Raw genomic sequence first — 134,447 nt, forward strand, 5'->3', positions numbered from 1 at the left:
TTGGCATAAGCCGAAGGAGGAAATCATTACTGATAAGACGATACAGTACTAGCCCCTTCATTCGAAAACTGTTTTTGTCAGTCTTTAAACTTTTTTTGACATTGAACATTTGCAACATTCTTCTAAAAATAACTGTACTAATTGAACTAGTTTGTATGTAAAATACTGTCTATTTAACAATAGGGTAATTATAGAAACATTTTTAGGCAATAAATTTGGCTAGACCTGATGGTATCACACGAAGTCCTGCAGATTCCATCTCCAAATATCTTCTCTGGAGATGTTTCCGTTCATACTTGCCATTTTCTGACCCCCTCTTGGCACAGAATCCATATTATGTACCTACAGATGACCGTGTTTAGTGACGTCGTTGCCACTGAAGCTCTGTTCAACATTAAAGCAATCAGTTTCCTGAATTTCATCAATTATGATAGGACATTGGCAAGACAAAAGAAAATTAGAATTAATTAACAAAATGAAGTTTAAAAATGAAACATTAAGAAATTCTGATTTCCCGCCACCAATACCGAAGCGCTATGCAAGATGTTGACTAACAAAAACATGACCATACATACCGCTGCAGTATCGTCAATTAACTTTCAAAGCTGTTCACGTGCAAACTTAAAATGTGATGGCAGACAGACTTTTCTGGTTGCAATGAAAAGCTTTAAGACAAAAACTTGTTTTCCGTGTCAACAGTCGAAAGTGCAAATGCATATCACCACTTTCCGAATTCCAGATACAGGAAGATTCGAACACGTCCATGTAGACATCATTGGCCTACAAGAATTATCCAAGTATGGTGTAGATACGTACTGGTTTTAATGGATGGTAAAACAAATGTGAAAAAAGTAAAATAAGAAAGAATGATGCATCATTTCGCTTAGCTAATGTAAACAATTACAACTTACCCAACGATAACGATTGAGCAACATACTTTTGGATCATAATGACGTGGTGTCAAGTTCAATCGCAAGAACGATAAGAAAAACATTTATCACAACGAATAATTAAAGAAGCAATTATGGATTCGTAAGCTCGCTATGGAAGACGCACAAAGTCGTAAGCAGAGATGGCAAATGTTTCACAATTCAGAAGTCGGGAAGAAATACAAGAATCGATCGATAGATTGAAACCTGTATTTTTGTTCAATAATGAAGACGCAAACAAACAGAATGCTCAAATATCTGCGTCAACAAACTCGAAAAAGGTCACAGTCTCGCGATAGGGTTGCGTGGTAAGACCAATAGTCAAATATACCGGATACGCAACTGTGAACAGAAGCTCAAGAATAGTATATAAAAGGGGAACTTTTGACGACCAACAGTAAAATCCAGCCAGTAGACATTATGTAGATCACCACCAACATAAGAAACAAACGTGGGGAATCAGTATTCTAATTGTTTAATATACCGATTTTATAACAGAGCAGTTTCTGTTTTCGTCGTCGTCATACGTATATTAAAGTCATTTTGGTATATTAAAATACAGAGAAAGTGAAGGTTTTTACATATAACACAAAGAATTATCATTCTTATTTTAGTAGCAGTTAGTATTTCTCCCATAGCAACAAGACATCGTTCGTCAATAGAAACACAATCAAAGCGTATACAAATCTTGTTCTTAGCTTCACAAATTCTGAGACCTTGATCAAAATTAGACAAAGATGAAATGAATAATTCATAAATCATTGTTTCAATTCTATATAAATTAACTGAAGGTTATTATCAATTTTAAATCTATGTTCACGAATATAAGATGAAAATTCCTTTTAGTAACCTAGTTAAACAATTAATTGTGCTCGGCAAACCCATTTTTACAATTTTGTATATAAGAAATACAACAGAAAGTTACACTTAACGTCCTTAAACAACACTTTGGGCACAGCTCATAAATTCGAATCTTCGACTGGGAACACATAGAAATAAGCGTAAAAAAACATACCGACTAGTGACACAATTATTTATCAGACAGTAAAATTTAGACAGATTGATTTTACAGTACTCAAATCGCCAAACTTTCAAACGTTACATCAGATAAGATGAAGCTACTGGAGCGTATAAACATTTACGATAATTAGGAAGTATTCCTATCATCGCAAAATCGTTGCCGCCGTAGGACGTACAAGTCTCTAGTGTATAGTGGATAGACCCTCCTTGCCCTTTAACCCAGAACACCGCACTGCCATTTCGCGTTAGAAATAGGAAGGGCGCTGTTGAGCTAATTCTGCACAGACGGAAAATCCTACCACCAATCAAGAGATTACAATGATAATTTATTTTACTGCCAATACGAATATTGATGTCAACACACAATTTGTCTTTACGATTCATCGTTTCAGACTGATCGAAAAGACGAATCGATGTGTATGTTTTGTTTATAACTTTTATTGTCTTTTTTATCTTACCTGTATATTATCAAAATAAAAATAATACTAAAAAGAGTCAAAAATAACGTAACAACCTTTATTGACTTACAACGTAAAAAGTCCTATGCCGGAAAAATATGAAACCAGGTAGCGGTTCTCAGCATATTTTCATCGATTACTTGTCGTTCAGCATCAAAGAACGAGCGGTGTCTTGCATCAAACGATTAAATCTCACAAGACTTAATCAATAACCATATTTTATGTACTCGCTGTTAAGGTGATATGTCGACGTTCAGTTTTCATACAACATTGCATATTCGTGTCCAAGTCTCAGAGTGTTCTACTAAATTGATAATGTGATTTCACAATATTCTTGAAAATGAATGTTCCTACTTGTTTACTTTTACTAATGTTGTTACAGTCATATCCACCTCGTCAGTGTCGTATTACACTTTTATGACTGACCACTGATTTCACGTATGGAGTAGAACTTGGAGTTTCCATCGTCTCGTACTGAATGCCTAAAGAAATTTTTACGTTATAAAAATCCACTGTCGCTTATCGCAAGTCCTGAGTGACTATGAGATCAATGATGGCGGTTATGACGCTGTTTTTATTTATGTACCATTGTGCAATTGTTATAATGGTATTGATGGCTTTATCATGTGCTAGATTTATTATGAATTCATTGTTAATGAAAATTCTGCAATGTAATTTCCATCACAATAAAAATAAAATAAAATACAGGCACTAAAAAATCAGCAATTGGAATGAACGCTCATACTTGTCTGTGACAACTATGTAGGTAGTAATGATCCTTTTCGTTAAAATGAACAGAGCAACCCTCCACCACACTGACTGTTGCAATTAATATTTTTGGTGTTAATTTAGATTGCGGTGGCGTGGAAGAACATGTAAGAACAAGGGTAGCGAAATGGATGATTAGATGGTTCGAACTTGAAGAAGGAATGCAGAAAATTTACAAATTTATAAAGCGAGAGTGAGCAGGCAAGTTAGTGTTACCATGAGCAAATTGAGGACGTCCTAAAGAAAGGTCCGGTCAAGATTACCCTTAACCGACGAGCATGTATAAAAGCACTGAGGCGTGTTGGTGAGGTAAAAGATATGTGTCAGGATCGCATAAGTGTAAAGTGTATGTATGTTACTTTACATATTGAAGAACTATTTTTAGGTTCATTCTCAGTATGTTCATGTGATTGAAGCAGCAAATAATTTTCAGTCAAACACACTGTTGGACTATTGGATTGTGATTATAGGAATTACATTTTAATATCATTATATAAACAGATTTTGCCATTGAAACGAAGTTCTACTATTAATTATCGTCAGTATCAATCACTAACAATCTCCAACCTATACAAACATCCAGATGTTTGGTCAGATTATGCCATGAAACTATTGATGAAACTTTCAGAGACTATAGGATGTATTTTATTTAAAAACTGCAGTTTGTTTCTTCTTAATCAAAAACAGAGGTACTAGAGGGTTTCGAAATTACAAATTGGGATCTAATACTTTCAAACTTGGTACGAATTCTTGCTTTATGTAGTTCATACGAATTTCAGGAGATCAAACTGAAGGAATCTAAATATCCTATAACAAAAAAGATTTGCTCATTTATTTACAGTGTTATTTTATATATAGAAAAATCGTATTCCTTATTCTTCAACGTAAATAATGTATTTCTTTAAACTACGTCATAAAAAAAAACAAAAAAGATTTACCTACACAAATGTAAACACATTTGTGTAGGTAAATCTTTTTTTGTGTGTACCGAGTCTAAACCGAACTAATACGTCTTTAAACTTTTTAGACTCTGCCTTTTATAATTTTTTATATATCTCATAATAAGTGCAGTGTATGGGATTAAACGTATTTTTCCCACAACAACTTCTGCTGTGTTTACAGAACAAAAGGGCGGTTATTTACCTAACTCCACGCGAACAAAGTTGCAGATATCAGATACTTTAAAATAGTGTTCTTTAAAAAATTTAATTAATTTGAAGCATTTTTGAAAACCACATGGCCTTAAAGGATAGCAATAAATTATTTTTTAAATAATAATCATAAAATATGCTGGTTACACGTTGGACCCAGCGAAACTGACAATGCATAAGTTAAGCCAGTCTGCACAGTTTGCCGATAACAGAGATTAAATACAGACCAGAATCACGCAAAAGAGTTACCTACGCTAATATTCACTCTCTGAGGTTAAAAGTCGCCGAAATTTGCCTAAATATCCATTTAAAAATGAAAGCCGTATAAAGATTCATGGCGTTACTCCAATTCAAAAATATTAAATACTTTGAAGAAATAAATTCAATTTTACTCTGAATGATATATTCATCAGACTTTCTGCTTATCTGCTACAGCAATGAACATACATAGAACATACACATAGTTAAAATGAACTGTTAAATCTTAATCAGTTTCGAACCCGCTTTGAAAATGAAAAAAGAATTACTTGGCGATTCGAAATGGAACATCTCATTCTCCGGATGTTATCTATGCTAATAATTGTGCATGATCAAAGCTGAATATTCAGAAAAAAATGCTATCTTACATCCATTAGCGGTCAATATCGTATGCAAATTGTTCGTATCTTGGACCCTATAATTATGTTCAGCGATTTCTCTTCACTTTTCATAATCTACTGCGTTCTTTTTATCTTTATGATGATACAAGGTGATGATTTTGGGTGGTCATGATTTTGAAGTAATGATGTTATTATTTATTGTTGGGTTATTAATGGTGTGTCTTACCCAACTGTCTCATCAAGATAAGTTTGTTTTCAAGCACTCATTAGTAGTTTATCGGATGAACGATTGACTTTTAACGTTTTATCTGTTATGGAGATTCTGATTTGATTGTCGTGAAGAGCTGCCGGTGAAATTCCGATTTGTATGACCTTCACTAGTTCATTTATCATGTCTGTTGAATGCTTGAATGTTTATTATTAAGTGGTGTATAATGAGAATGTCTACATGTGAGTGTTCTATTGTTATGACGGGAATTTCACGTGTTTTCTTAAGATGTATTGTTTTGTACTTGAAATGTTTTGTGATAAATAATCTTCTTTATGTTTCATGTTTTTTTCTAGTATCGTCTATATACATAGTATATAATATACTATATACAAATATAATTATTTCTAGTTTCTGTCCGAACTACAGCCAAAATCGCACTAATACATTAAAATCGCACCTCTTCTTAAAAATACGACTTTAATCTCCATCAATATTATTCGTACCCGCTTACAACCAACAGGAATGTATTATTATAGACATGTACACCATAAAAGTAACTAAAAGAAAGATTAATAATGGTAACATATCCCATAAATGTAAGAATGAAGTAACAAGGATTAGAAATGTCTGCGTGGCGGTAGGTTCCCAAAGGAATCCCCTATAATTGATTGGAATCGTTAGAAATATCTTGGTTGGAGTTGGTGATTGAACGGAGGATTATCTAATTGTGATACATACATTGCGTTGATACATTTTATTTATAAGATAGTCTTTGTTTAGAAATGGTATTAGTAGTTGTATAGGAATAGCTGTATATAGATGTACAGAACAGACTTAAAACTAAACATTATATATATTGTGGTTGCTCTGACAATTGATAATAATTAAAATTTACAAGCGAATTATGGGAAAAAGTTCAGAAGTTTACTACTTGGTACTTGCTACTTGGTGTAACGGGCTAGTGTCCGCAACTCGACGTCAAGGCGCCTATTTTGCGTGAAAATCGTGCGCGTGGTGGTAAGCTACACGCTTATCTGCAACAATTGCCATACAGAGCTTTAAATCGCAAAGATCTGAGGAGCACTACCATTGCGCCCGCCAACCGGAAACATAAGCTAACAATGCTCATGTGCCTGTAATTTCACCAGCACCCTTACCCTTCAAAACCGGACCGCAATAGTGCGCACTTTCCACTCGACGGATTCAAACCAGGATATTATTAATTAGCTAGCTTAATAATGTAAACCATACAATATGCATACAGTAAATTTTCGTTACTTACACATTCAAAAATTACGTTCCAATGACTCTCCACTCCCTCGCCTATTTTTTTCAGCTCTCGATCTCCCGGTGCGCTTATTTTTCTTTTTGCGCTACTTTTTATTTAGAGTGACCGATGATAAAACTTATAGTAAATATAAATAAAAATGTAGGTTTTATAACGATGCCACAAAACACAATCGCTAACACATTATTGCTTGGTGGCAGAAATAGGTACGGTGGCAGTTGTTCCCTGCACTCTCTTTCACAAGGAGCTGCTCCTAGCAGTAGACTGCTACTGCTTGCGTAATACTTCATTAACGCGTTAATTACTAAACTTATTAAAAAATATGTTCCTCTTTGACATAGGGTCAAAAATTAAACTGGGCCCGGCGTGGGAACCTTGACTATTTGCCCACCACATTTGTTGGCCTCTTCACGAGACCAAACACTAGAGCCTTTGTCCAAAAAATGTAATGGGGATAGATAAATAAAAAGATAGGAGGCTTCAAGCGACTGCCCACAGAAATATATGCTACAACTATTGAAGCTACAGCTATTGGAGCTACAGCTATTGAAGCTACAACTATTAGGTATCTTGTAATATTTAAATATGACATCAGAAAAGTAGTAGAAATTCGATTTTTTAATATGGTAAAGTCAGTAGGTGTTGAATTTAGTTCCTGTACACATACAGTAAATTTTTGAGCTGCAATAATATTTGCAAAAGTAACATTGTGCAAAGTTTACGTTGTTTTACTCTCCACGCAGTTCGAGATAAAACTTTAAGACAATAGCAAATTGGTAGGTAACCGTGTTAAAACAAATTAGAGATAAAATAATTGATGGCCCAGAAAATATATTTATATAACCGTCTCCTTACCATCTCAGTGCTGTAAGAACAGTCCATACGTATCCGCAAGCGAACCTAATGGACTTGTAATACCCAACGACTTCAAACAGACGAGTGGCGTTAAAAGGACTAAGGACCAACACAATACATTCTACTGTGTGGTACAAGTCATGAAGAATGCACGGCAATCAGAGACTGTCTCTGTTATTAACCGTAATTAAATTATTAATTCCTACAATTTTCTTTAGCGTGATATCCTTTATTGATAAAATTTCTACTTCGTTTTTTTAGCATTAGATAGAAGGAAATTCGGGTCTTGTATCGGGCGCCACCCATTCAGTCATTTACCGTGAAACAAAATTCTCAAACATATTTAACTACCTTTATGTAATTATTATGTTTTTTTTACTCGTAGTAAGTATTCACTAAAGATTAAATTTAAACATTTCTATCTTTACGTACTTAATCTAATTCAAAAACTTGTACTATAAAATAGTGTAAAGAAACAGAGGTTCCAAACATTAAACAGATTTTTTTGAATAAAATGATAAGGTTTTCAAGTGTTACAGTTTTGACACGAATATTTTTTTAAATAGAATAAAGTTCTGCATATTTTACGTTTTGAGTTTTTTCGTTATTTGTTACCTTTTTAAGCTGATGTCTATAGCCAATGCTCAATAAATAAATAATAACATATTATCCTGTCATTTGTAAATTTAATTTGTCATTCACACCATGTTTTCTTGCAATTTGTTATTTGAAGAAAAAGGTCCGATCACTGCTCTTTGTTTACAGTTTTTCTAATTCTAATAAAACGAAGTTTAAGATAGTTTAACGTTCGATAGAGTCAGAACATGAAATTTGTGAAGAGGACTGTACAAGCCATTAGGACACGAAATAAAATTATCTGCAGGGACTTTACTTTGGTTACTTGTACTGCATTACTTACGTACGTATCGGTCACTGACATCTTTATTTCATTTGTTATTATCGCTGACTCTCGACTCTTGTGACGAACGCTATGAGACTGGACGTCCAATATTTACTGAGTGGAGTATTTTTTGTCAAGCCCAAGTGGAAGGGTTGAATGGCTGAGGGTGTTTGAGGAGCAACTCGAAGGAATCTGTAAAATTATGCCGCAACTTCATAATGGACCTACTTTTGTCCTCACATATGTGTATTCTACGTGTCACGTAGTTTGAAAGACATTTCGTAATAATATGCGTGTTTTTTGTAGAGGCACTTTCGAAAAACTCCTTTCAAAGGCTTTCTTCAATCCAACTAATTTCATCCTGTCCTATTTAAGCATAAGTGTTTTTTGCTGTACTTTCCTACTTTAATGGCTCTATAAGCTGATATTGTCTGTTTTGGAGTTTTTTATGACATACTTTAGCTTAAGATTAATGGTAATATCTTCATTTATTACTCGTTTTCAACAAATTAATCTAGATCAGTTTCATTGAAATTCCAGTCAATACTACAAATTTTTATGTATTTATATATATGTACTTGCAAGTATCTAGATATGTTTATAACAACGCTAAGATGTTTCCTTTTCGTCTAGTCGCGGCCGTGTATTTGTCGAGCTCTCCAGCGCCGTTGTAATCGAGGGCTTATCAAAGAGAATCAGAGTCATCAGCTATGAGAGCCCGTTGTTTATGAGAATGAGATATCTTTTCAATTTACTTTTTATTTTTCTTTTTAACAATCTGACATTTCTTTGATTATTTATTAGTGTTCTCTTTTCCGCCCATGAAGATTATTAATACATCCGTATTTTACAAGTAAAGTCTAAGTCCTAAGATACCTGACCCCCTAACTAACTCAGTGTGAAGAAAGGTGTTAAACAAGCTTAATCTTTAACCTGTGAGCCGTAAAATTAATTATGATATGACTTCCTTATTGCGTTATTAGTGAATGACGTTTTACATTACGTAAAAGCGTATTTCAACCAAAAACTTGCATTTCCTTTACAGTTTTCCGTTGAATGTGAGAGAAGGTCATGTATCTTAGGGTCAGGTATCGAATGTACATTACATAGTAAAAATTGATGCACCGTTCATAATTTTCTCGTAATTAAGTGAAACTTTATAAATTTAGACAACGATCTTCTTGGTACTGTTTGATACTCGTTCATCCCACATTGAGCTAATACAATGTTGGAAATGGAATTCTCGTCCCTCGATTCATAAACATCTCAACACCAGGTAGGACCGGCTCAATGTTTAGTTAAATAGTTAACACAAACCTAACTAGTTGGAAGCATCATGCCTCGATTAACGTTTTGGGCTGCTTTTTATCTGCTCCATTCAGAAGGTTTTTAACATGAATATCGGTTTTAGTTGAAAGCGAACCGTGTTTTAGTTGATTTTATTATTTTTACGAGACCGTACTTATATGTCATTCTTTAGTGCACGTGGTTTTTATTTTTTCATTTATACATACATATATACGTATTTTACATTTACATATTACGTTGCTGTGAAAAAATCACGTTTGACAATGTTTTTTTTAACTATTTAAAACTCCAAATCTACGCTGTACAGTTTGAAATGAATATTTTCAAATCGAAATAAACACGTTTAAAAGTTACCTTGCCTCGATCTTAAACAGTCCCAAGGAGGATCCACTGGAAATTTAAATAAAGGTAATAAGTAGACAAATATACTTACAAGCACAAATGTAGGTATCGTGTTGGTTCACCTGGCTCACCACGTTTGAGGCAACACGTGCCTCCTCGTTCATTTGTAGCTTGGTGTTCAATATCCTTAGGTTAATTTTGTTTTTAAACAACTCATATTGGAACAATTGCAATCGATTATTGAAATCGAATATATTCAATATTTTGTTATCGTGACATGAATTCCTAAAAAAACCGATTCCGTTAATTCTTTCACTATGACCTAAAAAATTATCGATATCAGTTTAGTTCACTAGTTTCGGAGATATTTCCTAATCTGAATTAATCTATAACTAAAATTTCCTGTTGTATTTAATCTTTAAAATATTATTAATGAACGATCTTTTCATGCGTAAAGGGACTGCCATTGCTGTTATTAAAATTTGTCGTCAATGTATTGTACGGAGCATATATGTAGGTTTACATTTTTTTAAAGTACGCTGTAATTGGTTGGTTGATTTGTTTTGTACATTGTTGTTCGAATATTGCCTCAAGAGTAACGGAACAAGATCCGTCAATGTGTAGCTTGACATAAAATAAGACGCCTTGATTTGTCTTTACAATTATCATAATGGCTCAACTCGTAAATAAATAAACTCAGACACAGGCAACGTTATATCTAATGGTTTTGTAAATTTTTCACACGTAACTAATATTTTGCTTTTTTTCGTACACGTGCGCAAAATGTCGTACGTAGGTAATGTTAAATAATTATCACTTTTTAACCGATTTCAAAAAAAGGAGGAGGTTCTCAATTTGACTTTTTTTGTGTACCTACATGTTATGGGATTACTCCGGCATTTATGAACCGATTGATGATTCGTTGTTGTTGGAAAGAGGGTACCTTGGTATTGTCCCATTTAGATTTGTCGAAAATATTCCACCTCTAAGGGTGGCAAGCTAGGGGATGAATCCAGTTTCGCACACTTTCCGATGACAGATTTTAATAAAACTTGGCGAATAGATGTAATTCCACGAACTTTTGAGGTCGGTTTTTAATACTGTGTACTGAGATTATTTATATAAAAACTGACCTCAATAATTTGTGAAATTACATCTATTTGCCAAGTTTTATTGAAACGGTTAACAGAAAATGTGTGAAATACAATAAATCGATTCATCCCCTAATTTGCCATCATCAGAGGTCGAATATTTACTTCAAACTTCCGCAAAATAGAATCATCGAAATCGGTTCACAAATAGTGAGTAATCGCGTAAACACACAAAAAAATTGCACTCGAATTGAGAACCACCGAATTTTTTAAGTCTGTTAAAGATACAGGTTCAAATCTAAACACGCGCGTGATTTTTTTTACGAAGTAGTTATTATTAATTGTCTCTGCTTAAGAGTCGATACTACCTCAGCTCGAATTCAAAATTTTCCCATACTAATACGGTTCATTTTGCTTGGATCGAGTGACAGGGATACTGGCTTTATTTCAGAATATGTATATATATAATGAAGTCATTTGAAAAATATATATCGTATACTATACGTATCTTATTTAATACAGTTGATATAAAAAAAAACCATTGGTATTATGTAAAGTACCTAATGAATAGAGCGATTTTCTTCTATTAAATTTCGTTTGTATTGTTTTTTTATAGTAATCAGTGTACATCCTCAATTCTACCATATATTTTTTCCAAACTGAATCAACACCTTTCACTGTTATGCCGAATCTACCAAAGCCATTAGAGGTTGTATGGACTCTTAATTAAATGTGAAAATTTCTTCGCCATGCTTTCGGAAAATTGATAACATTTGAGTAGGTAGATACTGAATACTTATCTTCCTGTCGACAAGTGATAACTAATATATTCAAATAATTATGAATATGCCTGTGTCGAAAACGAAATTCGGTTCATTGTGCTCGTCTAGCTAGCGATCCCGATGTGTCTGCCGTCGACAAAACTTATGCCTTTTAATTTGGTTAAGTGACTACATGAAAAAGTTTACTAAACGCACCTGTACGAGTGCTATGCACCAACCTCGGCGCGCTGAATATAATTAGCACTTACATCAGTACATATGTTAGTATCTACAAACATAATCGAGCTATGTCTCCGTTTGGGCCAGGGTTACTTCTCTCGCTATACAGAGAAGTTAAAGCAGTCAGAGGCTACTTAAATAACATAAAACTATTTATTAACCTTTTCACCGACGGTACTTAAATATACCGCACACAAAAAGCCAGTATATCGTATTTTCTTGCCGTAGTGGTTATACTTTTATTCAATATATCGCACTGTTAATACAATAGTGTATTAACTCTAAAAGTGTATTTTCTCAGAATCGACGAAAAACGAATTGCTCGCTTCCCGTGAAATATCTGTACAAATTTATGTATAGGTTATTTCCTACTTACCAAATATACATATTTAAAAATAAAAGAGAAAAAATAATTTCTTGTTTTTGAATAAGGACTATTTTGGCCAGAACTAGCTCACATAAAGCGTGTCTCATTTTGAGTTAAATAGCTAAGTAGATATATTTTAGTTGTTTTTTACAATATTCTAACGACGGTTTTATTGACATGTAGAGAATCAAATTTTACGTCCAACATTGATATAATCTTGATTTTCACATATTTCGAGTTATGATATTATTGCTATTGTAATAGCAGTGCGATATAATGTTCAATGTATGTAAATTATTGAATTTTGTCAGTACGTTCTAGATACTTCCCTATGGGCAAGCAGTAAATACTTGAAATCGTACTGAAAAGCCTGTACTTTTTTGAGATCCATGAAGCAAAACGGGGTACCCCGTACTATCATATTTTAATATTTCACTTCACGATAAACGCTGTTGCTGTCCATGAAGGGGTTAATAATAATAATAATATATTATTATTGCGCTTAAATCCCTGTGAAAGGCCTCTTCGCTGACACAATAATCACAGAATGGTGTACATCATTAAACACTGATGTTGAATTGGTACGCGTTTTTGCAATACCGAAATTATTTATCGGTTGTAGTGTTGATAATAGGTTTTGAAACTATCTAGCTAGATAATTATCTATTGCCGGACATCTAATGCGTCGCGCAGATATATAGATATATCTAAAACATAGGTTTTAGATTATGTTACGGTATTCGAGTTAATAAACATTACAATCGGATTTCTTATACATTTAGCGCTAATTGTATTTTTTTAGCAAGTATGAAACGAAATTATTTCAATTCGATATGGCAGAGGTATTGTGCTACATGAAAAGACGTGGCTTATTACTATTAAATAAAATGAGGTTATCTCTTCAATATTGACTAATCCCTTGAAATAATTAAGTATTTTATACGGTTTTACAAACTGAAGGAAAATGTGAAGTAATTTTAAAAAATTAAAAAGACTAACTCAGAGAACATTATGTAAACATAAACCATTATTTATTGCGAAGTAACAGCGATAACTTAGTTGCAATAGTTAATAACCAAAGTTATGTAAGTTTGAATTTTTAGATTAAAAACATTGTTACCTAGTCGAATACATTATCATGAGTGTGAACTAGTGGCATTAGCATTAGAAATTTTAAACAAAAGTGTTTACATAATTTCTAGCAAATACTGGTACCTATTTGCTCACTTTGGCAATCACGGAATATCCCTCGCGTAATTGTATTTTTCAAAAAAACGCAGAATACATAAGTGTATTAACTTGAAATCATCTATATTTTTTTTTGTCTCTACACCGTTCTGCTCTGTATGCAGGTAGGGAGGTGCTAATCGAAGAACGCACGCGCAGCGGTCGGCGCGGCGCGGACTACGACGCGCCTTCATGCCCAGTTAGGCCCACTTTACCCTGTTTGTTCTAAAACTTACGTTTCACCCGCAAACGCCCCTCTTCCGGCCCGTTTATTGGAAATATCGCCTTTTTTGTACCCGCACCCGACCGGCTACTTCTCAGCAAACATTTATATGTGGCTACAAAATATTCCAAAATAATACAATCTTTGCGAGTTAAATATGATTTAATTTCGTAATTTTTCTTAGCAATTAGGTATATGATTTCGTTCTCAGCATCTGAATACTTATATTTAGACACAATAATAAAGTAGACAGTGTCACAATATTAACAAAATGTATTATGTATTTAAGCGCATATTTTGTAAATTAATACACAATTTATTGTTTGGAATGTTTCAATATTCTTTTACTAGCATTGTCTATGAGTACATTACTCTATGGAACACATGGGAATGTAATGTAAAACAACGACTGAAGTTCACACTGCCTGTCCGGGGTCGATTCTAGTACTTTTATTCGAATTACTTTCCATTTGAATATACACTGGGTATAGGATACACTAACGTTTAATTTCAGTTATTTGTCTTACGTTTAACATTTTTCTCTATTCGTAGTTTACAGACAAACTTAACACACTAGTTACAATGCGAACACAAAGTTGTACATTGCCACCACACTATGGCACAGATCTTATTAAAATATTAAGATTATAATGTCTTCTATTACAATAGGTATAGATATGCGTGATGATCAAGAAATTTTAAAAAATTCTTCAGAACATGGGGGATCAATGATGCTTTTTGTGTTTCGGTGTTTGTGTATCACAAATAGCAAAACTAGCTTTACAAATATTACACCGCACAATTTATGTACGTCTCAAATGAAACATAAAGGCATCATTGTGACAGAAATCGAGAAATCAGACTACTAACGAAGAGATTCAGAAACCTATCACTCCCAGACTAACTCTTAAAATAATATATGTACAAAACGCTCAAACCATACAATCAAATACAATCTCGTAACAAAGTAGAATACAAATATTTTGTAAACAAAGCAGAGCTGCGAGAATGGTTACAAGAGGTTAATAAGAAAACTAGGACGTATCGACTGCGGCTAATCACAAGAGAGCGGTAGGTCGGATAGATTAAATACCCATAATTAAATACAAAATATTTTAATACAACTTTACAACTAATGTCTACGTTTACAAATTTCTGATTAACGCTTTTCGATAAATAAGTAAACACAAATTATCTTTAATTATATTTACAAGCATAACACGAACAGTAAAGCCTTTTAAATAATAACACACTGAGAATTGACGTAAAGGCGTTTTGCTACACTTATGGCGAGCCAGCTGGAGCAACCGAGGGTGCAAATCTATTGGTGATGAGGACGTAACACAAGCCACCTCGCGCCCGCGTCATGCTACGAAGGACACGGACTTCAGTTCAGCGGTGGTCTGTCGGAAGACTCGTGACCGGCGGGACTACTATTTGCTCTTACCACAGAAAACCTTTTTTCCTTTTAGAGCACGAGTCCTAGCAAGCACAAGAGCAAACGAGCGCCACGATGTTACACGACCTTAAGGAATTTCACAGCTCTGCGGACGTTCGTCCCGGCTCGGCTTTTTTCTCCCCATTCAAATGTTTGCTCGCTCGCTTCAGCTACCATTCATGCGGCGTTTGAGACGCCGCGGCCACCGCGAGCACTAACCTAACGCTATCCAGTCCTCGTCACTGTAATAATACTGCGGTAGTTGACTAATACTCTGTCCACTCACAATATCCATCGACAGCTGGCAACGGAACGCGCGAAGCGTTGAAGCGTAAATGAGCTGCTAATACGTAATAGGATTGCTTTTCTACGTGCCGTGGCAGTTCTTCCGCCTACTGTGTCTGCCGTGGCGGTGGCGGATGCCGTGACAATTCTTGATGGAATTCTGGGGCGGAGGCCGGAGTCTACGCTGCGGGCGCTGGTAGACGGCATTTTCTCCGGCGGAGACTTGTAAATTGTGGTTGGTGATATCGAACCCGTAATCCCCCTTCAAGAAAGAAGTGCAACGGGGCTTCATAGGCCGATTCTTGGAGTAGCGCATTGGCATTCCGAGATGGTTGAACCCGATGTAGACCTGGGGGTACTTTGCTAGTTTGTATCTGTTGTAGCCGTTTAAAAACTCCTCTTTGAAGATGCATTTTTGTTGTCTCTCCGCTTGATCTCGTGTCTGCGAACGAGGAAACGTAGCTATTATACGATGTTACATTTTCAGTTCGTTGTTGTAATGTGGTTTAGTAATATTGGTACTCACCATCTGCCTGCCGATCAGCCTTGAACGGTTGAAACAGAGATACATGTCCTGGATGGGGGAGTAGATCAGTAGCTCGAGCTCTTTTCCACCGATGAGGGTGAGATTCGCTGTAACAAAACAAATTATTTTTAAGTCTAGATAACCTTGTGACTAAAATTTAATCATAAAATTATGGTTTAAATTTTAGGTTTAAATACCACAGTTAGGAACACTCACGCGGTGACTTATCACTTAATTATGATTATTACAGAAATGTAAAAAATATAATTATGTAGCGAATGAGTGTTAGTTAAATGTGGTGTAGCCCTTACGTTTGAAACCTGTATAATCTTCATCATAAATATATCAACCATATGATAGGTACCCAGCCGTTTCCTGCCTTAGATTTCTTCCCGTCTACCTAACCCTACGTAAAGGTAGTCTACTTAATTCAATTTCGTTCGATATGGAACCGGCTCCATATTATCTTTCTGTTAATTTATATCACTTACACTAATTCGATAATCAATACCCAAGATGCTATTACCAAACTTTCTTCGACCTCCCTCAATTTAATTAACTCATACGTGAATTAAATAGAAAGTAAATATTTTAAGAATTCCTAAATCTGTTGGTTAATAATTATTACGCCCCAGGTGTACGCCTCACCGCTAGAAACGCCGTCAGTGACATTCAAGTAATAAATTCACTTACTTATAGCGAGAGACGAGACTAAGGTGCAATACACTAATCGTTAATGATATTTGAACACTAATAAAGTACAAAAATAAAATGGTCGTAAATATTAATCTAACGCTGGATATTCAATACTTGATGTTAGGGAAAGTTTACATGGATCGAAAAACCAATTGAGTTTAATTCGAAGGCCTCCATGTTACCACAGAAAAATTCTTGAATCCTAGAGTAGTTATTACTTAATTCATTTCGCGATTGTTACACATTTTAAATTAAACTTATTTTTTCGGATCTAGATCGCATGTATTTCTTTTTCAAACAAACCAACGGTTTTAGCCTTTTACAGGTCCCAATGGTCACGGCTGCCTGAAAAAAACAAATTTACGCAATTTAGATTCGAAAAAATAGTCTTATTACTTAATTAAATTATAAATTAATTCCTTGGATTTATTCATCCATACGGATTAATAAATCCAAGGAATTAAGTAATAGGTATACACCTTCATACTAATCAATCATTATATTTCATGTAATTCTTTTGATTTGGATCTTTTCAATGCATGCATGATTTCGACAAGGAGAGCAATGAGTGAGCACTTATTTGATTCATAGTGAGGCTTACAATTGCGGTGGTCTTTTTATGTTTTATATAATAATTTACGCTTTGTGCAATAAGTTAGTTAAGTTGACCATCCAGGTTCCTTATTATATTTCTATTTATGAGAATCTGTATTGGCTCTCAATTGTGGTTATTATTATTTGATTTAGTTTAAAGCTGTTGATCTTACTTTCAGATAAATGGACAAATAAAGTTCCTATCATACATTTAGTAACTATAGCCCCTATTGATTTGGATCTGTAGCGCACCTTAATAGTTTTTAAGAAGTACGAATGTTTATAAAACTATTTCGTACGATCGAGGTTATTACTAACATTTCCATTATATATTTTTATAATTTGGGAGGGACCTGGTTTTCTGGAACTTTCAATGAAAGTTTTCAGCTGTTTAAAAGCATCAGACAAAATCGCCTAACCAGCAATTCTGTTTACAAGAAACTTTCTTCCCGCCGCGTGCCGCCATGTAAACCTATCAAGTGTATTGACAGATAACATAAAAGAGGAAAGTTCCACTATGGAATTCGATGACCGAACGCGATGGGATCTAAAAAAAAAGGAATTAATAAAAATAAAAGTTGCTCGTCCGTGATGCCACTCATGTCACTTTAAATTTACATTTGAAAAAATAAAAATCGTCCGTGTGCATTCTGTATAAATTATAAAAATTTTCTTGTTGTCAAAAGTATCTCAAAAGAGATTAACCCGGATTACTGTAACAACCACGCCAAAATATGACGTAATTTCGTCTGTACATAACAACCCGACAAGGAATAACGTTTAGTAATAAAAAAACTGCGAGGCATTGTAAACATAATACAATTTACACACACTCACAAAACGTGTTAAATAAAAACACTATCGAGTTAATAATAATATGAAACCTAACTGAATCCAGAATCCTCAAGCTATCCGGAAACTAAGCGACTACGCATACGCAGCTATTTGTTTCGAAACGCGCAAACATTGCCCAACGTGTAATAGTCGGGCTGATTTTGAAAAGACAACACAATCTAGTCGCCATGGTAATAAACTGCGACCACTTTGAACTAAGCCGACACATAATTTCACTTTTGTTTAACGTTAGTTCATGAATAAACGTCCAGTTTAATGAGGACTCTATGCTAAGTGAAGGTTGGTACATGATTTTCAGTTTTCTGCATTGTTTTGGTCTTTGTCGTATAAAATTTTAGGTTATTACTTACTCTGTTAGTAAAAATAGGTAACATAATATGCAATAAATATGGAATTTACATAGAGCATAAATTATTTCAAGCTTCTCTTTTAGAATTAAATTACTTTTTTTTCTTTTCAGTAGGAAAATACATGCTCTATCACATTATGTTAAAACTGATTTTGGTGAAATATTGCAGAATTTTTTTCTATGACACCGGGACGAACTAGACAAGCGTCACGCCTGTCCATAGCAGTTGCAATGCTATGAACGGTTACCATACTGGACTGCCACGCAGAAGTCTTGGGTTCGATTCCCAGTCCGGCCGAAATATGTGTATAGCCGGCATTATTATTCAATATTTTTTTCGTCGAGTTGCGGATACCAGCCCGTTGCACCAAGCACCAAGTACCTGCCTGCATTTATTTCTCTCGTGACTTTGGGTGTAATTTGTGGTTTTCTATGTGTGTGTCCATGGCACCCGCGATATAGGGTTTTCTAGTTCCCATATGATATAAAAAAAATGCCACACAGAGCTTTAAATCGCAAAGATCTAAAGGGCTAAGCCACTGCGCCCGTCACGCTGATATATAAGTCAACAAGTCTTTTGTGCCTGTAATTTCACCAACACACCTTCAAAATCGGAACGCAAAGGTGACAGTGCTTCCCTAGATGAACTCTTTCACAAGGACCTCTACTGCTACTATATATATAGGTCACTTCCTGGTTACATAATGTACTTTTACTCCGGATGAGAACGGATTCACAAACCGATGGTATTACTCAAAAAAGATATCCAGGACACTGTTACAGTATTTACTATTTAATAAGAAGCTATAGTTTTCACCTCGTTGAAAAAGTGGCGAATGACCGGCGGGCGCAGGGGTCAACGACCGGCTATCAGTGATAATGGCGGCGTATCGATGTAATCTCGCCACGAGCTGCTTGTGTTTCTTTACACTCGTAGTTTCACGAAGATGTTAAATGCTTATGAGCTATAAGCCTTTTAGCCTATGATCAGACGTACGTAAAACAATGACGAAACAAACAAAAAATATGGAAAACACGTTTTTACCAAATATTTCTCGTCCTATCGTTCAACTTACTTTCGTATCCAAGTTTGTTAATATTATCACGATATTATAAGCTAGATACCATGTTTAATTAGGAATAGACCTAATGAGAAACATCGAACAAACCTGAAAGGAACCTGAATTGTTTAGGCTTAGGATAGATTTTTAATGCATTTTTCCGCCAGGTTCAATCTGTAGTATCATTTCTTTAATTGAATAACATAAAACCTTCCGCAAGTAAATTTTAATTTACATCAACGTAAAAAAATGTATTATGAATTTTAATATATTATTACGATTTTCCACATGTCAAGATCCCTTGTTACCCGTTATAATCAAGGTAGAACCAGACCTATCACGGATAGAGGAAACATTATAGTTAATAGCGATCAATATAGCGTACTAAAAAACTAAGTTTTATTGAAATCGCTTACCGGAAAGTGCGCGAAACCCCATGCATCCCCTAGTTGGCCACCCTTAGAGGTGGAACATTTTCTTCAAATTTAAATGGGACCAATACTGAGGTACAATCTTTCCAACAAGCACCATATCTTTCTACGTTAGTTTTGATCAAAATCGGTTCAGGAAGTTCGGTCGTAGGAGTTATCGCATAACATACAAACAAACAAACAAACAGTCAAATTGAGAACATCCTCCTTTTTTGAAGTCGGTTAAACATGAAAAATGTTATTGAAACATTAATCTCCTGGGCGCCAGGCGCTCAACTACAAAAAAAAATTATCTCTTACTCAAATAGTGCAATAAAAGCAAGAGTTAATTTGTTCTCGAATGTAGATAAAAAAAAACAAACAATAATTAACTCTGAGTTATTCTACAACTCAAATCCCTTGCTAAAGCATAAATAGCGTGTATTATGTGTGTGTCAGGCTGTACGTAATTACAAGGTGAGGTGTATATGTACATACTTACTCAAAAAAGAGACATTAAAGGCGTTGCTCCAAAAGACAAAGTGTACATGTTAAGATGATCTAAGCAGAGATAAACTGTGTGAGCAGGGATAAACGCGTGTAATCTGCTAATCCTGCGCCGGCGCTGCGGTAGGTTGTTATTTGTCGGCAATCTCAGCTCGGATTCCAGAACGCTTCCTTGGAAGCTTACACTATTTCCGTTGTCTACCAAAATCAATAAGCTTTTATTAAAGAATACGGACAGTATGAACATGGGTGCCTGAAATTGCCGAAAGCAATAAAAACATGCTTAATAAATAAATGATGCCTGACAATCTGGTCTCAAACCAAAAAAATCCATGATTACAAAATAAACACTTTACCCAATTCAAATAAGGTCTATTTCATAAAATTAACCTACCCGGAATGAAACCTCATCTAACGCCTACAGTGCCAACCACTGAACCACCGAGGTCGTGACGAAGTATAAGAATAAATTTTTAAGGTGGCAATCAAATTTAGTGACATGATTTTCATACCTTATTTTTTATTTAAGATAAAAATCAACTAAATACAACTTTTTTTTTATTATTATTTATTGCACAGGAAAAAAACAAAATACATTTAATAAAAGGAAAACACAAACAAAAGGTACTGCTTATTTCTACAAGAAATTTCTTCCTGCAGACCAAAATACAGGACAAAATAACTATAACAACGGGCTTACGTGCACAAAAAACAAAATAATGTAATACAATATGAATAACATGAAACTATTATAAACCAGATAAATACTTAAACAAATACATATTTCAAAATATAATACCTATAGAATGGATAGAACTTTTTGCAATACACAATTATAAAAACAATATTAATATATCAGGTCAGCCAGTGCCGTCATCCACAGATTACAGAATCAATATGTCGTAAACACAACAATAAGTATACAACTATAAGGATTCCCCATTAAAAGTTAAACCTTCTATTTGCCATATTAGTAGTGTCGATACAGTTGCCATGAATCTTATATTGATTTAGAAAATTTAAAAAAAATCCGGATTTAAATCGCATATATTTGTTTTTTCCAAACAGACCAACATCTCAGGCCCTTTACAGGTCCCACGGTCACGTCCACAGACCACATGTCACGTTTGACCATGAGTCAGAACCCGAAACGGTGCTTAGTTTGAAAAAGAACAAATATACGCGATTTATTTCATTTCCTAAGTATAACAATGGCGAAAACCTATGAAGACAAAGTAATTCTACACTTGAGCAAGATTTGCCCCATATTCGGATCCTCATTATCACTATTTTTATGGTCATAAGATTGAAAAGTGCTATCAAAATTTTAACAACAAAAGCTTTAACGTAATTGGAAAAACTAGTACCTAGTTAAAAGTATCTAAACTGAAGAAAAACAGTTACAGTTACATTATTTAGTTTTTTAAATATAGGAACCTATATATTTTTGTTTCTTATTTAATGGAAATGTGCATAGAAAAAAACAATATAGTTTTTCAACAAAATGCAGAAGTTAATTTAAACAAAACAAAAAAAAATGTTTTGACCATAAACATTCTGCCCCATTATTATCCAGATCTCTCCAAATATGCGAACTATCAACAATGTTATCAAACGCTATCAGCGAGATGACGCGAATTACGTGAGGTAATTTAAAACATTTGCCTTGCGATTACCACAGACAAGGTCATGATAACAAATACTTCCTCAGCACTTACCAGACTTACTGGCATCATGGATAAAATACTGTTGGATGACACCGTACCTAATAGTATGTAATCTTTAGTCGATGTAGCAGAAAAAACTGATATCCAGTATATCAGGTTTCTCTGTTTACGTCAAATCTTAAAAAAATTTTGATATTTTGTACATACAATAGTTCATTTCGCATCGTGCTAAAAATTTAAACAGAAAATACTTTATAGTCGTGATTTAAACCAAACTCAAACATGCTCGGAAATATTTGCATTATTGACAAAGTTTGTCGTTTATGAACCATACAACGCTTTACCGGCCTAAGTCGGGAAGTAGTATGAATATCTATTTTTGCGCTGTACCTAACTTTTAAATATTCCTACGTACAATTAATTACGTAGTCTGTTTAAAACTAAAGCAAAACTGTCATACAGCCAACTGCCCACCAGCATCAGTGTCCGTAATTGCTAGAATAAAAAAAAATAGTTTATCACTTTTTGCATTTACTTAAATGTTTGCACTGCATACTTTAAAAAAAGGCAGTAAAATGCTGAAGTGCTTTGGTGTTCGTTTTGTATATTTTTTGTATATGACTGACTACTGTTAATGCGTCTGGAAAACCAATAACTTTTTCTTTGCCGCAATAATAATTGCCGTTACATGTCTATGAATGTATTTTTTCTTTTAATTATTATTACTTACTGTTTTATCATACATCCCCTTCATTGTTTTATTTTTCATTTCATTTTCGTTCATGTGAACAAATACGACGAAAGAACAGTATAATAAAGTTACTCATCCAGTCGTCATACGAGTACCGTCACTTGCTATATTTTTCCAGCATAAATTAAATAGCCGCTATTTTTTTCCGTTGAAATCCGATGGTTCAAGAGATGCACTGATTCCTATAATCAATTTATTTCGTTGCGTTACGGCCCAAATGTTTATCTATGTATATGATGTTTCCGTCAGCCTAAAGGAAAGTGGCTTGCTTGTCGTTTTCTAACATTTGTCACAACGTTGCTTATAATCAGATTATACAAACGTGAAGCATTTATTTTACAATTAAAAGAAATTCCAGGCAAAAAATGAAACAAAAGTAATTATTTTTTACGGACTTTGGCAGCGCATATGTAGCTCCTTTCTTATCTGCTATGAAAATAATGTCAGGAATTATTTTTCATGAATCCATTCGCAACTATAACTGTGCGATAATGATACTTACTCGTATTCGCTTGATATCAAGAACAACAATACTAATTAAAACTGATTTTACGCTCGTAAAACCAATAAAACATGTGATAATATACCAATTAACATCCATACTAATTCCTTGTTGCGATAAATTATGCTCTATTTTGTTTATCCGGATTCCTTTTCAAAGCATAATAAGTTTCTGTTTAAATACTTTGTCATCACTACTTTACTGGTTAATATTTTATGAGCTGTCGCTGTTTTAAAATTTTATTTTGAATATAAAATAAGTTGCACGTATATTAAAGTTCAGGTATTACAAAAAAAACTTGTCCTGAGCAAGTCGGGATAGGAAAACAATGAAATAAAATGGTGGATTTTTGTAGTTACAATTTTTACATAAATTAAATTTTTATTATATGTTGTTACTGCTTATTATGTTTTGAGTTTCTTAATTAATTTTGTTACCTACTTAAGATGATGGCGCTATGGCCAATGCTCAATTAAATAAATAATAAAATGTCAAGATTGTCATACTCCGCCAGTGATACGCCTTTGCGTATACATACGGCGTCTTTGGCGGACCCTGATTTGGGTATTGACTCGCTGGGGTTTATGGTTGTAGTTTGGTGCAGAGAAGGACATGTTTGTGTGCCCCGGTTTTGCATGTTTCCGGGCGTCTGTCTCGTGAGCAGCTAACGCGTCTTAGTAGCGCGGAGACGCGCGGGACACGTGAGTTGCCCTTTTGGAAGCTATATCCGGACATTGTCGCAGGACACTGCGGCACTTGCACGGAAAGCTAGTAGAGGATAAGCTAGATATCCTCCGGTCACTACAGCCGCTTAGGTTATTGGGAACTGGAGAGACGTTGTTTTTCGGCGTCGGGAAGTGAACGTGCCTTACAATGGTTATATATAGTGTCCTTCCCGTATCCCGTAAGGGTAGGGAGGGTCACTATAATCAAAACTAACGTAGAAAGATATGGTGCTTGTTGGAAAGATTGTACCTCAGTATTGGTCCCATTTAAATTTGAAGAAAATATTCCATCTCTAAGGGTGGCAAACTAGGGGACGAATCCGGTTTCGCGCACTTTCCGGTAACCGATTTCAATAAAGCTTGGCAAATAGATATAATTCCACGAACTTTTGAGGTCAGTTTTATAATTATTATGATATCAAATAATAATAATAATAATAATAATAATAATTTGTTTATTTTCTCCCACAATAAATTTAAAGTAATGGAACAGAGCGTACATATTAAACATTGTGAGAGACAGGAGCCTAAACTAGGTAAGACCTGTATCTTAGGCCTCCTGGTCTCCACCTCTTGGTTGAACAATTCTGTACCTAAAATTTCCAATATACATGGTAAGGGATTAGTTTAACAAATTTATAGAATATAGAAGAAAATATAATCTAATAGAGTGTGGTTGCGTGTGTGTATGTGTTTGCGTTTATGTATGTGTGTGTGTGAGGAGTGCATGTGAGTGTGTGTGTTGTATGTATTTAGTGTGGGTGTGTATGTGGTGTGTAAGTGTGCATGTGTGTGAGTAAATGCGTGGGATGAATGGATGTGCGTACTTAAGGCCTTTATCGCTTGTTACGACATGGTTAAAAGTTTTTCAGTTTCGTCGTAAGTTTTAGTAACTAACCAAGTAACAACTGTATCTTTACATTTATATTTTACCATACTGTATATATTAAGACTTTTGTTTAAAAGGTTGTACAGTCTAGGTCCCTGATGGCAAAAGAATCTATGTGCAAAGGATGTCTTAAATAGTTTTGGGTCGCATACCATATAATGCCTCCTCCTATGTGCGTTTGGATGATGAGCATTAAATATGATCTTCCCATGTTGTCTTAGCACCGTGGCAAGAACATATATTTGTCTGACCGAGAGTAACTTTGTGTCGCGATATAAGCTAATCGTGGAGTATAGACGTGGTTTAGAAAGGCTAACTTTTAGGATTAGCCTTTGTACTCTCTCCAATTGCAACATATGGGTTTTTGCCGCACCTCCCCATGAGGAAATACCATACGATAGGATCGATTGACATAGCGATAGATAAACAGATTTAAACAATTTAAAATCCAACACATGTCTTAGTTTTTTAAAGATGTATATGAGTTTACGGAGTCTTTGAGTGAGGCTTGTGATGTGCTCTTTGAAGGAGAGGAGGTAATCAATAGTGATACCTAAGTATTTAATATTTAGGGTTTTTTCAATGTACGCGCAGGTACATATGGTGGAGCTCCAGTTAGAGCAAGAATGTGCCCGAATGTTATAGCTGAAAGTTAAGGATTGTTGACCACCGACACAAAATGCAATGTACTTAGTTTTCTCGGTGTTTAGAGTTAAATAGTTAGCTGCAAGCCAATTTCTTACTATATTAAACCCTTCCTGCGCACAGTCAAAGACGCCCTCCCAAGTATCATGGTAGAATGTCAATGTGGTGTCATCTGCATATGAAATAATTTTGCAGTTTCTAAGTTTCATTTGACACAGTTCATTAATGTAACAGAGAAAAAGGGTAGGACCGACAGTGCTACCTTGAGGCACTCCGTAATAGACGTTTGCATCCTGACTAAGCTCTGAATCAATTTTTACTCTCTGAGTTCTATCTTCGAGGTAGCTGCGTATAAGAGAAAGTTGTGTTCCTCTTATACCCAGCGCCTCAAGTTTATCGATGAGAATGGGAAAAGAAACAGTGTCGAACGCCTTTGCCAAATCTAAGAATATTGTTATACATTTTTTTTTATTATCTATTTTTTAAATGACGATGACGGGACGAACAAGTCGGGTACACTGCGACACGCCTGTCCATAACTGTTGCAGTGTGCCACTATGAGTTTTAAACTGCAGAGATTTGAAAGGCACTGCACCCGCCACCCCGAGACATCATTATGTAGTTAGACTTAGTCACTGTTTTTTGGATTTGTTGCAATTAAAAATTGCTTTGACACCAAATATTACAAGACTAAAGCGTTTAACATGGATCCTTTATGACGTGTTTTGTTGCTTGTTGGAAAACTTATACAACTGCACGGTATTCAATGGAATGAGTATATATTTTATTTATTACACTTTTCATCGTATGAGTCTAATGAAAAAGATTATTTCAATTTATTACAAATCGTGAATAAACGAACAAGGGCCTTGTTAAAGAGGTGCCGTACATGACGGAACTCTAAGAGTTCCTAGTTTGACTACGGAATTCTAAAAAAATAGAACCGTACGAATGTCGTTTATATTTTGGAATTTGATTCTTTAGCAATATTGTATATTGATAGGAATTAATTTGCCTTAATAAAGAATTCAAGTAATACCTACCAATCATAAAATGTTTTAACTTACTTAAAGTTACAAATCAATGAATACAAAATTGCCACCTGATATTTTGCAACATCCAATATCAATATGAATCTTACTTTATTTGCATTCAATTATTAGGGTCGCCATACATATTCATACAGCTAGACGTTAGACATTCATACAAATCTCTTGATGTGTTTTGATTTAATTAATTTCATAAGATAATCTACAAATGGAATTTAGATTGTGTGGACTTTAGATTGCTCCAAAGTTGCACACACACAATTATATAGTGAAAATTATATTATGCGTTTTCTTAATTTAGTTTACTTAAACAGGACAATCAAAGTCTCAGTACAGAGTACTAAAAAAATCCGAACTCAAAAGTCAGTTATCCTTTAGTTTGCGTGGAATTTTTTCTACAAATTTAAATGGGGACACTACTGAGGCACTCTCTTTTTAACAAAAAAGAATCATCAAAATCGGTTCACAAGTTATCGTGTAACATACCGACATGCAAAAACAATCCTTCCAGTCATCAGAACCTGGTTTCTCAAAAGCTTGAGTGTTGGGAAGTAATTAACTTGAACAATATACCAAGGATCTGTACAAATAGAAAATAGTATAAAATATAAAAAATAAATGACAATCTAGAAATGTGTAACGTCATTGAATGATATCTCACGTATCAATTTACGTCTAGGCAGACTGGACGCGTGACCACAGACCCTATGTATGTGGCATTGACACGAATGTTGAGCTATACTTTTCAATATGCATCGTATCTGAATGATGAGTAAATGATTGCTCTCCAGCCTGTCGTATCTTTACATTTTATGAATATGCAACGTTGTTGTTCATTCAAGATTTAATTGATATTATGGATTATATACGCCTGAAATAACGTTTCTTTTTACTAGACAGTGTTTTCGCTGTAGGAAGTCTCATGTAGCTATGAAAAATTCATTATTCACACAAAAAACATTTCAAATTATATTGTGGAAAATAAAACAGGTTTTTGTTCTTCGAGGTATGAATTAACGCTCTTGATTATATGTATAGGATTCAATTGACGGCTGGATGACGTTTTAGTTATTAGAAATTTATTATAAGTACGTAAAAAATCGATATTAACACAAAATGACTTTTCAAATGATGTATTCGAAATTGGTACAAGTTTTTATTCATCGAGGTTTAAATTGACGTTCGCGATTATAGAGGATTGAATTGACATTTAGTTTTACTAGATAATGTTTTAGCTGTAGGAAGTTTCATGTACGTATATTGAATAGGTCAATCTTCACACAAAATAACATTTCGTATTATGTATTAGAAATTGATACAAGTACAGTTGATTTGGTAGCGTATTATCAGTTTTACGGCCGTCGTTGTAGAATGATGTGAGCAATGTATTAATACGTTATGTGAATCGAGTAAAAGTTTATGGTCAGGGTTTTTTCTTAATAAAACCAGAGGTATATTTAAATTCTAAACATTTGTTTATATTGACATAACCATCGTAACCGTCGGCGAGCTACTAGTTAACCCAGAAAAGTTCGTGTTGTAACTAATGGGAGTTAGTCCTCCTAATTTCCGCAATATGACGAGGTTCAAAATCTTTTTTTTCTGCTTTTACAAACTACAATATTTAACAAAACAGAGAGAAACTACTTTTGATATAAAGAAATTCCTACGAAACTTTGGTAAATTCCCAATACGAAGCGTACACGAATGCCTTGCATCGAATTTGTCTTATCATAAAAAAGGACTGTTACAGTTTAGGATCAAATCAGGTCAAAAGCATGATAAGTTTAAAATTGGCATACGAAAGTGAGACTTGAGTCATAATATTGATAATGATAATGCTTGTTGAAGCGAAAAAAGCGAGTTTGATTGTAATTGACGTGTTTACGTATTTTTTTTAATTAGCTCATTTTATCGCACTGCTGAATAATTTTATTATAGTCTTTATGATAGCACTCCATTTACATAATATGTGATTCGTGAGCCATTTGAATTTAATATATTGATTCCACACTTAAAAAATAATTTTCAGCATACGTTCTACAAAAAATCTACAATTTACAGTAGACTAATTGATACTTTTGTAAGTAGTAGATAATTTTAAGACCAATAATATTGACATTGTTTTCTTTAAAAAAAATACAGTATTGTTAGGCTCGGACTTTACACATGAACACGTAGCCCTAGGACGACCAAGAACAACATGCTACGAAATCTTCCAACGTTGTAACAGCCCAGCGATAATATAGAGTCCAAGTCTTATCAAGTGACATTTTAAAAAGTAAAATGCAACAAAATACAAAACATTTAGTAACAATAAAAGCGTATTATTGTTACAAAGTTTAATGTTTTTCAAACACTACGTTTTAATACTTTTTAGTCGAATTGATTGTTCATAACAACTGGCCACCCAGCGCGTACAGTTCACGCAGATATTGTATATTGATATTAGCAATAAAATTTGTGATAAGTTATCTGCATGTTTGTTTAAAGGCCTTGTTAGAGAAGATTATGATTGTTTTTTTAACCACAGGGCCGAAAACTTCCATTGTGGTGTTTTCAACCGGGTTAAGGCTTTTACTATGAGCACTATAGTCGATTTACTAGGAACTTATATACGTAACGACGCAATGTTATTCACAGATTTGATAGATCCTTTTGTTGTGTATTTAGTTAATTATACTATATTATACATCAACATATTTATAACTCCCAGCACTGGGCACGGGTCTCCTCTCAGGTAAGGGTTAAGGTCATAGTCCGCCACGCTAGGCCAATGCGGGTTAGAGACTTCACATGTTTTTCAAGGATTACATACCATTTTCAACGTGCAGGTTTCATTACAATATTTTCCCTCACCGTCAAGCTCACGGTAAATTTCAAATTCAATTGAGTTGTAGGTATTATACCAGACCTATAAAATATTAATGACAGAAGGATGCCATCGGAGTTCTATAATTTTTTTAAGGTTTGCACTTCTATACATGTTTTTTTTTTTAATTTATTCTAATCCGCAAATTTGTCAGTCTTCTGGGCACGATGCCCCAGGCTACGGCTCTCGGAAATTATCTATTTATAAACTTTCTTACTTTTTTATCTTATTTTTCAGCTATATAAACAATATAAATTAATAAATATATACAATGAAAACAAACAATGAAATTAATGTTCTACCTGATTGAAAATATTTGCCATCGCAATGTCTATTACTGTGATGACGATGAACTAATGACGTATCCTTCATACCATAGACGCATTACCAGTTGATTAGTGGAGCGGTGGTAGCTACCCAAGTAGGTTTTCCAGAGCCAGATAGCTCTACTACCCGTTAAATATTAGAAAAATGGCCTTTGGAGTCACCTAGTTAGGTCACGAATTTATCTGGATTTACCTAGTGTACTACTTTAAATTAAGGCAAACACAGTCAGTAAAATTAGACATTCTAAAGAAATAAGTCATGCAACACCTAATTACAAAAACTAAGTCAAACGCTACCCTGAATAACGAGGATTTTGCACGCTAGGCTGTTTAATAAATGTTTTTATAAGTTTTTTTGGCTCTTAAGCCTTATTGGTAAAAAGTCAAACTATCGAGTGCCATCAAACCTGTCAGCATGGACTTAAACACTATTGTTATTCAATAAAAAACAGACTCCTTGATATCGAATATAATCAAAATTCAAAGAATACAAGAGTCAATCGAGAATTGGACAATCATCGAAACTTTTAAAATAGGTTATTTTTCGAAGCGCACAAATTATACTCCTCCCTTATTAAATACGTCATTAATGAGGATGCGTGCGTGTGGTATTTTTTTGCGAAACGGAGGGCATTATGGACCTTTAATATTATATTTTTATAATATAACAACTTAATTTAGGAAGGCGCCGTACCGCCTACGTCGATTGATTTCATATAATTATCTTGCCGCCAATCTTTCGATGAAGTGGTGCAAAAAAATAAACCACAAAATCTTAAACATAATAACTTGTTTATAACGTTTTCTATAAATGAGGAAGTTGTGACATGGAACGTTTAGGAACATAATTTGATTGTGTTCTAATTTCAAAAAATGTACTATAATACCCCGCGGGTTTTAAACGCTCCCGTTACATCGGCCAGTTATTTTTCTAACGCATTGTGAATAATTAAATTTTGTTATCGGCATGTTAAAATCTAATTTTAATTAAAAAGCGTCACATATTTCACGCGGTATTCGGCGGTAGGCGGTGCAAGGCACTTAAAGACTTCAACCAACAAAATCGAAGAGAACTCTATTGCAGTAGGAATTTGTTGATAATAACATAAGATAGAAAGATCAAATTATATTGGTGATGCAATATTAAATCGTTAAATTTAATATTGGCCGTGTAGTTTCTTTTATTGCCTCACAACTAACACGTATGCTAACACGGGTCAAGTGATTAAATTCTTTTTCTTACTAACAAATAAATGTTTATTCTCACGCGATTATTGTTCATATTAGATTAATGGCTTTCGGCTCTGAATTAATTTATTTAGAAAGTTACATTTTTATTTGAGAAATATTTTTGAATATGGAATTGAACGGAGACGTTAAATGTTTCCGATTTCCGAGAACACGGGAGGAAATCAATGCATTCACGCAACATTCTTATAAAATCGAATCATCAAACAATACCACTTTGTTTACACATAGTGTAGCCAAATGCCGATAAAGTGCAATCGTCGCAATACTTATTAGGTCAGTAGTCGGCATATGTAATTTGAACCCGTACTTGACGGTCTGCACGTAAACATAATGTAGAATGCTTGTCGATGACTATGTCTAAATACAACAACGTTTCAAAAAACTATTACTTACACAGTTTTATACAATCTATCAGATTTTATCATACTTTAGACTACGGACAATAGTCATACATGATTTTATGTTACGTAGACACCATTGACTTACAAATAAATGGACGACGGGTCTAATACAAAAACTACGATAAAAATGTCCCAAGTCAACCTATTCGAAATTTAAATTGTAATGTCATCGCAGTATCGCGCTGTCAGTCGAACAAATGAAGACTAAAGCGGAGTTTGGCGCTCTGTATACGATTTTAGCGCCTTACAAGTGCGGACACTTTTTAGCGCGGACCCGACGTCCATATAATCGTAAGTCAATGGTAGACACCTATCTATTTTAACTTATATAGTCCAGCCCCCGTAGTATGCCACCTCATTAAAGCTGTTATATCCATATTTAGCTCTCAAATTCGACTGATTTTCAAATTTTATCACAATTGCTAACGTGGCGAGCACCATGACTTCACATTTTTATGTCATCGCGAGCCCAGCGACCAATAACTGCAAAAGATTAACACAGTGCCAAACATGGCTGCAAGGTCACAGCTGATTTTAAAACAATTTGACAGTTCTACACAGTAATTTTATCAACGTAAAAATTGAGCGCGACAAACGAGATGAAAAGAAATAATAACAAAAAACAAATTAATATATATATATATATAAATTATTGGGAAAAGGCAAGAAAAACATTTTTAGCACAGTTCAATACGTGAATGTAATTAGACATACGTAAATAATAACTAATATAATGTAAAATATGTACAAACAGAAACTAAAAAACCCGATTTTATTTGTTTCATTGTTTTCGCGGCTATGATTAAACGACAAAGACAGCTATATGCGCAATTTCATATCTTTGTCCTTGTTCTTCAAAATGTATAACAACGGTTCCTTACCAAATAGCTCTATCAAATTAAATAAATATTGTCACGGGGAGGTTTATCACACATAATCTGCCACGCTACGGTCACTGCTATAATAAAATCAAAGCTAAGAAATACATATCATCACGTTTATGTCCCAAACGATATGTATTTTTTAAATTTTTTGTACATTCCTGACAAACCTCCTTCGCTTCTTCTACTCCCATCAATTTCTCCACACATGCCCGTTTATTCTTGGCACATTTTAAGGCCATTTCCAATATAATTGAGATAATAATAGTATTATAGATGAGATGATACGGAGATGTAGTCTTCTGTGTACTATATACACATCTCCGCACGCCTCCATCCACATTCGCTCTATAAATCTATGCCGTCATTACATCAACATATTTATTCTTTGTATCCTCATTACTACATCATCTTTCATACTACAACCATACTACAGAAAACATAATATCGAATTAGTAAAACATTAAAATGATTTCACACACTAGTTCATTGTCAAGGCTGTATGCGAACTGCTTGACGTAATTGCCACATTTCAAAAGGTCTAATATCATTGTTTTGAAATAAATGTCTTTTGCACGGTTGTCGTTCAACAAGTTGCGATAATTCCTTGGCAAACCAGAATTTGCCCGAGCAAAAACCAAAAAAAAAAAAGAGAGGTGAAAGTCCGATTGTTTGAACAGGTGACTGCGCTAAAATTTGCACGCTCTTACGACAAACACATATTGAGTAATTTGACAGAATAATGCTATTATATATTCGCGAATTAAGTGTTTTGATTTTCACTATTTAGAGAAGTGCTAAGTGTAATGTCGAAACCTTATTGACAATTTGCGTGGAGACTCAAATTTTCTTCGCGAATTCAAATTTTTGTTTAGCTAAGTTGTTAGTTAGCATGCGTACTATCATCAGCTGAAATTCGAAGGCTACTGTGTCTGAGCGTATTTTTGTATAATTTTATTTTATTTAAAAAATACATAAAGATACGTTTATTTGACCTTCAGTCATTTATATATCGTCAAATTTAAAGATACTCAACAAAAAATCAATATATTTAGACGAGCTTCTTGACATCCTCATTGCCAGCCAAAATTTTGTCATATTTAGCTTTTTCTCTATATAATAATATTGTAATACTTTATTCATAACACCGAAGGTATATGTTAAGAGTAAGTAGTAAAATTCATACATATTATAAAAGTTATCATCCAATAAACATTGCTTTATTTTATATTGGATATCTACAATGGATGCTGTATATCTGTAATACTACCCGGGGCTATGACATAGACTAACCTATATAACTACTATATATCTAACCTGTGATGTATCATGCGGGTTATCTTTATATCGTTACTACATGCACGCTACGTGTCAAAGCCTCTTCTCTTGATATCAACGTCTTATATCAATGTCAAAATGTTCTCCAATGTCTTAAAATTCGTAAATTATACCAAACACTGCAGAAACTTTTCATCCGGAGATGTATTATTACTAATATACTACCTTATAGTCTTACCATGGAGTTAAAAATACCAAACAAATAAAAAATCTTATCAAAGCACAAGTAAAATGATGATTTCTCAAGTATAGACAAACATTAAACCAGCCTTTGGGTAGCCAGATAAACGTAACGTAGCAACACAATAACAATGTCGTAATCATGATGTTTTAGATGTAAACACTTTAACAAAATAATCACACATAACGTATCCAAAAATAATCCACTGAAACGTAGTTTGTCATAATTGTCATAATTTAAAAGATGGTTGGCGATCATAGCAATCTATCAAAAGTCACTTTCTAAAAAACTTATTGGAGGACAACCTCTACATGTTATTCACAAAATTGCAAGTGAATTTATCATGAACTAATAATAACTAAACAATAACAACTTATTATTCTTAATGAAATATAGAAATAGAAAAAATAAAATAAAAATAAACAGAAACAATACAATACAATACAAATAGGAATTTTTTTAATTTTTTTCATCTTCACAAAGTCCCAAATTCGTTTAAAGGGCAGGGTAAGTTTCAAGTTATCTCTACCTAATTTCGGTCAAAGTCAAAGTCAAAGTCAAAGATTATTTATTCCATAGGTAAAATAAATTTACACTTGAAAACGTCACATTTAAGCTACTGCTCGTTCACTACGCTGACCTCCCTGAGAAGAACGAGCAAGAAACTCTAGGGATTGCTCTTTTCAAATAAACTTAAATGCTATGGAATACACTTTGAATCAAATTTGTGTGGATTCTGGAGTCATGTCGTCTTTCCATACATCTTTATCTAACACGTAGTCTACAATTTTGCAATATGATTTTTCGATTAAAATATTGTCCAAACTCATGGTGGTTTGGACTTAGCTCTAAGGTTAATATTATGGATATCTTCTTTCTTATTGAAATTATGTATATTTTTACGGGCATATAAAATATTTGAGTAAATGTACTGCGATGCCACAGTCATGATACCAGTCTCCTTAAACTTTTCTCTGAGAGATACCCGAGAGCCTAGACGGTACACAGAACGAATCGCTCGTTTTTGCAATACAAATATGGTTTGAATATCTGCCGCTTTACCCCACATGAGAATCCCGTAGGACATTATACTATGGAAGTAACTAAAGTAAACTAGTCTAGCAGTACTAACATCGGTAAGCTCACGTATTCTGCGGACTGCGTATGCAGCGGAGCTTAATCTGCTGGCCAGGGACGATATATGTGGAAACCACTGAAGTTTACTATCTAAGGTCACTCCCAAGAAGACTGCTTTATTAACAAGGTCTAACTTTTCTCCGTTTATTTCTATGCTTGGACTAGTCGATTTTACGTTAGGTAATTCAAATTTAACACATTTTGTCTTCTTGGCATTAAGCAATAAATTATTAGCATTAAACCAATAAACTACCTTAGAGAGGGTATCATTAATACGGTCATGGTTAATGTCATGTCTGTCTGTTTTAAAAATCAAGGATGTGTCATCAGCAAACAACACTATTTCGCAATGGTCCTTAACAAAGAATGGCAGATCATTAATATAAATCAGAAATAAGAAAGGTCCAAGTATTGAGCCCTGCGGAACACCCATTTTTACTGGAGAACCCAAAGAAGTTACTCCATTTATGTCTACTTTCTGAATTCTACCGTTGAGATATGACGAGACAAGTTTCGACGCCTTGCCATTTACACCGTAATGTTCCAGCTTCCTAATAAGAGTATTATGATCAACGCAATCAAATGCCTTTGAGAGGTCACAGAAAACACCAATAGCGTTCTGGGACCTTTCCCAAGCATCAAAGATGTGTTTTAGTAACGCTACCCCCGCATCGCTAGTCGATCTACCACTAGTAAACCCGTATTGTTCACTATGAAAAATATGATTCCTACCGAAAAAGGACAGTAATTGAGTTAGCATAACCTTTTCGAATATTTTACTTAAAGCTGGTAAAATTGAAATGGGCCTATAGTTGCTAGGATCAACTTGCCTACCGCTTTTGAATAAGGGAATAACCTTGCTGTATTTCATTAAATCGGGAAAAACACCTTCGTCAACGCACCTATTGAAAGCTACAGCTAACTGTGGGGAAATGAGATTAATAACTGAGTCTATAACTTTAGTTGATATGCCCCAGAGATCTTCAGTTTTTTTAACATGTATTGACTTAAAAGCTTTTATGATGTCTTGTGGATTAACATGACGAAAATTAAATAAACTGCCACAAACGTTAACATTTTCCTTTAGGAGATCAATAGCAAGTGAAGGGGAGGAATTTAATGATTTTGTAGTGTTCACAGCAATTTCCGAAAAGAACGATTCAAAAGCTTGGGCTACTTTATCTTTAGATTTTATAAGTTTGCTGTCTAATTCTAAAACTATATCTCTATCGTGTAGTTTAACCCTGCCTGACTCTTTATTTATTATGCTCCAAGTAGTTTTAGATTTATTTATCGATTGTCTAATTTTGTCGCTGTGAAACTTAACCTTAGCAGCTACACAAACTTTTTTAAATATTTTCGAATAAATTCTAACATATTCTATGAAATTTGAATTAGTATTATAGGTTTTCATAGCATATAGCTCATACAAACGAGACCTACTCTTATGAATACCTACTGTTGCCCAGTCGTTGAATTTAGTCTCTCTATGGAAAGTTAATGTTTTCGATTTAAATATATTGTCAAATTCATTTTTAATTAAACCAAATATCGTGTTATATAAAGTATTTGGATCCTCCGGTATATGGGATAGGGAATTTAAACTATTGCCGATATTATTTTGAAATCTAATTATTCGTTCTGTGGTAATCGGTCTGCAGAGAAATTGGTCTACCTTCTTGCTCATTTTACAATTAAAAGAAGCCAATTGGCCACTATGGTCGGATCTTAAGCAATTAATTATTGATTTAGACACTGCGTCTGTGTTACAAAAGATGTTATCAATACAAGTAGAAGATGAGGCAGTAATGCGAGTTGGTTCTAAAAAAAGATTAATCAAGTTAAAACTTTGAAATAAATTAATGAGTCTTACAGAAGTAGAACAGTTTTCCAACAGGTTTACATTGAAATCTCCACATATTACTACGTTTTTTTTGGTTGGAAAAATCCGCTTTAAACTGTCTTCCATAATTAATTCAAACTCGTTAAAATTAGCAGAGGGGGGCCTGTATACACATAAGACGACAAACTGATCCAATTCCACACATGAAATCTCAATAGTTCGTTCAGTAGAAAGATTTGTGATATCCTTACGCTCTTTAAATTTTAAGTTACGCTTAATAATAATCATGGATCCGCCTCTACTTAAGCTCTTTCTTATGAACGAACTGACTATTACATAATTTTCAATATTGTTAATGGCTTCGTAATCTTTCAGCCAGTGTTCTGTAACACAAAACACGTCAACGGAAATATCGTGCAAAAAAAGACTTATTTCTAATGTTTTGCCAGAAAAGCCTTGAATATTTTGATGTACTACATGGAAACGATTAGACTTTTCTGTTGTCGTGTTTTTTCGTTTAAATTATGCTTATTAAAAAGTATACTGTTGCTACTTAAAGTAGGAGCATTGTCGTGGGACTGTGTTATATCTTCTATAACAGCGTCCTTAATATTAAAAGATAGCAAACTAGCTATATGTCTTAGATACCTTTGGGGTAAAAGTAAATTATCCTCAAAAAGATTGAAGTTCCTTACGAACTTATTAATATCAAAACAAAATATAACGTCACTATGACGGCAAGTCAAATTATGAATGTGCGAATTTATGTTGTATATATACTTATTACGAGCGATGCCTAGGTTAGAGCAGTAAGGGAATGCACTTAGTATGAATTTACACCCACACTTCTCATGAATTCTCAAGAACACGTCAATGCTACTATTTACTTCTTTTTTACTAATGTTAGTACTATCACCTATTATAAGAATCACTGTTGTATATTTATCAAAGTTGCAATCACTTAACAGTGTAATAATTTGACTAAAAGTAGCTCCTGGATAGCAATAGTTGACTACCCTTTGTTTTAAGTGGTTACTAAGGTGGTGGCCTAGTGGCAAGTTTTATTATTTAAGTATTCGCGTAAATTATCGTGCAATGTTAGATAATATTTCAGGTTACTACACTTGAATATAAATAATACTCTTCATAATAATATGCTACAATATTCAAAAAATAGAAAATGCCACCAAAATTATATTAGGTAGAGAACACTAACCTGAAAATTACCCGACAATAAATACGCTTCTGTAATAAGCTTCTTACTAATACTTCTCAGGGGATCTGCTTTATGAATGAGTAGTACTGTCTAATCAATTTGCCGATTTCAATGGTAATTTACTTACTTATGAAATAAAAATATATGTGAAAATATAAAAATATTGGTCACTAGTTTTTAAAACGAATTACCTAATTAAAAATATGGCTAAAACATTTTTGAGGATTTGGTTTGTTTGACAGATACTGAAAATTATATTACTGTATTTTCCATTACCAATCTGACCAATAAGGTGTTGTGACTGGTGAAGGAATCGGCGTCATGATTTGTTATGTTGGTACAAGGCATTTTGACGGGACACTAATTAAAAAGCTCTAATTAAGAATTTTTTTTAATACTAAGTGACAGGACGAACAAGTCGTGTGCCTGATGGTAAGCGACACGCCGGTCCCAAATAGTTGCAGTGCCACTCAGAGCTTTAAATCACAAAGATGACAAGTCCCATGTGCCTGAAATTTTCTTTATTTTTTTATAACATCAAGTGACAAACAAGTCGTGCGCGTGATGGTAAGCTGCCATAACAGTTTCACCAGCAGCCTTACCCTTCGAAACCGGAACGCAGTATTAATCACATTACTGCTTGGCGGCAAAAATAGGTCAGGTTTCAATTCAATTGTGTAAGATTTTTTCAGCCTTTTATCCTCAATTCATCCTTCCTGATAACATATTCGCACTGTAGACAGACAGACTTTATCAAATGCTCGGAAGCATACTTTTTATTCCCTCTTCTTTTGTGGGAAGTTAAGCTTTGAGCGTTAAAAAACAACGAAGCTGGATATGTACTTTTTCTCCGAAAGAAGATAAGAACATTTGGCTCTGCTGCTCATCTTTAGTCATATTAGAAGTGAAATTTATAACGATATACTTTTCCCATACGCCTGTGGTTATAGCAGTATTTTTAATACAAAAATAACAAACATTTTCCGAAGTAGACTTTTTCATTTGAAAAATAGCTCAGTTCATCTGAAGATAATAAGGGGTAGAGTATTGCGGGAAAGACAAATGCTTACGTTATGTAGCTAAACAGTATAGTAGACCAAATAAACGGTGACCAGAAAATATACTATACGTATTTAACAGAAAAAATAAATAATCGTTGAGATTTTAAGGGCACCTGGAAGGTGCACTTAAATAGAAGAAGAATGTAAATATATATACATTTATATTTCAGTACATAAAAATCGTTTTTTACAGAACCCAGGAAAAGAAAGACTGAGTTCTTTTATACACTAATGGACATATTTAGATAAACGCTAAATAACAATGTTCATAATACGAACCACTGGTCACATTTCATAGTACGTTTAATTTGTTTGATTGATTAAAATTGCAGTAGTAAATGTTAAAATAACACTCTTATTATCTTGCATGTTGTCTTCACCTATAATTGCTATAGCATTAAGCTTTTGTTTTGTATTGTTAAATATTTGAATGTTGTAATGTATATAGTTTTGGTGAGCTAAATAAATAAATAAAATAAAAAATAAAATAAAATAAAATTACTTCAATCGTCTTTTGATTTCGACTAAACGTTCTGGTATACGTGATCAGTGGTTACTATGAACGTTATTATCATAGTTCACCTTTTTTTAGCGTTCATCTAAATATGTCCTGGAGTAAGCACCTATACAACGTTTTAAGTGGTTTGTTTCGTTAGTTTGTTTGTTCCTATCTGTTCATGAAGATGCCGAAAAAATAGAAAGGATATGCTTGTGTACTATCTCCTTTCAAACAGACTTATGTCTTCACGATTCTACTTTATTTGTTTTAATCACCTTGTTTAGCTTTCTATCTAATTTTTTCTCTCAATCATGTACTTATGAACGTTTTCTTTGATAACCGTTGCCGGTTTGTTATAACGTAAATAAAAGGTGAATTTTATACACAGCACTGTGTACACAACCTGTAGCACATGTGTAGTATTTTTCCCATTACCTATCCATATTTGAACAAAGTTTTGTTTTTGAATATTATTTGAGGCATAATAACTTTATCCTTGATACGTCACGACTGTATGATTTGTAATATAAAATTACGCCTTAAATTGTAAAAAAAACAAACCCTGACCTTCGTTTCCGCAGTCCATGGCTAACAATACCTGCTCGGAACATACATTACTACACATGACCATTCCCCGTTACTATATTGTTGGCCATTGACCTCTTAAGTGTTGACTTGACATGTTCCTATAGTTTCTCACGTTTGCGCTACCACGGTCTGACTTGGTTGTACTACGGTACTGCCAATACATCATAGGTGCAGGTACAGACAGCACCACTTCTGCATTCTCATTGCAGGCATACAGGGAAATTTTCAATAGCAAATTATTTCCATACAGATCAGTTGTTCATGAATTCGTTTAGCAAACAAGAATGTAACATTTTTGTCGGAGGTATCAAATATCTATGAAGGCCGATTGAGGAGCTTTCAGAAACATTGAAAATTAAATTATATTAATGACACGCAGGATACTTTATTTACTTACATACGCATGGAAAATATTACCCTCAAATTAGTCGGGTAAAACTTTGCGTCTACATGAAATTAAATTTATTTACTCAAAATAGGGTGAACGTGACATTTACATAATTTAAAATTAATTATATTGTAAATAATACCAATTGACATACACAAACGTGTTGAAGATCCATGCTGAATGGAAATAACGTGATAATCCATTGTTAATTTTTATTTAAAAAAATAAGAAAACTTCAACGACAACTGTGAACCTACTTCGGACACAACAACCAGTATGTAGAATAGTAGTAGTAACATTTTTTATTCTTTGGAAAATGGGACCTACTCTCAAAGCACGAAATCCGTAGTTACAGCCGTTTTCCCACTATGGATGACTTACAAACCCGAGTTTCGATGGGGGCTAGACTTGACCGTTTCGAACAAGCTCGTCTCTTAGAGAATAGTTCCGTAGGTCATTTTATTATTATTAGATTGTGACTATTCTTCAATAGTTTAATCTTCTGAAATATTCACTCGGAAAATTGTTATATGTTTGTAGTGGCCATTTTGAAAACACCGGCATCGAAACTCATACACATCTGTCATACGTCAACTCTATCCTTCTCTCTCACACTTCATTATTCAAAAACTATCCATTCACACTTTGTTGGAGCGGTGATGGTGATTTGTGACGTATGTTATGAATTAAAATTATCTAATAATTTAGATACGCAATATATAAAGAAAGTAAGAAAATAAAATACTATCTTTAACAACGTATTTTACAACGATTTTCAAGAAAACAAAGGAATATTACGACATCAATAAACGAGTAAAGCAATTACGAAAATTTCACAAGATTAATTGTTCATAACCATCTCGATAACATAATTAATAAGACACTTACATTCTTTAAATCATAGCATACTAAAAGCAGCACTATGGTAACAGTGAAATTAATGGAAACGATACGATATTTCAGTTATTGATGCATTATGTCGATATAAACATGTCTTTTATATTTCTACGGGCTGTAGCAAAACAAGTTTAGAGGATATTTCAGCAAGTGACCGTAGCTGTACTGATAATACCAAGTTACTTTATAAGAAAATAATATGAAATAATTTTTTGAACAGGAGACACAAAATTTTCGTCGCGGCGTTGTTTGCTAAAGTTGTTGATGAATTTATGAAAAATGATGATGTATTTTACATAAAAAAAACCCAAATATTGCCAACTAATTGTTACCTTACCTTGTATACGTACAAATTTATGAATTTCTACAATACAATATATATAATAATTGTATTACAAACAAGACTAAACACAAAACATAACAAACAGAAGACAAAGATAAAATACCAACAGGCAACCACCTAACTTGATATGCCTACTGATATACATATATCTATACTAGTACCTTTTTTAAAATAACGAAGATGTAATGTTCCAGGGAGCGAATGATAAACTTTTTTTTCTAAAAAATTAAGAAGTTAAAGAATTGCAAAATAGGCAAAAAAAAATAGGATTATTATATTAAACAATATCATAAGGAACATTAGCAGTACTTACGCTGGTCGTTTACATTGGAATGAGCCATGACGGTGCCGTTTGGGAGCACGTTGACGAACATATGAGAGCACCGGCTGTACAGGCGCACTGACCTGACCATCGACGGCACCGCACCGCAAATCACCACCTGCACACGAACAAATGCACCAATGTAATAAATATAAATTTAAATACACAATGAACATACTTGAATCATCCAGCCCATGAGTGCATTATATTCCATTATACATTTTATATATTAAAGTTTAATTAACTCCTCTAATATATTGTTTTCACAGCTACGCAACATGTTTTAGTGCCATACTTTTGGAAAATGTTTAATCACTTGTCACTATATCGGTTTTGTTTTATATATCGCCCAATAAGTCTGTGACGAAAAGGTCAACATACTTGATAAAATATTTGAGTAATAAATTAGAAACATTGGTTGGAAAACGGCGTTTGCGATTACACAGGATGCATTGAAAAATTTAAATGACGCACAAACTGAAAAATTCCGGAGTCTTTGAATGACATTCTTATAGTATTAACGACACTGACTACTAAAGAACGGGCGAATCCAATCCTTGTTTTCCTAAATCGACAGTTACGGCGAATTATGATAAGTTGGTTGTAGAACTGGCAGAACCTTACGGCTCATTATAGACTGCGACTACAAATGCGAATTTATTTCCTCTGTCAAGATTAACAATTGTCAAAGTGTGAAAATTATGCGTGTGTGAAACATTGAAAACAGCTACTTCAGTAAGTGGAGAAGTGAACGAATCTTAGGTAATTGACTAGTAACACGCCATGAAAGTTTACAGTGTAAGTAATTCTATGAGAGATTATCGAGCATTATCTTTAAATGAAAACTTGAAGTTCTACGAAATCATTTTCTACGTTTACTGGTTCCGCGTATTAATTCAACGCTAACTTTCAGTTGAAGTACGCAGTGAATCTCTAAAATCGTGGAAGTATGTCCGGGATGTTTTCTTTGAACTTCGTTAGCACCAGGCAGTTGTGACGTCTTTATTCCAACCATAAATCAATAGAAGCAGTAGTATTTACAAGTGCTAATGAAAAGAAAAATCTTTCTGGCACTATTGCGTGTGGTCCATATCTACTTTCAACCACGTGTCTGGTAGTTTAAATTAGTTTCCTTATACTGTTAATTGCTTTCACTGGGATTTTAATGGCGCCTTGTAGGAGACACCTCATTACGTCGATATTGATCAACAACCTATCTCCTGTGACCCCTTGAACTACACGAATTGCAATTTACTTCACTACCTCAAAACTGTTAGAATGAAGTGTTATTACAGTATCTTTATTGACATTAACTTCTAGGTGATTTACTTAAATTTGATTTACGATTACTAGACATTCTAATGAACTCTAAAGGCTCTCTGCAATTTCCTCTGCGTTGTCGTTTTCCCCCTGCTCACTTACAATATGTCGATCAAAGGTTTTTCTTCTATCATCAAGTGAATAGGTTTTGTATTAACCAATGAATACTGTGTAAGGAATATTGTTAAACTATTAAGAAATAATTGTTTAGATGCATTTATTTACCCTTTCATGATGGTATTATTCATAAGTCCTAAGCAATGGCATAAAATTTTGTAATTATTACTAGAACCGGGTACAAGCGCACAATAAGGAAACAATCGATCGTTTCAATGGGTCAGGCGTGCACGGCTAATCCGTCTACCCGAGGGTTCCATGTTCCGTAACAAACAATTTTAAATCGTATTTATTGACAATAACGGTGCACTTTACTGTGTCAACTACAGCAGTTTTATGTTATTTTGTAGTTGAATACACGGTGTCATATTCAGGTGGGAAAGCATAGGCTACCGCGGTCACCATTCAGTATTGCGTTTCAAGTTTTTGTAAACAATACTGGGATTTAACTTTTATATAAGGAGAACTTTCTTTAGGAAACGAATTCTAATAATCCAGGTCCTTTTATAACACACAATGAATTGCCGGTCGTACTAATGCAATAAAACAGAATTGTCAAAATCACGATGAAGGATTTGTTTATTAGTCACGCAGTGCATTGTCAGTTATATGTGCCCGCCATGAACGGATCGGAGGTCACTGCTCTGTTGTCATTGGTCTTATCTTTCCCGAACCCAGTGCTCGCATTATTACCAGTTGATTACATGTCAATCCCATCGAAACTATCCAGCACGAGTATATCGGAAATTTTCAAGGTACTTGAAAGTAGACAATCGATCAATATTATGAAATTTACGAACGATAATAGAGCGCGAAAGACGTCAGAAGATAGTGCAGGTGACATATTTTTTAATGTGTTTTGATATTGAACAATTTTAAAAAGTATTAGATAAGTAACGACAATCTCGTTACACTAATTACTATTATATAATTCAGCTTTTAATGCAGTATTTGAAATCACCAGAAACTTTACCCTCGTGATCTTATGACTACTACATTTGAATGCCAATGTAATTCGACTTGTTTATGCAATTGAAGAAAAGCAGAGTAAAGTAGTAAAGCACATAAATCCATTTCTTAACTATATCATATTCCACTGAAAATTTCAGCTAAGCCTACGTGTCATTGTAATCGACATTTATCAAATTTCACCTAAACATTTTATTCCTTGTCAGAAATAAAACTAGGGCATGAATGTACTGCGCAATAAAATAAATAGAAATCAGTTAATATTTATTTCTTCTCGGTACAACTTAATAATCTTGTCACTAAGGAGGTGATAGCCTAATTTCATGTGGCGACCGTATGTGGACACTTTTATCATGCACCTTTAAGACGGATAAGGCCGGCCACACGCAAAAGATAACGACTACGTAACATGGGTGTTTCTCCATTGCTACGACATCCGATTCAAGTTTGTCCGATGGTGAAATCCAGACTAATCGGGTATCGGAAGAGTAGTGGACACGCGGATATTATAAACTTTGAGTATCAATATGAGACCAGCAATAAATAAATATCGGAAATACATAAGGCAGTTGAACGAAGACTTTACGAGTTAGAGAGCATCAAAATATGTTTTTAAGCAGACATTTTTTTAAAAGCCTGTGTACAAACAGTCATACTTTTATTGCAGCTGTTAGGTTCTATAAATCAAAACAACACAATAACGCATAAATACAAAGTTAAGCACGGCGACAGGATGTCTAAGGTGAAAAACATATGAGAGATAAAATTAAAATTAAGTAGATGAAACGCACCATAGATATAATTATACAAATAAATTATTAATAAACTAATACATTCTACTTATCGCTTCTTTTTTATATAACCGGTTTGATAATTTTGAAAACCTCACTCACTTTTTATCGTAAATTTAAATCATGTGTAAATTATTAGGTGTTTACCTGCCTAACTCGCTTCAAAAATGAAGAAGAAACTTTAATTCCACTTCAATCCACAAGTCTCCTCTAAGAAGAAGATATATTCCATAATACACGCAGGTCAGTACATAAGCAAGGAAGCAAATTCGTAAATTCTTATTTGTGATTATGTAAATTTTGGAGTGTTAAACATTACAGTTATAGTGAGACAACTATTGAAAACAAATAGACAGGTATTATGTTCCGTATACTGTACATTACTAGTTTCAGGTCACTTAACGGATCTCAATATGATGCCTAAACGACTCATACGACTAAAGCCAAAGCGCCGAATGTGTTAAGTGATTTAACACGAAATGACATTAAACTTTTAGAATTATTCTTATCGACATTTGCAGTGCCGGATTAAGTATCGTAATTGTGTGGTGTCCCTTTTTAATTCTCCTTTTTATAAAAAAGCTTCACTGCAGTAGGACGGGCATTCATCCCGGAACCTCGTCTCGAAAATTTTTTGGGTCTCCTTGATTTTTTTACATTTCTAAGACTTGAGACTTATGTTTCCAGTCTCGGGAATATCGAGATTTGAAAGACTTAAGTCACTTAATTAAAGAGCATTCAAAGTATACTAAACTAACAGTCATTTTTATTCTGGTTTTGTCTTTCTTGTATGTCTGGCGTACCCTGATCGGCGAGTATCGTACGCCGCTTGGCAAATCCTTTCACCACGATGGCAAGCATTATAGTGTTTGCCATCTATACGAATAACAGGATAATGGTAACATGGATGGACATGGCGACACTGTAGAGTGAAGCTTAGTATAATCTGTGCAGATCGAAGCACGATAGTTGTAAAATCTAGTCCTCCCTACCTGAAACTATATTAAATTCTTATATATAATATATAATTAATCTCTTATTTATAATAATATAACACAATGTAACATAATTGCTGATTTTATAATTTAAGTTTATAAAGAACTTAATTAAAATATCATGTTTTGACTGGCTATAAGTATGAAAACCTACTTTCAATAGTCTCGAAAGTGTCTGTTTACTCGGAATTTTCGAAACCGCACCAGTTTTTTTAACCGGCATGCGGAAATGGAGCAAGACTGAAAACCCTACTGCTGTAATGAATATGGATGAGGTAAGCGAGTACATAAACTATATCCTTGCGACGAACTGGATAAGACTAAAATACCTACAAACAATCACTTTTTGGTTTTGCAAATTTAAAATTTCAATTGTGGGCGCAAGCTTTTTCGTTATGTCTATGCTTCCATATCGGAAAATTGGTACTTTACTTTGCTTGAGAATTATGAACTTGTATATCCTGTCGCAATTTAAAAATTGTGTCTGATTTAACTCTATCCATAGTTAACAACGTTTACGTAGTTCTACTATTAATAATATTGATAGTAGAGATTTAACATAAAATAACACGTGTATCTATACATATACATTTATTCGTGTTTATGTAACTTGAAACCACCAAAAACGAAAATACCCATTCAATTTTTTCAAAATATAAGTAATAATAAAAAATCGCTGCCACGATTTCACAAAGTGAAGCTACCTTCTCGACATGATTTCTTAATTGAGAATCTCATGATCGGGCTATTCAATAAAGGTAAATTTCTTCATAAGCGTGGAGTATTTGCGCACGCAATCTGCGTAAATGGCGCGGCCGCTAAACACCCGCATGGACTATTACCTCGAAGCTTACTTATTACCCTCTTGCCCGGATCTAGTAAGAGAAATTTTGTACTTTAATAAAATGTAGCTTTTTACGTTCACAAATTAAATAATATCTGGTATATAATATACTCACAGTGTTTGTATTATTTTAAATGTAAATACTGGCACTGATCTGCATAAAGCAATTCAATATAATTTCTTTAACATCAAACCACTATAATTGGATTAAAAAATGGGACGTGAGCATTTAAATCTTTAAAATATACTTTATACTACATTCTACTTGAACTCACAAAGAAATAAGCGTCCATGTTGTGCGTTAGTATGCAAAGACAGAACTTTTTCTTCCAAATACCGACAAAGTTCTACAACAAATTTATAGAATAAGATTATCTAATCAGTCCCTGTAAATATATCTTTAACAGGGCAAGGATAAAAATTAGATTGTTATCAAAAACCGATCTATTGGTGATATTGTGATTCCCCTTCGTAAAATGAGGCTCTGAAATAGTTTTTTTCGCAGGAATGCCATTTACTATCTCGTACCAGAGTATCAAAATTTATTGCTAATTTTAATCAGCAGGAACCATCTTGAACCAATAAAAACTAAAAACGTACTATCTGTTTTTTCTTTGACCTAGTTGGAAATTGTTTGTTTTGTGAAATATAACAATATGACAATCACTCGCTAAGGCAGAAAATCAGCGAGGGCTTTCTACACCATACTCCCGGTAGCCGAACCGATGGCCCTCTTTGACACTTCATTTTTTGTTCTTTTTTTTATGTGTGTCATTTATGGTAGTCAAATAAATGTATTTTCTTTATATCTAACTTTTGTACATTTTATCACACACAAATAATGTAATATTGATTGTTATACAGGAAATCATTTTGATCGTTTTGATATTTTTAAATCGGTACTCGCTGAATAGTGGCTAAAGTCGATCAAGCTTATCCAAGGTTAATGGGAATAAAATGATGATTTCAATCAAAATAATCATTTCACTTTAATAACACAAACTGACCTTTTCCATTTATAATCTGATGTACCTACTATTACTTTTAACCATCCACTATTTAAAATGGAAATATTCTTCAAACAAACTGAATATTATTTTAAGTAATTTAGCACCTACTTTAAAACCACATTTCGAGCAATATGTTGAGACAAAGATCTCTTGATTAAGTCTTGTTGTTATTAAAGTGACATCTTTAGTCAGCTGCTGGTAGCTGTAAAGGTACCTAGCTGAGTTAAGGAATAGATTTCTCACAGATGGCGCTACAGCAAAAAGTCGTTAAAAATCAAATCAAAGAAAGAAAGAAAGAAAGAAAGAAACATTTATTCAGTACCTTTAAATTGTATGTACATAAAAATAATTTAAAAACTAAAATTACTGATACTGAATGGGCACCGCTCAGCATGTGCCGTGCAGCAAAGCTGCAACAAGCACATAGAAAAATCATAAGGCCTGCTGGATCGGTCCGTGGCTTACTTAGCAGAGCGCCTACCATGGATTGCTGGAATGTGCTGGTTCGAATGCAGCCGTATCGAAGGAATTTTAATTGGTGTTCGATCTTTGTATTAGTAATTATAACAAACCAGTAGAGTAATTTCACAAAAAATAATTTAATATCATGATAGTAAAACATCGTGACATTTAACTTATAGTCTTGTTTTTTAAGAACTGTACTCGTAGATATAATTCAGAAAAATGCTAAAAAAGGTTGAATTAACAACGTTCATAACATGAACCACTGGCTACATATAGCAGAACGAATTAATCGAAATCAAAGGACCATAAAAATCTTTTTTTTTTTTCAAATCAAACGTCCAGATATAAGTTAGTAGTTTAGCTAGTGGTTCATATGCACATTGTATTTCTGCCTTTTTCTAGCGTTTCACGTGTCAATGATTGTATATTTCCATTCGCGTACAGATTTTCTCACTACATCAATACAATTGGCATTATTTTGTTGATTCATAATCTCAGTACAGAGTACTAAAAAAACCGACCTCAAAAGTACGTAGAACTACATATAATTACCAAGTTTTATTGAAATCGGTTACCGGAAAGTGCACAACCCCGGATTCATCCCCTATTTCGCCACTATACGGGACTTGACACAGGAGGTAATAACAAAAATCGGTTCTCACTACTCAAAGTATATGGACAGAGAAAAACGCCTTGAATTGGAGAATAGCAAAATCAACCATTAAAATAATTGCTTCTTATAATAAAATTTAGGCGCTATTTATAAAAGTGAGTCTTCATGGGTGAACAGCTACCCTTAGAGGTGGATGATTTTCTTCAAAATTAAATGAGACCACTATGGAGGAGGGTCTTTCCAAAAAAATGTAAATATGAAAACGGTTCACAAATACCTGAGCTATCGCGTAACATACATACAAAAAAACATACAGTCGTACTGAGAACCTCCTCCTTTTTTGAAGTCGGTTAAAAATTACTAAAAGTAAAAGAGAGAACTTACCATTATTACTAACTACTTTTACTTAAAATAACCATTTGGAACCACGTCAGCCTCGTTGGATTGCGATTAGACTTTCATGAAAGGCGAACGAAGTTAATTCCACTATTTTTCACTCGTTATTACAGATTGATACTGGTGATGTAATTCTTACAAACAACGCTTTTACCAGACAATCACACTAATTCCTAAAATCTCCAACTGAGGAATTCCTTTTACGTATTATGGTTAGAAGAGTAAGGAAATTAAGTCCGGAAGCACAGACACTAGGACCAAAACCAATTTTAAAAGTTCGTTTTTCCACATTGGTCCTACTGAGATTTCTCAGTAGGACCAATTTGATTAGGAGTCTCAAAGCAAACTTTTTGCGCTACGTGAGGACATCACAGTTTGAAATCAAACTTCATATAGCGCAAAAAGTTTGCTTTACGTATTCGAGTTTCTCTAGAGTTTTCAACATTATGATCTTCAAGGAAATCTGCCATATGAGTAAGTGAATTTTGAATATCTTACCTATGGAATAAGTTACCAGTTCCACTTATAATTGTAGGTTGTGATTGTATCTTGCACAATCTTGTACGGATTATACATTGTTAGATTACAATAAAATAATATTACTATTAAATTGTAACCTTACGTTCCATTTTCGTTATAATATTATACTCACAAAAATTTGCCAACAAACTCTATTATTTGTGCAGAATATTTTAAAGAGATCTTAAAGAAATCCAATTTTAAGATCGCTATTCCTGTACGTTCTATTATAGGTGTTTATATCTTGTTGTAACTACCGAAATTTTAACTGTTAAAGTAAATTACGTACCACACTGATTTACTAACTTTACGTAATAATTGAGAGAAATGCGTATTCGCGATTAAATTACTCAAATTAATAAAGAGTATTTTTTCTTCGTCCACTTTATTTAGTAACTCAATTAGTTTCTTAAAACATGGACAATCTCAAACAAAAACAAATAACTCAATCAACAAATAAATCAATGTAAACAAAATTAATTCAAATGTCAAATCACTTCTTTATTTAATGAATAACATAAAAAATAACAATTACAAACATTGTGAACGATATTATGTATTTAGTTCAAGTAGTCGATAACCTTTAATGATTATTTATTTAATAGTTTTTTCTGCTGTAAATCGATTATACTCTGATTGGTGCCGGTTACCTGTTTAACTCATTTTTTAATTAAGATAATTGAATACAATAAAAATTTGATTACATAATTTACAATGCCGATTGGCTTAATATAGAAAATTAAAATTTAATACAGATTTTACATTTTATCGACCTTTTTCTTTTTTATAAAAAATGTTCCATTATATGGGAATAGGTAATTAGTAAGTTAATTTAATTGTTATTTACGAAAATATGTGATGTAACTATATGTACATATCATACCAACCCCTATTGTAAGAACATAAAAAATTTTAAACAAGAAACGAAATTATTATTTTTTTAAATTGACACGATATGCGGCAATATTTACAGTAACACTAAAACTTACCATCAGGAGGCACAATATCTTCGCAGAGACGGCAAGCTGTGGTAACCTGCAAATAAGAAAAAATACATCAGTTTTCTTTGAACTCTAATATTTCACAAATTTTAAAAAGGACGAGAAGAAAATTAAGAACTATAATGACATTATAAATGCGCAGAATTACTATTTTAAACACATTTCAGGAACCTGAAGTTCAGTTTCGTGCATTACACACGGATTGAAATTACAATAAATATGTCTCTGGAAACTTTTCTTAAAATTGTGTGATATCTTACTCATACAATATTACCAACATGAACATCAGACGTCCTGGGTGATTTTTAGTTGCATTGAAATATTTATTATGAAAATCGAATACTTTCGCTATATATATTGTAACTTTGTCACTTTATATACCGTCAAGTTTATGTAACTGTATATGAAATAACAGGTATGTGAACAATATTTATTTATTTAAATCCGTTGTCCGACACACAAAACGAGTCTACTTGAAAATGGAAAGCGCAAACATCGTTGAGTGTATTTGTACAGTACTAAAATAGTTGATTGAACTGACAATTGAAAAATAAGTGTATTATTTAAATAACTTTAAGATTTGTTTATTCCAGTTCATAGAATGCAAATGCGATGTAAACAATGATTGTAATATTATACAACAACAATACTATTGTAACTAATTTTCAATAACTTTTTCATTGAAAAAAAAACCTACCTCAAAATTTGCTTATCGACTTTTTTCGATTTCCATGGGATCCCCATGGATCCCTCATCAGATTCTGTATTCTTGGTGACAATGGACTGTTACGCACTCCTTTGTACACTTTATATATTTTATTTTCTGGGTGTCATGGAGACGTTGATTTGTTGATTACAAGTATATTGTGTCAAGTGAAAAGTCGACTTTTATTTGCGGAAAATAAGTAGTCATTTGTGATTGCCGAAACAAATCCGGAACAGCATCAGAGACCACCTCGAAAGTATACTCTTTCAAACAAAAGAAGAATTTTGAAAATCGGTGAAGAATTGATGGAGAAATTGGTGAATACACGGACATGGCTATAAAATTTGAGGATTTCCTTCGATTTTCATGAAATCCTCTCATCAGATTCTGACTTGATGACAATGGGACCACAACAAGAGTGCACCCTTTCAAACAAAGAATTTTCAAAATCATATACATACATAAAATAATATACAAATACAGCCGAACGTATAATCTTTTCCTTTTTTTTAATTATCGATTAAAAAGATTGTCCGTGGTTTCAGTATTGGTTTCTGTTTCATTGATTCAGCAGGAAGTATATAGAAAAGAATAGCTATACCTCCGAAACGTTACTTTGGCTGTCACAGTGGTATTTACATTACAGCCTTATTTTAACCTTGGGAGTATCGAGAATTTTGAAGCTTACGTCGCTTAATTAAGCAACTAAACCAATGGGCGCTGGAAGAGTCCTAAGGCGGTAGGGACCTCGAAAGCAAAAATGCTCTCCTGAAAAAACCTGAATTATCTATGTTATAAACACACATACATACTATACACCGCATTTGTAATTTTTTCCTTATGATTTTTTGTGTTAATTTAAATAATACGTGTTTTCAATTATTTTTTGTGGTGGTGGGAGTTGAAATATTTTTTATCTTGCCTAAATAGGCGGTGAGTTACAAAGGTTGGAACCCTATGAACTAAACCAACAGTATATTTTTATTCAGGTTACATAGACATGGTAACACTGTAAGGGAGAGCTTAGTATAATCCTTCTATATTATCTTGAAACGAACTTTGATTCTCACGAACCCAGTATATATATTTTCTTTTTTATAAAATTTAAGTGCGCATTTGACCTCCATCTCACCTGTACACCTAAATAATGCCTATTCACTCTCGCCTTGAAAAGACCCGAGTTATAACGTTCAGGGAACAAGTCTGCAGGCTGGGAATTCCACTCCATAGCCGTTCGCCATATAAATGTGGAAGCGTAACGCTTCGTGCGAATCTTTGGAATATCCACAACATAGGGGTGGAACCCAAGCCTACGCCTAGTGATGGAAAAGGGAAGGCAGAATTAAATCGTGTAATTCCATCGCACACTCTCTGTGATATATCCTGTAAAATACCCATAAGCAGGCAACTTTACGGAGGTATTCAAGGCTCTGCAGCTTCGCCTCCACTAATTCCGTATCACCTATAAGCCTCTTGACACGCTTGTCAATTGAATCCAAAGTGGCCAGTTATACGTAGCAGAGCCATCCCAAAGGTGGCAGCAGTACTCCATGCACGATCGGACTTGTGCTTGGTACAGCTGAAATAACTGTCCCGGTATAAAGTAACGGCTCACCCTGGAAAGGATTCCAAGTTTCCTTGCTGCATTTTCGACCATGGATTCAATATATCTGCCGAAGTTCAAATTGGACGACAGGTCCATTCCAAGTAGCTGGAGAAAGTCGGCTATCGGTATGGATATATCACGAAAAGTCGGTGTCAGCTCAAAGGGACTTGGTAGGGGGGTTTTGGTAGCGTTAAATTTAACAAGATTGTCATTACCCCAATCGGAGACTATCTGGAGTGTCAAATCTAAACGGCTAACAGTGGACTCTCGACAAGACTGGATTTCCTCTCCACTGACCCTTACATTGGTCAAGTACCTATCTACAACTATGCTGTCATCAGCATACGCAAAGGTGCCTGGAATTAACATATCATTGATATGCAGCAGAAAGAGAGTTGCAGACAGTACGGAACCTTGAGGAACTCCAGAATCTATCGCCATATGTTCGGAAGAGTACCCTTCTAAGACCACTCGAATCGAACGTTCGCTCAAGAAATCCGAGATCCAATTGTAAAGGTCAGTGGGAAGCCCATAACATGTAAGCTTGCTTAAAAGGCTTGCGTGCCAGACCATGTCAAAGGCTTTAGAAATGTCCAAAGACACTGCAAGTGCTTCGCCTTGCTTTCCTATCCTCGCTCCATATGTGACAGGCATACACAAGAAGATCCCCAGTATATAGCCCTGGTCAGAGTCCGTACTGGTGATCACTGAGGAGGTCGTTGTCTTCAAGGTACGATAGGAGACGGTTGTTGAGTACACGTTCCATAGTCTTGCAGAGTATGGAACTGACTGAGAGAGGTCCTTCCCTTTTTTGGCACAGGTTGCACGTTTGTAAGCTTCCACGATCTGGGAACTACACCAGTCTCAAGTGAGAGGCGGTACAGGCGTGTGAGGACAGGATACAACTCAGGCGCACAGTTGCGCAGGACTATTGCGGGAATTCCATGTGGCCCGCTAGCTTTATACTATGTCTAGATTTCGTAGAATGAAAAAACTTTAATAAATAATTGTTTATTTTATAAATTAACTAAAGTTTTCCCCGGTTTTCGAGATCACACCATAACACGGTTTATTTTCCTGAACCAGAGAAATGCAACAAGACTGAAAGCCTTATGCATCACAACTCTTTTTCCTACTAGTAACAAAATAGTTTCGATCGTGTCTCCTTAATGTACTTGGATGAAAACCCAGTTCTGCAATTTATAACTAGTAATAAATTTCAAACAACATTCCAATTCACATATCGATGGGTTTTAGAATAGCTTATCTAAAACCAACTATCTTTCTGAGATTTCTTAAAAAATCGTATCAACTTGCACCACGCACGAACTCCCAACATTATCACGTGGTTATTCTAGCCAATTGAAAGCTCTGTGTAACATTTTCAATTAAATTTACACATACTCACTTTCAATATCATACACATAACCATTACAAACATAATACCACATCATAACGAGTAACATGACCCATATAAATAATATTACTGCTGCATATTTATATATTACTTATAAAGGGGCAAAAATGACGTTCATACGCCACTGCATCGTGCAATCGATGAAATTCGACCTTTAGATACAGCACGTACTGTACATTGATTATATTATTTTATAAATTAGTACTAAATCGGACTGTATATATGTAGATGCAAAATATATAATCAAAAGTGTCTATGGCTAAACACGGTTTTGCCAGTTACTGAAAATCAGGTCTTTTTTTTAAACACCAGTGGTTTTTAATCAATTACAAAATTTAATAAATTTATAAAGTTATTTTTATTTAACTTTAATGAAGTAACCAAATATTTTAAAAATATACCTTGATCCCTAGACACTTTTTGATGTGTGTATTACATATAGAGTTCATTACACAAAAGTAGGAAAATAAGCACAAAGCCAAAACAATGGGAGATTAAAAACATTTATGTAAAAAGGCGCCAAAAACATGTACGGTCGAATTTAGAACGTATAATAAAAGCGGTGAAACTAATAAGATTATAAACAAATATAAAAAGATTTGTAGTGGTTTTCAGTAGGCTATAAATACTATAAATAGTTTTTACTTCAATTCCTGTTTCTTGTGCACATGAAACACTATTCCCACAAAGGAATTGTCATAACTGATTATGTTTTGTAATGATATTGTTTATTTACTTTTTATGCCTATTCGCATTGCGTCATGAAGAAAATAACTTACACAATGGATTTGTATGCACAAGTGATACATTAATACGTACACCATTAGGTTGATATAATGCACAGAATTATAACTGACGTGTTCAAGTGATTTGTTTCACTACTCTCCACAATTGACCATACAAAACTTAAATATGCAGTGTATTAAAAAGGTGGTTCGATATCATCGATAAAGTATCTATGAAACGAATTTTTAACTGTCTATATTTCTGTTAAAAATACCATATTTTGAGAATGTATTTAGTAGCAGTAGAGATCCTTGTGAAAGAGATCGTCGATGCATTCCGGTTTTGAAGGGTAAAGGTGCTGGTGAAATTACAGGCAAATGGAACTTGTCAACTTATATCTCAGAGTGACCGGCGTAGTCACAGTGCCCCTCAGATCTTTGCGATTTTAACGACAAGCGTGTCGCTTACCCCCAGGCTCACGACTTGTTCGTCTGACGGGACAAGTGACGACTTGTTATCATAAAAAAAATGCATTCCATGTATCAACCCATATAAATGCCACTGTTTGGAGCGGACCGGCACGGCATACCACATTGAACCAACATGAATACAGGACTTCACATAATGTAGCTATACACCCAGAAAGACTTCTATTCCGTAATAATTTATAGTAGAAATAAAAACAAATACAATTGACTGTTTCCATCGTCATCATAAAAATACACGTTCTATTCACGGATGAGGCAAGCAACTTTTTAAGTCTTTAAATACAGTATTCCTTACTTTTAAAAATAAAATAATGCCTCCATGAAGCAAAACATCTACAATATTTAAAGTACTTTCCCTTCATGTCGCATAGCCGTGGACCATCCTGTGTAATTATGTATGTTTGTATATCCAACAAGTAATAAATTTAGAAAACTATATGCGAATATCTGTTAAGAACATTACATTATTTATTTGTCACGTGTTAAGGTAATTAAGGCACCATTTAACAATTGTAATTATTATTTGTTTAGCTATTGTATAGCGACTGAATAGCTAACAAAATGAATTATTATTTGTTAATTATTTATGTTGTTGGCGACCTCGAGAGCCCAGAGGTTTATATTGTCGACGGTGGATGAGGAGGATTCGATTCCCGGTAGGACTAAATTGGGAAATGAACTTTTGTGAATTGGCTCTGATCTGGGTGTTCTGAGAAGTGCCCCAGAGTGAATTCCGTTGCTCTGGCACTCATAGTATAGGGAATTCCCTAATTTGAGACTAGGTAATTGTGAAAAAAAAAACGTGTGGTTGTCTGGCACATAATATATTATTATATTCTATAGGTACTTAAGTTTAAATATTTTATGTTAGTGTGCATAATTTAATTAGCTTACATGTTTACCGTGTTAAAAACATAATTATAATTAAATCGACAAAATATTTCTCAAGTTATAAATTAAAGAATAACATGAAAATTCAATAACAAACGGAAATAATCCTTTAATCGTTTAAATTATGCGTCAGTTTAGGATTAAAAACCTTGCTGACATATTTACATTGAGCAATATTATTTACATGAAAATGTAAAAACACACAAAATGTAGACATTTATACAGATTTATAGCGATGTAGTTCTCATTTAACGAAACTTGTAATCGATTTTCCATGCAAATTGTATCCTAATTTTGATGCTCACAAATCTATGTCCTTTAACGAATACATTTGAAAATAAAGAGTATTTTATTAAATGTTTAATGAAATGTGTTTATTGTTTGTTTACGTATTTGTCCTGTGTTTGATTCTGTACAATAAAACATACACTTCGGATGTTGACCGGAATACACATATCGTCACACAAAAAATTTATAGTATTTGACGAGTTTCAGTCTTTAGGCTATTCAGATATTAGTGGTAGTAGTAGAGCTCCTTGTGAAAGAGTTCTTCTTCCTACCAGACGCACTAGGGTAATTTTCACATTAGTTTATTAGTTCGACTATGTTTTCGTTTTGTATGTATGTTACGCGATAACTCCAGTATTTGTGAACCTATTTTCATAATTCTTTTTTTGTTGGAAAGAGTGTACCTTCATAGTGGTCCCATTTAATTTTGAAGAAAATCATCCAACTCTAAGGGTAGCTGTTCACCCATGAAGACTCATTTTTATAAATAGCGCCTAAATTTTATTATAAGGAGCAATTATTTTAATGGTTGATTTTGCTATTCTCGAATTCAAGGCGTTTTTCTCTCTCAATACACTTTGAGTAGTGAGAATCGATTTTTATTATTTCCTGTGTCAAGTCCCTTATAGTGGCGAACTATGAGACGAGTGCGGGTTTGCGCACTTTCCGGTAACCGATTTCAATAAAACTTGGTAATTATATGTCATTCCACGGACTTTTGAGGTCGGTTTTTTTAGTACTCTGTACTGAGATTATCTCTACTTAATTTCGGTGACAATTTTTATTATTTAAATATTCTAGAATATTATCATAAAGTATTATTTAATATTTCACGATAGTATACTCGAATTCTTAAATAATAGATACTGCCGCCGAAATTAGGTAGAAATAACTAACCTGAATATTACTCACGACTTGTTCGTCAAATCACTTAGTATCATAAAAAATAATACAAATTACACAGTGGCTTGCATACTCACGAAATGAATTAAAACCGAACGAATTATCATAGATTGTTACAATGCTACGCATATAGATCCACTACCACTGACCACATAAAGAGGCAACGGGAAGTGAGCGTGCCTACTGCTCCGGTACCTATCTGGAAAATAGGGAAGGTACTGTGCTCGCACCCGGGGCAGTTCACCCAAGGCACTAAGCCTTTAGAGAACAAGATGAAGTCCGTGCAAACAGGCTGATCTGGGGTCAGGACCTGACTGAGTAGGTCCCTGTGCGAATTTGATTGCACAGGTTATAGTATAACAAAGAGGTAGGGACGGCCACTACAAACAAAACTTATGTAGAATAGATATGGAAGCTGATCACATAAAGATATTGTACTTGTTAATATTTTTGAAAATAATCAGGAAGGAAACTATTTTATCTGTGAACCTTGAAACAACGAAATCATTGTCAATGGTAAAATTTGATGTTGAATAATGATAATACATCTGATAATGATTTTACATAATACAAACATCGCCACGTGAACGTATGAAAATTTTCGTAGTTGTTAATTGCTTTTATTATAGGATTACATGAATAGAGTATTTTCGAATGTGCTCGAGATTAAATTTAATTTTAAAGAAATACTTTTGTAATTTTTTGATACTATATAAAACTTATATAAGTTTAAAATAGTTTTGATAACAAACTATCACAAAACAACTTCGAGAATTAATCAAATTATATAATAGATAATAGATCTTTAGATAAAAAAAATATAATGACGTTCTATGATGTAAGAATAAACAGTGAGAACCAAAAAATGTTAAATGATTGTGTTTAACAAATTATACATGCTCACTTATACAATCAAGTAACTGTTGAAAACAAAAACTTCAATTCCAGTACATGACTATTTACAATTTGAAATAAATAAAAACCTTTTAAGGTAATTGAAAAAACTTCTCTTAACTGGAACTCTATCAAGCTCTATCTTTAATTAAATTTTATATCTTATCTGTACACAATAAACTGTAAAATAAGTATAACAAACTATCAATTATTTTGGTGCTCCATAAAATTGGGTTAAATATCCTATGAAATACGAAACTAAAAAAATTTTCAATCAAGACAGCCTCAGTTGAAGTATGTACTGAAAACATAACATGACAAAATGTTCTACTTTAATTAATGTCAATTGATAATATTTATCGGCTAGCCTATGAAAACACTATTAAAGATTTAACATATCGTCTAATCTTGTAATCTAGGGAGATATAGAGATATAAATAAAGTACTTAAAAGTTCCACATTCTAATATAAACGCGATATTGGCGTGTATATGAAAAAAAACATGAATAATATAATAAGAAAAGAAAACTTCAATTTGTATCATAGAACAGTATTTTTTAATGTTAATTTGACACTTTGAAGACGTAACAAAAAAGATTTTTTTTTTTTTCAATAATTTCATCTTTAATCAAATCGCCTTAAAGTTTTATCGACGCAAAAATGAAAAATTGAAACGCTTTTCAAACATGCTACGGGGAACGGAAATTGGAATAACAAACGTGAAAAATAAAAAAGTTCACTTACATAGCCGAACTTTGCCGTCATGTTGTGACCCGTTGTATATTATGTTGAACATACATCTAACTGAATTACTCTGCCGCTTTTCCTTCAATAAAACTGAACCACCCACTTTTATGTAACAATTCTTCAACACACGCATTCAAAGGAACAACACTGAAATGTTTAGTACTTTTTGCGCCCAAATATAGAAACGGGAACAATAGCTTTTGTAGTTACTAAAAAAATTACTGCGGAAATTGTGAACGTCGAGAAATACTGAAGAGAAGCACCGTTTCACACCACTTTCATAATTTTCCGGATAAGCCCGAGGAGCGATTAGGAAATGGAACACGTTTTTGTTTGTCAAACCGCTTTGACGGTCGGGGCTTGCTAGAAACGCTGGTTGGAATTTTTACTTTTTTAATTTCCATGTGGGTTTTCACGCGCGTGTTATATCGCCTCAACACGCGGCGAGACATGCGCACGGCGCGACGGGCGGCAAGCGACTACGAGATAAAAACCTCGCTTGATTATAAAACTTATAAGCCAAACTTTTTTATCCGTGTGCGTACGTTTCGAACTCGTGCGCTGACGAGCCTTTTTATGACCTTACTGAGTTTTCACTTGTAGTTTTTATTATATAGGGTAGTAAAAGTACAATAGTGTTTATCTGAAAAACAAAATAACAATTCAAGTTTAGCTGTGAAAAATCTTAACGTGAGTAAATACCAATTTTAAGTAGTCCTAAGCAGTGGACGTGCTTTTCAGACACGCTTATCCAGGAGCAGATATCACAAGTAAATTACAAGCAAGGCATTGAAATCCAACATAAATTGTGAGACAGGCATAAACTTTACTTAGCCTCATATAGCACTGCCCTAAAAAGGAACATTAACCACCAACACCTGTGTATTTAAGCAACGGGCGTAATCTTTGAGCGCCTTTATCGAAATGGGTCATTACATTCGCTCAAACTCTAACGGTAGAGAAATGGTACGTCCTTAATGCGCAGTTCGATGTAGATTACTGCTTTAATTTTTTTTTTTAATATCAAGTGACGGATCGACAAGTCATGCACAGGATGGTAAACTACACGCCTGTCCATAACAGTTGCAATGCCACTTAGAGTTTAAAATCACAAAGATCTGATGGGCAATGCCACTGCGCCCATCACCCTGGGATAAGTCAGTATCATGTGCCTATAATTTCACCAGCAAAACCGGAATACAGTAATGCTGACATTACTGCTTGGCGGAAGAAATAGGTAAGGCAGTACTTCCCTGGACGAACTCTTTCACAAGGAGCTCTACTGCTGCTACTGTAAAACTTACTTGAGAAATTATTGGTTGCCCATTCGTCCCGTATATACTACATACTCCTATAAAAAAAGTTTATTTTTGTGGCTAGAAGTAGCCTATGTTCTTCTCCTAGATTTCATCTATCTTTTACTTAACTATGTATATGTTAAAGAATTTTAAACAGAAAGAAACATTACAATTATATAAAATACCAATCAGTGAGACTCTGAGAAGAAACTGTAAAAATTGTTTAAAAGAATGTGACGACATCAAACAGTATACTACTTATAGTTCTATTGTAAATAAGTCAAATTGTTGAATCGACAAACATCAAACCTGTATTTGTTCAGATGGATCTAATTTTCGTTTCGTTTTTCTAAACATCAATTGCTTTTTAAAATATTAGTTTGACGTAGTTGCTCCTCGTTATTTTCGTCTATTCTGCTAATTAAAGTTGTTTTATTTTATTACTGTGTATTTAAAATTAAATATTAATGTAAATATTTATAGATTTATGATCTGGTAATTATGTTTAATTACATTTTCAGCAACATTAATATGGAGCAATAAATGTATATTTATAAATTGCACATAATATTATTATTGTAACATTAAAAAACGAATAAGCCATGGTAGCCTATAATGGGTTGACCTACCACCTCTTAAACAGTGGCCATGGGTTCGAATCCGGGAGTTTCTCGAAAATTATGTGCAAAATTGAATTCAAAATTTACCATGAGCTTTTCGGTAATTAAAAACATCATGATGAAAACTGCACGTCGAAGAAGGTTCACAACTCTCGGAAAACGTGTGAAGTCCCCAATCCGCATTGGACCAGCGTGGCGGACTATGGCCTAAACCCTCGCCTGATAGGAGACACGTGCCCAGCAGTGGGACGCATAAATGAGTTGTAGATGATTATCATTTAAATACTAGAACCAATTTGGTTCTAGTATGATCCCATATGTCAATAAATTAATAAGTTTTGGATCTGTGTTATTTTAAAGAATGTATATGAAGTAGATTATAAAAATTTCAATTATTGATATACGAATATATATACGAATGCCAAAATTCGTTCACTCATAAAATATTATTTAGAAAAAAAACTCTTTAGATTAAACATTCTAGGTCTATTAAGATTCATATTTAATTTAATAGCAACCTTGTATTGGTTATATTTGCATAGCTGACAACTATTCAATTTCCGAAAAGCATTTAATTGTCGACCAAATATATATTTGCAACATGATATACATATATCGTTTAAATAAAAATTTGTTGCCTTATTTGCTAATGTTATTATTCATTTAATTGCTTACTATCAATCAATGGAATAAACTAATAACATAGAATTAAAAATATATATTTTGCCAACTAAACAGGTTCACCGGGATATTATAATTATAAAATTCTGTCAATGTTTCCTAATTATATATTATTTAATGTATCGAAAGATACTTCTAAAATTAACTTGGTATGGATTCCAAACATTTAAGTCCATTACTCTACAAGAAACCATCTCACCTGATGCAAAGGGCATGAGCATCTAAATAATACCTATTAGCTCTCGCCTTGAAAAAGCCCAAGTAATAACTTTCAGGGAATAAGTCTGCAGGCAGGGAATTCCATTCAATAACCGTTCGCCGTATAAATGTGAATTGTTCTGAATTAGTATTTTTAGTGTAACTTGTGTCAGAACATAATAAAAACCCAATGACTCAATTTCTTCAAGACAATTTAACATTCAAATCACTTAGCTGATCACATGTTGAAAACAAATGGTCTTATTTGTTTACTCTGATTTGTTCGTTATTGACCCATTGGAGAATTGTGATCGACCGAGAAGCCCTGTTTCCTCTTTCCGGAGTCAATAGCACCATACCCGGCTTCCTCGTTTAGTTCCAATAGACAAGGTTAATACCAACGCGACGAAATGTGGATGTGCTTAATAGGTTGATTATTGACGTGGGTGTAAACAACTTAATGTTTGATCCGTTTGATACCAGATTTTGTAACAGCCTGTATAATACACGTGCAAGTTTCGTTTGTATTATTCTTGTAAATAGAGTCTAATTTTAAACAGCAAGTCGATAAAACCAGGAAAACTATTAGCTTTTCCTTGTCTGAACTGCAGCTTCACGGAGATTACCAAGTCACCTGCCAAGCGTGGCGTTTAATATACTCTTTATGAAGAGGATTGTGTCCATCAGGGCACTGTCATACGCTAAATTGTATGTAAATATTTAAAGTCATTTAAAATTTTCAGTATTCATAAAATGCAATATATAACTTGTATCGATGTTGACCTCCTTTATGGTCATCTCACCTTTTTATCATCCTCTTTTCTGGTTTCTGGCTAGGTTTTTAAAATTTTGAATCGTTCTCGAATTTTCTTCTCCTTCACTATTTTCACGATTGTTCTATCCGTCGTTACTTTCATAAAAATTCTTGAAACGAGAAGACGTGCCCAAGTCACAAATCATATTCATTTGCTTATTACAAAACTACACGTCGGTTACTATTCAATTATATAGTTGTATAGGCCCTTTTAGAGCGAATATTTTGTATTCTACTACTTAGTTGTTTAGGGAGTTTTTTTGTAATAAAATTGTGTCGAGCAACAATCGCGAAAACCTAAGAAAGTTGCACGTAGGAAATGAAAACTAAAAAAAAAATAGTTTCATTTCCTAAATTAAATTGTGTTTTTTATATCATTTTATTATTTATTACAGTCTTTTTTTTTCCTCTTTTATTATATCTTACAATAAATCTTGTGAACCGAGCCTTCTGTATTCTCATTTCTGTAAGGCTATGGAACAAACTGAATAACCTAACTGTAGGCCAACTTCGAGGTTAATGGTAAACCCTTTAGAGAACTAGAACTTGTCAAATACAGTGCAGTCAATTAGTATGGAATGCAGAAGTACGGATTTCTGTCAAATAATTAAGTTGACCTTGGAACTCCTTAACGCTGTAGGAATGTAAAAAAACTGACGCAAGTTTTTGAGTAAAGATGACTGTTTTTACAGTCGTCACCTTGACCCGCCCAGCGAATGACCGCAGACAGACGCGTCCAGTGTGTCGTGACCTTTACTTCGATTCCATTTCCTTTATTTACCGTGATAATGAACATTGCTTGCAAGGACATATTTCCCAGACCAACATCAAAAAGTCAGAAAATTTTCAATAAAAATTTAATTTGGAAATACGAAACTAAACGACGTCATGCTTAAGGCATTCAAAACAATAAAAAAATTGAAGTGATCTTAAATGTAACCTTAAAATTTAACCTTTAACTGCAGATCTAAATAATACAATTACTTAATGGACGTATGCTATATGGCCAAAAGCGTTTTTGGGAAATTGCGTCGTGGCCTTAAATAAGTGTTTATTTACGTTGCCCCTACAATCACGTTGTATGATAATAAAAATATGCTTAAAAGTATTTGTATTTAGTTTGCGCAAGGTTGTTTTTTGACATGAAAATCGTGACATTTGCCGGAAATAAATTTCAGAAGTTTTTGAAGAAATTGCGTCTCGATTATCATAGCAAAGGGGCTTTATATGTTAAAAAGAAATAATTATAAATTTTTTATTAAAGAAAAACTGACCTCAAAAGTCTCCTCAACGATAACTGAAACGCATAGTATGGAAGTTCTCGTCAAAACGAATAATATGAGCCCAAACACAAGGTTGCTGTTTTTTAGGAGTTCTTCTTATCTGTCTGCCATTTCCATCATTAGGTTAGGTTAGGTTAGGTTAGGTTACCGTAACATTTTTCATCGAAATTACATCTATGTGCCAAGTTTTGATGATTGAAATCGATTAACGAAAAATGAATTTAATAGACAGGATTCATCCCCTACTTTGCCACCTTCAATTCAAAGATGGAATATCTTCTTCAAATTTGAATGGAACCACTAATGAGCCCCTTTTTCAACAAAAAAAGATTCATCAAAATCATTTCACTAATGTCGGAGTAATTGCAAAACATACACAAAAAAAATACTGTCGAATTAAGAAACTCCTCCCTTTTTGAAGTCGGTTAAAAAGTCAACGGAAAGACGAGTTAAAGTTCAAAGTACGAAAAAAAGTATTTTACATAAATTATGAAGACGAATTACATTGTGGAATATGAAGCATTTTATAAGACATTTAAAACCAACATCCAATGAGGACATAATCATAACCATTAGCTTCACATGTCGCTTGTTTGTACTCCGTACAAAAATTCCACACACAAAAGTTGAGACGAAAATAATTTTGATCTTCTCGCTCATCAATTCAGACAACAAGTATTTCTTAACAACCACTCTCCACTACAGAACCCAAGTGTAGTGGGAAGTGTCAACGCTCCTCGCCACGTAGCCCTATTTTCGGCTACACGTATCTGTAGCTATCGTCGATCGTGCATGCACGTATATTTCTGTTTCAGTTTGAATTAAATTTCTATCAAGATCTATAAATTTGTATATATTTATACAATTTACTTCAGTATTGTGACATTTATGATATCAAGTGAGGCAACGAACACAGGTCGTGCGCCTGGGGGTAAGCTACACGCCTACTCATAACAATTGCACTGAGTGCCACTCATCGTTTTAAATCACACAGATCTGAGGGGCATTGCCAATGCGCTTGTTACCCTAAGACATAAAGTTGAGTTTAAAGTCTTATGTGTCTGTAATTTCACCAGCCCCCTTAACTCTTCAATATGGGAACGCAGCAATTGTCACATCACTGCTTGACCGCAGAACTAGGTTTTTTTAAGATGCCATGTGACAAGACGAACAAATCGTCTCACTCAGAGCTGTAAATCGCAAAGATCTGAGTGCACTGCCACTGTGCCTGTATGCCTGTAATTTCACTAGTACCCTTACCCTTCATAAACTTAAAATCTCAAACGTCTGTCATCCTAAGACATAAAGTTGACAAGTCCCTTAAGCCTGTAATTTCACCAGCACAACAAATCAAAACAACAAAACGAAACCAAGAACACTGCTGCTTGACGGCAGAAATACTTACGGTACTGTATTATATAATATATGCTACTAAAATTATATTCATATTACTCCTATTGTTTCACCTTGAGCTTGAGTTTTTTATTTAAAACATAAAAATTTTACGATTCTGCAATCTTCATGATTGATACGATCACGCCTTTCTTAGCCTGAGGCCAAAACCTAACGACTATTTATTTGATGGTGGAGTATAAGTGTATGAAAAATTAATTCTTTCTTGTTGTCATGTGGAACTGACACGTGTAAATTAATATCAATCTATAAATAACACGCACATTTGTTAGTTTTTGAAAATGAATAGTTTCAATTCTTTAAGCACTCGACAAGTGTTGTCGTAATTATTAATACAAAGATGAAAGTGCACGACTTAACTATAAAAAAAAAGCTTTTAGTTCGTTTGAGATCGATAAGGACTTTATTCTAGCTTTATTTCTCGTCATCAGTAGGTAGGAAAAGGTAGGCAGCTAAATAGTTCTAAAATCATATTCGAAGTAAAATAATTATTTATCATTTTCCTTAAGCTCATAAGTCATGAGACACCATGTAATAGTATTGTAGAGGGATTAGTCTTATAAAATGTTCTTATGATAAAATTGTTTTGTCTTTTTCCAGTAACGAACTGATAATTCATCAATAAATCACTTTGTAATTAAAGAATCAGGGCGACGCAATTACGCGGGAAATTAAAATTAGATTTCGTGTGTAGTATCCATTGAAATCACAAAATATTATACAATAATAACCAGCTTAACTGTGAGTATGTAATAGGTGAATAATATAGAATATTTGTTTAATTTAATTTCGCTACATGTACGCGTATTAATATTTATTCTTAAACAGATTGCATCCAATCAAATCAGTCTCTACTATTGTATCTAACTATACTACTACATTAAGATGCACATAATCAAAAGTTACACACCGAAGGATTTTATTAAGCACTTCCATATTTTGGGATTTTCCATTCCTCTTTTTAAACAATCTTTATTTGGTATCTTTAAAAAATCGATGTAAATTGAACATTGTGTGACAGTCGTACCTTCTAAGAAAATTATACTTACAATTGAGATAATGACTTTTGCGATAACAGGATCTTGATGATATGAAAACGTAATGATGTCAAGTTTCGACGAACTTTTTAATGACATCAGAAGATATCCACATTATATATGCAAAGATATTGATAGAGTCAATCTTTTACAACTACCTTAATAAAATTTTATAAACTTACTAGTCACGTCACAAAACTACATACTTATCTTAAGTGTTCAAATCATAAACATATTTCATATTTTTCCTATTTGAAAAAAAGAACAAGATTTTTTTATGATACCAAGTGACGGGATGAACAGGTTGTGGGCCTGGTGGTAATCGACACGCCTATCCGTAACAGTTGCAGTGCCACTCAGAGCTTTAAAATGCATAAATTAGAGGGGCACTGCTACCGCGCCCGTCACCTTGAGACATAAGTTGAGCTTTACTGCTACAAAAAATGTATGTTATTGAGGAAAACAATATTTAAGACAATCAAAATAATTCAAGTCGTGGATATTTTCAAGGTGTTTAGCCATGATATGAAATCCAACCGCACAATATGAAAGAACGTGGTTTAAATTCTGCGTAGATTCTACTGTGAGCCATATATTTCATACAAAACCGATGTACAAATGTGCTGACAAAAATAATAGGCTGAATCTTTTCAGATAATTAGTAAGAATCATTATGGAAACACCGGCTAAGTATATAACTGTGAAACGAAAGAGGCCATGAAACTCCCATACATATTCGACATAGTGTGACGGCGATACGAATACCGCACCTTGTATATGCAGCTCAATCCGGATTATAAACATTATGACGCAATAAGGTTGTATGAAAAATACATATAAACCATATAAATGACATCGATCTGTAGCGCACACGCACAATAAAGTTTTTTTCGTCGATATAATTAATCTACTTAAACACTATAGCGGCATAGTATAATAAGACAAACATGGTAACTCCATACAAACGTAGCAGCGTGGCTTCTATGTGTGCACACCCACCGCGCGCCGTGTACGGACGCACACATTCGCATAATGTCGAGGTGCACTCGCGTTGTACAGCGCGGGTCGTCGCACGGGTGTTTAAAATCAGTATAGAGTACTAAAAAAACCGACCTCAAAATTCGTGGAATTACGTCTATTTGCCAAGTTTTATTGGAATCGGTTACCGGAAAGTGCGTGACAACGGATTCATCCCCTAGTTTGCCACCCTTAGAGGTGGAATATTTTCTTAAAATTCAAATGGCACCACGACTGAGGTAACAAAAAAAAGACTCATCCAAATCGGTTCACAAATTGAGTTGAGAACCTCCTCCTTTTTTAGAAGTCGGTTAAAAATTATTTCAAATATTAGACGTGTTTACAGTTGTTTGGACATGAGTGGCTCAAATTGAGAATAATTCAGCATTTTATTTCCATTTCATAATCCCATATCAAAATACGAATCAATACGGAAGTACGGAAGTATTTAACAAAAATTTCAATATCGCACGATAATACTATGATGAACACCTTAATTTCTTCAAATTATGTGTACAACCTGTAGGTACAACTAAAATAACAATATAACAATCCTATGTTTCGAGACATTTAGGGACCCGCCGAACAAGTAAGAGTTGCCCTACTCGCTCTTAACTCTATACTATGGTAGCAGCACGTAAGATAGACAAATCCCTCTCCGTGATTGTTTGATACATAATCAGATATGTATATACGTATTATGTACATTGCATGATGTCAATATGTTAAGAAAAAGATTTATGTAGGCATCGTCTACGATACTCTGTCTCGAACCAACTTGAGCTAATCCACAAGGCGTATAAATATTGTCCCTTCTTAGTATTTTGTTTTTGTTGCAGACAGACAACCGAATGTTTTCATATGATAAATCCGCGACCATATTGTGTAAGTGCTAAAACTAAATACATTAGTGTATCAGGCGTCTCGACTGTGTCTGTTTGCACGAACAATTACAAGAATGAGGCGCCAGTAGACAAATATAACTAGCAAACTACATGTTGTGTGTAATGGATCTTCGTGTCGGCAGGTTACATAGTCAAAGTCAAAAGTCTATGGTAATGGAATTTGGTACCTCCTTCTCACTTATATTCACTGCGTTATTATATACGTACATTGTACGGAAGAATGACGTAGTATTTCTAATTCTGACAGACCTTTTAACAACTTTTGATTAATATTATATGATTTTAAAACAATATTAACCTACATAACCCACAGCCCTTTGAAGTGTATTATGACCTGGTCTTTTACTGTCAAAGTTGTACATAATTAAATCGTTACCCACATTAGCTTGTTCTATCTCTTGAAATTTAATATCCATGGAATCCCATAGCCAGTAGCTGACGGTAAGGACTGTAGTTTCATTTTGTTTCTTCAGTTGTTAAGTAAGTTCTCAACACTAGTCTGTTTCCTCATCTACTATGTTATTTGTTAACTTATAATTGCGATAATAATGACGACAATGCTATTGAAGTTGTCCACTTATCATCATTTAATCAATCGGAGTTATAAAATTATTATCGCACGCGTATTTGATGCATGGCTCCAATTAATCAGTTCACTTTCTATAATTAATATGATAACTCGTCCAACGGGTATAAAATCTCTCATTTATTATTGTAGACATTCATTTTCAACATGTTGCACATTTAAATTTAGTACGCCACGCTAACCCAGTGCAGGTTGAAAAATTTAAACGCGTTCTAAACCGATGACTGCTCTAATTTACAAGTTGCCTGATCTCTGTATCCAGCCGAGATCGATGATCTAATAAGAGACCTGAATTATGCCTGTAATATCAAAAGTAAAGAAAATTTGTTGATGCCTAATACTAGAAGTACTTATGTATACACATACTACATTATTTTACTACAGGTACTTAGAGCTATATTCCAATCGTCAAAGATTACGACATTCATAAAACCAATGACGCATCAACTACGCAATCTACTCACAGATTCATATTAACCCATAAAGTGTCAATTAAATAAATAGATAGACACTCTTGCATAAACTTTCTACAAACACATCTTTGTACACATACTGACTATGAATATCTAATACTGTCCATCGCCTACCAATCCCCATTAGACAAATATTAACTTGCTAGTCGAACTAGGAGATGTCATAAAGGAAAGTGTTTAAGCTGTGGCACATCTACAAGAGAGATGTCGTAGTATGAACGATAATAGAATATCAGGCGTTAAGTGACGACATTGACATGACAGTCATGTGGTCCATCAAAGTGTCAATGAACTTGTATGTTCTGATTCCTTTGGAACATAGCTGAAAGTTCGTGAGTCATATATAAATCTAGCGCAAACATTACAAGTAAATGTAATTAGAGGAGCGCACTGCATTAGTCTGCTGATAAATCACTTGAAAAACCATTTTCTCTTGGTAGACATGTGATTTAATTTGTATAAGTATAGCTGTAATCCTAATTTACATTTACAATTGTTTATTTAGTTACATATTAAAGTTTGCGAGCTTTTTTAAAAGTAAATGAACTTGCTCTTGACGACTACCTAGCCCTTGAGCAAAGATAGGGTCTACGATGGAACAAGCTCGCCCAGAAGGAGTCTGTTCAGTCGCACATTAAATATACTCGGGTTGTATGTGCTTGGAAGCACAGTTGCAGCCAAAGAATTCCATTTCTGGGTTGTGCGCATAATAAAAGGTGACGAAAAGCGCTCAGTAGGTCTGAAGGGAATATCGACCAAGTAAGGATGATGTCCGATGATAGAAGGAGGCGGGCGGGATGAGCTGATGGAGCTTATGTGCACACTCACCGAAATATATTCTGTAGAAAACCGATAGACAGGCAACTTTTCATCGGTAGGCTAGCCAATAACGTCTCCTGGCTCTGCGTTCAAGCGAGTCAAGAGCCTCAATATTTCGCTACGCCATCCAACAGAAACTGCAATACTACGTGCAAGATCGGACTTGTACTTTGTATCGAATTAACCTTGTTAAGTAATGCCCAGTTTTTTGGCTGCAGTTTGCTTGACTAAAATGGCCAAATCGAAATTTCACCGCAACAATTAAGGTTTATTTATGTTACTGGTCTTCACGAGTATTCCGAAACCATTGTTATAAATAATGGCAATTATTATCCAATAACGTAGTCGTACAAGATTAAGTTCCGTTGACCGAACCTTGCTGGTGTAAATTCTAGCACCCAGTATCAACAATAGTACCTTACCTACCATTTTCCTCCACAACAGTCAAATCAGTGGTTTTGTAAGAGTCTATTGTTGCCTATTTCAAAAGGTATAAGCAACTGAAACCAATATCATGGTTAACAATGGTTAACAATCTTATGATGATGCAACCAACCTTGGTGAAAACATTGAAACGCAAACAAAATTCACAAAAGGTTGACGAATATGTTACACGTAATTCTATTAAACTGTTAAATATGCCGTTAATATAACGGAGATTAGAATTTGTTCGAATAATGCCGTAATATTGCGCTTAAAGCAAGAATACTCAATGAATACGATAACAAAATTTCCACTGCGTGAGTTCCAGTAATCTTCAACAAAATATGTTCATGTTTTGAATGTATAAACTCTGGTATTGAATCAACAATAACAGGCAACTTGCCTTTAATTTCTTATCGAACTTCAAAAGATTACTCATAGTAATTACTCATTTAGAGCAAAACTTATAAAAGCATTCTGCTTAATTTATATAACCGATAATATGTACCCGTTCGTTATGAGGTCAAGAGCAGTTGTAGGAAACATTCGTTGTCATGGATGGTGGAGTCGTTTAAGCATTAATAAAAATTCTGATTTGAAAAACAGGCCTTTTGTTGCTAAGAATCGTAGCAGTTCTACCGTTTGGCAACACAGTACTAAGAGCTCTTTAGAAGTTTCCATGTGATTTGGTTGGAGTAATAGCAGTAAGGTCGTACCTATTTCAAAACATGAAAAAACTAATAAGTTCATATAAATAACGAAGCAAAAATAGCAGTGCCATATTTTTATAAATGACAATATATATACATGTTGTAGGAATAAATAGACTCTTGAAATTGAAGGTTTGATCTATTTTTGCAACATAATCTGTGAAATGAATTCCGCAAGACTGTGTTGGCTCAACTAAATAGAGAAGATACGATAGGATAGTACAGTGAAAAGAGCGCACTTGAGACGACCTTACGCTAAACTCTCCGTGGAACTCCCGATTCTGCAGAGGCGACGAAGTCCACAAAGACCTGCGCACCAACGGAATAGCGCAAAAAGGCGCAAAAAACAGTGCTGGCTTTTGACGTCAGAGACCTTAATCCTCTTTGGGTCTTTGAGTCGAGGTAGTTAGTTCGTTTTTATTAAATGGCATGTGATTTTTCGTGATATAGATATCTAAGAGTGTATTGAATAACTTTATTTCAATCTAATGAAAATCGATCAGTAACCCAAAACTATATTATACTACTAGATACTCATTTTCTTGACATTTGCTTTTTTTATATTTGAACTCATTCTACTAAAATGGTTATTACAAGATATTGCACAGCTATGACTCGGTTACCACTTACGGTACCCATATCTGCAAATTTTTCCGGAATTTACCTATAACTTGAATTCTTGGTGTTTCGTTCTTTTGTTGTACCGGAGCCTTGCAGTGTTTGTTGAGTGCATGCCTTTGCACCGTTGCAAGACTTCTCTGCAAATAATGCTCAGACATGTTGAGATGGGAGATTGACCTTTGGAAGAATATCGTAGGAAAAAAAATAATTCACCACGAAGCGAAAGCCACGCATTTTAAAGAAAATGAATACTTAAAAGAACGTGTTATTCACTGAAAATATGCAGAATAAAACTGAGTTTCTGAAAAATTTAAGTATAAGTAGTCGAGAAAGGGACGATTTAATGTCAGAATACATAATATTTCATTACGTAAATTTTAATAACAAATCTTATAATTGTTAAGGTAACATTTTTGTCCGCTTAATTCATTTATAGCGACAACAATAGTTGAGCTACGGAAATGCAAAGTCAGTGCAACTTTGGACAGAAAAATATTTAGAATGTTGTCAAAAGATCTGCCCGGCCATCGCCATCGTCGCCGGTCAAGGTTTTAGGTTAAGCGCAACAAAGCATTTTCGAAGCCCCATAAACTTCATTAACACCTTTGCTCGCTCCAAAGGTGTCAGAGGATTATGAAAATTACAAGTTTTGCCAGTTTTTAGGTAAATATAACATGAGTCACAAGTTATAAAACCAATGAAGAGGTTTTCAAGGAATGTATTTTAAATTTTAATTTGGTTTATTTGCACATATATTTAGTTCTCTTATTAATGGAGTGAACAACTTATTTACCAGCATTAGAATAGAGAAACAAAGTACCTAGTGTAGTTTTATGTCATTCCGAGAAAATAGAAATGTGATTTTTTCCAAAAAAAAAATAGGTACGTGCCCAGGCATAAGCATATTTACGCTAATTATAGAATTGCCTAATGACGGCTTAAGAATGCATTCGGTTCTCGCGACGGTAATGATGATTTAAAATTTGTGATCTGGAATTTACATTTACAAACATTTCGCTGTAAGAACTTAGGTAACTTCATTAATGCATGCGCACGAACCACGGTGACCACTCCGCCTTCACATTTTCATATTACGGCATTTGAGTAACACAATTCTTTCCTTAGAAGTTAATATAAGCCACTATTTTCTACGAATGAAGAGATAATTTACAAAGCATTTCACAATAGTTTTGGAAGAGGCTACAAAGGCTAACAAAAAATTTAACAATTAATTAAAATGAAATCTGCGCGAAATAGACAAAATTAAGCAGAAATAGCAGTAATTTTTGGACATTTCCATCAAAGCTCAGTTCTCGTAATTTTTCCTTCATCTAGATGACCTGTTTTTTAATTTCTTTTAATTTTGAATTTGTGTTTTAATTTTATTTGAATAAATCACGAGTGATGTGTGTGCCTTTTCTTAACACTTTCATAAGAAACGTGTCACCGGCACTAGTCATACTAACCTTAATTACCTCGATTTTTAGAAATCATATTCTTAATTACATTTCCTTTTGTTGTCATCCGAGGGACTATATACATTTTTTATTCTCTACCATACCCATATCAAATGGGCTTAGAGAAACCATGTCATTTTCTAACAGTAACAACTCTATCTTAACAATTTACACAAACATGTAATAACATGAAATTGTTTAGCACAGTAACAATAATAAGTAGGTATGCACATACTACATAATGCAATACAAAATCATCTTACAAAATATTCGAGTAAAACATTCATAAAGTATGTATTGAAACTAATATAAGATGACAGTAATGACACCAAGGCTGCAGTATCGAAAGAAGAAACGATGGTTATTAGGATGGCACTCGATGGCATTGCAAACCGCACGCCAGGGCAATTACACTCGAACATCTAATGAAACCGCAGGATTCCTGTACTATGTTATGTACCGAACTTACAGGGCATATTGTACATATTTTTAAAATCATGTAATTCTTTCAACAAAGGATTATATGACTTATATATTTATATATAAGGATTATATATGTATAATAATAATCATTAATATGTTTTTTGCACAAGAGCACATTTGACCTCCATCTCACCTGATAAAAAGTAACGATAAGGTCGACGATGGAGCATGAATACCTAAATAATACCTATTCACTCTCTTTAAAAGGCCCAAGTTAATTCAGGGAATAAGTCTGCAGATAGGGAATTCCACTCCATAGACGTTCACTATATAAATGTGCAAGCGTTGAGTTCGTGCGAATCTTTACATATTTACAACAGGTTTCGAACCACAGACCACGTCTAGTCCCTTGATGATGGAAAGACGGTGGAATTTGGATATGGATACTCGTAGGGTTCATTGTATATTTTGATCTTGGATTTTAAGCGTGTTTATTAATTGATCATACAGTATCGTAATAAATATTTTATATTATGCATTCAATCCTTCAACAATGACACTTTTACGAAATACCTGGAAGGCAGATACTACAGCTATATCGCTAAGCGATTGATTCGATCTTTAAATAGAAATCAAAGCACTTATGTTTCCACTAACATTTTTATCAATATTTATGCATAAATTATAGATTTCGTCATTATATAACACAAAGCGAAACAAGACATTCATTCGTTGATTCTATTTTTCTACGAAAATTATAAAGTAAAAGAAAATAAACGGCAGCCGGTATACTGCAAATAATAATTAATTCAGAAGATAGCACGGAGGGTAGCACCATCAATTAACGACAGGCACAGCCGTAGGGTGCATAGGAAATAGACACCATCATTTATAACTGTAAACGCTTACGAAGTCAAAGGGAAATTTTGGAAGCAATTTCTTTATTTTTTATCAAAATTTTCGCCTGGTGAACCTTTGGGTTAGCATTATAGGTATATTTTAATAGTTTTAAAAGTTAAACTGAGCAAAAGTATAAAAATTGGCAAAAGTTTATAAAAAGGTTGCAGTGTTGCTCAGAGCTTTAATACCCTTCTAAACCGAAACGCACTAATGCTCACATTATTGCATGGCTGCTGAAATGAAATGAAAAGTCCTTCCGTGAGCAAACTCTTTCACAAGGAACTCTACTGCTACCAAATGTGATAATACGGTCACTATTGACATTTTTTTCTAACTTGCAATTAAAAACGCGAGTTCAACGACCTGCAAAAGCACAGCCTAGTAACAACAGTGAAAGAAAGCAGGCATTTCAGGGGCTTCGAATCAATTGGATTAATTCAGTGACCCCAACCCCGTTACAACTCACCCACATTTGCCATCACGCGAACCGATCACGACAGTTAGCCCCTCTGACCAAAAAATAAAGCTTTATATGTACATAAAGAAGGTATGATAGATACTTACTATTGCGAAATCTAATAAGAATCATGGTTGTATTTAATGCAGTAAACGCCATAGCACACAGGATCGTAATGTCTCAGTCTAAATATTATAAATAATATGAAAATTATTGTTTTTGCTATGAAAAGTACAAAAAACTTTAAAATTTTAGATACATAAACACAGAAAGACGTGCAATATATTACGCATATTAAATTCAATAGTAATTGGAGAATAATTCAATTCAGCTAAGTAAATGGTCAAAAAATTTACTCAAAAGAAATATTTCGCAAATAATAGTAGACATAATATGCGTACGTACAAAATGGAATTTTCTATAACGTGTTAAAATAGAATATAAATTATTTTAGCTTGGTTATTAAACAAATAATTTATTTCATTCAAGTTATACATTGCAACGCGTTTTACGCATTTTTTTCTTTTATTTTAAGATTCACTTTGTTTAAAATTTCTAATTATTATATAAGTAACAGTAGAGCTCCTTGGGAAAGAGTTTGTCCGGGGAAGTATTGCCAATTTACCTATTTCTAACACCAAGCAATAATGTGGTTTTGAAGGGTAAGAGTGCTGGTGAAATTACAGGCACGGTGGCAGTGCCCCTCAGATTTTTGCGATTTAAAGCTCTGAGTGGCACTGCAACTGCTATGGACAGGCATGTCGCTAACCACTAGGGTACGATAAATTAGTCCCGTCAATGAGTATCGTAAAAAAGTAGTATTAGTCCTAAGTTTTGAAATTCAATTACTCTAACAGAGTCAAGGGTTTAAATTTTTAAGGATGCAGGTGAAATAACAGGTTCATGAGCCGTATCAATTTATGTCTCAGGGTGACGGGCGCAGTGGCAGTGCCCCTTAGATCTTTAGGATTTTAAGCTCTGAGTGGCACTGCTACTGCTATGAACGGGCGTGTCGCTTACCACCAGGCGCACTATTTGTTCGTCCCGTCACTTGGTATTATAAATTTGATTTTCAAATGCAGTTTGTTGTATTTGTACCTTATTGCCCCAAGAATCGATAAATAATTTTACATACGCCTGTTTTCTCTTTTCTCTATTTGTATAGTATATATACTATTCGACTATGTTGTCTAAATAATACTGTTTCTATATCAATAAATACATTATTGAATCAATAAATGTACAAAACGTACCACATTATTAACTATCTGCAAGTTGTGTGTAAGTAATTACGGCCAGCAATCTAGACTTATAATATTGCTTTCGGGAAACCGTACCTACATGTCTGATTAATAACAGGCTTTCTAATAAATGTGATGTCATATCGAGTTCTTAGGTTTTCGCGATTGTTACACATAGGAAATGAAAGTATGTCACCCGTGTCAACCGTGACCATGGGACCTGTAAAAAGTCCGACACGTCGGTTTGTTTGAAAAAACAAATATACGCGATTTAAATCCGGAAAAACACTTTCATTTCCTATTGGTGATGTCATATATGTTATAATATCCATTATTAAAAGAATTACGTCGAATTCTTTTCTACCAATCTGCATGAAACAACGTCATCGGCTTCTTACAAAAGTGCCATATTTATTATCTTATCTTAATTCATTACTTCATAGAAAATTATGACACCGATCCAAATGTTTGACGTGACTTTATTAAAAGATTTCACTAGAATCGTTCCAACTTTTTAACCAGTACCGAAGAGACTACAGAATATCCAATATACGTAAGTAAAACTTGCAGTTTCTTTACTTTTTTTAACTTTGTTCACGAATTTAACATTAAATGTGCAAAATACTTAAGGCCTTAGATTTTTGACTAATTGATAAATGTACAAATTACATAAGACATTCATGTGAATTTCTACCTTTCTAGCATCTTATACTTCATTTTTAACGTGACTCATAGATAACGTGACCATATGTCCCGCTTTGATCGAGATAGTCTTGCTTTTAAGCTTCATGTCGCGCTGTCCCCAAAATACTTAAAAATGTCCCGCTTTGGAAAAACAGGACACAAATCACAATAAATTTAAAAAATGGCGCAAAAGCATAGCACCAACTAAGCCTTATCGTCCGTGCCTTTTATACTTGTACGTCCGTAATGCGTGATGTGCCAGATTGCCGTAGAACGGATTTAAAAACTAAACCTGACATGAAAATTTGCTTTAATATTATTAAAGCAAATTTCCGAAAAATTTATATATAAAGCCAGCACTCCAGACTTCACAAGATTAGTTTTCCTTTTTAATTTTTGATCATTAAACATTTTTAGTTCATTTTTTAATTTTTTTATTACTATCATAAACATTATTTTATTTTTTAAATTAGTTATATAATAAAAACATTTACAGACGTCCCGCTCTGAAGAAAACAAATATGGTCACGTTACTCATAGACCAACTCCGCTTTGAACATTGAAATCAATGTAATATTTGTTTTGTGGCTATAATATCCCATATTAAAGATAAGAATTGTAATAATTTGTAAAAATCCGTAAACATCAAGTCTGAATTGATAAAACACGAATTGATTTCGGCAGCGGATTTGCATAATTAACCGACTAAGCTGTTTTGCTGATCAGGGTATGAAATGAATAGATGTTAAAATTTAAATGCGAAACCTAAAGATGAAAGTTAGCCATCGTATATTATAGCTTTATATATTTAGCTATAAGAAATATCGACTTTTATCTTTTTTCAAAAGACTAAGCATCTTGTTACCACTAATTAGATTACGCAAGAAAAAGAAAAGGAAAATAGAAAAACAAATGAACAGAAATTTGCTAAATAGCATCAATAAATTGCTGCTACAGTCAGAATTTGTTTTTGTATTTAATACATAAGAACAATATTTGTAATCATTAATAATTCAACAACAATGAGATGAAAGTGGCAGAAGAATGGAAAGGCGTCAGCGAGGAAACCTTTCCCAAACACAACGTTCCGGTATACCATAACATAACTAAGAATTTTCATAACTTATTGACGAATATAAGCGTTATTTTACAAGCGCCTATTAAAATATTATCAATAAAAAGTAATACATAGACACATTACACTAAAAAATGGCTGTCGGAAATCATGGGATTGCTATTGTAACTAATGCAAATGTCAATTTAGAAAACAAGAATGTGACAATAAAAACGTAATAAATAAATTTCCCCTCAAAGGGCCTTCGCTTTCTTCGGCCCCAACCTACAATATTACGTGTAGGTATATGTGTCAACGGTCTAGTTTTAGCGTCATAGATATGTTTTGGGTGTCAATTTAACGCCTTGGGAAGTGTAACTCGACGCTTTCGTTAACACCATTCAAGTTTAAGGTATTGTCTTTGGTGAAAGTAATGTCTCTAAGCGTGTAGTAAACCTTCAAAAACAAGAGATCATCCTAGCAGACAATTTACTGCTAACAGACTGCATTACTCCACGAAGTTTGAGGAGATAGTGGAGTACATCAGACATAAAGCCAAATACACTCTGAGGGTCGAGCGGTTGGAGTCCCGCCACAACGTAAATTTTAATTCGTTTGTGGTGAGAGTGCCGACCGGACATATCAGAGTTTTGGCCGAAGGGTGTCATGTACCGGCAATTCCGCGGCCGGTTACCTGACACTAGATTGCGCCACACGTCGCTGACAAGTGCAATTTGTGTAGATTAGTTAGTAATGTGTTTTATTATATTGTATGTATGTTATTCCTTAAGGTATATATTATTTATATTAGTATGTATGCATTTATGGGTCTTTGTAACCTAAATACAAATAAATAAAATATAAAATAAATTTTGTGATATATGAAGCAAATGTTAACACATACAGGCTACGCAAAGAATGCTGCCTCAGGTTCAAGGTTAACAAGAAATATTTTTGTTGATAAGAAACTAAAAACCTTTTGGATATCATCAACGTATCCAATACTATTTGATTTTAAGCAATAGTTTAAATTTATTGTGATAATTTAATACTTTTTTGTATTATTATTTCTGTGACATAAATGATAAATTAAGTTAACAAAAAATATCACCAGAAATTATGCTCAGCATAATCAACATCCTCATAATTAACATCTTAAAACCTCAGTCCGTGCCAATATTAAAATTGCTAATGGCTCGAACAACAAAGGTGACTATAATTAATTATATTTGACATATTACTGCAAATTCTACAGATTCGTATCTGAGATATGTAGATACTTCATAGCTATTTGTCGAAACAATAATTTATTATCCAATTATGTTAATCGTAAAAACTAGTAGGCGACAAAAGCTGGTTTCGAGGAATTTTCATTATCGTTATTATTGTTTTCTTTATTAGTCTTTACAAATTCTTTATACATTGACGCATATAATAATTTTGAGAAGAATATTTAACTTTTCATAAAGTATAATGACAAAAAGAACAAAGATATGAAAGAGACGATTGAAATTGAAGAAAAAATTAAAACAAACTCATTTTGAAATTCGTCAAATAAAAATCTACAATTTTTCATTGTTAACCTTGGTTGAAAATTAACGCCTTTTATTATCAATACAATAAATTTAATACAGTATCAGGTCAAATTGATATAATACAGTTTTATCATGAAAAATATTAGGATAATTAATATTAAATGTAGAAACTATAAATCGATCAGTGATTACTTGATTAGGTCAAATCCGAAATAATACGTGACGATGACGTCTGCCGACCAGTAGGGATAGTACGGCAAGGCGCGACTTGCGCGAGAGCGACATAAAGCGCAAGAGCGACATAAAGTGCCAGAGAGACATAAAGTGCGAGATTTCTATGCGAGAATAGTAGTACCTTGCCCTACTGTTACAGCAAAACGAGTACGACAAAATAAAAAAGATTTAAGCTCACTCCACTAAACCAGCAAATCTATAGTCGTTTCGCTAATTGAGCATAGCGATGTACAGTAACTTTATATATGTTATAGATATTTTTATGTGATATTAGTGAGTTAGTAACAGTACCTATCATTTCGTTGACTCTATGTAATGTTTTTGCATTCTGTCCTTTTGTAGCAGCCTGAATTGTTTTAATAAAATATTGACATCTATAGATAGTATATAATAAATAATAATAGTCGGCTGATATACAATTTCACTGCTGGCTACAGGCCTCCTCTAACATTTTTTTTAATGATACCATGGACGAACAAGTCGCGCGCCGGCTGGTAAGCGACACACCTGTCCGTTGTTGAAATGTCACTTAGAGCTTTAAAACGCAAAGATCTGAGGGGCACTGCCAGTGCGCCTGTCACCCTGACACATAAGTAGGCAAATCCCATGTATTTTTAATTTCACCCACACCCTTACCCTTCAAAACCGAAACGCAATAGTCGCTCACATTACTGTTTGGCGGCAGAAATAGTTCAGTAAGAGTTCATAGTAGCAGAACTCTACTGCTACTATGAACACTTTCACAAGGAGCTCGACTGCTACCAACAATGAGTAGGCTACAGCCCACTACATACAACTACAGTTCCCACGTGGGCTCACGCGCATTAGGAACTTCACACATATCCTTAAATTGCTTTACAAATGTGCGCCGAAGTCATAGGAAATTTCAAATTAAATTTCACATATAAATTCTAAAAAGTTCAGAGGTCTAAAAAACTCGAACCCACAGCGTCTCCTTGAGAGGCGGTAGGTCAAACTATGGTCTGTGGTCAAACCATTAGGCTACCGCGGCTAATATATAAAGAGTCAGTAATTTCAAGTTTCTTCATTTGGTAATACCTACCCATGAACATATTTTATTATAACAATATAACATAACGTGCTATGTCAGAATTCACGAACTTTATACCATAATCTTTATTGTTATCGCCTGACATCTTTATTTAAATTAAAGCCTATAATTTGAAAAGTATTGTAATTCTTTTGAAACCTGAGACGTTTGTAAACTGAGACAGGCGCCATCGTAACTTACATTTTTGAGATTGTCCTTTTGTGTTATCCGAAAGCTGTAAATGGAATGTAGATCGCAATATCACAATTTTGTAATTTATTTTATTATCACGTTATTGTTCCTTATCGAAGTCAAAACATGAACCATCGGAAAAACAACGATAATGTACTTACCTACAATCTTAATTAGATGTAAAAGAATTTACTTTAGAATTACTAACATTTTACACATTCAGAAGCACGCAAACTACCTCTTCTCATGTCACGGACGAACGGCCGTGCCTCCCCAAATACCACTACGTATTTGGTATTCACAGAAAGACCGCGCGGTGAACAAATTGGTATGTTGTCGATATAGAACTGATATCAATTTGTACTTAAATACGAACACTGAATATGTAATGTTATGTGAATGCGATATAATGTAATGTGTATTTTCCCTAAGAGAGTCAATAAGAGCTGGAAATTTCCAATTTAATTTTGTTCCTTTTAACAGGAAGCACCAAAATATTTGCTACCATTCTGTCCTAGAAAAATGTACGGGTTAACTTTAAACATTTTTATGGTAAGCTTGTATCAAAAACATGTACCCATGCACTGTTTATTACTTACAATGACAAGGATGATAAACAAAAAGAACTTCAGCTAACAAAGCTCATACAATAAACACATTTAGAGAAACTCAAGGTACAAATGTTTACATTAGCACGATGCAAATAGTGGCTATAACTAGTCATAAATAGCATATACCGTAGAGCGGGTGAGCCACTGCCTGTGTGATATCGCACTGGACACAGTGGTTATGCTTTGAGCATCGCCGCAGATTCAAAATAGGTCATTGATACACTGGGAACATTTAAAAATGTTCGCCAAATTTAACATCATTTTAGCACATTTTAGACAATAGAGGATGAAGTCTACTGTTCAGTGAAAAAAGAAAAATCGACTTAATTGCTCATAATCTGTTAAAGAACACCTATAATACTTGTAAAATCTTATTCAATATTGTAGTAATTAATAAATATAATATAAATATATATAATAAAATAGTAATTGTAGTGGTTAATAATAAATAATATAACATTATAATAGAGTCACACTTTTCAGAAGCCCTTGTCTCGGAGACGAGACGAAAAATTATTCTGCTTAAAAGGAGGGATGAATCTACCGGCAATGTATTTCAGTATTGGGTTGCTTGCCAGGGTTGCGTATAATGAGCCTGTGTAAACATGGCTGTTGCGCAGATGAAGAAATGTTGCAGCTCTAATAACATCCGAAAACCATTCTTGTATTGTTCTTGTAGGGCAAAAGCGGTCTTAGTCATGTGGACGGTCCAACGGGTGCAAGTGTAAAAAACCTAGCAATATGTTTAATTAATCTTGCTTAATAAAGCAATGCTTTAATTAGCAAGATGTTAAACGGTTGACTATAACATGCAAATCTTTGTACCATCATATTAAATCTGACTGAGTATCCAAGGTGGTTGGTGACAAAAGGTTCGAGTTCAACATTGTTTATTTTTATGGGTGGAACGTAACTCTTTTAACGTACGTAAATTTGCCTCGGGCAGACCAATAACACACTCGTTGTTACATTGTACTTCAAACCATGTGATTTCACATACTCTTTGCACACACGCAAGTGTACCTCAAGATTGTTGGGCTCAGATAATATAAGGAAAAGAAACAAGACATGGTTATACACAAAAATAATGCCATTAATATAAAAGTTTCGAAGCTCATAAAAAATCCCAGGTCAAAGTTCACCCAAATGCTAATAAGTTCTCAACAAGGCCCTTTATAATACTTTTACGGCATATCGCAATATTGTAACCAGAAACCACATTCTACTCATTTACGTTTACAAACATCAGAGGCTTAATTTATCGCATAAACTTAGAATCATTGGTGTTACAGACTTTGCTCGTAATTAGCATGTTACCGAGTATACATAGAATGACAGCATTGAAATGTAATCAGCAAACAAGCGAAATTTAACGTCACATCGACAAATAACTGATTCTGGCTAATGTGCCTTTTGCAGAAGTGTTCTTCTACTACCTGTTTACAGATATAACAGTAGAAGTTTTTGTCAATATAGCAAGCAATTCCCAGAAAGAGCTTATTGATGAAATTAACAAAAATGTTGTAATATAGGTATGCCAGTGTGTCTCATTCCTTGAACGTTGAATCCTTATAGCTCGAAGTTGTATCGCGATTGTTTTGCATATCGCGCACCGACTCCTGCGCAGCTGAGGCAAACAAATTAACGATCAAATGGAATCCCGCCGGCGCACCTTTCTACAACTTCCGACGTCAACTTGACACAAGTATTCAAAAATGCGCCGCGAAATCCATATTTGACGCAATTCTCAACTTTATCATTACAGACTTAAAAATACCAAGCTCAGATTAAGCTGTAAACTATTATGGCACCATAATTCAATTATCCTTACCAAGTGTGCGAACAGTCCATCAATCAAACTTTAACTGTATCACGTTTTTTGTCTCTTATGCTTTAGCCGGCCGCCTTTCAGCTATAATTTGTCAAAGTTTTTTATCTTTACTAATTGATCGCCGTGAACTAATCGGTGGCACGCAGTGGCGTTGAGGAAACATTAACATACTTTATGTACTCGAGCGCACTTACAATTGTGTATCTAAGAACTGAATGTCATTAACATTTCCTGCGCAAGAGCGTCGAGTGTCCATCTTTTCAAGCCGGTGCGCTATTGAATAAATATTAACAAGTTACCAAGTGACATTTGGAAGCGCGCGCGCAGCCTCCCACGTCATCCCACGACTCTCATCATGAACAATTTATTCTCAATGTGTTTATGCAAAATATGACAATTAATATTGTTTTATGAATTCATAGCAGCATCGATTAAGATTCAATTTTGATAAGGCGCTGTTTTGTAGAATGTATCATTAGACTTCAAGATGTCGGCACAGAGGGGCATGAGTTATGATGCCAAGAACGATGATCATGTAGTGCCATGTAATAATCTAGTTTACTTACTATCATTGTAATAAACAAGTCGCAAATAATAAACCAAGATAAAAGTATACTAGATTGTAAGCCTATATTCTGTAATAACCGTAACTGAACTCTCTAAAGCTCTAAGAACTCTACTAAAAAACCTAGAATAATTTTTAACCGAATTCAAAAAAGAAGGAGGTTTGTGTGTATGTGACGTGATTACTCCGGCATTTATGAACCAATTTTGTTGATTCGCTTTTTGTTGGAAACAGCGTACCTCAATATTGGTCCCATTTAAATTTAAAGAAATTTTTCCACCTTTAAGGATAGCGAAACTAGGGGAGGAATCCAGCTTCGCGTACTTTCCGGTAACCGATTTCAATAAAACTTGGAAATAGAAGATGTAATTCCACGAACTTTTGAGGTCGGTTTTGTTTATAAAAAAGTTAATAATGAAAATTATACACTTAACAATTACGAAAAATTCAAGAAAATACACAAACAAAAGAATTTGAGAACTGTAAAAACTTTCTGATTAAACTTTAGTACATTTATAGTGACTATCGTGATTCTGCAACAGTTCCTTAGTTTAAAAAAGTTAGTGTTTTCAATTCTTTTGCACATTTCAAGAAGTTGAGTCTTTCATACGTGACGACGTAAAACTGCCGACTAAAGCCGCTAATTTTGTTCGACTATTAACAAGTTCATAAATAAACTGAACCTACACTTAAAATACAAACCCCTATTGTTATCTCCTTTTGCAGTAAATCAGCTAACACAGAGGTTAACCGTCGAAAAACGGCAAAGTTGAAACATCGTTATAAGCGGATGTGTACTTCTTGTTATTTTTTACAGTTCGAACTCATATCTACGTATTTACTTAAAACTAACAAGTAGATTTACTGATAATTTCATCATAGAGAAGTTAGAGAGACGTTAGCCCAGGTTCCATTTCAACTTCGCGATAATGTGCAATTGCTTTCCCGCATTTCCACCGCAAAAGCGACGACGCGACGGGGCAAACACCATCAGGTTTTAGTCGGTACTAGTCCGACATAACCCTCGCCTCCACGGCGGAGGGTGTCCATGAGGACTTTCTAACGTAAAAAAATAAATTCCTTTCCAATAGCTTCACTTAACGAAATTCGTATGATTGTAATTATTTTCAGCTTTTTTAAATTGAAAGTAAATTCTACAAACCAAATGTGGAAGCGCCTTCAAAAATTTTACTAGCATTTAAGACAAGTCAGCCTTCCTTGCTCAATATATGGCGCTAATAAGCTTTTGTTAGAAAAGCATTCAGGGGTTACAGTGGCAATGGTTGGCAGGCAGTTAACAAATTTGACAGACTGCCGTTTCTCTGATGCGTTTTACTGTAAAGAGAAAATGAACAGTATTCATTGTACAGTTAGATTTCTTTAGAAATAGTAAGGTAGTATATTCCAAAACTCTTCATTTATTGATAGCTTTTTTTAAAATAAAATTTTGGTGATAATAACTTTAAAAAGCGTTCGAATAACAAACTTACTAAAATTTTTATATCACAGGGAATTTTGCAACTGTACATTATATCCTATGTACACACACCAGCACATCAAGCTACATATTGACTTATCTTGTTCCGTTGCACTGGAGGCGATTTTCCAATAAAAATGTGTAGTCTGATGTGCCGTTGTCCGTACCTACATGTAAGTTAGTATTATTATGGGTCATAAAATAGCCACGTCACATAACCACCATTCGTACACAAAGGCGTTATATCTTCAGAGCACAAAATTATTTTCGAGTAAACATTTTATTGCCTGCTCAAAATATCTTCATTATGTTACAGACAATTTCTTGAAATGGCTTCTGAAGCTGTAAAGGCTGTTGTTCCACGAAATAATAAAGGAGATATATGATTAAACTCAGTTTAACAAGTTGTAATGTTACACCTCAACCTTTATTGTGAATGTACAAAAGACCTCCTTTTAGAAAGTATTCATCCAATTTTTTTTCTTGTATAAAAAAAAACTTTATTTCTTTATAATTTTTAATAAACAAGAGTCGAAAACTAAAATTTCAATATAAGAGAAAATAATTCTGCGTCAGGGTTGCAGATTTTTCCTGGACTTTATATTTTTCAGTAATAATATTTTTTGAGCGTGTTATTTCAGCCCGCAAAGCAAACGGCGTGCGTCAGAACACAAAAACTAAAAATCTATGCACAACATAACATAAAAGCAAAATAAAGCTAGCCCGTAAGCGTAGTTTAATAGCACTCCTTTATTGTTTAATAAAAAAAAACATCTCTAAATAAAGAAAGCAATGATCACGATGCTGAGATAATCATTACACCTGTATATTACGAAAGAATTGGCATCTTCGAAGTTTTCAAATAAAAAAAGTCATTAAAACACATAATAAAAACAAATAAAATAAACAATACTAATGAGTGTTGTCTGTCAAATCGTGACCGTTCGACTATGTATCGTGTGCTGTGGTCTGTTTACACTTTTCAAAAGCGCGGAGATGATCAACAATACGATGTGAAATCAAATAACATTCGGGGCTCTCAACAGTGTGATGTGACAATATATCAGAGAATAGAAAATGCCATCAAATAACGATACCAATGTACAAATTGCATAATACCTAATCGTAAATATACAACAGAAAATCTTCTAAAGTTAAAGAGCACTTAGTGATAATGAATTTTTAGTAGCAGTCGAGTTTGTGAAAGAATTCATTCAGGAAAACACTGCCACTTTACCTATTTTTGTCGTCAAGCAGTAACGTGAGCATTACTGCGTTCTGGTTTTAAAAGGTACAGGGTAAAGATTGTTGGTGAAATTACAGGTACATGAACTTGTCAACTAATGTCACAAGAGACGGGCGCAGTGGCAGTGCCCCTCAGATCTTTACAATTTAAAGCTCTGAGTATTAAGGATGCGCGCCACGTGGTATCATAAAGAAAAAAACAAATTAATTGTAACAACCATTTTGAACGACACATTATGCAATTTGTTATTATACATTTATATACAATTTGCGGGTATAAAATATGACCAATGCATTCATCATGTTCAGTAACGAGTCTACACATGGCATAAGTCGAGAAGCTTTAATATTAGTTTCATAATAGTTCTGTTTGACGTACGATCATTACGGATTGATTTTGATATTGATTGCTCACTGCCGCATTGTTCTTTTCAAGTTCATTCTTTGTATTGCTTGGTATCTAAACCTTTTTACTTTCTATGGCGTATTATTAGCGTTGAAAGTTGTTCTGTTCGTTAGCACAGGTGTTAGATCACAATTTTTTTTCACAACGTCTTTCTTTGTGCATATACAAATATTTTTAAATAGTGATTGAAGCAGCATGTATGAGGAACGCATTTTTCATATAGAACTAATCTAATGCAAAATCCAAATAATAATATAACCGTGAACGAAATGTCAGATCATTATCTATGTATCAAAGTTGTATCAGGAAAGTACCAACCCTAATATTCAAATAGCAGGTAGCAAAACAACTCTCATTGGCGAATTAATGACTCACTAGACAATCGCAGCAGTTGTTATTAAAGTAACAAATTATTTTATTAATGGTCGCATGATCGCAGCCATGTTTCTTCATTAGGGCTATCATTTGTTGCGCCGTCAACCACCCAGTGCGATGCTAATATCCTTTTAATGGTAACACTATGTTTAATGCACACACTGTATAGTGATGTTATACTTGAAATTTTAATAGAGAAAGGACGTTAATCATAGTTTAAAAAATTGCAAAAATTGCGAGCGTTTCAAATACTCATGACAATTTACATGTTTAAAAATCTTTTAATAGCTATTCTGGTAGTTTACAGCACAAGATAAATACAAATTTTGAATGGGATATCGCCATAGCTGATAAATAAGCGCTAAGACGTAATCGTTGTGCTTTATGGCCCCTGTCTCGTTAATTAAATTGTTACTCCAGCAACAAACTACTAAAATAATTTCGGATTTTAGAACTTTACTTTTACTTGATCCAGATAATTCCCGTCTCTATTTCAGTAATCATACATGATAGTTCATGGTTGAATAGTTAGTTTATCATCTGTCATGCCAGCAATCATCTGTCAAATGGCACGTGTAATTGCAACTCCAGTCCAATTGAGAATGATTTATTGCTAGAAGATGAATTGGACAAGACTGAGTATTCAAATGTCTTTGACTCAAATGAATTTAAGACCATTATTTTATTATGTTTGCCGTCAATGAAGTTTCTCGAGTAATATGTGGGTGCTTAACCTAACGTTATACCTACATGATTTAAAATTGAGTACATTTACTTTTTCAAACAAACCGACGTTGAAACCTAAGTTGCTTAGAATTAATTATTTTGGGGTGCACGAAAGGAGCTTCTCCGCACGAACGACGTATCATTATTTTCTTGTAAGTGCGTCTTATGCGCCCTGGGTATCAATCGGCAAGTACGTTACGCCAATTGACAAATCCTTTCACCACGATGGCAAACATTATAGTGTATGCCATCGATACAGTAAGAAAATTAATTATTTTTGTAACTATAATTCAGAGTAGGGTTGTTTGCGTTAGTATTAGATACTGTCTAATTGAGGTGGTATTAGTCATCACTAATACCACCTCAGTCAACTGTCACCATGGGACTTAGACAAAGGCCAAAATTTTCGGTTTGTTTGAAAAAACAAATATACATCATTTTAAATCCCATTTCCCATTTCCAACGCTGTTTTTGCTGCACATCAATGCTATGCTGTCTACTGACGGCATTCACTGTTACGCAGATGACAACACCGCGGACTCCTATTACCTGGCCATGCTAAGTCCTCTTGGTCTTTCGTGAAGGAAAACCGCAAACAATTTGTGTCACAAACAGAAAAAACGCGGGAGAGGATTTCTGATTGGTGACGACAAAACTTAGTCCAATTTAACCCCACCAAGACATAAGTTTGCGCGTTCACCGCTGAAAAGACTCCATTTGCTGCAGACCTTCAGTTCCAGAACAAGCCATGAAATATCTCGGAGTGCATATTCTTGGTGGCGACGTCTCTTGTAACGTTCAGTTCCGTAGTCACTTAGATGGCAAAGTCAAGCTGGCGTCCAAAAAACTCGGTGTGCTCAACAGGGCTAAGCGGTATTTCATCGGAGCAGAAACTGCTACTTTATAAGTCATAAGTCCGTACCGACATGGTATACCGCTACCATCTTTGGGCGGGAGCTCCTGGATGCCAGACTGGGCCCATAATATGAAAAAAATCCAAGGAGTACCAATCGCGAAAACCTAATAACTCGATATGTTTAATGAATTAACTGAGACCTTTCCTTTTCTCAATTAACTGATTTTTATATATCAACATGTCGAAGTATAAACATATCAACATCACCCCATTTACATGTCCCACTGCTGGCACGGTTCTCCTCTCAGGTGAGGGGTGATGAATCGTATTGTGAAAGAGCTTTCCGTTGATTAATACAATCACATGACAACTTTAAGCTGGTAAAGAAAGATACGTCGGATTTCCGCTATAGAGATTTCCAGATATAGCTACTTCCTTAAAAAAAATATTTTATTGTCATGTTATTATCATTTTAAATCATAGTGAGGATTAGGCGTTTTTGTTATAGATCGTTCTAGAAAACCATCAATATGAAAACGATAACGCATACTTGTATTATTTGCTAATATAGGAATGAAGTCAAAATTTAAATTAAGTAGATATATTTGATAGCTCATACTATATAATAATACGGACACAAAAACCTTTCGGTATTTATCATACTAGTTCCAAGTGACCAAACATCGTCATCATCAACCCATTTATACGTCCCACTACTGGGCACGGCTGTCCCTTCAGGCGAGGGTTTGGTCATAGTCCGCTAAGCTATGGGCAATGCAGGTTGGGGACTTCACACGTTATCCAAGAATGGTGAACCTTCTTGAACATGCAGGTTTCATCGTGACGTTTTCCTTCACCGAAAATATCATGGGAAATTTGTAATAAAATTTCGCACATACATTCCGAAAAAATTAGAAGTACGAGGCCGGATTCGAAACCACGGCCTCTGGTTGAGAGGCGGTAGGTCTAACCATTTGGCTCCCACGGTTTCTTATTCTTCTTTTTCTATAAATATTCACACCTTTTTTTTTCAAGTCCAATAATTGCAAGGTACATTCTAAATCAGCCGATCAGGCTGACAGCTGGGCGTGTTATCAATTTGCTGTTGAGTTCTTAACGCCATCACCATTTCGATTCGGTTGTTGCGCCTGCCCACTTTATATGGACACTTTCAAGACCCAACACCCATAAACACAGTGGAATTGGAGATGAAATGAATAAATAAGTGAAATGCTGATTTTAGGCCCATTAAAAATTCTAAAACTTTATGGAACATATCAATACATGTTTATAAATTATGGACACGTTTAACTCTATCTGGTTGTTTCTAATTATGATATTTGAAATAAATAATGTTAATAGTAAATCCGAATAAATGTGTACTTATAAAGAGCCTATTGTTCACTCTTGTCAGAGATTTACGAATGAGTAATACATATGTAGTGTTTACTTATGAAACAAAAATATTTTTTATTTTGAAATCATTACGTTACCTGGAGAACACTCATAGATATCCCATAGAAATATTTAAAAATCACGCGTATCTAAAGCAGGATCATGTTAAAGAAAATAAACCAAATCCGTATTATACAATTTTTACTATACAATACAATATATAATTTTTATATTTTGCAATTATTATCTAGATATTTTTATGCCTCACAACATCGAAAGCTGTACCGATATCGTCTGATCCGAGTAGATAAAATCTTAAAAATGTCTTGTAAAGGTTTTACAAGTTTGCCATTACGGTTTTAATTGTCCACTTCGAGGGAATAAACAAGATATTTAATTATCTACGCAAGTGACACTTACTTGCCGACGACATATCGATTACAAAATGATTAGTAAGTTACATGGATTAAGTGAGTAAAATAAATGGTCATTTGAAATATAAATAACATTTCATAAGATATTTATACGTTTACATATTCAAGATGAAGTATTAACGAGTAGATAATAAGATATCTCATTTACGTGTATAAATTGAACATTTTATTTTAATAATAATTTAAAATGGTTTATTATTATAGAGTTTCGAAGAGAGAATTCAATAAAATTAACACTTAAAAAAAGACATTCCAAAGGTCTGCAAAAGACATGCAAAAATGTCGTAATAATACTAGACAGGAATGCCTTGCAGTTGTAGTTCTGAGTTTTTATTAGACACTATATCTATACGATAATTTTAGGTCTACTACCTATATTACCACATCATTGGCATAAATTCCCAATGCTAATTGGTTACAAGCCTCACCAGTCTAAAGTAAGATATAACACGGCTTTTTTCCATCGTCTTGAGAAATGTTAATGCTTACGATTGATCCTGATAGCTATTTAAATAGAGTAAGAACACGCAAATGCATGTTGCAATACATGTAAATTACTTAATCTACAAAGTTGAATGTAGATTACAAAAACATAGTACCTACAGAGCAACTAAGTGATATTTGTTTCATATGGCTTAAATTTTAAGTGCCTATATTATTAGTACATTTTCATTTGTGCACGTGAACCATGAGTATGAGTTTAAGTAAGAGTTTAAATAAGAGTTTGAGTATGGTTATATTTGTAATATATAACTAAAACATTTTGTTACACACTTTGATTTTTGGAAACAAAAATCCAAGGTTTTCGATTAAACCGATAACCAGTGGTCTGAACTTGAAGTTACGGCAAGTCTAGATCGCGATAGCAGGCTAGCTCCGATCGAAGGTTCAGATAAAACCAGAGCCATAAACGGGTCAGGGTCTGAACGAAATAATGGTTGAAACACGGTAGAAACAAGACGGCTTTACGATGCCGATATGCTAATCATGAAACTAGAGAAATTAATTATGCAACACTAATTAACGATCGAATTAGAAAGGTCAAGTGAACAGTCAGGTTTGGGAGACATAAAATGCTTATAATATGTAAAGTTGACGACCACACAACTAATCATAGAAAGCCCGTCTATTGGAGATGAATGATTAACAAACTCAATAAGAAAACGTAGTCCCAGTGCGTGTTCTTCGCTAGCACTTCACACTATACTATTATTTCGCTTCGATAGGTATCTCATAGACCATGTTACCTCCAACGTTACGACCGAAACGGTCAAGTGAATTAACCCGTGCTTAATGGAATGTCAAAGCGCCGGTATCACTTCCGTAACCACTTCTTTGTAGTACGTTCCCATCGTTACGTACTTCAAAATTGTACCTACATTTATAAAATTTCACACCGAGACATTTAAATCATATAGTGAGCGACAACAAAATCGATTTTAACTCCGTACATTGTAATTATATTAACAAACCGTAAGAAGATTTTAAGCTCCATAAATAATTGGTAACTATATAATTGTAACTGGAGGTGCGACGAGTGACTACCACAAATTAATGGTGTAACCTTTGCTTTATAAAAGATTACGAGTTATTTAATTATTAAAGCGGACTTAATACCTTTTTTTGGGAACTTGTTATAGTTTGACATAACCGATGATTTTAAAATCATATTTTAAAGATATTTTAAAAAGAGCCGTGGTAGCCTAATAGTTTGGTCTACCGCCTTTCAAGCAGAGGCCGTGGGTCCGAATCCCGGCTCGCAACGCAGAGTTTCTCGGAATTAATATACGAAATCTAATTTAAAATTAACCATAAGCTTTTCGGTGAAGCAAAACCTCGTGATGAAATTTGCACATCGAAGAAGGTTCACTACCCAAGGAGAACGTGTGAAGTCTCCAACCAGCATTAAGCCAGCGTGGCAGACTATACGGCTTAAACCCTAGAGGAGACCCGCAGTAGGACGTATAAATGGGTTGATGATTCAGAAAAAACAAATTGTATAACTTATAGAGCAATATTAGAATGGATTACAGCTTATACTAAAGATATTTTATAACACAAGTGAAGTGATGATGTTGAAATTGCACATCACCGCATTGCATAGATTATGAAAGCGCCAGAAGCCTGTGTTACGGGGGTATATTAATGTAATCGAGCTTAACTGCGCGTTCAAACGATGGTAATTTATTTTCTATACCAAACGTGTTAGACTACTAGTCTTTGCATAATTGATAGTGCATATTGTTACATGATCTATAATAAAGTTTTCAAAAATATAGTCTTATACAGTGTCCATAAAAACCTTTTTTTTAAGTATACATTTATTTATTTATTATTATGTATTTGGTTGTTATTTTGTTGTAGAAAAAATATTTAATTATTAAAATAAAATAATTATGTATTTTAGTATCATTTAAAGTAATAGTGTAGAAAAAAATATAAAGGGGCTTACACCACTTTTGCACTGATAGCCTCAATTGTCAATGAAGACGGATTTTCCCTCCCCAAAATAAATCGGTTCAAAGATACTCAAAAGGCAGGGTAACTTTGAACGATCTCTTAAGCGCATTTTTCTCAATAGTTAAATAATTCTAAATTTGGGTATGAAAAATCTATTTCGATCAATACATTTTTATTTTAATATCCGTAAAAACATGAGAAAAGTTTTCATACTTACCCTTGACTGTACTTAATGTTCATCAACAAAAAGGTAACAGTGATTTAATTACAATTTTGCACACCTTCAGTGTACGATCAAAGTATCATAACTTTCCAAAATGTTTCACAACATTAGAGGGTCAGATTTTGCAGACGTTCTAATTACTTTATTATACTCTTGTAGCATACTTTGTATAACTAGTATAAGAGAACGTACACCCGTCGACATTTGCGAGTTACTATAAATTTCAACCATTATACACATAGTTTGTTATAATTATGAGACAAAGATCGAACACTTAAAAAAATTCACTTCGATCCAGTTGGATTCGAAGCAACATCTCCCAGCAAACCGTGGCAGACGCTATGTCAACTAAACCACGGAACGGACCAACGGACGTCACGAATTTTTCCATGGGTTTGTTACAGATCTTTGTTTTTGGTTTTTAACGTCTTTTTTGCCGTAGCACCATCTGTGAGAAATCTATGAAAGTTTTTTCTTCAGTCACTGAGGTACCATTACAGCCACCAGCCACTGACTAAAGATGTCACTTTGATAGTTGTGATTAAGTTTTTATTGAATGTCTAGTCATTACATTAGTTTTGAAAGAATCTTTTGTTGAGTCGTCGTCATCATCTCTTTTGGACTAGTAATAATAATGTGCGACAACACACTAATTACCTGGTCTCATACTAGAAATTTTCCTATACTACACGTACCAGAGCAACGGAATTTACCCGGAATTCCGGAATTTTAGAAATATATAATTTAAATAAATTTATATTTTATTAAAAATAAAAATTTATTTAAATTTATCCATTAACATAATTGCTCCTTATAAAATTTAGGCGCTATTTATAAAAATATATAAATATAGTCTTAATGCGTGAACATCCTTAGAGGTGGAATATTTACTTCAAAAATATATGAGACCACTACTGAGGTACCCTCTTTCCAACAAAAAAAGAATCATCAAAATCGGTTCACAAATTCCGAAGTTATCGCGTAACACACATACAGAAAAAATCATACTATAGAATTGAGAACCCCTCCTTTTTTTGAAGTCGTTTAAAAAAACTAGACATGATTTGTAGGTACCACTTTCCAGCTTTCTTGCTTTCGCATACATATCTTCCATTCCCACATACCATACGAAAGGTTCCACTTTTGTGCCTTATAAATTCTAATTAAATCGAACAGTCTCGATGAGTCCGCTACCAGAATAATAATTGACAAGCTCTTGATGAATCGCCCTGACCACCTTGTACCAATATAACTAGCTCATCCGTCTTAGTGCCACATACTGAACAGTTGAAAGCTTTAATTTGATGTTAAATCTCCTAGTTATATATTGGACAGTTTTTCACTTTCTTTTCTTGTTTTGTCACGCGTGTTTCTTTTTATGATAATTGCCCATTGGCGTCGAGAGTTGTTTCATCTTTTTAATATAGTACCGTTCGTTACATAAACTTGAAATTTAAAATAAACTAATTCGTTATTATTTTCTAACATTTAAGTTATAGAATGCCTGATAATAATGTGTGATAAGAAACGTGACGAGCGGTTATCAAGCTCATCAATTTTATTTACTTATTATTTTATAATATCAAGTGACGGGACGAACAAGTCGTGCGCCTGATGGTAAGCTACGCGCCTGTCCATAACAGTTGTAGTGCCATTCAGAGCTTTAAATCACAAAGATCTCAGGGGCACTGCCACTACGCCCGTCACCCTGAGACGTAAGTTCACAAGTCTCATGTTCCTGTAATTTTACCAGCACCCTTACCCTTCAAAACCGGAACACAGTAATGCTGACATTACTGCTTGGCGGTAGAAATAGGTAAGGTAGCAGTACTGGACGAACTCTTTCACAAAGAGTTCTACTTCTAAGACTCATCATCATCAATTGCTAGAAGATACCTGGACTACAAATCCATGAATTATTTTAACACTACTTTCCATCAATAACCGTATCTGAAACAAAACTTACCGCCCCAAAAACATAATAGGTAAGCAACAATACTAACGGTATTTATCAAAATCAAAATAATACCCACACATTCCTAGCTCCAACAGGCTTTATTGAAAAAGGATAAAATAAAAAACAATACGTTTATTTTTCGAGTTGTATCAGTGACACTCGCCGGTTGACATTATTCTTCTGCCGTCAGTGCCTTTCACGACACTCAATGAACGTAACGCTTTAGAATGTTTAGATGCGACTATTTTGGACTTCAAAGTCAATATGTGTCTGAAGTATTAGACATGAAAATATGCTATTACAATAGACATCAAACGAAAAAATAAATATTACCTATATTATAACACTCAAAAATACTAACGAGTTAAACTGAACTGCCTCCGTGGCCAAATGGGTACCAATTACAACACCCAGTACCAACAGACTGCCACGCAGAGGTCCCAGGTTTGATTCCCGGGCTGGGAGAAATATTTGTAAGGCCTACATTTATTTCTCTCGTGAGTTTGGGTGTAATTTGTGTGTCCATGTCACCCGCGACACAGGGTTTCCCTAGTGCGGGGGTATGTTAAGTGTGTGCGTAAAAAAAAGTTCAACGCTAATAAGTTATTCGTTCCAGGTGCATTAAAGAGTAAAAGGACTATTCAATCATCTAAGCAAATTTTCTGAGAAAGTATGAAGTTACAAATAGGTGAGCTAAAGATACGGACACACATATCTATGATAAATATTGTCAATTGATAATAATTAAAAAAATATATTTTTTGATGCCATCTCTACTATTTATTACATTGAGTCCTTCCACATCTCAAGGTTTAGCGTCCATTTGTCGTGTGACATCAAAGTGTTCGTTTAATAATGTAACCCGTCAAAGACTGATACACCTACACACGGATTAAACGTAACTTCATTCGTAGATTAACTGTCCAGATTGTTATTATCTACTTCCTATTTATTTTCGATAACCATCGATGCAATACTTTTCTTGATAAGAATATGAAACTTATTTAATTAAGAAAGACATTTTATATTTTCAAGAAAAACACATACTTAAGATAAATTTTAAACAATTAAACCTCCAGCTTTGGAAATGAAATTTTTTTTTCGAATCTAATTAGACTATATTTGTTTTTTCAAACAAACCAACAACAATTCAGGCTCTTTAAAGGGCCCATGGTCACGGCTGACTTGGAAGGTAAAATCATCTGCCAGTTGTACTGAACTATAGTCACAAAGGTTATTAATTCATATACCTTATTTTAAATTTATCAAAAAACTTTCCAATATACGCTACATACGATTTGCAAATATTTTATTTTAACAATATGAATTTTTCACTAAATTAAATTTATACATATCAGCTTCCTTAATTTAGTTTTTGTTACCGATTTGGTATTATTTTGAAGGCATTCCTTAATATCCTCTCTAAGCTTAGAAATAAAATGTATTCAAATTCGTCTAGTATAGAGCTATTATCGTCCTAACAAGCCTCCTTAATGAACTTCAAGACGGGTATATAAAATTTAATTAAACTGCATAGTTACTTGCGTACCGATCATAAAGAGTCAATAAAATACAATTTCCTAATAAAAAATACCGTAGACTCCGTACAGCGCACTGGACCGTTACTTATTGAAATATTGAAGACAGGACACGGCAGCTTGAGACAATAAAAAGTAAAGTTTTCATAATTAAATTAGCGTCCTCAAAATTATAAAAATGGGAAAGAGACGGCGGACCGCGGTGGGGCGTCGTCTTCAAGACACATACTATCGAGTTTTATGCCCATCAAATCGAGCGATAATTGAAATTAGTTCCTTGTAAAAAGCAGAAAAACGATTATCCCTATACCTTTTAAGACGTCCGAGATACACAAATGGACTTTGTATTAGAATTTATGTCACTTAAAAGAGATGATATAAAAACGCGCCGACGGGTTTACACGCAATAAAAATATGGGAAAGACAAGAATGCTTCCCGCTTGTCAATTGAGGGGTTTATAATCGTAAAGTGTTTTTTGATCCACTCAGTGTCATATAAATGAAAATCTGAACAAGAAATGTTGCATGAGGCACACTTTACTCTGTGAGAAATGTTTGCCTCGTAAATGTTTGACGTGCGCAAGATGTAACCGAATTGTAAATTACATTAATGACACATTAACATTATGTTTAAATTCAAATTTCTCTCAGATGGCGCTACAGTAAAAAGTCGTTAAAAATCAAAAACAAAGGTCTGCAACAAGCATGTAGAAAAAGTAGTAAGGTCTACTGGTTCATTCTGTAGTTCAGTTGGGAAAGCGTCGGCACGGTGTGCTGAAGTCGCTGGTTCGAACCTAACCGGATCAAAGGAATTGTTCTTAGTGTTCGATTTTTGTATTAATAATGCACATTTAATTTTGTTATTTATGTTGAATCATATACGTCATTATTAACAATAGGAATAAAATTTAATACCAGCGGTAGTTCTTTTACATAAGAGCTTTAAACGCAGCGGTGAAGCAACATTAAAATATGAAACGACCAAACAGATTATTTATACTTATGAAGCTCATACATGCTGTGAACGAGATGTATGTAACACATTTGAATGCAAATATTCATTTTATAGAAGTTCTAAGTAGCAATTAGAAGCGTTGTTTATCTAAAAATTTACGTGCTCGTTGAGTTTACGATCAACCAATATTATTTTAAAAGATAAAAATTCTTATAAACGTCTCTGTGCGATTGTAAAATATGTGTTATTATTGCGACCATATAGTACAATTTTGAATTAACGTAAATATAAAAGTTAACATCAGCTATGTGAAACGTTTTACGGCATTATAAATAAAATTATGGAACGCATAATATTTTTAATAAAAAAAAAATACAATAATAGCTTGAAAATTCAGTTGCAGATAGGGTACTACTATGATATTGAATAAAAATTCTAATAATTTAAGGAATTTCGATTCAATCCAAGTACTCAAAAATTTATTACCATTCTCTCTTATTTCTTAAGTATTTTGTAGCAACACTAATAACGCGTTACGTTAATCGGTAGGTAATTTATGTACCAAATTCTTGACGCCCTTTACGATTAAAAACCGATGTTCTTTTTAATATTCATAAGTGGTCTCTTATTAAAAACGTTGTACCGACACTCAATCGATCAATAGTTTTTATTAGACTTAGGAACTGCGGTCAAGAGAGATCTTAAGAATGTAAAAATTTAATAAAATTGCCACAACAAATAAAAAGTTGTTTTATTTTTGGTTATTTTACGATTATTTTTAACTTGTGCTTGAGCTCTGGAAAAACCAATTGACAAGTCTATCAAGTAAAGATAGTAACAATAAATTATCCATCGTTTAAAGCGTAAAAAAGTTTAAAAGATATTGTAATTAAGAACTTTAACGCTGAATATCGTTTCATAAATAATCGACTCGAGCTGACGGTCAGTAATAAGACATCAACGGTTGATGGTATAAAAATCCAGCCCCCGAGTTAATGGAGTACCTACCTATTCATTAAAAACCATTGCGTAGGGAAAAAACAAGTGCAGTTGATCAATATGTATAAGCAAGAAGTGATAGCGACGTCCCATTGCTGAGCGACGACCCCTATCCTTAATCCCTCATGGTCCAGGGTGCAGTTATTCCAATCTCTTTTGAATCAATTCTCTATTTCTTATTACCTTTCAATTTTTCACATCTCTTGAATTAAATCACGGCTACTTATGCGAATTTAGCTTTACCACTTCATTATTATAATGTGTATTACATCCTGTTAGGACATCAAAGACGGACATGCAACAACCGTGCAAACAATTTGTTCACATTTCTACGCCATTTCTCTTTACGCAACGAGTGCAATGTTTTCGTAACTTTCTCAGCCCCCGCGGTCTTTCATCACTCGCGCCGAGGTGCTAAGGTCTAAACCCACAATTACGTATATTGGACGACCAGATCAAAAGCACCGACTAGACCATTACGGCGTATACACCGAATTAAAATGAAACGTTTAATTTCGCTATTAATATTACATTATAGATTGTGTTAGCTTGAGTAACAAAAGATTGACTTTCAATCGCAAATCTGTGTGTAACAATGTCCAAGCAAAATAAAATACCACATTAAATTTAAATTACTTGAGAACGAAAATATAATGTATCTAAAATATATAAATGCTTGAGTATACACTGTTTCTCTTCAAAGTAAAGGCGTAGATGTGAATTCACAAAAACTAACATTAAAGGCATTTAAGGCACTAGGCCGATACCAAACCTAAAAATAAAATTCGTATAAATAATAACATTCATACATGAAAGTTGGCTAGAACTGTACACAGCATCAAGGATTTAAATAAGGTAAACAGGTAACGAAGATGTCACCAGTGCATAGACCACTATCTACTCATATGTTGATGAAGTCGATATGCAGATTTAAACTTTCTGCGATGGTTGATTAAGCAATAGGACCACTGACAAAATAATATCATGAAGTAGAAACCACCGAATAAAGGTGACAAACATAATTTTAAAACTATAAAAAACACAAAAATAAACATAAGAATGTTACGTCGTAAAAAAGGCAAAAGCTCTCTGCCTCTGTAAACTAGAAGAAAGTAAAAAAAATATTAAGAATACTCTATCTACCAATCGATATAGGTCAAACACAAGAAAGTAAGAACCGTCGACTCCATCGAAACCCCATTCAAGACTGACAATACTCAATCCAAACTCTCAAAAGGTAGCTTCCCTCTTCAACACGTGAAGGGACCACCTGACCTCAGGAAGCTTTTGACAGATCCGGATGGTAGGGCTATGCTAATAAATTTATTGTCACGCGTTCTCTTCTATCTTCTATAGCAATAGGGACCTTTTGTAAACGGATGTTTATTATTTATGAGCCATTTAGTGAAAGGACTGAAAGGGTAAGACTACCGGCCAGTTTCGATAATGACTCCTTTCATTAGTGGGTAATGGAATGGGTGCCTTGAGTATTTAGTTATGGACGCACTTGTAAGTACTGTAAATGTAAAGAGCATACTTAATTAAGAACTTAATGAAACTTTATTATATAAAGAACGTCTGACTTCTGTGGAATACAACATAATAAAGTTTAGACTAATTACTAATGTAAAGTAATAAAGAAATACCTGAGAAAATATATTAAGTAAACGACTCCAAGGTAAATAAACATAATACGGTATTATGTTGAACCCATTATTCCCCAAAGAGGGTCAAAAATGATCCATATATTTAAATTCAAAGCACAATTTCATGCCCATTTATCAATGTTTAACAATATTTTTACTACATACGCTTTCCTAAAATTAAAGAAGCAATGCATCATAGAAATTAGGTACAACCATTGAAAAAACTCCTGCCTTTGCGTCCCAAATAAAGACACCTACGCACTAGTTAAGTAAAAGTCGCTTTCCAAATGCAATTGTACACCGTGACAAGTCAACAAAGGCATTTTACTTCCCTTTGCTTACATATGCATAAAGCGATTGCTATAGGGCTCACTGGGGGACAATGTGGCTCGGTTAACTATTGAATACTCGTAAATGCCGCGATAAAGTTAGATAATTGATTTTCGAATATTTTGACCAAGTTAAAACATAGACTACGGATCGTCTGTAGTTCCTCTACATTGATGAGTATGATCTGTTCTTTATACAATGACAAGCCTGTATAATCCTTATGCAACATGAATAACAGTATGCAGAATTTGTACAAGAGTCGCCTGCTTGGCCAGTTTATTATTAAATTTTCATTGAGTGAAAAACTTTGAAAATTATTGAGTATTATAAAACTTTAATTAGATAATTTAATATTTATAATATACTTTTAAATTGTGACGCGACCGCTTATTGGCGTCCATGCATTCGCAGCGTGAACTAGCTCTATAGGAACACTGTCACCAGAAATTTTAACAAAGTACCTCTATATCTAGTGTTCTTTGTATTATTTGTGTGAATAGTTGTATTGTATATACACTCCCGGACAAGTAAATCGAGCCATCTTGCGTTTTTATTTTTCAAGTGCTAGAATTAAAAAAATATTATTATCATTGAAAAAGGAGTTCTTCCCGGTTTCGCAAACTCAAATTTTTAACAAACCCTTTTGAAAATGACGTTTAATACACCAGTTTCAAACTTGAATTAGTTATTGATCAATCAAACATATTTAAGCTGAGGACATTTAATACTGACAATGCAAAGTGGCTCGAATTACGTGTCCGGGAGTATATTATGTGAGTGTATATGTGTGTGTGACACACACATATTATACGTACATAAAAATTGGATTATATATTGCTTTGTTTGTGTGTTTGTTTTGTTTTGATACGTTTTCTTTTTTTCTTTCGTGGTGTCATTGTGGTAAGCAAATAAATGTATTTTCTTTGTTCTTTCTTTTCTTTCAAAATCGGTATTAAATGTTTATAGGTATTACTCAATTCCGAAAATTAAGACTTCATTGCAACGCAACTTTTAACAACTGGTAATGAATTATTGTAACCGAACTAATTTAACCATCATTTCATTAACAAGTCTAAAGTTATTTGCATTAATAACATTAGCTAGATGACTTGCAAGGTTACTCGAGTACAAATTAAACAATCCGGACTGGATAATCTAAACGTTACCTCAACTTTCTGCCCACGAGACCACACCATAGACTATTATCTTAATTAAATGCATTAGCTATGTCTAATTAGATTCCGTTTAGGAGTACAATATATTAGTTTAATGAGCTTTGAAGAGCATTAATTGTCGATATTTTAGTAGATAAACTGAGACATTAAATTTAATAACCTGTGTAGTTGAGACTTTAAGCCACGCGATGCCGATTTCTATGTAAACGAAAATTTCTAAATCAATTTTATTTCATGTTTATACAACAAAACTATCCAATAAGAGACCTTGTTCCTACTAATCTTAATTCAAATTAAAACAAGTGGCAAGATCGACCTAAAAAAACACTTGGTACATTTTTAAAACAGGAAGACGAAGACGCGCCGTCAGTAACATTATAGTAACGAATAACAGTACACCGGTGAAGGTGAGACGGTTATTTGTATTCGATCACAATCAGTAAAGAAAACTAATCCGGCTATTAGTATTGGCCCATCGTGTCACTTAACCGATTCAATCGCTGCTTAAGGCCAAGTTCAACGTATGACATTTATTTCATCTAATAGATAGATTATTTTGTGAAGTGTACAATTGCAAAGAAAATACCATTATCAATTGTCAGTTCACACATTCATATATCTGTCCATTAAAAATATATAAGTCGATTTTTTTCAGGCACAACACATGACCAATTATAAGAGTTTAGGTTAAGAACGGAAAGTAATGTTTTTTTTTCACCAAAATAAATAAAACAAATAAAATATGGCTAAATATCATTGAATATCATGATGGTCACACATCGTGACATTCAATAAACTTATAAATTACAATAAAAATATTATTAAAATAAACAAGAGTTGTTTAAGATGATAAAGTAACTTGTGAAGTATGAAGCACAATGATTGCAGCAACAATTTTAAATAAGGAATTTAATCATGTTATTATTGCCTTTTCATCTTCCTATGTTTGTTAATACTATTTATTTTTAGTAGCAGTAGAGCTCCTTGTGAAATAGTTCGTCCAGAGAAGTACTGTGACACCCTACCTATTTCTGCCGCCAAGCAGTAATTTGAACAGTATCATAAAAAAAAAAATATTTTCCTACAAATTAAGTAAATTTTATTATTATATATTATTATCTATATATATACATTCTAATTTATTTTATTAATGTGTAGAGTATTTATTTGAATCACTTCCATTAGAAGATATTTTTTGGTTGCAACCCCTTTCCAGTTCTTAAACTTGTATCCCAAGGTTCCTCGGTAAAAATTACCGCAAGTTGTCCATTGGCTAACGCTGTAATACTTACATTACTGTTCTGTATGTGCAATAAAGAAAATTTCATTAATTCCCTCATTCATTCATTCATTCTACGAGTATCAAGAATATTAATAGGCTGGATCTTGTTAAGTATAGAAATCTAACTGAACATGAACTCATACTACACTATAGCATAACAGTGCTTCTACAACTTAAATTTTAAAAAAATACTTTTATTATAAAAAATATATAAAAAATTAAATTACTTTTATTATTATTTTTTAAATTTAATTCTGTAACTAAAAATAAATTTGACGCAGCTGCGTTAAATGACAATTTTCCAGAAAAAATACAAGATCTCACAATCTGACCACAAAGTGAACTTGTCAACCACGCAAAACGCAAGTCAAGATCATTTTAGATATAAATCAATTATCTTCATGTCTATGCATCGCTTGTCTTTACGACGCTAATCTGTGATTTCATGAAGTAACATCGTCTTAAGAACCTAATAATTGACTAGACATTTGGAGTGAACCTGCTGATATGAGTGACATGTGAATCACATTGTTTTTGGTGTCAATAATTTTAGACTGATATTATGTGAAAAATATGCTCGTAGGAGATAGTACGATAAGGTAATTTTTTTTTAAAGAAAATTTATAAAAACGAATGCATTATAACTTTTTTGTGCGATAACACGAACAAATTGTGCGCAATATTTCGGCAGGATCAGAAAGAATGAAAACTGTAATGATGTATTTGCTGTGGTTTGACTTACCGCCTCTAAAACAGTGGCCGTCGGCTCGAATATCGGCTCACACCTCCAAGTTTCTCGGAATTTATGCGAAATGTAATTTGAAATTTACCATGAGCTTTTCGGTGAAGGAAAACATCCTGATGAAACCTGCACTTCGAAGGAGGTTCACTATCCTGGAAAACCATGTGAAGTCCTCTACCTGCGCTGTTCAATGTTCAATAGTCAACTATTTAAATACATTTTCTCAAACATGCTCGGAAATGTTTGCATTACTTTCAAAAAACGAACACGGAAAGTTTGTCATTTAAGGACCGTACGACTTCTTCCCGACCAAGGCCTGCAAAGTAAGTATGAAAATCCAGTACTGTCCACTTTTGTAAACTTTTAAATTTATCAATTTAATGAACTATGTAAACAGGCAAAAGAAAAACTCATGCAGCCAACTGCCCAGTGTTCATAGTTACGAGAATTCAAAATACCTACCTGTACCGCCTACTTAAAAAAAAAGAAAACGGCGTTAACATCTAAACTAGAATGTATTGGTATTCTTTTGTTTTTTCGCCTATTTTTTATTTTGGTCGCGAAAATGAGTGCTAGTGAGAAGAGCGATAACGAAAACACAGTAATAGATACATATTGAAACACATTATCAGAAGTTTAACAGACTACTATTAATGTGGCTGGAAAAAAAAATATTTTCTTCTAGTAATTGTCCTACGCGTCAAATATTACTTTTAATATTAATATTTTTTACTTTTTCTATTATACATCTTCCTCTCTTTAGTCTTTTATTATTCCCTCACATTGTTTGAGAAAAATACTATACATGCCTCGGTGGGAACGGGGATTGCTTGACTTGTATTAATACAAGACCTCATTGGCGCTCGTCCTTGTAACTCATACCCGTCCAGCAATCCCTTACTTCCAGGCCTCTGCACTAATGTACTATATAACTTACAATCTGAATCGAAACCATATTGAATCCATTACGACGAACTTATAATCACACATGCAACAGATAACAATGGCCATATCAACCGCAGTATGTAACAGAAGCAATATTTATATTCACCATCAATTTCTCAAACACCTACTGAGTGTCAGCAAAAAATGCCTGTCTTTCGTTTTGTCTAGACGTCATGTTGTAATATGACATCGTAACATGATACTGGTGACTTCAGACAATTCTGCCCACTCAATGTATTGCTGTTGTCAATTGATAACATTTCTTTTTCTCAGTAAGTAGTGCTAGTATATGCAACACTTTCGCAATTGAAATGCGTTTTTATATTTACATCAGGGGGCCTACTATAAGCTCTTAGAGCAATCCTATTTAAGCCTGTAAGTTGGATTGTCTGTCAAATTCGTACTATGACCTCACAAAAACAATTCACAAGATACTTTCTAATTATGTTATCAAATTACAAACTCACCTTATTAATTTCAATAATAATGACTAGACATGTAATTTTGTCGCGCAACGAATTGTAAAGTATGATTGGAAAGTTGCCGATATTACAAAACAACAAAGTAAGTATAATCAATAATAAAATTAATAAAAAAATATAATTATTCTCATTTTGAACACAATCGGTTCATAGTGCTTGAACGCTCCCAGGATAGTACATCTGTCTATTTATTTCATATGATTTAGTATGTCCATTTCGCTCTTGTGAGAAGTCAGCTAACCAGCCACAGACAATAATTAACGTTTAAAAAGTAAAACTCACTATCCTGTCATGCCATTCCCGTTCAACGTTGTGTAGGTCATGATACGAATTTAAACAATTCAGTTTTACCACGTCAAGAGAATTGCATGGAACTTGGTTGGCTGCTTTTAAGCTCATAGTAGGCCACCAGGTCCAAATTTAAGTATATTTGACAGAGTGTGGTAGGCCCGTTTTGACAGCCAAGAAAGACGAAGACTATAGAATGTACCTTTGAATCAAATCCACGAAACAATAAACGAAATTACTCAAGCTGAATCTGTCTGCTTCAATTCGATTCCAGGTAAAAAAATTAACTTACTTAAATATTAATAGAAAAAATAAAAAGTGCTCAGTACGTAGGTCGTAAAGCCAGGTTTGACTTCCTTTTCCTTTTTGCTAATTTTTAATTGACTGCACTGATTTCGTCCTAGCCGCACTCGGAGTGGGTACATGTGCAGTCTTTGACCATCTTGAAAGCTGACTTTGTGCTTGTTTGTTTTTGGTATCTTTTCCTTGTGACTAGGCTTTGCCTGTTTCTGTTTGCTATAACGATGAGTTTTATACTTACGGTTTTATTAAGCTTCATGATATTTAAATAAATGTTATATATTGTTATATCTATACTTAAAACCATTGAGCCTAAAAATAATCTTGACAATTAGAACTCATCAAATTTTGAACGATTTCTCGTGAGAATGTAATCTGATTAACAATTTATTGGTTCACATTCCCAGTTACGTTACGATGCCAGGCGTCAAAACGGGCCTATTCGATTGTGAATATAACAACCGTGTAAGTCATGGTAAACATGAATTTTAATGTTATTGTACAAGGTTTACATTACTTGAAACTAATTTATGAAAATTACATAATAAGCAGCGAAAGCCTAGCGAGTAATTTTTGTAGGTTAGCTTCAGAGTTTAATTGCCTTAGTTTTTTTCTAATTATGTACAATTGTATTTAATACCTAAAGGAAAAAAACATGATGAAACCTTCAAGTCGGAGGTTCTAAAACTTTTTAAGCGAGTGAAAGCCTTAACCCGCCCGTAAGAGGAAACCCGTACCATCAATGGAATATATTGCTAAATAATGAATAATAATTATTTAATAAAAATTATAACAAAATTGTTCAATTAAATGATGAAAAAGATTTTGATAATTTATTTTATTACCTCTTGAGTACCCCAAATATTCTATTACGATGCTTAATATTTCATTTCCTGTGAAAGTTAATTCCATAGAAAAAACATAGGTGGTACTTAAAACTAATAAGCCGTTTACAGAAACCTATTCAATAGCTATTATATTAACAACAGTACATGTACAGTATGTTCGATGTTATTGTATCTCTATCCAAACACCATTCGAAGTGGCCAGTTAAGGAAGCAAAAAAGCAATATGTATGCTAATTCATATGGTCTATTTACATGATAAAAGGAGCGTACGCAACCACGGCTACCGACTTCGCGAATGTGTATGATTAGTTATGCATGATTTTTGTTGATAGGTTATTCTTATTTTAACCGATATTAAATAACCTTTTCTAAATATATTGAAATTAAAAAATTAAAAATAAAATGTCACTGCAAAACGTATTTACTTTGTTAATCCCTGTGAATCAAAGTATGTCCGATTTTTTTATGATGTCAAGTGACGGGACGAACAAGTCGGGCGCCTGGTGATAAGCAACATGCCTATCCATAACAGTTGCATTGCTACTCAGAGGTTTAAATTTCAAAAATCTTAGGAGCACTGCCACTGAGACATAGGTCGACAAGTTCCATGTGCCTGTAATTTCACCAACACCCTTACCCTTCTAAACCGAAATGCAGCTATGCTCATATTAATGTTTGGCGGCAGAAGTAGGTAAGATGCCCGGAAGAACTCTTTCATAAGAAGCTTTACTGCTGCTAAAATGTAAAGAAATGTTCGTTAAACGATCTAGTGACCCGTATGTGCGCAGGATTATAGTTTTAAATTATTCGCAACCAGTAAAAATATTTTTTTTAATTTACATAATTTGTGTGAACAAAATATGTCCTTAAAGGTAAATACTGTTACTCTAGTCCAGGTTAATGGGAATAGCCCAGATGTCGCTTATTATTAATTAGCTCATTGTCTCCTCTTTTGGTAGAGTTGAACACTTCACGTGGGCGGAACTGATCGGTCAAGTGTACACCTCGTTTATTATTTTCCATAACTTCTTATAACCTCCGAACAAATTTGGTAAGCTCAACACCCATTTTTACTAAAAATGGACGACCAATACATACACTCAACAGATAGGCGTTGCCAAATCCAAAAATTTGTGATAGACTCAATATTTATATATTTTTACTTTATTTAATTGGTTCATGTTTTTTTACGTGTACTTCAAAGACCAAATAAGATATAATACTGACGCTTAATAAAGATATCCAAACACAATTAAAATATCCAAAAAAAATTACGAGTTTAAATGACTAGATGTAACAACATATTTGAAAAACATCTAACTGAATATTCAAATAAAACACCACTGGCAATTACCAGCTAATCAATAATCAAGCCATAAATTAATTTGCGAATCCATGAACTCTGATTACTTTAGACTACTGAACTTTGAAGCATTACTTAATATTGCGTGGGCCATGAAAACTAATCTAACGTAATAAATTATCTGTTTAACATCAAATAATGTGACATTCCAGCCGATTTAACACATCTTCGCGAGTTTTTCAACAAACTATGTGTACAAATATTTCAAGTTGTTGCCAAATATTCACCACCTACTTTATAGCATTAACACACAAGACACTGAGCCTACTTTAGATAATGCAATAACAAACAACGGATAACTTTAAATTATTGTAAATACTAAGAAACTGATGAAGGCATTCGGAAAGTGCATTAATTTGTGCGAAATTTTATCGATGTTGGTGACCAAAGAATGTGTACAAAAGAATATTTTTACGGCAAAGCATTTGGTAGTTCTCAACTACTCAAACATTGGCGATAGTAAAATTTTAACAAAAGAAGACAGAAAGGATAATGATGATAATAAAAGTGGTGTATTCTGGTCGAACAAAGGTGGAATGCTAGAAACAAGTGATGATAAGTGCGTCGTAAATCGAGTAGTCGCTGGTATTCTAGCCACTCCCCGATGGCTGAAGCCGTAGCCGTCTGAATACAAGTTTTATGTCCTTTACATTGATGAGCATGAAGTAGAAAAGGTTAAAGGGCTCCGTCAAGACCATAACCTACGAGTATTATTACCGAGGAGTCAGAAGTAACAACTATAAACAACGGTCAATACATTACAGAAAATGTTTTAGTAAATAAATTATATTTTGATTATGTTAAATTAGAAAGTCATTAAGGAGAATGGATTAAGGATAATGGAATAGTAAAACGGATATCTAATCTCACTTAAAGTTATAAAAATGCATGAAAGTACTATGTAGTAATCAGAAATATAAAAGAGTAAATAAAGGTACTTACGTGTATACAGTTAGTAGCATCCAGCACTGAAGTCGCGCGCCGGGAAGCCACGTGACGTAGCGACCAGTCAGCGCACAGTCGACACAAGATGCAATATAAAGCATACCACCGCAGTGGCGGGTTCGGCGCTACTTGTGTTTTTTATTGTAATCCTTATTGGTAACTTATGCACTATCTCAATTGTTGCTCTGACTAGCTTCGTAATTCGCGATTGCCAATTAAAATTTTTGAAAAATGGCCAAAACTTAAAAGTTTATCTATGACGACCGATCATCTACTTATCTAAGCATCGGCTATCGTCAGCCGAGCTGAAGTTGACTTTTGTAGCTGCGGAAGGAATAAACACTGAGGTAACTCTTCTCAGAGCACACCCCAGCATTTTTGATCTTATCGCTACTTTTTAAGTCGCGGCGTTATGAATTTTAATTCACTAATACGAGTTCGTCAATCATGTGGCGTTCGCACACGTCATATCCATGTTGTTCCTGCAACAAAAAAAAAAAAGTATTTAAACACAGAACAAAGTGATCGTTATACAAATATAGGATACTATTTGATCGCAACAAAATGTTAAAAACGTCCCCGATGTCGGTCAAGCGAGGGCTTTTAAGGTAGAGTCATAAATAAATCACACCTTCACACAAGCCCCGGAGTCCCTTTTGTTTAAATGCTACCAAGACATACAAAAAACTTTTATTTTTCTCGCTAGTCTCACTCAAAAAACTCCAAGTCGCCCGAGAATTGTGCAAGTTCACAACGAAAAATCATTAAACAATGCCTCTGCCAAGAATTGAGGTGTTTATTATATCGGTTCACGTTCGAAGCGAGTCGTTTTGCAAAAAAGCTGGTATCCAGGTAAAGTCGGACGTCGTTTTTTTTTCATTTGCGGGAACTTATTATGCGGGATTTATGTCACTTTTTGTTGAGTCCAAGCTAATTATTGTTATCTACTTTCCGCTTCACCATGCGTTTTCTATAGAGCAATAATGGGCTACTAATTCTTATAACACCTTCGGAGTTAAGGCGTCAATCGCTTCGACATCTACCATTGTGCGTGGGGACAAAGCCACCCGCGAACTTACTGTGCTTTTAACTTTAACGTTTTTATTAACATTCTCTACATCTCATTCAACACCACCGCTAGTTTCCTCTATGATTGTGATTTCTATTTAAAACGGTAATTAATGAACATTAGTTGGCTGATTACCATATCGCTGACTCATTCACTCACCGTGAGCCCGCAAAGGGCAAATTAAATTTCGGCAGCCGCGATCGGCGAGCGGTAATGTAAAGGGAAAAATAACAATAAAATATGGAATTTAGAACAGCGATCTGGCCGCAGGACTTATTATTTTAGCCAACAAAGTAGAAAACCATTTACAATAAATCATTTTGAATGCTTTCTTGGTTCCCATGCGTCGAGCGGGCGACGCAAAGGGTGATTTCTGTCCGAGTGTACATAAATAAAGGTGAAGGTCCTGAGTGCAGATCCCAGGTACATTTGGCTTGAAGTTTAAACCGCCGACGACGCATTGACACTAGAAGTAGCGCGTATTGACCTGTTAATATTTTTACCGCACAGCCTCCTGTACACATTAGCTACTAGTGGTAGTAAGAACTGAAATATTTGATTTTTAAATTATTTTTTTATACATGTTAATAAAATTTCGGCTTCCTTGAACACTAGGATTTAATGTGAGATTTAATAACTTAACATAACAAAACCTCATATAAGAAATCGGTTCTTTATCCAAATTAATAAACAATATGTGTCAGAATATAAACCAAACAAAAGGTTTACAAATGTTTCTCCGTCCTATGTTCTGACACTATAATATGGTATTGTGTGTTTGTGGCGTACTAACCACATCATGGAAAATTATGCGTTCTTTGCAACGATTACATGTACGCTTTGCGCGTAGCTGTCTACGCCTGCTTCAATTGCCATATTGGTTTTGAGATGCCACGTGTTGTATTAAATTTTGTTTGCAAACAAATTAATAGACTCGCTAAATTTGTCTATATTTACACTTATACATGTTTACGCCAGTATACATATGCATATATTTACACACGTGCCTACAACCGAACCATATAAAGAGAAATAATGTGTTTCGCGTTAGACTAAAATGGGAGCGACATATAAGACATAAGGAAAAATGACAATAAATGAACACTATAAATAAAAAATCGTCAATTTCTTAGAAATGTAAATATTCTAAGATAGATAGTAATAAATACCCGCTCCCTACGACGACTTTACATATTGTAAATTTTAAGAATTTAGCTTGGTTTTAAGTAAACCACAATCTCCTAACATTTATATAACTATGTTTTACCTTTTAAAGTATGACCAAAGAATTTTCTTAAATTATTAGATATTTACGTTTATTTGCAAGCAGAATCTTTAGCTCCTAATTGAAATTGGAATTTATATCAAAAAGCAATTAAATCTGCGAAGCTATAAACGTTGTACAGTGGGTGGTCTGCTTTATGGTAGGATTCTCAAGTTACACTAATTTTAATAATATTTGCATGGTCAATTTCATATTGGTTCGCTACTGTTTATAAGTAGATACAGTTGGTATCCTTAAATTTTGAATCTAATTTTCTTCTGCGTCGAGTAGTTAGTTCATTGAAGGTTGCATCAGACTCCGAATGATTTCGCAGTCAGCGTCCCCCACATCTGTATTCTCATCTCTACAATCACATAAATCTATTGAGTGAATACCCAGGAAAATAATTCTATTTAACGCTTCCGAGATTACTCTCGTGGTCATGTCTATATTTAAATCCAAATTACAATACAGAGTATAACGTCGTATGACATGTGACCGAAACATAATCTATTTAATAAGATCATCATTTGCAACGTGTGGAACTATCTGAACATGGGACTGCCTAATAAAATTCTACAAAGGTCCCGTCCAGTCCTGTCACTACAATTTTCTGGGAACATCATCAGTTGATCGGTGCACTCAACGTCAAAGCCGTGTTTCATGTTCTTTACTAGCGAATCATTCTTCTCAAACAGTTATTAATTTGTCTCTTTATTTAGCAGTACTATTTAACGAATACACCCTTTTTTAGGTATTTTAATAATTATCAATAATTGTAAGCTGCTGTTACCCGAATAAATTTAATAAAATAATAAAAAGTCCCAATATTTAATACCTAAGATTCTGTTAAGTTTTTTTAAATTATCGAGAGGCAATAATACCATAATAGTATAACGAAACAAGTTGTATAAATAACTCCATACAAACGTAACAGAGCGTTTTGTATGTGTGCATGCCCACCGCGCGCCGTGTACGGACGCACACATTTGTATAATCTCGCGGTACACTCGAGTTGCGTAGCGTGGGCCGACACACGCGCCATCTATTATAAAATTGAAATTTTCACTCCGCGTTTAAAAAGTGACATCAATAAATAATAGACGTATTTATTGTTATGTTTATGGTACGGACAAGAGTGCCTCAGGTTCAGTATTTCATAATTATTCGTGACATAAGTATTTCATGATCGAGATATGTTATTAGATGTATAGTGATGTAGATTGGAATCTCGAATATGAAGTATTAATTACTTCATATTCGAGATTCCAAACCGCGATCCTGGTGTAAAAATATCAACACGTAAGTTATGTATTTAAAAACGGTTATTTCAATAGAGCACGAGAATACTGTGATTGAGATGTGGAGATTTTTTCAAATTATGTTTACGGCCTTCAAGTATGTACAACTATAATAATAAAGCGACAACACTATGCTCCAAGCGAATACGCGCGAAGCGTAGTGATGTCATGGTGAAACCTATACGTTCGAAAAAGGTTTACAATCCTCGGAAAACGTGTGAAATCCCCAACCCGCATTGAGCCAGAGTGGCGGACTATGACCTAAACCTTCGCTCGTCGAGATTAGGTATGTGTCCATATAAATAGTTTAAATTTCAATTCATTCCGCAAAATAGCAATTCATTCCTATAGAAGCTGATAATACAAGCTTGCATTGTCGTTTTCACATCGATGGCTTTCTAGAACCATGTATATCAAAAACATCTAATCATCGCGATGATTTAAAGTGATAATAACTGTTTTTAAGCCTCCTTGCCTGTTTCTACCGACAAACAGTAATGTGAGCATTACTGCGTTTCGGTTTTGAAGGGTAAGAATGCTGGTGAAATTACAGGCACAAGGGACTTGTCAACTTATGTCTTTGCGATTTAGCTTTGTGATTTAAAGCTCTAAGTGGCACTGCTTATGGACACGGACAGGCGTGTCGGTTACGACCAGGAGTACGACTTGTTTGTGCCGTCTCTCGATGTCATAAAAAACAGATCTGGCGCTGAAATCTGACGAATAATACCAGCTCACAGTTGTCATGTGATTGTTTTAACGGAAATCTCAGATTCACAATACGATTCAGCACGTTTTGATTACAGTTGTTTATTATTATAACTAAACTAAAGAATTAAATTATTTTAGTTTAGGTCAGATTTAGAATAAATTCTACCATATTAAAAGCAGTGACATCATAATTCTTTGCTAAGCGACTGCGCCCCAAAGGCCCACTCTACTTAAACTAACAACAATATAAATATTTGCCCATTTCGTTATAACAAGTAACGTTTCGTAACAAAATAACATGATGATATTAGTTAAGTATATGGCACTGTTAGTTTTATTATGGTAATATGGAAATCCCCTTTTGTACATAAATTGTCGCTTATGTTGAATTTCATTACAAAGTCTATATAAATAAAGCTACTTGATCTTTGTCTTTAGTCCTTAATTATTATGATATGACGCTACCACGTTATTGCTATTACCTATGTAAATAAATCAGGTAGAATTTTTCAGTCCCTAGAGACAATGCCTCGCACACCGGTTTTCACGCTGTCATCTCTGAAGTCCCGGGTTCGATCCCGGGTCAGTGTAGAATAACTAACTTTTCTATTTAGTCTCGAATCTGGGTATTTCCGATTTCCATCCCAAACAGAGCAACGCATGTGATGTTGTGTAATATTTATTATTATTATTATTTATTTTACACGGTGCATGAGAGATATCCCCAACTGTGAGACGTATGTCGATTGATATAGCAGTAAAAATTCTACAAAATTTCATTAAATACATATGTAATTTATGTACTTTGCATTTTGTGTACTTCGTGGTTCTGTGGTTAGCAATCTGGGCGTTAAGTTAACAGATCCCAGGTTCGATTCCCGGTGATTTTGGAAACGAAATGGAGTTTGCGTGTTCTGTGTAATGCATTTCATTTTTCATTCGTTTTTCATCTCAATACTGGAAATCCTCTAATTTGAAACATGGTAATTGATATAATTATGTGTCACATGCATTAATTTACTTCATTTGATGTATAACCTAGAAGCGTTCTAGTACATCTCGTGGTAAAGTGAAAATATTGTTTGGAAATTTATCAATGGCGGAGTAACGTACAGCAGCAACACATCTTTACGAAAACAACCATCTATCTACAAACACCCAGCGATCATAAATCACTCTTCGAACGGACATTTTTATTTTAAAAACTACCAAGCTAGAAAACTACATGTTTACTAGAATGTAGTACCCATCTGATAGTACTTGCACTATTTAGATACTAAAAGTATTATTAATGATTCTCGATTAAAACTCGATAGTACCAATAAAGAGCTCTCGATAACAAAGAACAAAGATATACTCGTCAATACAAAATGTAGAGATGAATTCCAAGTACAAATCAAAGATTTGTAATTCTATTTTAAAGATTTTATAGAGCAATCGCAGCTAGATGATACGATGTTCAGTAAATTACAGCTAGACAAACAGGAATAAAAAGTGTATAAAATGAACTCTACTATAAATGTACATTCTAGTCTTCATGAAAACGAACATTTATCATCATGATTATCAAATATATTTTTTTAAATAGCTACAAACGTAATAAAGTGAGTTCTAAATGAGTTTCAGCTACGTAGTAGAGTCGTAAACGTAACAGCTCTAAAATTCGGGAAAGTTACAGAGATGCCGTGAAGTTAGAGTGCATTGAACGGTAGAGATACACACGGGCGATTTAATGCATGTATGTGAACAGTAATGTACAACATTATAAAGCTACCGTTGCAATCTCTTTTTGTTATTTTAATTGAATGTATGTCGACAGGCATCATGAATACTTAGTGAACATTGCTGGTTAGGTTATTGACATTTTTCTTAACATATAGTAATATTTTAATGTGCAAATATTTTTTATCGATTGTTTGCACGACTATCATACGTACACAATGAAATTAATCAATTTTGAATCTTCATATTATTTTATTCATTTTGTTTGCATAAAATAATGGATAAGTGAGTACTACACAGCACTGGCATAGTATAGGAATATTATTATGTTTTCAATCTTCTATCTTTAGTGTCTATAAAGAAAATCCTAAGCACTAAAATGTTCTTATCCTTGAGGATCGGTAATCAACGACTATCAAGGCTGACATGAATTGCATCATTGAAGTCGTGAACCCTGATAAAGTGTGTACAAAGTCGTTTTAAAAATCGCCAGAGAGAATCGCCCGTGTGCTCGCCCGCGCGCGATGCAAACCGTCCACTAAATTTATGTGCGATAAACGAAGTGCCGACTGCGAGTGTTTTATTGAAATTGCGCTGACATACACACGTACCATTCGACTCCCGGCTCCAATGAAGTTATTCGAGTTTAGAATTAATAAAACTGTGCCGTAAACTTGTTTTCGCAAACACGATGGTATTTAAATTTTATTTCCACGACGAAGACATCTATAAAAATGGCACCACTAAAATTCTGTCTTTAAAAACATTGCAATACTCATCGAAGTTTATCGTGCAAAACGATCCCCTTTATAATTTTTTTTTTTGTACGTTACGACTATTTTGCACCATGTTCAACGAATTTTGATTTTGGAAACTCATAATGAACGACAATGTTCTAAAAATCGGACATTTACTGCTTCAATAAAAAATCGCTTGTAAAAGGTAATCGTATGTTTGGGGTCCACTGGTGTCGCTGGGATTAATCGAAAACAAAGTCGGCCGTACCTAAAATAACATCTGCAGCCAAAAGCAAATGTTTTTTCAAAATATATTAGTTCTCATTAGCTATTGTATCACTTAAAAAATAAAACATATACGCGACTTTGTTAAAATTTACTGAAGTACAAAAACTGCGTAAAAATGCTGAGACACAAGTAGTTGCTAACATTGAAACAAATTTTTTTTTGTCCTTTTACATTCACAACTATGTGCATGTTTTCTTAGTGGCTAAATTATACAAACAACATATTTACAAAAATATATGTACTTTCAGCAAGAAGCAGTTTTCTATTTTTAGAAATATCAGAACGATCGGAAGTCGAAAGTTTGGAACAAACCGTCGCAGTTACAAAGTATCCGTTCTAGGTGCATTCTGCGCTGTTTTCCTCAAACTTATGCGAGTCAATAACACCATTCTCACAAAATATGGGATGCCTTTTCTAATATATTTGCTTCATTTTGTAGTTAGGAAAACTGTATCTGAGGTGGAAAAAGGTCTGATTTAATGTTTTAAGGTTAAGAGAAATAAATTTTTTCATACGATTTTTATATGCCGACACAAATTATGACTTCAAAATCTCTTTCTTTATAAAATCTACGACATGCGCATATTTATGACTTTAAGTACCTATATTTCCTAAACATCATTACTTATAACTTTAAATAAAATGGATTACTTGAAATATTCAAGGCGCTTTGCGTGTTGAGTCAAAATGTAATTCCAAATTTTTTAATCAAAACCAATTCGTATTTGAAACTTATAATGACCTATTTTTTTCTCAACATTTATTGTGTTACAATAAGCAATAAGCAATCATTGGAAATAGGCTAGTTTTGTAAGAATTTACGATTACAGAGCCAAGAAACGGAAACATTTTCGTACAATGTGATATAGAATTTTTCAATTTCCGGTGACGGTCGAACCATATCTATGTATGAACATATATTTTACAAGTGTTACTGTTTAAGATATGCTACCCGTATATAAGTGCCCGTACTCAAAAATAGACTAACGAAGTGAAGAATTTTGATTCTATTGAAGATACTATGAAAATCATGAGTTTAACTGGTTTATGATTTTCATCAGAGATTTGATTTTTGTACGATCGGATTATATACCACGATTGTCGTTTTGCGTAAAGAGCACGGAGAAAAAACAAAGAAGACATTTTGAGACAAGGAATTATGTTAGAAAAGGCATTTTAGATTGACATTACTTACACGCCTTTATTATATGATGAATGTACATTCATCATCATCATCACTAACATATTCTAATATTTGTATGTCCTTAACCTACTATATATCCTACTGCTGGGCACGAGTCTTCTCTAAGGTGATAGTTTGGGTCGCTAGTGTGGTTCAATGCGGGTTGGGTACTTCACGCGTTTTACAAGGGTTGTGTACCTTCTTCGACGTACTGGTTTTATCAAAATAGTTTCCTTCATAGTTAGCGAGTGGTATGCTACTTAACATTCACAAAAGCCGCCACAGGGATTCGAACCGCTGTCTTATTAATTGAAAAGCAACCGTTCTCCCATTGGACAATCACCACTCTTTGTAGTGAATTGCCTGTACCATAATAGCCGTTTTTTCCCTTTTTGTTATACATGTGTATTCGACTACTTATCAAATATCAAAGATAGTAAGTATATTTCGATTCAACAGTTCATCAATTGTCGAATTTGCACGTAAACTAAATTTCTCAAAAAAGTACTTTTCAATATATGATGTACATAATTACGTATTTACAAATTTGTATAATTTAGAACCCTATTAATAGTCAGGCAAAGTTTATTGTTAAGGTCTAAAATAACTCTGATATGCTAAAAATTATTGAAGATGGCAGTAAGAATTATTTCCCGAAAACTTTTGACTTTACTAGGGTTAACAACAGACGACAGAACATAATTTCTACTGTTAAGCGTTTTATAGCTTAATGTGTGAAAAGTTTCGCTTATTAAGTATCTTTACGTAAATATGTTTACTGGGTACTATATTTTATTAGTAATTAAGTAATTATGCTGCTTATATTTATGGATAGTTTAAGCAATACTTCTAATATATTGCAACTCCGAGTGTAACGATAAAGCAATGTGTTTATTTTTAGTAGTAGTAGAGCTTCTTGTGAAAGAGTCCGTCTAGTGAAGTACTGCCAGCTTACTTATTTCTGCCGCCAAGCAGTAACGTGAGCATTATTTCGTTCCGGTTCAGAAGGTAAGGGTGCTGGTGAAATTACAGGCACATGGGACTTGTCAACTTTATGTCTCAGGGTGACGGGCGCAGTGGCAGTACCCATAAGATCTTTGCAATTTAAAGCTCTGAATGGCACTGCAACATTTATGCATAGGCGTGTCGCTTAACACGGGGCACACGACTTCTTCGTCCCTCCACTTTATATTATAAAAAAAACATCCCTACAGAAAAAATATTAATCTGGAATTATTCTAAACTATCATTACAGTAGCTAAAAGTTCAATGATACATCGAAACTAGAGAACGCTATCGGTCTATTTAAACAGACACATGATAGCGACGCACCTATATAAAATAAGTATTTACTTCTTACCAACTTACACTGCAATCTAAATCACACCTTATCTCAGAAGCAATATCTATAGTTTTGAACAATCTCTATATTAAATTGACTTCAGTCCAATATTAATACTATAAGAAATTAATCATTTGCGGCGGCTTGCCCGCGGTAAGCATTTTCTTAAGTGGCCAAGCCACCGTTAATATAATGCGATAGCATTTGTCGACATGTGAAATTGATGGTCTGCTGGCCAATTATTAAATTGTTCCGATTTAACTAACATAAATTACTGACGCCTTTTCACAGTAGTTGCGTTAGAAAACTAGGGATGACAATTTGTGAAATATAGCCAACCCTTTTTAGTACGTACCGGGTCAATATTTCATATTACAATATTTTTAGGTAATGACATCCCATTGATCCAATCAATGCCTGGAAAATTGAAGTTCAAATAAGTTCATGACGCGCAACGCGCAAAACGTAGCCGCGTGCTCGTCGGTATTTTCTTTCTCAAAGGAAATGCTTCTCTATTTTTCTTGGCACTCATTCCATACATCATAAACACATTTATTTGTTAATAAAAATGAATAGGACAAAAGCTCTAAACACAAAAATACAAAAAAACCAACCAAAAATTCCGGAGCAAAAAAATCCAAATCATAAAGTGCACAAAATAAAGCAACACTTTCACATGAACAGAATCTTTCGGTACACCGATACAGCACACAGAAGCAAATAAAAAATCCTAATAAGCTCTGATAGTATGCAAAACACTTTACACAACACAAAACTTTACCGTTTGCCGCCAAGTGTAAGTTCGTCCGAAAAAAGTAAAGTTCAATTGGTTAAAAATTAAAAAAAAATATTCGCGAGTTGTTATGAAATTCAACTTTCGCGTGGTTTCGACACGCGGGAATCGGGACTTCGAGTGTAGAATTTTCGGCTATGATGGGGAGGATGCGCGCATAGCTGTGGCTTAGATGAGACTGTGGCTTGGTACCGCAGCGGTCGTACTGTGTAGCCAAAGCCGACTTTCGCCCCGACCGGTCGCCCTACAGCTCTGACAACCAGTGACGCATCCAGGAACACAGTTAATTCTCTAAATATAAATGTATGACTATTTTTTCTCCCAACTGTAATATTCAAATTGTGTATCGTATGACAAAATAACAAAAATAATTTTTATAAACGATAAAAATATTATAGTTAAGGGCACGTGAACGAGTCGTTGGACAAATCGCGTCTGCGTTAGGGGTAGCAAACTGAATGATGGTGAATGAATTTGTTGACACCGAAATCTGCACGATCGCGATTCCATTGTTGCAAGCGTGAAATTTTATACATTGATATGTTAAATAACTAATTGTTTTCTATCGGAAGTGCGGCGTCATTAAAGCGAATAGGTTGAAATGTATTATATTTTAGTAAGGGTAATTTTGAGGTTAACAAAAAAACTTACTTTAAATATTTTGTGCATTTGTCAATGTAGAACAAAATTATTGAAACAGTTAACAGTTTTAAATTCTAATACTTATTGCACCGATAAATAACGGATAGAACCGAACTATTACCGATCGCAAAAGCAACTGACAAACGCAATAACGTACAAAACTGTTAATTTACTTCAGTTTTCTTTTCCTGAAACTTAGGATCATATTCCAGAACTCTACTCAATGCTCAAGTCAGGATTTGAGCAGGCTTGAGTATGATTTCAAGCACTGGAAATACGACCCTAATGGCAAGGACTTGAGTATGATTTTTAGTGCTTTGAATCATACTCAAATCATGACTTGAGCATTGAGTAGAGTTCTAGAATACGACCCATAGTATCAATTTAGTAAATACATTCGAGATGTCAGAATATTTGTGAGTACATGGCATACTTTAAACTTATTTATTATTACTATATAAGGTCACAATGACACATACTAGTCAAATGATTCACCTCATCTCACAGACGGTAATTAACCAATTTTCCAACACTACTCACAACTCTGGGCAGAATTAAACAAAATATTTTTATTATAATTCAACGTTTTGCACTTCAATTATGTTCAATTAAACTTTTCTGAAAATGTGTGTCATTTAAAATTGTGATATTAGTTTTTAAAGCTATTGTTCGTAAACAATACATGAAAATGAATCATTTCAGTTTAATTCTAGAACAACGTGACGAAGAATTTTAGTTACAGATGCAGGTAATTTATTGGTTTATAGTCAAATGGTAACTTATTACTATATATTAATAAACCCCGAAGGCGTGACAACCAAAAACATTTTGCAATTGTTGTAGGAACAACGCTTTATCCAACCACACCAATTGCCTGGTCTCAAACTAAGGAATTACCTGTCTTAGAGCAACGGAATTCACTCTGGGGCACTTCCCAGGACATCCAAACCAGAAACAATTTAGAAAAGTTCATTTCCCAATTTAGTCCTACCGGGAATCAAACATATACCGTTATAACGTATAAACCACCGAGGTCGTCAAAACTATACCTATAGTCTCTACTGTATGGCTAATGTCTCAAGTATGCTGTTACAGAACCAGTGCATCCGAAAACTTCATAATAGAAAGAAAGAAAGAAAGAAACATATTTTCGGCTAATCACTATTTACATTAGAACATAATAACTATCACAAGATCTGTTAAAAAACAAAAAGGAAAATAATTAATAGATTAAAAACAAAAGTACACAATATTAGCCGAATAAAAGACATTTAAAAAGATCGTTTTAAATTATAATTGTATAATTATAATTTAAAACGATTCTGTAAATGTGCAATTACAATAGAAAAATTAAAAAGATGTTCGTAATAATAATAATGTCTGAGAAATAATTGTAATAACTGAAATAAACAATTACTGACATTGACCTATCAACAAATGGACGTCGGGTCTAATACAAAAACGACAAAAAAAATTTCCGAAATTAACTTATACAAACGTAGTGACATGCAACGAAATATAAAAAAATAAAACATTTAATTTAAATTGTAACGTCATTGCATTACTGCCTTATTTTGCTTGCAACAATTTAAGGGCCCAAAAACACCATATTCAGCTTCTACTGAAAATTTAACAAAATGCACCATATTTAGGTTCGACTGAAAATTACTTGAACACAAGAGTAATGGAGTAGCCTTTATCGTAAATATTAACTAATTTTTATATATATTATTATGTCGAATTTTGTACAATTCATTTAAAGAATTAATAAAGAGTTGGGCAGATACATGTATACAAATATTCCTACAAATGTGAAAATAAGCGTGTACTATAAGAAATGTACCGATATTCCAACTAAATGTAAACTCAAATATCTGTAATTCCGAAATCCGATTTAATAAAACCGTTACGCTTTCGAGTAAATTTGATGCTTTTCACAAAGACAAAATTAGCTTTTGTTTTGTAATCTTCCTAAAAAATGCATTTGACATTATAAAAATTTAAGCTAACGTTGTTTCAGGCAAATGTATTTTCTGACTTTTGATAGGTAATCCCAAGCCGTAAAACGAGTACAACAATATTTTGTTAGTTATTGCTAACGTTTAATAAAAAATCATTTTAAAAATGAAATTAAAATCAAAGCGACTCTATAGTTTCTTTGTTCTAAATATTTCAATCGCTTGTAGTTCGAACAATTGAAAATGACCAAGAAGTTTATATAAGCTTCTTGAAATTGACGTAATTGGTCTTTTTCCATCTTTTGCACATGCAATGTGTAGAAAAAGGACAGTTAGCTATTTAATTATTTTGTGTGCTTTTGTAATTTATATTTACGATTCATTTCTATATAAATTAAATACTATAAAAATGTAGAAAATAACACTTTTAAATGAGAACTATAACACAATATATTTGTTTAGTTAAAATTCGATACAAAATCCTGTTTTTACACTTTACTGCAGTAATTTTTACAAGTTATTATTAAATGGTACTGCATGAGTGACAACCGCGCTTTCAGTCGAACAAACGAAGACTGCGCGATTAACGTTCTGTATGCGATTTTAACGCCCTATAGGTGCGGACATTTTTTAACGTGAACCCGACGTCCAGTTATTGATAGGCCAATGATTACTGATTAATAATTGTGATAATTAATATACATGATAGAATAAATTTAAATTAAATGGACGCTGTCGCCGTTTATCTCTTGTATCAATGTTATTTCCTTAATTTTTCTACGGAAGATCGATAGAAAAACAGAAACAAAAACTCGATACATATATATTGAATCTAGTGGCAATTCTGTGCTTTCTAGTCAATTAAATAAGAATTATAGTGCTGTGTTTAGGTTGAATATCCTGTACTATCTAGTAACCTAGTTAGCACATATGGAAGCAAAGGAAGCGACAGGAGCAGGATATTCCGACTGCGAGTTCCCGTGAACAGCGAACAATTGTCATCTTGTTGCGACAATGTAGTTTATATGGCTGTGTTGTGTGTACGTTGATAACAATGTACTAGGTGCCTTTTTGTATGGTTTAGATGCGTAACAGGTATTGTTAATATTGGCTAGATACTTGTCTTAATTTGTAAAGTATATCCACTTACAGGATACTACTTACGTAATTTAGACTACAATTAATTTGAGATTTATGTCTCTAATCATTTAAAAGTTATTTAAATGGTAAAACAATTGAAAACTACTTCTTTCAACTACAAAATATATAGATCATAATATGAAAGTGCTTAGCAAAGAATTCTTCTAGAAACGTCTGCTAAATGAACGGTTATCGTCTGGGTGGTCTGGGAAGTGCCCCAGAGCTAATTCCGTGACGTTGGTATTCATAGCATAGGGAATTCCCTAGTTTGAGACCAGGCTATTGGTGTGGTTGTCTGGCACACATATTATGAGTAGTTGAGTAGAAATTACTATTTAAATGAGGCATTTTTAAGGGCGTAATGAGGCGTTGCTTAGAGGAAAATTATACTTTCAACTGCCTCCGTGGTCGAACGGTTACCATCCTGGACTGACGAAGAGGTCCCGGATTCGATTCTCGGGCCGAGAGAAATATTGAGATGGCCTACATTTATTTATCTCGTGAGTTTGGATGTAATTTGTAATTAATTATCTTTGTGTGTATCCATGGCACCCGCGATACAGGATTTCCCTATATAGTACGGGGCTATGAGTGTGTGCGTTAAAATAAACATTGTAATTAAACTGTATAAGTCCTAAAACTAGAGTAAATAGATACTTTAGCACGATTTTGCGTGAGGTTGTCAAACATTTACAAACATAATCAACTCATTCAAAACTGCGACTATGATAGACGTTGCATTATGGATAAAAAGTTACGTACTAATATTCCCACAGTCAAATACAAGTTGATGTCACTATACGAACAGTTTGTTTACTCCACGTATCTCGTCGGACCACATCACAGTAGTCTCGAAAGAACATAAATATTCAAATATGTCGAAAATCTTCGACACAGCCATCATTCCTTAAACTTTCTACAAGCAGACGAATATCCGTTCAATACTCAATGGCTTTTAATGAATGGGGTATGTTATTTTTATCATAATTTACAAATTGCAAAGTACTGCGGGAATGTCCAATTGTCTTTTATATAAGGGTAGAATAGCTAAGTAATGAAATTTCCGTAGCGCGTTCACTGTAATTCAACGACACTACAAACAAAAAAGTCTATTTAATGGGAAAAAATAAAACGTAATTTCATAAATGGAACCGTTATTAATAAATCGTTAAAAACCAAATCCAAAGATCTGCAACAAGCATATAGAAAAATGGCATAGAGTCTGGCACGGCTTACTGGAAGACGTTGGTACGAATTCGGCTGAATTCGGCATCGAAAGATTTTTTCTTAGTGTTCGATCTTTGTATTAATAATTATTACAACCTAGTGGAATAATTTCACAAAAATAATTTAGTGACATGGTGGTCAAACATCATGACATGCAATAAACTTAGAAATTCATAAACGGAGTTATATGCTGAATTTTCCTGTATTTATGTACAAGACGTTTTCCGCTACACTAATAGGAAAAATGTAGGAAGGTCATATTCAATATTAGTAATAGTGATATTAATAAATAAAAGCTCATGGGTATTTAATTCTTCCTTTTTTTGTTCTTTTTCATTTCTTAATACCACAACAATAGGAAAATGTAATAAATCCCCACATTTCCTGTTTACTGACAGTAAAAAAAGTTTTTACTCTCGCATTCCCAACAAATGATGACAAACAGAAATAAACAAGAATGTAAAGTATATCATTAATTAAGCATATAAAAAGCTATTTTTATTCCTTCATTTTATCATTGGTAACCTGAAAAATTACTTATTCTTCGAAAGTAGAAATGAAGTAAGTACAGTAAATGTATATCTAATTGACTGAAGTTAAAACGCATAATATGAGAAGGTTAAAGGAATCTATAAACTAAGACTCAATTAATATTCTTAATTTACAGATATCTTATACCAACCACATATATCATGCATATTTACACGATGTAGAAAAACAAACTATTCAAATGTTAAGCTGTTTACATTTCTGTTCCCGAAAGTTAGTATAATATAGTAAATACATACTTGGTTTCACGAATATTTGTGATTGTTATTTTTGAACTTATCAATTCTATAAGTAGTCTGATATAAGTTAAAAAAATATATAAGTAAATTAATAATAATTGGCAGACATGTCTTGCATATGTACACGATAAAAAATACAAAATGCGCATAAAATACAAAAAACATCATTACAGCCCACTGTCATAACCATATCATAACATTGGAGATATGTACTAGTGCCGTAGATCTACCGATAACGAAGAATCAGACATCTTACTTGCGAACCAGCCCAGCTCCTGTGGGCTACCGGCATACCGCAAAATGTAAAACGGCGCAACTGAAAAACAAAAATTTTGCATATCTAACTATTTCACTTCTAGTTTCAAGACAAAAAAGGAACTAAGTATATCGGGCAATTACGGTATTGGACTGTAACAACTAATTTTAAAAAAGTTTGAAAGAGTCAAATTAAGTATACACAAATACTATTTTCATTATAAAGAAAAAATATGTCTTTACCACAACGGACACTTATGAACAAAGATATTTCTCTTGAGTACTCTTACTCAACCATTAACATTCAACTTTAAAAATCAAATCAAACCTTATTAACTCTATTTACCGCCATTTCTGAGATACATCAAGCCCCACAAGCGTGTCCGACAGTAGTAAACTGAAATCCGATACCGCTTCTTAACGAGATCTCCGATAAGCGATCGTTCACTTATTTATTATTTACAACGCCGGCGCTTACGCCAAATTCACCAGCGACTACGTTGCGTTTCTATTTATATCAAGAAATGTCATATTTGTTGTGTATTTTATATTGGTTGCATACTAACCACTTTTTTTTTATATATCAAGTGATGGAACGATCAAGTCGAGCGCCTGGTGGTAAGCTACACGCCTGTCCATAACAGTTGCAGTGCGGCTCAAAGCTTTAAATCTGAGCACAGATCTGAGGGGCATGACACTGCGCTCGTCACCCTGAGACATAAGTTGAAATGTCCTTTGTGTCTGTAATTTCACCTTACCCTTCAAAACCGAAAAGCAGTAATGCTCACATTACTGTTTGGCGGCAGAAATAGGTAAAGTTACTTGTTACTGAGGGTACTTGTTGGTAAGGTTACACTTCTTTTTATATATTAACTTTAAGGCTCTCTTAAACAATAAATACTGAAAAATATTACGTTGTAATATATATAAGAACAACTGTTTCATTTTAATATACTTGATTTTTATGTCCTTAGGAACGTACCCACAAACTTACGTATAATTTGTTTCTTCATTACTACATTTGTATTAATGTTTACCTCCTATATACCAAAAAGTTTAAGAGTTTACTTAAGTTTTACCTCTTTTGTAAAAGCCTTGATACGTAGTATGCATATTTTTAATGATCAATACGGAGTTATTGCACTTTACATTACCTACTGACGACTTGATTTTGTTTGATTTTAATGTTAAGCAAATATTTTGATTAACATACAGCAGCCCATCCGAAAATAGTACCGCTTATTTTTCAACGTACTCATTCATTATGCTTGCATTGAGTGATGTGCAAAAAGGTAAGTGGTTCTGTGTAAATTAATGTTATTTTATTTATTGAAACAAATTATTTATTCATTAAGAGGAAACACATTTACAATGCCAAAAGTATTATATTGATGTGAACAACTTTCGGATATCTGACACGTAAAATATTAAACTCAACAATTTAAGAAATTTTGGGGAAATAGATACACAATATTTTTACCCTTCTACTCAGGGTATAAGAGTAACAATTTTACCGCACTAGTAAACAGCTGCTGTGCTTTACAAATCGCAAGCGCATTAATTTATTCATCCCTCCGCCCCTCGTAGGGGCGCACGCACATCTATCACGCCAACGGCGTGCAACTAATCGATTTACAAGCATGTCTCATTTGTTATTTCATTATCTCCTATTTTCGGTTGCTAGCTGCCTTTAGGGGTTTAAGTGAATACGTATTAATATATTTATTGGTGTTTAACCTGAATTTCAATAGTGATGAATCAATGAATAAACATCGGACGTACCGTGTAATGCGAAGATTTTTTCAAAATAGTTTTCATTTGAAATATATCCATGAGAAGATTTACTTAGATCTTTTCGTATCTTCCTAATTTTCTAATATAAGGGTCGCCTGGAATACATTGCTACATAGCAATTAAGCCGATTATTGTACATTAGCTCATTCCAGAATGGTTATTCCCATCTGATCCCCTACAATTGATACACCGTCAATTTCAAATCCCAACTGATCCACTCTATATTTTTGCAAGCCCCAACGGATCCCATCATAGTATTTGTAAGGTAAATACAGTGAAGAGAAGAAGTTTTAAAATGAAATATTCGTTTATGGAGCAATTGTGTCCAAATGTTATAATTATCACAATATTTTTTTCAACAGGTCATTAATTTTGACATATTGCAAATCACAAGTAACAAAAAATCAGTCTTTAGTAATATTTCAATCAAAATTTGTGCCATTTATCAATTGCTATTTCTTTTGTTAGTTTGTTAACTATAATTATATTCATTAATATGCATAATTTGAAAATTAACGTCATCTCTTAGAGTTATTAAAAGCTTTTCTTGTTGATGAACCACAATACCTATAAAAAATCAGGTTGTAAATACCACGGTATCAGGTGAGAATAAAATATATTATTTACTCTTGATTTCCTGCATAGGAGATCCGATGGGAATAGAAAATAATATAAAATGAAACCGATCCACCAGGGGTCTGTTTTAAGGGATCAGATGGAAATAACCCCTCATTCTATTATCATTACATGACTGTTGGTTACAGTAATTTAATAGTACTAGAGCCCCTTGTAAAAGAATTCGTCCATGGAAGTACTGCCACCTTACCATGGTAATGTGAACATTACTGAGTTCCAGTTTTGAAAGGTAAGGGTGCTGGAGAAATTACAAGCACATGGGACTTGTCAACTTGTCTCAGGTTGACGAATGCAATGACAGTACCCCTCAGATATTTACCATTTAAAGCTGTGAGTGGCTCAGCAATCGCTATGGACAGGCGTGTCGCTTACCACCAGGCGCACGACTTGTTCGTCCCGTCACTTGGTATTATTTAAAAAATGATGTGTAGTAAATAACACTTTATTCATCGAGTCCTTAGGTTTTTGCAATAACTACACATTGTAAATGAAATATTTTTTGCCGTATTTGAAACGCGTATATTTGTTTTCGACGGTGAGTCGCAACTATGGGAATGTAAAGAACCCGAAACGCTGGCTTTGTTTGAAAAAACATATGCACGATAATTTCGTTTCCAAAATATTTTATTCATTTATTCATTCGAAGAGTATATTCAACGCGTAATCATAAAAATTCAAATTCGATGCCCTTCTACTACTACACACGTTAACATAATATATCATTATAATAACACTATAATAAAATTGTATACAATATTGCGTATTCTGGTAAAAAATCATGAAAGAAAGAGCATCACATAAGTATACTTAATTGTGCTAACTTACTTTTATTTCAAATGTTTGCAAGAACTACATAGGTACGTTTTTACGAAAACTCACAGTGTTGCCTTAGCTATATTTCTTATATAACGTATCACAAATGATCATATTTTTTTATTTTATATATATATTTATTAATATTCAAGTTACAAAGACCCAAACAACAACAATGTAATTAAACACTAATAATAATCACTAATTATTTATAGTGCTTGACTTATACTTGGCTTGTACGGACCGGATGTTTTCAGTCGACTTGGAAGTATATAGTATAAGTTGAGTTGCTATCACATTTTTTATTTATTATATAATGGGGGAAAGCCGCTAAAGTCACAGACACGACAGTGTTTTTTTAATTTACGGCGTTACTTGTATTATTTACAAGAAACTGATACCTGTTCAAGCAGCGCGGAAAGTGATAACTATGTCAGCTGATGAAATGCGTTCAGATACGAACTGAATTGAAATGATTAATAACCGGAAAAATATTCATTTTTAGTTATTTAGAAGAAGCACACTTCATTTGCTTTATATTTTTGTTATTTTACTTATTGACATGGAGTAAATATTATTAAAAATAGAGAAATCGTTTTACAGCTCTATATAGTTCACACGGTCCTCAAAACAAAACAACAATAAAGTACGTTATTCAAAATTCAAATTATTATAGATTTTAAATCTAATAAATTAATGGGCATGGAAATTAATATTCATGTGCATTCGGAAATCCGATGGTGTACTTCTTTATCCGTTCCACCTTTTTGAAACCATCCTCGTTGCACTGGTCAACTCTTCTCAGTGGTACTGACGACACAGCTCCAGAGATGAGTACCCATTTCTCACTTCTCATTATATACAGAATATGTTACTTACTTGCTTTGTTAACAAAGGATGAAAACAAAAAAAGGATCACATATGGTGAGATTCTACTGGCTCCATCTTCTTCTTTAAAATTTGTGCAAGAACTACATACGTTTTTACGAAAACTGATACTCTAGCTATAGCTATCTTTGTTATTTAATGCATCGTGATCGTATCGAGAACCAGGTAATTAATTGTAGATTAAAATCAGAAGTCACGGTATGGGTTAAAAAGCATTACTGAGTCTCGTAACATCCAATAGCGTGTTTTACTAATGCTGGAATTTTTATTCACATTCCTGTTTCGGTAGGTACATACTTAGCTAGTTACATATATTCAATTAATTGATTGTCAACATGTTGAAAGTATTTTCAACTACAAAGCATGACCATCATGTAGCCTTAGCGAAATCAGAAAGCAGAGGGTTTGGTCGACAACATGTATTGTAAGAATGATAAAAGAGGACAAAAAACTGTGCAAATAAAATGATATAAAGAAAAGGTACAATTATTATAGAACACCCTATAAAAGGGACTACTCACTCCAAAAGGCCTATATATCTATTTACGTAATGTTAATATTAATCGACGTAAAGTTTAGCAAAATGAAGATAATTTGTGATTTATAGGAACATCGTACCGTTTCAAGAGTTTTGATAATAGTGACGAAGTACAGAACAAACGTAAGAATAGTGAAGGAAAGGGAATTCGAGAGCGATTCAAAATTTAAAAAATAAGTGGCCAGGAACAAGAAAGAGGATGATAAAAAGGTGAGATAACGATAAAGGACGTCAGCATCGTCATAAACCTATATGCTTATGGAACACAGGAAAAGAGAATGTTTCTATGTTGAGATATGGAATTCATTACGCTTGAGTACAACGCGCTACATGTCCTTATTTTTTTCATTATTTCAGTATTCGCATTTATGATCTGAATCGTGGACAAACGATTGCCAACAAATATCAAAAGTAAATCCAAGCGATAAATAACGATAAACCGTTATCAATACGATACAAAGTGTCATATCAATCAGTAATTCAAAACTCCCTGCGTTGGCAGCACGGTTTCATGGGAATCAATAAAGATTTAAAGAGCCTATGAACCGGCGTCGCTTCCTACATCACCCCTTTTCAATGCTCATGAATAAAGTATTATGATAGGAAACTGAGTTTAAAAAAGAAGGTATGTAATTTACTATTGTAACTGTAATATTTTATTTATTTGGAAGTTTAATCCTTACTACAATCTTATGTTAATGCAATTCCAGAAATTTAATTAAACGCGTACTCATAGTTGTTGAAGTTTGCAAAGTATGTTTGTTCCGTGGTGTAATATATGAAATACAAATTCAATGAGGACAAAAATGGCGACTGATAGTCGATTAACTAAAAATGAAAAAAACAATAAGACGCATTTCCTGACTACTATGGAAACGTACAGCGCGTATTGTAATCATTCCCTACAAATTAAAACATCAGTACTACTTCAAAATAAAAATCATCAATATCGCTTTAAGCGAATCTAAAAAACCACGATCAAATTGGGCGAAATCAACTAGTCTACAAATAAAGCTGCAACTAACCTACATCCCTTTTGGATAAAGATGTTCAAGCTCTATGGACTTGTGCCAAACCGGTTTGTATGGAATTGCAGCTATTGTTAACATTGTAATTGGTATTAACATGTTAATATTTGCATAAGGCGAGGGGTCACACTAATTTGAATTTATACTAAGTTACCCTGTGTCGTTTCACCTCCCTGAATTGGTATGGCAGTTAATATAGTACCCACTCAGGTTAAAAAAAAAAATTAGTAGCGATACCTTCTTTTTTAAATTCGTACCTCGATTTTCGAAAGATACTTATTTAAAATCAAATAGCTGTATTGTAAACAAAAACCGATGAGTAAATAAAAAAAACAATAACGTTCCTAATACGCTCGTACGCAATAAAATACGGTAGCTACAAATTACAAGTTTCCCAAATTTTACTATCCACAGATTATGCAAGAAACAATAAAAAAGTAATCATTCTCTATTAAAATATCATATTCAAGCAAATCAAATTACTAATAAGAGAATCTTCAGTTATAAATTTTTAAGTCACGGCAATAAAATGGTTGAAATAGCGTATTAGTGGCATAGTAATAAATTATATATTTATGGCAATATTAAATATGAGTAAAATCTTAATAATGGTTCGTTTTAACGCAATAAAAGGCATTGTGAAATGCTTTTTCGAATGTTAGATAATAGCAGCTTATACGAAATTTATAAAACTGTAGGTTAGCAGATAACTGGGACTTTAGGTAACCGTTACACGAAAACAAGAACAGAATTTGACTTAAAATGCAGACTAATATTTATTAGTGTTATAAAGTTTAAAGTCAGTCAGGCTTTAAACTTTATAATTTTTTTAAATGTGTAGTTTTTGTCCATTAAAAGATGATAAGAGTGACCGATATTGGAAAATGTAATCATTTTTGATGAGCCATTTTCGATTATAGAAATAGAAATAGAAACAGAATTCATTTATTCCTTGAACAATCAACAGGGTTGCAATGCATTTTATAATAGTAATAATACTGATAATAATAATAACAACAAGGATTTGGAACTAAATTCATACATATAGAATACAAAGCGTGATTGCTGTGCTGCCAAGGAAACCGTGACCCATTCAGCATGTTGCCGTCTCACTTAAAGTGCTACGACGCTGATGTTCAGCGGATCCGGCAACAGAACACACGTGGCACGGAACATAGTAGCCGTCACAGATTCACACTAAAAACATTGAATGAAACAAGCAAGCATATTGTAACTTTAAACACAAAGCCTGAGCAGTTTAATTCATTAGGGTACAATTAATGATGTTATCACTTACATACTATGCATGAGTTAAAATGTATATTATTGTATAGGTAATTAGTTTCATGAAACATGAATAAACATGTAAATAACATCGTAAATTAAACATAATTGTGAAAATTTGAGTAATAGCACATAACAAATTTATAACAATTTTATATCTTATCACGTCACTAGGTATTTAAAAATAAAGTACGGATGGTGAATAATTTAACAAAATTGAACTAAACGCTTAAAAATTAACCATTTGTAGACGACCTGACACATCAACAGCCACGTTGAGACTGCTGAACGGTTCGATTTGAGCCATGAATCAAATGCAGGCTATTTTTACAAAAATCGACGTAAATTACCAAATTCCGTTGTAACATTAAATAGGTATTTGATATTTATGATCAAATTACGGTGAATCTATAACAAAAACAATATTTTAATATGTTTGTTTCCATGAAATTTTACAATAATACAATGTCACTGTATCTCTTACAACGAACAATTAAATTTTTATCGAGTTCTTAGGTTTTCGCGATTGTTACACATAGGAAATGAAACTATTTTTCCGGATTTAAATCGCGTATATTTGTTT

General features: G+C 33.8%; 1 protein-coding gene across 3 annotated transcripts; it reads right to left on the reverse strand.

Annotated features, from left to right (window-relative positions):
• Positions 1-13,887: 13,887 nt before the first annotated feature.
• On the reverse strand, positions 13,888-121,035 carry LOC113229447. 3 transcript variants are annotated; one of them, XM_026463039.1, is made up of 6 exons: positions 120,862-121,035; positions 110,461-110,945; positions 51,261-51,306; positions 42,224-42,350; positions 15,989-16,095; positions 13,888-15,904 (listed from the first exon to the last, which is right to left on the reverse strand). In XM_026463039.1, exons 2-6 carry the CDS (start codon positions 110,562-110,564, stop codon positions 15,545-15,547), a joined length of 744 nt encoding a protein of 247 aa, XP_026318824.1. In that variant the 5' UTR covers positions 110,565-110,945; positions 120,862-121,035; the 3' UTR covers positions 13,888-15,544. The 3 variants fall into 3 exon arrangements, with proteins under 3 accessions (XP_026318824.1, XP_026318823.1, XP_026318825.1); XM_026463038.1 differs by having other exon boundaries at positions 120,695-121,035; XM_026463040.1 differs by lacking the exons at positions 110,461-110,945; positions 120,862-121,035 and adding an exon at positions 59,936-60,405.
• Positions 121,036-134,447: the final 13,412 nt, after the last annotated feature.

This window comes from Hyposmocoma kahamanoa, unplaced genomic scaffold, assembly GCF_003589595.1.
Source record: "Hyposmocoma kahamanoa isolate Upper Pololo Valley unplaced genomic scaffold, ASM358959v1 62, whole genome shotgun sequence".
In the NCBI taxonomy this organism is placed as follows: Eukaryota; Metazoa; Arthropoda; class Insecta; order Lepidoptera; family Cosmopterigidae; genus Hyposmocoma; species Hyposmocoma kahamanoa.

Excerpts from the sequence above, each read along its gene's own strand:
- LOC113229447 (XM_026463039.1), bottom strand. The coding sequence starts at position 110,564 with ATGCTTTATATTGCATCTTGTGTCGACTGTGCGCTGACTGGTCGCTAC. Across the intron at positions 51,307-110,460 it reads ATGCTACTAACTGTATACAC|GTTACCACAGCTTGCCGTCT; the intron begins GTAAGTACCTTT and ends TCTTATTTGCAG. Across the intron at positions 15,905-15,988 it reads GGCTGATCGGCAGGCAGATG|ACACGAGATCAAGCGGAGAG; the intron begins GTGAGTACCAAT and ends CCTCGTTCGCAG.